Source organism: Mesoplodon bidens (genome assembly GCF_964165515.1).
Source record: "Mesoplodon bidens genome assembly, chromosome: 19".
Classification (NCBI taxonomy): Eukaryota; Metazoa; Chordata; class Mammalia; order Artiodactyla; family Ziphiidae; genus Mesoplodon; species Mesoplodon bidens.
Window position 1 is genome coordinate 21,103,755 of NC_138179.1, and position 122,758 is coordinate 21,226,512.

At 47.2% G+C, this 122,758-nt stretch overlaps 6 protein-coding genes and 1 long non-coding RNA gene across 28 annotated transcripts; 5 read left to right on the top strand and 2 right to left on the bottom strand.

Annotated features, from left to right (window-relative positions):
- Window positions 1-11,707: 11,707 nt before the first annotated feature.
- Window positions 11,708-83,506, bottom strand: LOC308607808. Its single transcript, XR_014014051.1, has 6 exons — window positions 83,177-83,506; window positions 81,022-81,102; window positions 61,654-61,735; window positions 27,790-27,902; window positions 14,206-14,799; window positions 11,708-11,741 (listed from the first exon to the last, which is right to left on the bottom strand). It is a non-coding gene; the product is annotated as an uncharacterized lncRNA (long non-coding RNA).
- Window positions 69,534-81,915, top strand: ALOX12 (arachidonate 12-lipoxygenase, 12S type). Of its 9 annotated transcripts, none has more exons than XM_081220057.1 (15): window positions 69,534-69,774; window positions 70,395-70,553; window positions 70,666-70,867; window positions 72,380-72,461; window positions 72,548-72,670; window positions 72,787-72,890; window positions 73,144-73,304; window positions 74,170-74,313; window positions 75,088-75,297; window positions 77,740-77,826; window positions 78,048-78,217; window positions 78,711-78,832; window positions 80,696-80,796; window positions 80,919-81,089; window positions 81,427-81,915. In XM_081220057.1, the coding sequence occupies exons 1-15, from the start codon at window positions 69,667-69,669 to the stop codon at window positions 81,604-81,606; spliced, it is 2,124 nt and encodes a 707-aa protein (XP_081076183.1). In that variant the 5' UTR covers window positions 69,534-69,666; the 3' UTR covers window positions 81,607-81,915. The 9 variants fall into 9 exon arrangements, with proteins under 9 accessions (XP_081076183.1, XP_081076184.1, XP_081076187.1 ...); XM_081220058.1 differs by having other exon boundaries at window positions 69,534-69,768; XM_081220056.1 differs by lacking the exon at window positions 69,534-69,774 and adding an exon at window positions 69,784-70,070.
- Window positions 83,507-83,611: 105 nt separating the features above from the next.
- On the top strand, window positions 83,612-85,356 carry RNASEK (ribonuclease K). Its single transcript, XM_081220073.1, has 3 exons — window positions 83,612-83,818; window positions 84,514-84,590; window positions 84,968-85,356. Exons 1-3 carry the CDS (start codon window positions 83,741-83,743, stop codon window positions 85,107-85,109), a joined length of 297 nt encoding a protein of 98 aa, XP_081076199.1. The 5' UTR covers window positions 83,612-83,740; the 3' UTR covers window positions 85,110-85,356.
- Window positions 85,357-85,532: 176 nt separating this feature from the next.
- BACC1 (BPTF associated chromatin complex component 1) lies at window positions 85,533-88,373 on the top strand. 3 transcript variants are annotated; one of them, XM_081220069.1, is made up of 6 exons: window positions 85,536-85,682; window positions 85,871-85,965; window positions 86,602-86,703; window positions 87,385-87,575; window positions 87,801-87,905; window positions 88,108-88,373. In XM_081220069.1, exons 1-6 carry the CDS (start codon window positions 85,662-85,664, stop codon window positions 88,170-88,172), a joined length of 579 nt encoding a protein of 192 aa, XP_081076195.1. In that variant the 5' UTR covers window positions 85,536-85,661; the 3' UTR covers window positions 88,173-88,373. The 3 variants fall into 3 exon arrangements, with proteins under 3 accessions (XP_081076197.1, XP_081076195.1, XP_081076196.1); XM_081220070.1 differs by having other exon boundaries at window positions 85,538-85,682; window positions 88,112-88,373; XM_081220071.1 differs by lacking the exon at window positions 86,602-86,703 and having other exon boundaries at window positions 85,533-85,682.
- A 5,617-nt stretch (window positions 88,374-93,990) lies between these two features.
- Window positions 93,991-99,783, top strand: BCL6B (BCL6B transcription repressor). Of its 7 annotated transcripts, none has more exons than XR_014014066.1 (9): window positions 93,997-94,092; window positions 94,577-94,767; window positions 94,989-95,210; window positions 95,320-95,676; window positions 95,997-96,121; window positions 96,680-97,065; window positions 97,183-97,320; window positions 97,713-98,302; window positions 99,693-99,783. XR_014014066.1 is itself a non-coding variant. In XM_081220442.1 (9 exons), exons 1-9 carry the CDS (start codon window positions 94,090-94,092, stop codon window positions 97,827-97,829), a joined length of 1,449 nt encoding a protein of 482 aa, XP_081076568.1. In that variant the 5' UTR covers window positions 93,997-94,089; the 3' UTR covers window positions 97,830-99,783. The 7 variants fall into 7 exon arrangements, 6 of the variants coding, with proteins under 6 accessions (XP_081076567.1, XP_081076568.1, XP_081076566.1 ...); XM_081220442.1 differs by having other exon boundaries at window positions 96,680-96,844; window positions 96,935-97,065; window positions 97,713-99,783; XM_081220441.1 differs by lacking the exons at window positions 97,713-98,302; window positions 99,693-99,783 and having other exon boundaries at window positions 93,991-94,026; window positions 96,680-96,844; window positions 96,935-97,065; window positions 97,183-97,695.
- A 1,855-nt stretch (window positions 99,784-101,638) lies between these two features.
- SLC16A13 (solute carrier family 16 member 13) lies at window positions 101,639-105,587 on the top strand. Of its 2 annotated transcripts, none has more exons than XM_081217991.1 (4): window positions 101,639-102,558; window positions 102,709-102,852; window positions 103,848-104,585; window positions 105,286-105,587. In XM_081217991.1, the coding sequence occupies exons 1-4, from the start codon at window positions 102,360-102,362 to the stop codon at window positions 105,483-105,485; spliced, it is 1,281 nt and encodes a 426-aa protein (XP_081074117.1). In that variant the 5' UTR covers window positions 101,639-102,359; the 3' UTR covers window positions 105,486-105,587. The 2 variants fall into 2 exon arrangements, with proteins under 2 accessions (XP_081074117.1, XP_081074118.1); XM_081217992.1 differs by having other exon boundaries at window positions 102,465-102,617.
- Window positions 105,588-106,527: 940 nt separating this feature from the next.
- On the bottom strand, window positions 106,528-110,881 carry SLC16A11 (solute carrier family 16 member 11). 5 transcript variants are annotated; one of them, XM_081217987.1, is made up of 5 exons: window positions 109,052-110,881; window positions 108,255-108,480; window positions 107,784-107,927; window positions 106,851-107,618; window positions 106,528-106,763 (listed from the first exon to the last, which is right to left on the bottom strand). In XM_081217987.1, exons 2-5 carry the CDS (start codon window positions 108,472-108,474, stop codon window positions 106,534-106,536), a joined length of 1,362 nt encoding a protein of 453 aa, XP_081074113.1. In that variant the 5' UTR covers window positions 108,475-108,480; window positions 109,052-110,881; the 3' UTR covers window positions 106,528-106,533. The 5 variants fall into 5 exon arrangements, with proteins under 5 accessions (XP_081074113.1, XP_081074112.1, XP_081074116.1 ...); XM_081217986.1 differs by lacking the exon at window positions 109,052-110,881 and adding an exon at window positions 108,723-108,884; XM_081217990.1 differs by lacking the exon at window positions 109,052-110,881 and having other exon boundaries at window positions 108,273-108,480.
- Window positions 110,882-122,758: the final 11,877 nt, after the last annotated feature.

Sequence of the window (122,758 nt, forward strand, 5' to 3'; positions counted from 1 at the left end):
GCAGCTCTATCTCTTTTGTCGTAAACTTGGGAAGGACTCTGAGGTCCCCTACATTCAGGCCTTCATGGCCCTGTCACAAAACCCCAAAATACGACAAAGTGGTCGCATGTGTCTCTCCAAATTCTGCTCTCTTAGGCCTGACACTGATATTGTCCACGACCCCTCCTTCAACCCCTCCTCTTCACTTGTTCCCCTCCCACCACTCCTCGTCCCTTGCCCGACATCCTCTCGCTTCCCCACACCCATTCAGGACCATGAAAGCCCAGAGGGACTAGCTATTCTGGCCACCACTTTATCAGCCAAGCTTCACCTGATATCAGACAAAAACTCCAAAACCTTGAACAGGGACCCCAAACTCCCTTTGCTGTCTTATTGGATACAGCCTTTAAGGTCTTTAATAACCAGGAAGAGGCCTTGAGAGCCCAGAGGGTTAAACAGGAAGATGAAAGATAAATGGCAGGCCCAATATATGCAGCCGCAATTGTTAGTTCCCTGTCCATTTCGGGCACTCCCGTGGCTCGCCCCAGCCAATCAAAGGGGACAGCCGCCCGGGCCCGTTCCTACTCCTGCTGCGGCCAACCAGAGCACTTCAGTCAGGAATGTTCTAAGCCTCAGGCCTACAAGCCCTAACTGCAAGCAACGTGGCCACTGGAAATGGACTGTCCCCCTCTCCCTCAAGGGGGAGGGCCATCCTCCACCCAAAGGCCCCATGCACCACTGGGAGGCCCCCGAGCTCCAAGAGCCCCTCCCCAGGGACAAATGCCCTTGATGCTTTTCCTGGACTACAAAGAGCCATATGAGGAACCTCTCCTCTTGCAGAACTGACAGGGTCCAGGGGTTATATAGGCTCCCATGTTTTCCATCTCTATGGAAGAGCCCTGGGTGACCCTTGATGTGGCAGGGACCAAAATTACTTTCCTCATTGATACAGGGGCCACATATTCCACCCTGACCACTTTTTCTGGTCCAACCTCTCCGTCCTTGATCCTCCTCATCAGCACTGACGGCAAACCACAAGCGGCCCATTCTACACCTCCCTTGACTTGCACGATAGACACATACCTTTTTACTCATTCCTTTCTGGTTTTGCCTCCCTGCCCTATCCCCCTTCTGGGCCAAGACATTATGTCTAAACTACAGGCTCATTTGCGCTTTCTTGAGACCTACCAGCCCTCATGGCACTCTTCACACCAGATTCCTCTTCCCACATAAATCCTACCTTATCCTTCTCCTGGCAGGGCCACCTTTGTTTAATTTATTTGTTCATTTTGTCTCCAATAGACTTCATTCCATCAAGCTACAAATGGTGATAAGACAAGGATTCCAACCTTTACAATCAATACAGTTGACTACTCTTGAACAGGCCTCCCAAAATTTCTACTCACACACAATCCCATAGCCCCATGGCTGATCAGCAAAGCCAACCGGGATCCCAAGTCGCCCCTTCTCAGCATGAAGTGGCCCAGATATCAATGATTTGACTTTGCTGATCTGTCAGGGGGAAATGTGGAGCCTAACAATAGAACAGTCATCTTAGGCAGGGGAGGTCATTTCAAGATAAGGCAATTGCATCCTCCCCCAATGGAAAATTACCAGCAGCCACAAGGAGTGGGCATTCCAGGATGACTGAGTTACAACACACCCAGCCCTATTCACCATATGGGTGGAACATTAACCCAAGGTTGACCAAAAGGGATCATAAAAGCAGCCCAGTTTCTCTCCTCCCCATGCAGACCCTCTCTTGATCTTGCCTGCTGCTCCCTTGCAGTGTATCCAATAAATCTTGCTTCTTATCCTTTTTTTTTAAATTTAATTAATTAATTAATTTTTGGCTGTGTTGGGTCTTCGTTGCTGTGCATGGGCTTTCTCCAGTTGTGGCAAGTGGGGGGCTACTCTTCGTTGTGGTGCAGAGGCTTCTCATTGCAGTGGCTTCTCTTGTTGCAGAACATGAGCTCTAGGCGCGTGAGCTTCAGTAGTTGTGGCGTGGGCTCAGTAATTGTGGCTCAAGGGCTCTAGAGCGCAGCCTCAGTAGTTGTGGCGCATGGGCTTAGTTGCTCCGCGGCATGTGGGATCTTCCCGGACCAGGGATCGAACCCATGTCCCCTGCATTGCCAGGCGGATTCTTAACCACTGTGTGACCAGGGAAGTCCAAACCTCGCTTCTTTTACCACCCGTGTTGCTGGCCCCATCACTGCACTCCATGGCAACGTCTTCAGCATTCTTTATGCACATACATATTAAAATTCAACAGTGACTTCTGGTAATAACAAAACAGCCTATCTTTCCCACTGATTACAACTAAGAACTCTGAATAAAATATAAGGTGCAACTAACTACCTGAGTCTGTAAAGTTAAGGCTGGCATGCAGATTGGGAGGAGAGCAAAAACTTGAAGAATCACATGTAACTGGGGTGAGTTACCCTGTTTCTTTTATTCTTTTATCTCCTGACTTTGACCTGAGAGTGACCTCAGTGGGGGATTGTACAGCAGGGAGCAGCAGTGAAAACACAGAGAGAAACCCTATCTTTCTGGCCAGAAAACTAAGAGAAGGGGCTCCTACAGCTTGGTAGTCTGGTGGTGATTCCCTCTTTTTCTGGCTCAAGGGTAGCCCAAGTCACAGAGTGTACAGCAGTGGGGGCAGCATATAAAACTGAGAGAAAACTCACCTTTATGGCCAGAGGAACCAGAAAAAGGAGACCCTGTGGTCCAAGACTGTAGGGGTGAATCTCCATTATTTTTTCCTCTTTTTCTCTCACCACTTTGCACTGGGGGTAGCTCCAGCCATGAGGAATTGTGTGGCAGCACTGGTGACAAATACTTGAAGAGAAACCCCTTCTTTCAAGCAGGAGGACTGGAAAAAATAGATCCCTGGAGGTCGGAGAGAGTAGGGAAAGTACTGGAGAGGCTATAGAAAGGAAATCCTAATTCTGTGTATGAATTTACACAAATTCTGGGTTAATCTCGGAGCTGTACATGCATGGAACAGACCTAAAGGAGCATAGCCAAGGCTGAGAACTGAGTTATGATATAAACTACCATCCAAGTCCCAGACTAAGAGACATTCATGTGTGGGACAGACCCAAAGTACCACAGCAAAGGTTTGGAAAACACTCAACACTGAAACCACAGCTCACAGAAGGTGAGACCGAGCTTGATGTCTGAATCTAACCAGGCCAATTATCTGATGAATCAGAACAAACAAACTTCAACATTTTCCAAAGGATTTTGACAGGACTTAGAGTCTCACAACATAAAATTTAAAATGTCCAGGATTCAATCCAAACTTGCTTGACATAAAAAAGAATCTGGCAAATAGGACCAATTCTCAAGTGAAAGACAATCAACAGAAGCCAGCTCTAAGATGACTCAGATATTAGAATTATCAGACAAAGACTTGAGAGCAGCTGTTATAACCATGCTTTATGAGGTAAAGGTGCTGAATGGAGAGGTTCTCAGAAGAATAGAGATATAAATAAATAAATATTTCCATTTAGTTTGTTTATTGATTGATTGATTGATTGATTGCTGCACTGCATGGCATGTAGGGTCTTAGTTCCCCGACCAGGGATCGAACCCATGCTTCCTGCAGTGGAAGCACAGAGTCTTAATCACTGGACTGCCAGGGAAGTCCCCAAATGGAAATTTTAGAATGGAAAGATACAATATCTGAAATAAAAAATTCACTGGAGGAGCTCAACAGTGGAATGGAGGTGGCAGAAAAGAGTCAATGAACAGTCACACATTTTCCAATCTGATGAACATAAAGAAAAAAAGATTTTTAAAAAACCCAATGAATAGAGCCTTAGTGAACTGTGGGACAATATCAGCAGTTCTAACATTCATATCATTGAAGTCCTAGAGAGAGAGGAGAAAACATTTGATGCATGAAATATATTTCAAGAAATAATGGATGAAAACTCTCCAAATTTAGTGAAAGACATAAATTTACAGATTCAAAGAGTTCAGCAAACCCCAAACAGAATGAACTCAATAAAACCATGCCCAGGCAACAGTCAAATTACTGAAAATCAAAGATTAAAAACCAAACCTTCTTTAAAGTAACCAGAGAACAAGGGCTCATTACATATAGAAGAGGAACAATATGCATGATTGTGAATTTCTCACTAGAAGCAAAGAAGCTAGAAGACAGCTGAATGACATCTTTAAAGTGTTTAAAGAAAAGAACTGTCTACCCAGAATTCTATTTTCAGTGAAAACATACATCAGGAATGATGACAAAGTGAAGACATTTAGATAGAGGAAAACTATGAGAATTTGTTGTCATCAGACCTGTTCTATAAGAAATGGTAAAGGAAGTTTTAGGCTGAAGGAAAATGATACCAGAGGGAAACCTGTAACTTCAAGAATAAAGGAAAAGCAACAGAAATTGTATATATCTGGGTAATATATTTTTCTATTTTTCTCCTCTTAAGTTATTACTTAAAATACGTATTAACTGTTTATTTTTAAATTTTCATTTATTTATTTTATTTATTTTGGCTGTGCCAGGTCTTAGTTGCAGCACACGGGATCTTTTTGTTGCAGCATGTGGGATCTTTTAGTTGCGGTACATGGACTTCTTAGTTGCGGCATGCATGTGGGATCTAGTTCCCTGACTAGGGATTGAACCCGGGCCCCCCTGCATTGGGAGCATTGAGTCTTACCCACTGGACCAACAGGGAAGACCTCGTATTAACTGTGTAAAGCAAAAATTAGTACATTGTCTAGTGGGGTGTTCCATGTATGTAGATGTAATGTATATGAAAAGTATAACATAAAAGTGGATGAAGGGACCTAACCTATATGGTTGTAAGGCTTCTATATTTTACTTCGGGTGGTAACAATATTAACTCTGAGTCTACTGTGAGGGGTTAAGTATGTATATCATAATTCCCAGAGCACCTCCTGAAAAACAAAGTCATATAGCCCCAAAGCCAATAAGTAAATTAAGATGCAATAATAAATACTCAAATAACCCAAAAGTAAACAGAAAAGGGGGAAGAAAACATAAAACACAGAAAATAAAATGGTAGACTTGAATTCAACCATATTAATAATTATATCAGATGTAAATGGTTAGGGAATTCCCTGGCAGTCCAGTGGTTGAGACTTCATGCTCTCACTGTGGAGGGCCTGGGTTCGATCCCTGGTTGGGGAGCTAAGATCCCACAAGCTGTGTGGTGGGAAAAAAAAGTAAATGGTTAAACACTCCAATTGAAGACGGATGATCAGATTGGATGAATAAAGGTCCAAGTATATTCTGCTTATAACAAATCCATTTTAAATGTAATGATATAAATAGGTTAAAGATAAGAGTTGAAAAACATATGTAATGAAAATACTAGTAGAAGAAAGAATAGCAAAAGAAAAGAAACCAAAACACACACACACACCCCAAAAAAACTCAAACAAAAAATGGGCTGAAGACCTAAGCAGACATTTCTCCAAAGAAGAGATACAGATGGCCAACAGGCACATGAAAAGATGCTCAATATCACTAATGATTAGAGAAATGCAAATAAAAACCACAATGAGGTATCACCTCATACTGGTCAGAATGGCCATCATCAAAAAGTCTACAAATACTAAATGCTGGAGAGGATGTGGAGAAAAGGGAACCCTCCTACACTGTTGGTGGTAATTTAAATTGGTGCACCCACTATGGAGAACACTATGGAGGTTCCTTAAACTAAAAATAGAGCCACCATATGATCCAGCAATCCCATTCCTGGGTATATATCCAGAAAAGACAAAAACTCTTAATTCAAAAAGATACATGCACCTCAATGTTGTTGTACACCTGAAACTAACACAATACCGTAAATCAACTATACTTCAATTGAAAAAAGAATGGAATGGGTATATTAACATTAGACAAGCTAGACTTCACATCAAGCAGTGTTATCAGGAATAAAAGAGAGACATTACAGAATGAAAAAAAAAGGTCATCCCGACAAGAATTCGTAACAATCTTAAATGTATATGCACCTAAGAACAAGGATGCAAAATACAGTGAAGAGAAAACTGATACAACTGAAAGGAAAAATGGACAAATCGACATTATACTTGGAAATTTCACCTACTCCCCTCTCCATAATCAACAGAATACGTAAATCAGTAGAACACAGAAAGTCAGCAAGGATACAGAAGACCTGAACAACACCATTAACCAACTTGACCTAATTGACGTTTATAGAACATGCCACCAAAACAGCATCAGAACAACACTTTCCATGTACACACTGAAAATTCACCAAGACGGATTGTATTTTGGGCCATGCAAGAAACCTTAACAAATTTAAAATAATTGAAAATCATACAAAGCATGTCTCTGACCATAATGGAATTAAACTAGAAATCTGCAACAGAAAGATATCTGAAAAAATCCCCCAAATATTTGGAAATTAAAACACACTTGTAAATTGTTCATGAGTCGGGAAAACTATCTCAATGGAAATTAGAAAATAAAAGAAACAAAAATACAACATATCAAAACCTCTGTGAGGCATTAGAGCAGTGCTTAGCGGCATTGGTTGCTAGTAATTGTTTAATAATAGGTTCTCTGGAAGGGGGAAGACTGGCCCTAGTGCATAGTATTTCTGACTGCTGTGGTGTAAATACTCCCACTCCAGCTGATTTCAAGGTGACATTACTGAACAAAAGGTTGGGAAGAGGTGGGCACAATTGATTCTCATGGCTCCAGGTCACAAGTGCCTGAAGGGAAATTGTAGCATTAAATACTTATATTAGAAAAGATGAAAGCTCTCAAATTAAAAAAAAAATCTAGCTTTGCATTTAGAAAATGAAAAAGAGCAAATTAAACCCAAACCAAGCAAAAGGAAAGAAATAATAAAGAGCAGAAATCAGTGAAATCAAAAATAGAAAAAAAAATCGGTGAAACCAAGAGCTGGTTCTTTTCAAAGATCAATAAATCAATAAACCTCTAGTCATGACCAAGAAAAAGAGACAAGTGACAAACTGCCAATATCAGAAATGGAAATGGAGAGATCACTATAGACTCTACTCACATTAAAAGGATAATAAAGGAATATTATGAACAATTATACCATGTATTTGACAACTCAGATGAAATGGACTAACTGCTTGAAAGACTTGAACTACCAAAACTCAAGAAGAAATAGATAACTTGAATAGTTCTATATTAAAGAGGGTTCTGGACCCAATTCCAGCATAGGGGTGGGAGGGTTTTTCCATATCAACAATTCTCCGACACTAGCTGGGTATCCTAAAATGCAATACAATTCTGACACTATCTACCTGGAGATAGCATCAGATCCCACATGTTAAGAGTTCAGTCTTTTTTTTTTTTTTTTTTTGGCCACATCTGTGGGATCTTAGTTCCCTGACCAGGGATCAAACCCAGGCCTATGGCAGTGAAAGTGTGGAGTCCAAACCACTGGACCACTAGGGAAGTACCGAAAGTTCAGTCTTACAAGACTGCCTCTCCCCACGTACCCCACTGCCCCCACGCACCCCCACCCCCGCCCCCATGCACACATGTGTGCACACACCTACCCACCTACCCCCCCACACACACTTCAGATGCCAGTTGCAAGTCCAGGTTATCAATTGTGCTCCTAACCAACTGGCTATAGGTGGGAGGTTCCAACGACCCCCCTCCTTGGATTCAATTAACTTGCTAGAGAGGCTCATAGAACTCAGAGAAACATTTTACTTACTAGACCACTAGTTTATTGTAAAAGGACATTACTCAGGAACAGCCAGCTAGAAGAGATGCGTAGGGGAAGGTATGGGGAAAGGGCTCAGAGCTTCCAGGCTCTCTCTGAAGGTACCACTCTCCCCAAATCTCTATGTGTTCACTAACCCGGAAGCTCTCTCCATCCTTTTGGGTTTTTATGGAGGCTTCATTACATAGTCATGAAACTGAGTCCCCCTAAAACCAAGTTCCTCTGCCAAGTTTACAATTAACCTCTCTATCCAAAACTTTATTCCTTTTCTTGTCCCACACATGTTCTCCCTCAAGATTGAGGAGGATCAAAGAAAAGGGGGGACTGTGACTGAGTAGGACCCTATGGGGCCTCCCCAGGAAAGGTCCACCCCAACCCCCATGTCCTCCACCTGCCTCTTGTTTGTAGAAAATCTTTAGCTGCCTAGGCCTTCCCTGAGTTCCAAAGAACAAATTTAATCAGAAGTGAGAAAATGCAGAGACAGAGGAAAACACTTAAGCAAGACAAAATAATAATAGTTTACCCATCAAACAAAGTCAAGGACCTTTAGTACCTCCTCAAGGGCTAGACAGTATTCTGAGCCATATCCTTGAGCCATTTTGCAGATAGTGAAACCCCCACCAGGTGGAAGAAGTTAACTGCACACTGACCACAAGCACACAGACCTCAGACAGGTTGGAACCAGAAGCTTAATGATGTTAACTCCCAATTACCTCACCACCAACCAGTCAGAAGTGTGTCCACGAGTTGATCATGCATCTCACAACCCTCTCCTTTACCCTATCTTTAAAAAACCTTCCCTGAAATCCAACAGGGAGTTTGGGTCTTTTGAGCATTAGTGGCCCGGACTCTTTGTTTGGCCTTAACAATAAATGCTGCACTTTCCTTCACCACAACCTGGTGTCAGTGGACTGGCTTTACTGCACACAGGTGAGCAAAGTCTGGCTTGGTAACAGCCACAGTCGATTAAATCATTAGCCTTTGGTGATTGATCCAACCTCCAGCTCCTCTCCCTTCCCCAGAGGTTAGGTGGGTTGGATGGAAATTCCAACACTCTAATTACATAGTCAGCTTCTCCAGCGACCAGCTCCCATCCTTAGGAGCTTTCTAAAAAAGTCACCTTATTAACATAACAAAAAACACCTTATTGCTCTCATCACTTAGGAAATTCCAAGCGTTTAGAAGCTCTGTGCCAGAAATGGGGATGAAGACCAAATACATATTTCTTATTAAAAATCACAATATTACATATATCAAAGAAATTGAATTTATAGTTAAAAACCTTCCAACAACAAAAACTCCAGGTACAGACAGTTTTGCTACCAAACATTTTGGGGGAGAAATAATACCAGTTCTACACAATATCTTTGGAAAACAGAAGAGGGGAGAACACTTCCCATTTCATTTGATGAGGCCAGCCTTACCGTATTACTGAAGCCAGGTAAAGATGTTGAACCAGGTTCATTCTCCGATGCACAGCAAGCCAAACACTGAGATGCCGAGGTTTGCAGCAGAGGAAGGACTTATTCACAGGGCAGCCAAACGGAGAGAACAAATCTCAAACCTACCTCCCTGAATGCAAGAGGCTCAGGGTATTTATAGGATAAAGCTGGTGGGTGGGGAGCATGGGGAGTATGGAGAAAGGTGATTGGAGGTCAGAAAAAGGTGAAACAATTGTTGTTCTGCACAGGTGCAATGAAACTATATGCTTCTTCATGGGACGCATATCCAGAAAGTGGCAGCGACAGCATGTTCTCAGGGTGGAGCTCCTGGCCCTTTGACTTCAAAAGGTTACCGGACACTCGCACATGCCTAGCTAGGGGATCCGTAGTTCCAATCAGTCTTAACTAGCTCAAGCTGGAAACGGACACAGCTGACTCCAAGTTTCTGAAAAAACTACTTGGACAAACACCTTACTGTTTAGGCTACGTGATGCTTGGAGGACATGCAAATTTTTGCAAAAACAAAGTGAGACTGATCAGTGAAGTCAGTTTACAAGTTTAATGGATCTAACTGATGATTGCCCTCAGTTTCAAAGGCACAACGAGAAAGAAAAACTGCAAACCAATGTCCCCCATGAACACAGAGGGGAAAATCTATAACAATACATTATCAAATCGAATTAAGCAGCATGTAAAAAATGTAATAATCACATCCAAGAGGAGTTCATCCTGTGAATGCAAGGCTAGTATATACGGGTTGAAAATCAATCAATGAAATTTACCATCTTAACAGAGTAAAGAAAAAAATTCATGTGATCATCTCAATACATGAAGAAAAGGCATGTGATGATATCCATTCATGATAACTATCAGCAAAATATGAATAGAAGGGAACTTCCTCAACCTGATGAAGTTGAAAACCTACAACTAACATCATATTTAGTCATGAAATACTGAATGCTTTTCCCCAACATCAGGCACAAGGGAAAGTTGTCCATTCTCACAGCTCCTATTCAACATCATTGGAAGTTTTAGCCAGTGCAGTAATGCAAGAAAATAAATAAAAGATACACTGGGGCTTCCCTGGTGGCTCAGTGGTTGAGAGTCCGCCTGCCGATGCAGGGGACACGGGTTTGTGCCCCGGTCTGGGAAGATCCGACATGCCGCGGAGCGGCTGGGCCCGTGAGCCATGGCCGCTGAGCCTGCGCATCCGGAGCCTGTGCTCTGCAATGGGAGAGGCCATAGCAGTGAGAGGCCCGCGTACCGAAAAAAAAAAAAAAAAAAAAGATACACTGATTGGAAAGGAAGAAATAAAATTGTCCTCATTTCCATTTGATATGATTATCTACATAGAAAATTCAAAGAATCTACAAAAAAGCTACTGCAACTAATAAGTATGATTTTCAAGACTGCATGATGCATGATCAATATACAAAAGTTAATTGTATTTCTATATAGTAGCAATGAACAATTGGAATGTGAAATAAGAAAGAACACCAGAAAAAAGAAATACTTAGTAGATATAAATCTAACAAAACATGTACATGATCTCTATGCTGGAATCTATAGAATACTAATGAAAGAAATCAAAGCAGACCAAATAACTGGAAGACTCAATAATGTTAAATATCAATTCTCCTCAATATATCTATAGATTCATGTAATCCCAATTTAAAAAAACAGCAGAAATTTTTGTTAGTAATTTCTGTCAGTATCAATAAGCAGATTCTAAAATGTATAGCAAAAGGCAAAAGGAAATAGAATAGCTAAAACAGTTTTGGGAATGAAGAACAAAGTTTTAAGACTCATGCTACTTGATTTTAAGACTTTCTATTAAGCTGCAGTAATCAAGTCAGTGTGGTATTGGCTGAAAGATAAGATCATAGAATAAAATAAGTTGTCCAAAAATAGACACAAATATGGTTAGCTGAGTTTTGGCAAAGATGCAAAGGGAATTCAATGAGAAAAAAGTACTTTTCAAGAAGAGGTGCTGGAACACCATTTCCATATGCAATCCACAGGCAAAAAAAAAAAAAAAATCAACCTTGGCCCATTCCTCACACTTCATACAAAAATTAACCTGGGGGCTTCCCTGGTGGCGCAGTGGTTGAGAGTCCGCCTGCCAATGCAGGGGACACGGGTTCGTGCCCCAGTCTGGGAAGATCCCACATGCTGCGGAGCGGCTAGGCCCGTGAGCCATGGCCGCTGAGCCTGCGCGTCCGGAGCCTGTGCTCCGCAATGGGAGAGGCCACAACAGTGAGAGGCCCACATACTGAAAAAAAAAAAAAATTAACCTGGAATAGATCACAGACCTAAATATAAAATGTGAAAAAATGGGAATTCCCTGGTGGTCCAGTGGTTAGGACTTGGCACTTTCACTGCCATGGGCCCAGGTTCAATCCCTGGTCAGGGAACTAAGATCCTGCAAGCCACGTGGTGTGGCCAAAAAAAAAGGGAAAAAGTAAAACTTCTAGAAGAAAACATAGGAGAGAATCTTTATGATCTTTTGTTAGGCACAGGCAAACACAATCTGTAAAAGAGAAAAATATACTTTACCTCCTCATAGTTAAAAACTTCTCTGCTGAAAACACTGTTAAGAGATGAAAAGACATCCTCACTTCCTGAGACCTTGCTTCTTGGGAGAAAGTATTTGCAAATCACATACCTTATGAGGGTCTTATATCTAGAATATATAAATTACTCCCAGAACAACAATGAGAACACAAGAAACTCAATAAAAAATGGGTAAAAGTTTGAAAAGATACTTCCCCAAAAAAGATATACAAGTGTCAAATAAGGACATGAACAGATGCTCATTATAATTAGTCATCAGCAAAATGTAAATTACAAGCACAATGGCATACTTCTATACACCTACTAGAATGGCCAACACTCCCCCACCACAAGTCACCCCGTCTCCCCTAAGCTGTACTGGTGAAGATGCACAGCAGCTGGAACTCTCATACACTGCTAGTGGGAGACTGAATCTACAAAAGGACAATGGCCAGAATCATATAAAGAAACAGAGCCATGACCACTGGAGCAACCAGCCAGAGACGTTAAACCACACCTCTGAAGCAACCAGTCTAGAAAGCCAACCCACAACCTCTGCAGTAATTGGCCCCAAATGGTCAGGACTTGGTCAATAACCACCAGCTTCCCTAATTTTTGCCCCTGCTTCCAATTTAGGACCAATCAGAGAAAGACATACAGGCTCCCCTAACCAATCACATAGGATGCCCCACTTCTAGTTAGCTCAGGCCTACAGCCTTTGCAAGGCCAACAGCCTCCAATCAGGAAATACCTGAAGCCATCCCTTTTTTCCATTGTAAAGCTTTTGAATTACCCTGCCTGCCAAACACAAGTGATAGTGGCTGACTCCCTTGCCATATAGTAAGCTCTGAGTAAACAGCCTCTATCTGCTCTCATTTGGGCGATCTTTGTTTATTTCCCCACTGGTGGGAATGCAAATTTTCATGGCCTAGAGAAATCCACAGGTTCCACAAATTTCTGTGGAAGTCTTCAGACTAGCAGTCTCACTATAACTCTGGCTTCTAATCCCAGCTCCCAACATGGGGTCTCTGAATGGTCATTGAATAAACTTAGATGCAAAATTCGGTTCACATCAGATCACGTCACATCAAGTATTTCATAACATTTATGAAAGGTCCAGAAGGTTTAATGGAGGAAACACATCATGCAGCACAGAGCATTCAGCAATCTCTTTGCCCTCCCATATCCTGCTACCTTTCTCCCACGACAGTTAGGAGAAATATTTATAATGAATTAAGTTACACAGCTGGGGGACTTCCCTGGTGGCTCAGTGGTTAAGAATCTGCCTGCCAATGCAGCGGCACAGGTTCGAGCCCTGGTCTGGGAAGATCGCACATGCCGCAGAGCAACTAAAACCCGTGCACCACAACTACTGAGCCTGCGCTCTAGAGCTCGCAAGCCATAACTACTGAAGCCCACGTGCCACAACTACTGAAGCCCGTGCACCGATAGCCCATGCTCAGCAACAATAGAATCCCCCAAAATGAGAAGCCCGCGTGCCACAACGAAGAGTAGCCCCTGCTCGTCGCAACTAGAGAAAAGCCCGCATGCAGCAACAAAGACCCCATGCAGCCAAAAATAGATAAATAAATAATAAAATAAATAGATAAACAAAAACCTTGAGTATATATATATATATTTTTTTGCGGTACGTGGGCCTCTCACTGTTGTGGCCTCTCCCGTTGCAGAGCACAGGCTCCGGATGCGCAGGCTCAGCGGCCATGGCTCACAGGCCCAGCCGCTCTGCGGCATGTGGGATCTTCCCGGACCGGGGCACGAATCCATGTCCCCTGCATCGGCAGGCGGACTCTCAACCACTGCGCCACCAGGGAAGCCCTTGAGGATATTTTTTGAAAAATTACACAGCTGGGTCCCACTTTGATGGAATAATACTTGTAAAATGCAATGTTAACATATGTTAAGGTCCTGATACTTCCTTCCACAATTTCAGCTGGCCCTACTATACTGGAGCCTCAGTTTTGGATTTTTGAGTTCCAAAAGCCTGGACATAAAGGGATTGGGAATGACTCCTGTGCATAGATGATGGCTGTGGGAAAAGACAAGCCATGCCTGTACTTTTGATTGCAGCCAACGGGTCACCTATTGACTGTTTGCCCTAAAACCCTGCTTAGCCCCTGTCTGAAATATCTCAGGTGGGTGGCCCTTCTTACTACATCAATGTTATTTGTTAATTGCTTTGCTGATTGATCAGTTTTCTAACAGCACTTCCATGGACTTGGTTCAGTCTTCTATCTTTTTCAACACTTGGAGTTTCACTCTGCAGCCAATTAGATGGGCAAGGTTGGTAGCTGGTACCAATAAGGGAGGAATGTATATGAGTAAGGACTAATTTTGTAAGTGGTCAGTTCATCATGAATACTTCCTGGCTTTACATAAGCTTATGAGTTTGGGGATTCAGAAAATAAGTATGTGGACCATGTGAGTTATTTATTGCTACATTATCATTACCTCAGTGGCTTAGGGCAACAAATACTTATTACCTCATACAATTTCTGAGAGTCAGGTGGTTCTAGCTCAGTTCTCTCATGAGGTTTCAGTCAAGGTGTTGGCTGGGGCTGTAGTCATCTGAAGGCTTAACTGGGGCTGGAGGAACTCACTCACATGGCTCTTGTCTGGATGTCTGTTTTTCACTGGCTTGTGGCAGGAGAGCTCAGTTTATTGCCATGTGGAGTGCTCCATAGAGTTTCTTTTCTTTTTTTAAAAAATAAATAAATTTATTTATTTATTTATGGCTGCGTTGGGTCTTCAGGCTTTCTCTAGTTGCGGTGAGTGGGAGCTACTCTTCATTGTGGTGCGTGGGCTTCTCATTGCAGTGGCTTCTCTTGCTGCGGAGCACGGGCTCTAGGTGTGCGGGCTTCAGTAGTTGTGGCTCACGGGCTCTAGAGCACAGGCTCAGCAGTTATGGTATACAGGCTTAGCTGTTCTATGGCATGTGGGATCTTCCCGGACCAGGGCTCGAACCTGTGTGCCCTGCATTGGCAGGCGTATTCTTAACCACTGCGCCACCAGGGAAGTCCCATAGAGTTTCTTAATTGTCCTCATGACATAACAGCTGATTTCTCCCAGAAAAGCAGCTGAAGAGACACAGAGAGAAGGAGAGAAGGGGAGAGAGAGAGAGATGTCTTTTAGCTTCAGAAGTCATATACCATCACTTCTGCCATAGTCTATTGGTTACAAAGACCAACACTGATACAGTTTGGGGGGAGACTATGCAAGGGCATGAATACCATGAGCTGTGGGTCCCTGGGGACAGTTCTGGAGACTGGCTACCACTGTATGCCCTCTGGCCCCCAACAATTCATATTCCTTCCACATGCCAAATACACTCATCCCCTGTCAAGGCACCCAAAAGTCTAATCCCATTATAGCATCAGCCTGAAGTCCAGAATTTCATCATCTAAATCAGGTCCAGGTATAGATGAGGCTTCTCAAGTATATATTCTTTTTTATTTTAAACAAATTTATGTGTTTATTTTTTTAATATTTTTTTGGCTCCGTTGGGTCTTCATTGCTGCGCGTGGGCTTTCTCTAGTTGTGGCAAGTGGGGGCCTACTCTTCATTGTGGTGCATGGGTTTCTCATTTCGGGGGCTGCTCTTGTTGCAGAACACAGGCTTTAGGCGCGGGGGCTTCAGTAGTTGTGACACACAGGCTCAGTAGTTGTGGCACACGGGCTGTAGAGCGCAGGCTCAGTAGTTGTGGTGCACAGGCTTAGTTGCTCCGTGGTGTTTGGGATCTTCCTGGACCAGGGATTGAACCTGTGTCCCCTGCACTGGCAGGCAGATTCTTAACCACTGTGTCACCAGAGAAGTCCCTCAAGTATATATATATATATATATATATATATATATATATATATATATATATATATATATATATATATATATATATATATATACATATACATATATATATATATATATATATTTTTTTTCTTTTTGCTGTACGTGGGCCTCTCACTGTTGTGGCCTCTCCCATTGTGGAGCACAGGCTCTGGACGCTCAGGCTCAGCGGCCATGGCTCATGGGCCCAGCCGCTCTGCGGCATGTGGGATCTTCCCGGACCAGGGCACAAACCCGTGTCCCCTGCATTGGCAGGCGGACTCTCAACCACTGCACCACCAGGGAAGCCCTAAATTGGTATGATTTAAATAAAAAATCTTTATAAACTAGTTCTTACAAGTCAGATAAAATTGAAAAATATGTGTAGCTATGAGTTATTCCACCATACTATCTGGGTAGAAAGTTTTAAGATGGCATATTTTTCTGACAAATGCTTATTTTCAATGATGATTATGTTTCATGGTATTAGTTTAAATGTATTTTCTAAAATTCTTAATTGCTTATGAGACCTTAATCTAAATGAAAGTTGAGGTAATTGAGTAATTTTACTTTATATGGAGGCTACTATTGAAATTAAAAATCACAGAGCAGAGTAAATAAAGCACATGGTCATTGTACAGCCTCCAGATGTCTTATTGAGTAACATATTTTTTTTTTTTTGGAGAGCCAGTAAAACTCATTTAAAAGAACTAATGCTTCCCATACTGATGTGTTTCTCAATTTCAGGGAGGGGAGAAAATTTTGGGTCCTATAAAGGGACATGGCGTGTGAACGAATGGGATATATATAATGGAACTAATTCAGCATTGTTATGTCTCCAGGTCTTAAGTTTCTTCCTGTGCAAAACGCCAAGGGTTTTATGGCATCTAAGCTTCCTTTATATCATCCAGAACTGTATCTGGCAATTTACTGCCCAATGTAGCAAGCTGCTAGAATCATACCCAGATGTGCCAAAAAACATACCGAACTCAGAATCTCTGTTAAATCCATCTATATCAACAGTTCCAGCCTGATGTAAAATAATGCTCCTCGGGCTTCCCTGGTGGCGCAGTGGTTGAGAGTCCACCTGCCGATGCAGGGCACATGGGTTCGTGCCCCGGTCCAGGAAGATCCCACATGCTGCAGAGCAGCTGGGCCCGTGAGCCATGGCCGCTGAGCCTGCACGTCCGGAGCCTGTGCTCCGCAGCGGTAGAGGCCACAACAGTGAGAGGCCCGCGTACAGCAAAAAAAAAATAATAATAATAATAATGCTCCTCTTCCCTTGGCTGGTCGTCCTCAAAATCCACTTCCCAAAAAAGTCCTTGGATTTGTGTTGACATTAACAAACAAAATATCTCTAATCTTCTTAATATGCAAACTTTTCTCTTTCAGAATCTGCTATCACATGTACATGTGTTTTACATTTACATGTCACTGAATGCTGGGATCCCATTCTGATTACTGGCTCTTGTTGAGGAGTATAGGTCCTGAGGGGAGTTATTGTTTGCTTTCTTGCATGGGGTCTTCCTCTAGTGAGGCAGTTACATCGTGTCTAAGCCAGGGAAGAGCAGCTTCTTCAGGAAAGGAGGGAAAGGGAGGTTCATCTCTATTGGGACGGATACCAGGCGCGTGACTCCCTTTCTTGGATATCCACTCAACTACACTCAACTATGGAATTTCACCTAATGGGGAGAGTCAGAAGATAAAGTTCCTCTGAACTCTCTTTCCAGGCAACAACCCAACTGTCTAAATAACTTAAGATACATGCAATGATACATAACTGTTTTTGATACAAATAACCATTCTATTACGTAAGAGTCTTTGAAGCAAAGCATTTGGAGCTTGGCTTAGCAGCTTTTTAAATGAAATATTAGGCAGTAGTCAACTCTAACTCTAAAACAGCAGAATGACAGTAGTGACTCTCCACATTCAGTGAGACTCCCTGATTCCTAGCCTACCATGTGATGGGGAGTGGGTCTGAGGGAGAATTATTATCTTTTTGCCTGGGGTCTTCTCTAGTGAGGGGGTAACACCATGTCTAAGCCAGAGAGAGGGAGCTTCTTCAGGAAAAGGGGGGCAAGGGAGGTTTATCTCTAATGAGATGGGTGCCAGGAGCATGGCTCCCTTTCTCGGATGCCCACTTAACTGTGGAATTTCACCTAATGGAGATAATCAGAAGTGAAGATACTCAGTGAGATGTTCAGTGAGACCCACCTGTAGAGTCTACTCAGTAAGTTCACTACTGAATGCCTTTGCTAACATTCCATTGGTCACTTCATTGTCAAAACAATAAATCTCTATATTTCTATCATTTGGTAAATATTTATCCTCCCTCCCTTCCTTCCTCCCTCCCTTCCTTTCTTTCTTCTGCTAGTCCCATTATACATGCACAGTATTGACAGGTTGTATGATTCTTTAAGTACACATGATGTTTCATCAATAAGTTTTGTGTATACCATGCTCCAATTTTCTCACTTGTTTATTGACATGAAAGGAAAGAGAGATTGGGAGAGGAAGAGAGAAAGCAATTCAGCTGTACAACTGTCAGTATCTCCAACTCATGTTGTTGGTACCTTTCTTAGTCTTTCGCGAGGGAAACAAATATTTTCCTTTTCCTCAGTTCTTAGTCATTCTTATTCCTCTAATAAAATGAGTGGATTTTTTTGCATTTTATTAGAACTTATCTTGTTATTTCTAAGATTAAGGTTTATTCTATATAATTTAAAATGTGTTCCCCTCCCCCCTTATTATTAGGACTGTAAGCTTCTGATCACTGGGACTTCTAATCACAAAGATGTCCTTTAGATATGAAAATACTTAATTCTTTCAGCATCTTCATTCAATCTGCCTCAGGAACACAACTGATGTTGGTTTTGGAAATGAAAATGTCTTGGTCTGTTCAGGCTGCTGTAACAAATAACACCAGTAGTATTAGCTGACACCACCACGTCACGTCGTTATCATTTCTTTTACGTGGTGAGAACATTTAAGACCTGCTCATTTAGCAGCTTTCACGTATATATAGTACAGTATGATTATCTATAATCACAGTGCTGTGCATTACGTCCCCAGAACCTATTCATCTTCTAACTAGAAGTTTGTACATTTGACCAACATCTCCCCATCCCCCACCACCCTTGGTAACCACCATTCTACTCTTTGTTTCTACAAGTTCAGCTTTTTTAGATTTCACATATAAGTGAAATCATACAGCATTTGTCTTTCTCTGACTTATTTCACTTAGCATAACACCCTCTAGGACCATCCATGTTGTCACAAATGGCAGAATTTCATTCCTTCTCATGGCTGAATAATATTCCAGTATGTATGTGTGTGTGTGTGTGTGTGTGTGTGTACTCTTCTTATATTTTTGTGTTCCTATTTGGAACCATTCCTTACTGCCTAAAAAACTCCTTTTAGTATTTGCTTTTGAGCAGATATGATAGTGATGAATTCTCTGTTTTTTGTTTGTCTAAAAATATCTTTACTTTGTATTTTTGAAGGATATTTTCACTGAGTATAGACTTACAGGTGGAAGTTATTTTCTCCTAGCACTTTAAAAATATCATTCTGGGGGGCTTCCCTGGTGGCGCAGTGGTTGAGAGTCTGCCTGCCAATGCAGGGGACACGGGTCCGAGCCCTGGTCTGGGAAGATCCCACATGCCGCGGAGCGTCTGGGCCCATGAGCCACAATTACTGACCCTGTGCGTCTGGAGCCTGTGCTCCACAGCAAGAGAGGCCCGATAGTGAGAGGCCCGCGCACCGCGATGAAGAGTGGCCCCAGCTTGCCACAGCTGGAGAAAGCCCTCGCACAGAAACGAAGACCCAACACAGCCATAAATACATAAATAAATAAATTTTAAAAAAATATCATTCTGTTGTCTTCTGGTTCCCTCATTTTTGTTGGGAAATGGAGATGACACCTCAGCTATGTTCCTTTAGTTATCTTTTTTTCCCCCCTCTGGCTGCATTTATAGTTTTCTATTTTTTGTTGTTGTTGTTTGTTTGTTTTAGCACTTTTGCTATTATAAGCCTGGCAGTAGTTTTCTTTGTACTTATTCTGCTTGGGGGCTTGGGGTTCACAGAGATTCTTGAATCTCTGGGTTGATATCTTTACTCAGTTTTGAGAAATTTTTGGCCATTATCTCTTCAAATTGCTTTTGCCTAATTCTCTTTTCTTCTAGAATTCCACCTTAGAACATGTGTTCTAATTGTGTTCAACATACCTATGCTCTTTATTTTCTATTTTTCCTTCTTTCTCTACTATGTTATTTTCTATTGACCTGTTTTCTGGTTTATTAATCCAATTTTTTTAACATCTTTACTGGAGTATAATTGCTTTACATATCAATCCAATTTTATGCTCGGTTTATTTGCTATAAATCTACCTAATTGAAATCGTTATCTCAGCTGTTGCATCATTCAGCTCTAAAGTTGCCATTGGATTCATTTTTATTGATTACAGTTCTCTGGTGAAATTTTTTATCATTTCACCTATTTTCTTCAACACATGAATCCATTATTTTAGTCTTTGTTTTGCTAACTCTAATGTCTGTGATTCTCTTTCTCTGACTTTTTTCCTCTTGTACTTTTGAATCTAGTCCCGTCTCTTGGCTTGACTAGTACTTTAAAAAAAAATTATTTAGTTTTGGCTGCATTGGGTCTTTGTTGCTGCACGCGGGCTTTCTCTAGTTGCGGTGAGTGGGGTCTACTTTTTGTTGCGGTATGCGGGCTTCTCATTGCGGTGGCTTCCCTTGTTGTGGAGCATGGGCTCTAGGTGCACGGGCTTCAGTAGTTGTGGCATGCGGGCTCAGTAGTTGTGGTGCACGGGTTTAGTTGCTCCACGGCATGTGGGATCTTCCCGGACCAGGGATCGAACCCGTGCCCCTTGCATTGGCAGGCGGATTCTTAACCACTGCACCACCAGGGAGGTCCCACCCTGGGAGTCTTATCTGTTGCTCTGACAAGCATTTGGTCGACCCTGGATGTTGAATTGTCACCTGTTTGCTATGACTTATTTAAATTTTAGTGCTTTATAGTTTGTGTGTTTGTGTTAATAAAGCAATTCTTTGTTTAAAAAAAAACAAAAACAAAAAACAAACCCAAGCCTCCTACCTTTTAATCTAAGGAGGAATACGATCTAAAATTATAAGTGTTTCTTTTAAGAATGTTGCAAAACTTGTATCTTGCTTCCTGGCAAGATTACATATTAAAGAAAAAAAATTAATTTCAAAGCAAATATATTTCTTAGTTCCTCGGTATAAAAAGCATTTTTTTTTCTTTTAGGAAGAGAATACTTTTTGTAATATCAGAATAATATTAAAAAAGTAATAGTTCACTCTTTTCTTCATGGATATTAAGGAGCCTCTGTTAGTTGTTTCAGATTAATGACGTTTAAAGATGTGTATCAATTAATGGAAAAACACCCAACAGTAAGCTTATTCAGTTTTTCTTAATGGGGCCTTGTTTGTTTTCAAATCTCATAACAGCCCAGTTTGTCTTGAAGGTTTAAGATGAACAATTTAAGATTCAGCTTCCTCTTTCAGTAGAAATAAAAAGTGATTCTGATGGTGTTGAAAATATTAAATACAGTGCATAAGCTTGTTTGCTTAGTTGATAACTCTGCCAGAGATATCCCTCCACCCTTTTCCCTTTCCCAGTCCCAGTGTATCCTTAGGGTTTTCCCTTCAGGCTGGGAGTGGAGCTCCCTGGGCAGTGCTCAGCCTCTCAATGCTTCCCTGGCACTGGGCAGGCTTCACTTACCGTTAGCATCAGGGACTGCTAAAGGCTACGCCTGGGGGAATTGGAGCAATGGCTATAGCACACCTGGATCAGCACACTTGGGTTCCCTGGCTATACTTCAATCCACTTCCTCTTGGCAATTCAGAGGAGGAGGCGGAGAGTCACTCAAAATTCGCAGCATTCACTGGGGAAGCAGGGTGCTTAGAGATAAAGCTGGACCATTATGAAACACCAGTGCTTCCATGAGGGTGAGAATTAGTCCAGGCTGGTGGAAAGCATTCAGGCATTCCTTCTTCCATCCAGGATCTGACCTCCTGACCTAAACTGTTAGAACCTATGTCAAAGAACCAAGCCAAGGGCCTCCCTGGTGGCGCAGTGGTTGAGAGTCCGCCTGCCGATGCAGGGGATACGGGTTCGTGCCCCGGTCTGGGAGGATCCCATATGCCGCGGAGCGGCTGGGCCCGTGAGCCATGGCCGCTGGGCCTGCGCATCCGGAGCCTGTGCTCCGCAACGGGAGAGGCCACAACAGTGAGAGGCCCGCATACCGCAAAAAGAAAAAAAAAAAAAAAAAAAAAAAAAAAAGAACCAAGCCAAGATACTCATGACACTAGCCATGGTGGTCCAATTCCAGCTGTGGCCCCAGAATAAGATGCTGGTGCTCTGGGCACCCAGCTTGGCTCTGGTAGACATGACCTCCTGGTAACAGTGGTAGAAACACAGCTCTCTGGGGACGACGCTCAGAGCAAAGCCAAGAAGCAGAGGCTGGGAGCCATAGAAATATGGCGCTGCTCCAGCGCCAGGATCTGAGAAGGAGAGAGGAAGCCATTGGACATCACTGATCAAGACACGTCATCCAAGTGTACAATGCTGGTCTCTGCAGAGGCAGATCCACCCTTAACTAGTGAGCTGAAGAGAGGCATTTGTGACTGGGGAGGAATAATAAAGGCAAGAAAAAGGGCAAAGACCTCTCTACCCAATCTATCCTGCTCACCCTGACCTTGGGCCATAGACACACACACTCCTGATGCCTGAATTTCCACCATTACCTGGACTCGAGCTGCTTTCTTCTCAGTTAAGAAACAATTCCTCTGAGACCGACGGACATTGTGCCTCATCAAGGAGTGAATCGCTTGAGTAGGGCACTTAACCATCCTGGAATTATTTGCCCTGTATCATCCCATCCCCACCTCCCACCCTCCAGCAAACAGTCTCACACTTCTTTGTCTTTGTACTTGCTGTTCCCTCCGTCCCTGGGAACAAAACCAGGTTGTGGGTCTCCTCCATGTGCAACACTCCCCGGACGTGACAAACAGAAGCAACCTGAGTATTCCATAGCTCGAGCCCTCCTATGTCAGTACCTGAGGCTGACTTTTCCCCACACATGACAGCTCAGAAGGCATGTCTTAATTCACTTTTTTTGCTCCCTCCCCATTCCTCCACCCCCATCACGTAAGGCTTAGAGAAGGGCCAGGCATGTGATTGGTACTCAGTAAATTTTTTTAGAAATATTTATTTATTTATTTGGCTGCGCCGAGCCTTAGTTGCAGCACGCGGGATCTTCATTGCCCTGTGCAGGATCTTTAGCTGCGGCATGCATGTGGGATCTAGTTCCCTGACCAGGGATCAAACCCAGGCCCCCTGCATTGGGAGTGCGGAGTCTTAACCGCTGGACCACCATGGAAATCCCGGTACTCAGTAGATATTAAATGGGTGAGGTAAGGAAGGAAAAGATGTCTTTTTCTCTGGGCATCTGGATGACCTCCAGCCAGCCCCTTAACTCTGCTCCCCAGGCCTCTGGGCAGGCTGCAGCCCACACACAGGGAAAGGCCCCTCTGAGTCTAGGCTCTCTAGGGAGCAAAGGGCCTGGCAAACTCTGGGCAGAATGTGAGAGGAAGGGAGGGATGTCAGGTGTCGCTGGGAGCTTCTTACCTGGGCTGTGGTCGCTGCCCTAGCAGGGTTCATTTATAACCCAGCTGCTGGCCCTGCCCTCCAAACAGTCCTGCTCCTGGCTGCACCTTTCCTCTTTCCCTTCTCCCCCCACCCCTCTGAGTCCACCCTCTATCCTGCCTGCCCACCCAGGGTGGCTGGCAGCACTTAGAATGGACAGAAGGAGAGTGCGGGCTACAAGGGCACAGGCATTTAGGGCTCGATGGGGCTTTAGTAGAGCACCCTCTCTGGGTGTATTCTGGCCTTGGACACTGGAGGCCACCCTAAAGGCACCCTCTTCATCTCCCTGCAGCCTTGGGATGGGCTCTGGGGTCAGCAGTCCTGACACTGGGGCAAGGCTTGCCTCAGCCTAACCTATTTACATAGTAGCAATTTTTTCATCAGCTCAAAAGTATTTGTACTCCAAGATTTCAACTCAATGGCCTGGTTATATTTACACGGACTGACCCTCTGTACCTAGCAATGGGGGTTGGGGAAGGGGAGGGAGATGGAATGGGGAGGGGCAGGAATGGAACCGACCTCTTCTTGGTTATTTGTTCTGTATCTTCATAAGATAACTGGCAAACCCAGGAAGGCTCTTTAGCCTACTTTGAGCTTTGAGCGCCACCTGCTGGCTACCAAGCAGTACTAGATGGAGGAGCCTCCCGGTACTCATAAAGCCAAGAGAAACAGTCAAGCTGTGGAAACCTCAGAGCTGGCCGAAGAACTCTGGAACACTTTGTCTGCCTGTGAATAAAACGAGAGTGTCCAAAAGGGACTGTATTTTCCTTCTGCTGGTTATAGATGGGCTGAACATGGTGTCTTACGTATGATGAGAGGTCCATGAATACTTAATATCTCTTTTTCCCAGATCCAGCCTCCCAGCCCCAGCTCCCAGACCCCACGACTGTTCCTGCCCTCAGATCCTCCACTTGCCTGGCTCCTGGCAAAGTCCTGGGTCCAAAATTCAGATTTCCAACTGCACCAGCTCCGATGTCATCTGACAAACACCCATCTGCTGGCTGAGGTCACCGCTGGGGCCACCATGAGGTGCTTCCCAGGGCTGCATCCTGTCTTCAAGGTACAACCTCTACCCTCCACTTCCACCTTCACTCAGACCCCAGAGAAAGGAAACAGCCCAACAGTTGTTTAGGATTTTAAAAGCCTAAGCCATCTGGCTGGAACGATGTAAACAAAGATGCTTCAAATTCAACAAGCATTCGTACGTTATTGTAGCAAAGAATCTTTACAGCAATTTGTGAATGGAGGAGAGGAAGTGTGACGGATGATTGTATCAAAATCTTGAGCCTTGCGTTTTTACTTTCAATGTTAAACTCTTTATGTTGAGCTAATTACAGATTCACATGCAGCTTTAAGAAATAAGACAGAGAGGTCCCATCTGTCCTATTAAGTCAAGTTACTTAGCATTTATTCAGTACATATTGCAGGGCAGCTCTCTGGAATTCTCTAGCAATCAGTATGAAGTAGAGTAGGAATATAATTTGTTAAACAAAAGTGTTGGTTCTGCTTTTGGAGAGTTACCATTTTGCTGGGAAGAAATGTGGTACATATCGGGGGGGAAGAAAACAACCAACAACAGCAACCAGAGAACAATATCTGGAAATAGAGTTGAAATCAAGAGAGATCACCATAAACACTATAGGATCGCTGGAGAATGTTCCACAACAACTGAGAAATCTTTAATAAAGTAGATCAAAGGGCAAAGAGAACAGCCCAGATTATTCGTGCCTGCCCAAGGAGAGAGGTGGCTAAAGTCCTGCATGAGGGTGACAGGAGTGGAAGAAAGAAATCAAAAGTCTGGTGATGGAAGAAGATCACTGCAGCATGCCTGAGTGCAAGAATGAGAAAGCTAGAACAGAGGTCTAAGCTTCTGCAACATACAGGAGCACACAGGAATGGGTACTGTTGTACTGACATAGAAATACTAAAATTTTATAAAAGTGAGTCCAGTATGTATTGCTAGGTGGAAGGTAGCAAAATAAAACTTACTCTTGCCTAGAAAATATTCTCAAAATCTTGAGACTTTAGATATAGAAGAGAAGGGGGAAAGAAGGATACAAGCTGATGAACTGGAACAACTGTCAGCAACAGTAACGTCAGGAGAAGAAGCCAGTTTGGGAACAAAGATGAGGTGTTCAGTTTTAGATACAAGGAGGTTAAAGTGTTGGTAGGACGTGCAAGTTAGTGTTTGGCAGGCAGAAGAACTGAGTTGTATTTCTTCTGCCGGTCCCCAACTCCACTCCCGAACCTGGCCATGAAGAGCAGTGGCCCCTCTGGGGCCATAATTCCGTAGCTCCTACATGGTTGCAAAACGTTCCATAGTACCTCAGAGTTCCAAGATTCATTCCGTGTCGACAAACATTCAAATACCCGCTATGAATGAGCCACATAATCCAAAGGCCAGGACCCCCAGGACTCCATTCCCTCTGTGTATATACACATTTCTGGTCTTTCTATCCCTTTTACTGTCTAACCTCTGGTCTCTCAGCCTCTAAGTCTTCTGATTTCCCCATATCCTTAGAGGGCCCTAGCTCAGCCATGTTGCCTCCATGTACATCTTGATATGCACTAGTCAGTGTGTTTCTGCCAACCTGGGCCAGGTAACCTGTAATAGGGCATCCCTCGGAACACAGAATAGGAGGATCACATGCAAAGGTCAGCAGCCTGAATCCTTAAGTGGGTGCAGATGGACTAGCACTCCTGGAACCCATGTACCATGTGGAAGCTCCCATTTTTCTCCAAGAACACAACAAAAAGGTATATTGTAGATTCACTGTTGTTTCCACCAGGCCCATGTGCTTAAAAGGGTTAAAAAAAAAAAGCATGACATATAATCAAATCTAACAAGATCAAGGGCCAGTTGAGAGGAAGAATCAAAGCTAGGATTAAGAGTATGAGCAAGGGCTTCCCTGGTGGCGCAGTGGTTGAGAGTCCGACTGCCGATGCAGGGGACATGGGTTCGTGCCCTGGTCCGGGAGGATCCCACATGCCGCGGAGCGGCTGGGCCCATGAGCCATGGCCGCTGAGCCTGCGCGTCCGGAGCCTGTGCTCCGCAACGGGAGAGGCCACAACAGTGAGAGGCCCGCGTACCACAGAAAAAAAAAAAAAAAAAGATAACTCTTAAAATGTAGAGACCAAAGGCCCAATCTGGAAATTACTGGTGTCATCTCAATATGAGGAGCCTACCCTGGCCTGGGGTAAGGGCTGTGGGATGGCAAGGACATGACAGATACAGAGAGTCTGAATCCTTGAAACATCTTACACATTCAGTTTATCTATGCCCCACAGCTTTCCACAAATATTTGAGGAAATTTAAATAAGGTTAACATAATACAGTTAATAAGGCAGAAACAGACACGTATGATCCATTAAAAATCACCTCCTGCCGTCAACCTTTCAGCAACCCACTCACTACCTCACCAAGCAAGAGGTGGAGTTTTAGCTTAGAACTTGCTTTCTCAGATGGGTAATAAAAGACAGTCTCAAGAAATCATAAACTCTCGGAATTTTTGCATTGGCCACTTCGAAGTTTTTCTGGAGAAACTTTGTGAGGTACAGATTGAAAGAACTTGAAGACTGACTGAGTTTCAGAAGAGGAGTGAATGAGGGAGATTAAAAGATTGAGTCTGAGGTTATGAGTATTGGCATGACTGGGCTAGAGAGAAGAAAAATTGTTTAGGTTAGAGTAACAGTGGGACACTTGTGGGAAGCAATTAAGCAGACAATTGGAAAAGGGGTCACTGACATCCAAATTAAACTATCAAGACTGAATGTGGGGGACTTCCCTGGTGGCGCAGTGGTTAAGAATCTGCCTGCCAATGCAGGGGACATGGGTTCCAGCCCTGGTCCGGGAAGATCCCACATGCCGTGGAGCAACTAAGCCCGTGTACCACAACTACTGAGCCTGTGCTCTAGAGCCCGTGCTCAGCAATAAGAGAAGGCCCCACGATGAGAAGCCTGTGCACCGCAACGAAGAGTAGCCCCCACTCACTGCAACTAGAGAAAGCCCGCGCGCAGCAACGAAGACCCAATGCAGCCAAAAATAATAAATAAATAATAAATTTAAAAAAAAAAAGACTGAATGTGGGTGGGCCAAGGACTCACTCCAGTCTTCAAATCATTCCACCATAATAAACAACAAGGTCCCAGTGTATACCACAGAGAACTATATTCAGTATCCTATTATAAACCATAATGAAAAAGAATATATTAAAAAAAAGAATATATATATGTATAACTGAAGCACTTTGTTGTACAGTGGAAATTAACACAACATTATAAATCAACTATACTTCAATAAAAAAAAAAATCCACCCTAATCTACCAGGAGAGTCTGGTGCAACGAGTCTTCTTTTACTGGGACAATCTGCCCAGGAATCACTGCATATACGAGGCTTACTATTGTCTCTAAATCTTTGTTAATGGTGATTCCCATTTGGACTACACACCCCTAATTTTCCCCTCAATCCTCTCTCTCCCTTCTTTTTACACCAGGCTCAAAACACCTTTGGGAATCTCAGTCACATTCCTTTGATCTGACTTTGATCACTTCTTACCTCTCACTCCATCTGTACTCCTGTAGGGCTGCACTGCTGCACAACTCCAGGTGGGCACTCACATTGGATCCTCTGTGAATGGTTTCCACTGCAGTGTGTGACATGGTGGCCATCTGTAAACAGTAAGAGAAAGGATCAAGAGTTCTAATGCCAAGTCTTCTCTTTTACCTAGAAGCTCTGGTCTAGAGGTCACCATTTTGTCTCTCCCTCTTCTCCACAATATCCAAACAGCAGCTCCTGTCATTCCACTGCTGCCCCCTAGAGGGCTCTCTATTTAAACCATGAGGAATAAACTGAGGAATTAAAATGTGTGGTTTTAGTGTCTCATCTTCAGACCAGGTGGGTTATATTTTCTACTTTGTGGACTAGTTGAAATCAAAGCAACAATAACTACTTAAAAAGAGGACCGTTGACACTTTTAACTGAATAAAATGTTACAGCATGGAGAATTCCCTGGTGGTCCAGTGTTAGGACTTGGCACTTTCACTGAAGGGGACTGGGTTCGATCCCTGGTCAGGGAACTAAGGTCCCGCAAGCCACCGCATGGCCAAGAAAACCAAACCAAAACAAACAAACAAAAAAACCCCTAGATGTGTCAAGTAATGATGAGGTTCAAACAACAGGCTTTGTAAATTACCAGGGAATCCTAGAGCACTCCCTCCTGTCTATCCCTGCTGCAGAGTTACTACTTTTTTTTTTTAAGCCTATACTGTATAAGTAGTGTTTCTTTCATTCCTTCTCATGGTTTATTCCTACTCTCTCACTTTGTGAAAAAAATAAAGCTCACTTGAGATTTGCTTATTTTACTGGTTTATTTTTAAATGTTTTATGTGTATTCTTGTTTCTCCACTTCCTACATTACACCGCTGTGGCCTCTCCCGCTGCGGAGCACAGGCTCCGGACGCGCAGGCTCAGCGGCCATGGCTCACGGGCCCAGCCGCTCCACGGCATGCGGGACCACCCCCCGGACCGGGGCACGAACCCGTGTCCCCTGAATCGGCAGGCGGACTCTCAATCACTGCACCACCAGGGAAGCCCCAGCAAGATCTTTTTTGATCCATCTCCTAGAGTAATGGAAATAAAAACAAAATAAACAAATGGGACCTAATGAAACTTAAAAGCTTCTGCAAAGCAAAGGAAACTACAAACAAGACAAAAAGACAACCCTCAGAATGGGAGAAAATATTTGCAAATGAATCAACGGACAAAGGATTAATCTCCAAAATATATAAATAGCTCATGCAGCTCAATATTTAAAAAAAACCAACCCAATGAAAAATGGGCAGAAGACCTAAATAGACATTTCTCCAAAGAAGACATACAGATGGCCAAGAAGCACATGAAAAGCGCTCAACATCACTAATTATTAGAGAAATGCAAATCAAAACTACAGTGAGGTATCACTGCACACTGGTCAGAATGGGCATCATCAGAAAATCTACAAACAACAAATGCTGGAGAGGGTGTGGAGAAAAGGAAACCCTCTTGCACTGTTGGTGGGAATGCAAATTGATACAGCCACTACGCAGAACAGTATGGAAGTTCCTTAAAAAACTAAAAATCGAATTACCATATGACCCAGCAATCCCACTACTGGGCATATACCCTGAGAAAACCATAATTCAAAAAGACACATGCACCCCAATGTTCACTGCAGCACTATTTACAATAGCCAGGTCATGGAAGCAACCTAAATGCCCATCAACAGACGAATGGATAAAGAAGATGTGGCACATATATACAGTGGAATATTACTCAGCCATAAAAAGGAATGAAATGGGTTATTTGTAGGGATGTGGATGGACCTAGAGACTGTCATACAGAGTGAAGTAAGTCAGAAAGAGAAAAACAAATACCATATGCTAACGCATATATATGGAATAAAAATGGTACTGATGAACCTAGTGTCAGGGCAGGAATAAAGATGCAGACATGGAGAATGGACTTGAGGACACGGCAGGGAGGGGAAAGCTGGGGCAAAGTGAGAGTGGCATTGACATATATACACTACCAAATAAAATAGTTAGCTAGTGGGAAGCAGCAGCATAGCACAGGGAGATCAGCTCGGTGCTCTGTGACGACCTAGAGGGGTGGGATAAGTAGGGTGGGAGGGAGGCTCAAGAGGGAGGGGATATGGGGATATATGTATGCATATGGCTGAGTCACTTTGTAGTACAACAGAAACTAACACAGTATTGTGAAGCAATTATACTCCAATAAAGATCTATAAAAAAAGGGTACAATTGGCAATGAAAATGTAACAATTATGATTATCAATGTACCAAACAACATAAAAGTAACCTTCACAAAGCAGAAATTACAAAATAAGCAAGAAGAAGGAAACAGAAACATGCTAATAAAAAAGAGGCTTTAATTTACTTGTTTCATCCAATCAACAACAAATAATAATTTTTAAAAGAACTAAAAATAGGGAAATTCCCTGGTGGTCTAGTGGTTAGGACTCAGCGCTTTCACTGCTGGGGCCCAGGTTCAATACCTGGTTGGGTAACTAAGATCCTGCAAGCTGTGCAGTGAGGCCAAAAAAAAAAAAAAAAAACAAAGTTAAAATAAAAACCCTAAAAATAGAGTTGACCTAAACAATATAATTAACAAAGTAGACCTTACTGATATATATCAAACTTTGCATCCTGAAAATAGAGGCTACTTCATCCTTTCAAGTGTCCAATAATATTTATGAAAATTAATCATATTTAAGTCTTTAAGAAATATTTCAAACCCCCCCAAAAACAGAAATAATGCAGAAAATATCCTATAATCATATTGCAACAAATGAATTTAATAAGAAAATCAAAGAGTCCTCTCTGTTCTGGAAGTTAAAAATAAAGCTCTCTTTCATATAATTGGGTCAAAATGGAAACATAACCCAAAACAAAAGAATTAATGGAAATAATAATAATAATGTAAAGAATATATACAAGAATCTATGAAATGTGGCTCAAGTAGTACTCAGAGGAATACTTAATCACCTTAAATACATATTTCAAAACAAAATGGAGAAATAAACATCTTTTTTAAAAGATAGAAAATAATAACAAAATAAACCAAAGGAAAGCTGCAGAAAGGAGCAAACGAAGAAAACCAAATTATAATAAATTAGAAAACAAGAAAAACAGAACTACTATATAAATCTAAAATACTTTTTTTTAAAGGTAAATAACTCATTAGCCCAATCAAAAATGAGGAGGTGAGAAAGTGCAAATATACAAAAGAACAAATAATGGAAGGAAATAAAGAGACTCTGAAAAGTGGTACTAGCATGTGGATTGAGGAGAAAGACCAGAGTGCAAACTGGCAGTGAGTTTACTATTTTTTTTCCCCTCCAGTAACCCCTAAACTGACTTCAAGGCAGCCTAAAAACTGGAAGTGTAAATCAGCATGGACAGAGAGAGCTTCAGGGGAAGTTCTCAGGTCCGGCTTAGATCGTGGGAAAGGGATCACCTGGAAATGACAACGGTAGCAGCAAGGACCTATAGGTACTCACAACTCTGAGGAGGTGGAACTTTCCTCTCCAATTAGAAGAGGTGTGGTCCTAAGAGGATGGGAAAAAACCCACGGATTTTTTTTCCTCTCTGTCCTCTTGCTGCTTGAACCCAGACGAGGGCACAATTGTAATAAATGTACAGCAAAGTGGGGTAAATTAAGCCCTAATTTTCTGGCTGGAGGACCGAAAAGGGAAATCCCAGGGAACTTGAAAGCACTGAGGTTACCACAGAGAGGGAAGATCTTAGGAAAGGAACCCCAAAATGTTGTCTATGAACTCCTGGGCTCACTCCTGAACTGCACAAGTAAGCATCAGATCACAAACAGACAGGAGAACTGAACAAAGTCAACAGACTTTGAGAACTGAATTAAATGACAGGCTACCACTGGCCACTGGGTGGCACAAACGTGGGACAGATCCAAATAGCATTGCAAAGGCCTGGAAAATAGAACTGGCATTGAAACCACAACCACAGAACACTGATTGGAATTTGTGACCTGAATCCAACCAGCTCAATTGCCTGAGAAAACAAAAATACCAGCATGCTCTATAGGACTTAAACAAGATGAGTCACATAACATAATATTCAAAATATCCAGATTACACTCAAAATTACTCGTACCAGGAATATCTCAACTCACATGAGAAGAGACAACAGATATCAATGTGAAGATATTGGGACAGATGTTGGGATTATTTAACAAAGACTTTGAAGGAATGATTATAAAATACCCCAACAAGTAAGGGCAAACACTGTTGAAATGAATGAAGAGATGGAAAATCTCAGGAAATAAATAGAAAATATAAAGAAGAATCAAATGAATATTCTAGAACTGAAAATTACAATAAGTAAAATTTATTTTAAAAATTCATTGAATGAACTCAATGACAGAAAGGAACTGATGAAAGAAAGATTCAGTGAACTTGAATACAGATAATAGGGACTTCCCTAGTAATCCAGCGGTTGAGAATCTGCCTTCCAATGCAGGGTACATGGGTTTGATCCCTGATCAGGGAACTAAGATCCCACATGCTGCAGGGCAACTAGGTTGAGCCTGTGCACCACAACTAAAGAGCTTGAGTGCCACAACTACTGAGCCCACATGCTCACACAACTACTGAGCCTGCATGCCACAACTAGAGAGAAGCCCACACACTGCAACTAAGACCCGATGCAGCCAAAAATAAATAAATAAAATAAAAAGTATACATATATTTATAGAAACTATGCAATTTGAATAACATAGAGAAGAGATTGAGAAAAGTAAACAGTACCTCAAGGACATGTAGGACAAAACCAAAAGGTCTAACATTCATGTCATCAGAGTCAAAGAAGCACAGGAAAGAGAGTGTGGTATAGGAAAAAACTTCTTAAAAAGAAATAATGGCTTAACAAAGCTTCTCAAATTTTATAAAAGACATAGACCTATAGATTCAAAAAGCTCACTAAATTACCAACAGGATAAAAAACCAACCGAACAAAAAATCGTCACCCAGGCATATCACAATCAAACCACTGAAAACTAAAAACAAAGAAAAAATCTTGAAAGCAGTCAGAGAAAAGAAACACACTTCTATAGAGAAACAATGATTCAAATGAGTGTGGAGTTCTCATTAGAAACAATGGAGGCCAGAATAAAGTAGAATAATATTTTTTAAGTGCTGAGAGGAAAAAAACCTGTTAACTCAGAATTCTATATCCAGCAAAAATATCCTGGAGAAATGATGATGAAATAAAGACATTCTCAGATGAAGAAAAACTAAGAGAATCCATTGCCAGCAGACCTGCTCCAAAAGAATTGCTAAAAGAAGTTATTCAAACAGAAATGATATAAGCAGGAAACTTGGGTCACTGAGAATAAAGGAAGAACAACAGAAATTTCAAATATCCTCTCCTAATGAATTATTAAATGTTTGATGGTAGACAGCAAGTATACTAACATTACTAATGGGTTTTAATATATGTAGACAGTGATCTAACTGGATGACCTCTGATTCCATCTGCTTCTCACTCTGAAAACAACTGCTGCTTCTCCCTCTGCTCAGCATGTCTTTTTTCTGCCATGTGGCGTCTACTTTTTTTGTAACTTCTGTTTCCTATGGCCAGCTTGGCCTCTCTGGCTTCTCTCCATCTTTGATACTATGGCTAACTTCCCGATTCTCTCTGGTTTTCCATACCACCGCCATCACCACCACCACACACAGAGACATACTCACATCACAGGGAGCAGAATGGCCCTGCTCCTTCTGGTTTTGACAGTGGTTCCGCTCAAGTATACCTCTTAGGCTGCTAGACAGCTTATGATTTGTCTGTTTTGGGGTGAGTGGCCACCTGTGGCTGAACAGCAGTTTCATTTTGTGTAAAGCAAGAACACTCAAAGCTTTCCCTCAGCAAGGGATGTGGATGGGGAATATTTCCTTATAAGGGGATGGCAGGCATGATGATTGCCATGTGGAGTACAGCTGCACTAAACTGTTAGTCTGAGAACCATGTCAGACACTTTCACCCTTCTAGGCCTTTATATGGTCTGTTCCTTCCTCCTGGAATGTCTTTTCCTCTTCTCTGCCTAGAAAACTGTAAAACCCAGCACAAGGACTGAGTAAGTCACTCCCTCTCTCCCGAGTCCTTATTGCCCTTACATCCAACTTCTTTTCAAGCATTAATATGCTGTTTGACACTGTTTGTGCATGCATTTGTCTCCCCAACCAGACAGTAAGTTCCGAAGGGAGGGATTCAGGAGCTATTCATTGCTGTATTCTCATTACCAAACATGTTCATTCATACATTCAGTTATTCATTCAACAAATATTAATTAAATGTCCACTGTGTATCAGTCACTGTACCAGGCACTGGGATGCAAATGTGAACAAGGCAGATAGAGTCCCCTTGGAGATTAGTGTGTGTTGCACAGTGTGGTACATAGTAAATGTTCAAGAACTTATTTTGAATTGGATTGCACTTGCTTATAGTCACTCTACCAAGGATTCTTTTGACCTTTCTCAGACATCAAAGCTTTATATATACAAACCAGTGGACAGTGAAGTGGGCCATGGGGTACTCTCCTACAACTCCAAGAGGTGCTTCAAACTTGATTTGCCAAAAGCCAAGTTTATTGTATTTCCCAATCCTTCCACTCCTTATGTGTCCCACATCTCAGTAAATGATACCATCATATACCTACTTGCCTCAGCCAGGAACCAGGAAGTCTTACTGGATCAACCTCTCTTGCCTTCTCTCCCCCTTTTCCACACTCTCTCTCACATTCCTCTCTCCATTCTCTCCCTACCATCACCAATGGAATAAGTCTTGACAATTCCACTTCCTTAGCATCTCTTTCACCCTCCCCCACCTCTACTCCTGCTAACCCCACCTTGTTGCTGGCCCTTATCATCTCTCACCAGCACTCCAAAGAACTCTTCTCATGAGTCTCCTGTTTCCTTTCCAACCACATCACTTATCTCTTCCTGACCCCAACCTCATGAATTTCCCTGAAATTTCACCAGCTCCCTGGAACTCTTGCTGCCTATTTGCCCAGAATGCCTCCCCTCTCCCCAACTCTCCTCTGTTCCCACCAACCTGGCAGATGCCTACTAAGATTTCAAGGCTCAGTTCAAGTTGCTCCCCTGAGAAGTCTTTTCTGTCTCCCCAAGGTAAACTGACCCATCCCTGCTTTGTGCTCCACACCCTATATAGAATTCATTCTTATAGTAACATATGGTTGCATTTTTTTTAAATCATTTTGTTTCCCCCACCAGACTAGGAACTCCTTGAGGAAAAAAATCTCTGTATTCTTGGTGCCTGGTATATAATAGGTGCTCAACAGACATTTTGTGAATGAATCCAGTAAACAAAATACTTTCCTATCTTTACCCTTCCTTTTCTGTGAAACAAGCAACCAGGCCTTCTAGCAGGTGCTTCTTTGAGTCTCTGTAAGAGTTAAATTAAATAATTCATTGTCTGCCTGCCACAGTAGAGCTGAGAGAGCCAACTCCACCTAATTCTCCCTAGCCCGAAGCCCGTCACACAACCACCTCATGACCACATCTTGATAGGGCCTCTATTCCTGGGCCCTACCAAAGACAGGTTGGAGCATGATCTTCACTCAATCTCATGTTTATATCCTTCATTCCCAAACACCCATTTCCGCCCCTCCTTCGACCTTTTCTCTTTGTCCTCTGCCACAATTTTATTCCTCAACTCTTCCCATAATATCCCTCTTCTTTATCCCCCAAACTTTATCTCCTTGGTCTCTACACCATCGACATTCTATCCCCAAGCATAATCATTTCATAAAAGCCATTGAACATCTGTGATGCCCAGGCCCTGTGCCAGGCACTGAAGGTAAACAGAGGAATGAAGTATAGTCGCTATACATGGGAAACTCAAAGAGGCCAAACAAGTATCTAAAGAGATAATATAGAAAGACCAATCTAGTCTATCAATAATCAGTGTTCTCAGGTTCTGGAAGGGACAGTACCACTGACAGTGGAGATGGTCAGAAAATTCTTCTTGGAGGAGACAAGGCTTGACTTGGTTTTGAACTAGGGTTCTTGGACAAGTTCAGAAAAATGGAATCAGAATTTAAGCTGAGTTAGCAGTTTGAACAAAGATGCAGGAGTCAACAGGTAAAAGGTGTTTTCAGAGAACAATTATTAAATTATTTGGGCTGGAATGGAAAGGAGGTATAGAAAAGTCATGGTGATGAGATTGGAAAGATAATTTGGTGCTAGACTGTGAGAGGTATCATCGCCAGGTTGAGGAATTGGGACAGTGGCAGCTAAGCAAGAAGGTGAGGAACTCTATGTTGAGGAGGAATAGAAGATTAAGATGTAAATAGTGTTTTATAGGTTGGTGTGACAGCTATGAGGACATGGATAAGGGCAGGGAGAGATCTGTGGCAGGATGATTGTCATGGTGTAGGTGGTGAAAAGAGGAAATAAAAAGATGATATGGGGACTTCCCTGGTGGCACAGTGGTTAAGAATCTGCCTGCCAATGCAGGGGACATGGGTTCGAGCCCTGGTCAGGGAAGATCCCACATGCTGCAGAGCAACTAAGCCCGTGAGCCACAACTACTGAGCCTTCTCTCCAGAGCCCGCGAGTCACAACTACTGAAGCCCGTGTACCACAACTACTGAAGCCTGTGCGCCTAGAGCCTGTGCTCCGCAACAAGAGAAGCCACCGCAACGAGAAGCCCTCGGCAACTAGAGAAAGCCCGTGCACAGCGATGGAAAACCCAACATAGCCCATAAATAAATAAATAAATAAATAAAATCTATTAAAAAAAAGATGATATGAGGAGAAAGATATTGAGAGAAGAAACAATTGGACCAAAGCCAGGGTTCTGAGCACATGAATTTAGGGAAATATAAATGACAAAAACAGGAAATCTGGAAGAAGGAGCCCTTTTGAAACAAATGGCTGACCTTGGTTGTAGACAAGGTCCAAGTGAGAGGGTTGGGTAAGAGATCAAGGAAGACATGTCCAGCAGGTTGTAGGAGATACAGACTCGAAACTCTTGAGATGAGTCAGGTATTGAAGAGGAAACTGGGGAGTCATCTGCTTGGAAGTGATCTTCAAGAGCAAAGAATGTAGAGGGAAGAGCGGGAAGCCAAGGACTGAGCCTTGAGGTTCATTTCCTGTTAGGGGTGAGGAAGAAAAAGCAAGAAAGCTGATGTGGGGGTTAGGAAGAGAATTAGCACAGGGACTAAGAAGGCAATGGCAGAGAAGGGTTCTAGGTTTAGGGAGGTAACTGTTGTTTGGTGTGAATTTAAGTTTGTATTATATGTGTTATGTATGCATTGGGAAAAGTGTGCAAGGACATACACCAAATTATTAGGATCAGTCATCTCTCCAAAGTGAAAAAGAGTTGAGGGCTTTCCCTTCTGTTATGCATTAATTTCTACAATTAGTTGACATTACTTTTATAATTACCATTCACTCCCACTCCAGCCAAAGAATAGTGAGAAAACCACTTTTCTCTCCCACATCTTTCTATCTCTCTTTCCAGCCATCCCTCTTAGCTTCCTCTCAGCCAGTGTCCTCGCCTCTCCCCCAGCACACCCCTAAAATCCCCACTCCAGCCTTTAAACTCTCCACTCTAATTTCCTCAAAGTGTTGATCACCTATTCTTTGCAGGGGGAGGGTAAACTGTCCCAGGTGGTAACATAAGCTTGTTTCTGCCTCTGAAGTTTTGTTTATGGTGGTTCCCATGCCAGTTCCTTCCCACCTAGCTATTGTTTCTATCTTTAATGACACCTTCTACAGGAAGCACTCCAGGATTACAACTATCTGGCTTTGACTGAAGCTTTACTCTGATCTTCCACATCTTGATACTTACTAGGCAAAACAGTAACAATCATACAGTGATATCTTACCTGTGGATGATGTAAGTGATTGAAAAGGACTCTCACTTGCATGATTTCATTTGAGCCTCACCTGGGAGGTAAGAATGACATGTTTTTCCCATGGAACAAACAAAGAAACTAAGGCTCAGATGACTACAGGCTACAGAGCCTGTAAATGATAGAATGGGAACTAAAATGCAGAATTTCTGACTCACAGTTTAGTGCTTTTTTTATTTTTTATTTTTTATTTTTTTGCGGTACGCGGGCCTCTCACTGTTGCGGCCTCTCCCGTTGTGGAGCACAGGCTCCGGACGCACAGGCTCAGCGGCCATGGCTCACGGGCCCAGCCGCTCCACGGCATGTGGGATCCTCCCAGACCGGGGCACGAACCCGCGTCCCCTGCATCGGCAGGTGGACTCTCAACCACTGCGCCACCAGGGAAGCCCTAGTGCTTTTTATATAACATCTCACTGTTTATATAGTGTGACTTCTTTAATATTGTCATGTCTTCTTTGGATACGTACCTTCATCTTCTTACTCAAGTTGCAAAAAATAATAATAATAAGTGACATTACCTCAGGATGAGGACATCTTCTCATTTGACTGAAGCTTTATTTTCAGACTGAAGCAATACCATTTTTAGTATAACTTTAGGTCATCTTTAATGTCTTGCTATTTTTACACACCACACCCCCATGTGTAATGACCAGATTCTAACACTTGTGTAATGACCAGATTCTAACACTTCCTGTTACAGTATCTCTTAAATTCACTCTTCCATCCACACTACTAAACCCACCTCTTCTTTCTTTGAAAGAGGGTTTATTCAAAGGTGGGTTTATTATATTTCTAAGAGGATAATTATTTTCTCAGATTTGTATAATAGAAAGAATCACAAAGAAAATAATATGTAAAAAGCTGAGAACTTGGTAACTACTATGGGACTTGCCCTCCTGACATTAAAAAAAACCGGAATTTATGCAAAAACAAACATTTTCAAACGTAGAAAAACAGGTAGTTGGGACTGTGAAGGGAAACTAATGAGATGGAACCTACAGTTGCCCAGGCTTTCTGCCTGCAGGAAATTTTTGGACTGCAACATAGGAGGGGAATCTCAAAAGAGCTTCACTGAACTGAGGAAACAGAGATCAGAGTTCAGGGAGGTCCAGGCAGAATTAGGGGGCAGAACACCAGAGAGGAGGAATATACACAGAGAAAGAGCTTCAGAAATCTGCACGGGGGTCTCATTGAGTGCTGGGCTCAAAACCAATCTGACCAAGGGTGCAATTCCATGAGGCTAGGCAAACAATTGCCAGAAAGAGAACAATTACTTGCAGATTTGTAAGTCAAAATTCCTGTGGGCTCACACAGGCTGGAAATTCTTCAACCACCCACCAGCCAGCATGGAGAGACCTCATTACATTAAATACATGGGGCCCAGGTGAGCCTCCTACAGTAGTGGGGCTAAATTAGCCTTGAGTACAGGTTACTCTAGATTCTCAAGTAAATTAACCATCTGACAACCATCTGACAAAATAAAGTCCAACACTCTTTAAAGGGATACAACTGTTAAAAATAAGACGACAGGCCCAAAATGGAGTTGCTTATGCTAAGTCCCATGTCAAACCGAGACTTGATCATAGTTTCGGCTTCCTCAGAAGTGGAATTAAAGCAGTCAATCTAAGATTACTTGATCAGCATTAGTTAGATAACCTGCCTGACAGACCCCTGCCATCCCTTAAAGGAAAGTAACTGCAATAACCAACCCGATTTTTTGCCTAGTCTAGTTTCCTTGTTCCCACTCCTTTCTGCCTACAAACGTCCTTCATTTTGTACAGCTCCTCAGAGCGCCTTTCTTTCTGCTAGATTGGATGCTACCTGATTTGAATAGATTTTTGCCCAAACAAACTTTAAAAAATTTAATATGTGTCAGTTTATCTTTTAACACAACAAAATCAAGTATTCAACAGCATAAAATTCACAATATCTGGAATCCAGTCAAAAATTACTAGCAATGCATGGGACTTCCCTGGTGGTCCAGTGGGTAAGACTCTGCACTACCAATGTAGGGGACCCGGGTTTGATCCCTGGTCAGGGAACTAGATCCTGCATGCTGCAACTAGGAAACCACATGCCGCAAATAAGAAGTCTGCATGCCGCAACAAAGTTCCTGCGTGCCACAACTAAGACCTGGCACAGCCTAAATAAATAAATAAGTAAATATTAAAAAAAAAAGTAAGAGACAACCTAATAATAACTAGGCAAAACACTTGGACAGGCAATTCACAAAAGAAGAGATCCAGGGACTTCCCTGGTGGCACAGTGGTTAAGAATCCACCTACCAATGCGGGGGACACAGGTTTGATCCCTGGTCCAGGAAGATCCCACATGCCGCAGAGCAACTAAGCCCGTGCACCACAACTACTGAGCCTGCACACTAGAGACTGCGAGCCACAACTACTGAGCCTGTGTGTCACAACTACTGAAACCCATGCGTCCTAGAGCCCACGCGCCACAACTACTGAGCCCACATGCTCTAGGGCCTGTGTGCTGCAACAAGAGAATCCACCGAAAAGAGAAGCCCGCACACTGCAACGAAGAGTAGCCCCTGCTCGCTACAACTAGAGAAAGCCCGCGTGCAGCAACGAAGACCCAATGCAGCCAAAAATAAATAATAATAAAAAAGAAGAGATCCAAATAGTAATAAGTATATTTTTAAGTTCCCAACCTCATTAATAATCAGAAAAAATACAAATTAAAACTTCAATGAGATACACTACATGCTTCTGGGATAGCTAAAATAAAAACACTCGTAACACCAACAATTACTGAGGATGTGGAACAATTCCCATTCACTGCTCATGAGAACTTAAATTCCTAGAGCCACTTTGGAAAATAATTGGCATTTTCTAAATAAAGTTGAATTTGCTCATATCCTACAAACTAGCAATTCCAATTCTAGGTACACACCCATGAGAAACTCTTGCCCATACACACCAAATACATGAAAAAGATGACATTATTCTTTCTTTTCGTTTAAATGAATTTATTTTTTATTTATTTATTTTTGGCTGCCTCGGGTCTTTGTTGCTGTGCGCGGGCTTTCTCTAGTTGCGGCAAGCGGGGGCTACTCTTCTTTGCGATGCACATGCTTCTCATCGCGGTGGCTTCTCTTGTTGCAGAGCACAGGCTCTAGGTGCGCAGGCTTCAGTAGTTGTGGCATGCTGGCTCTAGAGTGCAGGCTCAGCAGTTGTGGCACACGGGCTTAGCTGCTCCACAGCGTGTGGGATCTTCCCGGACCAGGGATCGAACCTGTGTCCACTGCACTGGCAGGCAGACTCTTAACCACTGTGCCACCAGGGAAGTCCCAGATGACGTTATTCTTAACAGCTATTGATAGATAACCATCCACTGTCCATCAACAGTGAAATAGATATATTAATTGTGGTATATTCATACGAAAGACACTGCAAAGCAATAAAAATGAATGAACTACAGCTATATGCAGCAACATGAATTAATATTACAAATACTGAGCTAAGAAAGCAAGATAAAAATAATTCAGTATGATTCCATTTATATAAAGTTCAAAAACAGTCAAAACTAAATAATGTGTATCTACATGGAAAAGCTATAAAGATAGGCAAGGAAATGGTTATCACAAGATTAGAAGAGTGGTTATTTCTGGGAGAGGTTTTCTTTGGGGGGAGGGTGGTATAGATAATAGGATACTGGCAATATTATAATTCTTGAACTGGGTTATGGTGACCTGGTGCTTTTTTAAAATTTTTATTTATTTATTTTTGGCTGCGTTGGGTCGTGGTTGCTGTGCGCGGACTTTCTCTAGTTGCAGTGAGCGGGGGCTACTTTTCATTGCTGTGCGCAGGCTTCTCATCATGGTGGCTTCTCTTGTTGTGGGGCATGGGCTCTAGGTGCGCAGGCTTCAGTAGCTGTGGCTTGCGGGCTCTAGAGTGCACGCTCAGTAGTTGTGGCCCACGGGCTTAGTTGCTCTGCAGCATGTGGGATCTTCCTGGACCAGGGCTCAAACCTGTGTCCCCTGTATTGGCAGGCAGATTCCCAGCCACTGCGCCACCAGGGAAGTCCCCCCCACTGGTGCTTTTTAATTGCTTTAATTTTCTTCTTTAAATTTCACATGTGCTCTTCTGGATTTTTAAAAAATTATTTATTTATTTATTTATTTTGGCTGCACAGGTCTTAGTTGCAGCACGTAAGATCTTTGTTGCGGCATGCGGGCTTCTTAGTTGCAACATGCATGTGGGACCTAGTTCCCTGACCAGGGATCAAACCAGGCCCCTTGCATTGGGAGCATAGAGTCTTACCCACTGGACCACCAGGGAAGTCCCTCTTTTGGATGTTTATACAGTCCATACTAAAATAGTTTAAGAAAAGAAAAAGTCATGACATATTTAAGGATCACCAACGTAAGTTAAATCATTGAGGAACTTAAAGCTCACAAGAAAGATTTAAAAGAATACCCAGAAATTGGTTGTCCAACCAGAAAAATGTGTAATCAAAAAGAACAAAAGGGCTTCCCTGGTGGCGCAGCAGTTGAGAGTCTGCCTGCCGATGCAGGGGACACGGGTTCATGACCAAGACCGGACCGGGAGAATCCCACATGCTGCGGAGCGGCTGGGCCCGTGAGCCATGGCCGCTGAGCCTGTGCGTCCGGAGCCTGTGCTCCGCAACGGGAGAGGCCACAACAGTGAGAGGCCCGTGTACCGCAAAAAAAAAAAAAAAAAGAACAAAAGTAAGACAGAGAGACACAGAATGGTAGGAAATGTTAAGGACTTGGCAAAATCAATTCATACTCTACTGGTTAGAAATACAAACAAGGAACTGTGCGTATCAAGTCAGATCAAGGTCAGAGACAGGACAGACCAGTGGCTCTTAGCCTTTTAGGGACACCCATTTCTGAAGAATCTGATGAAAGTTAAGAACTCTTTCTCCAGAAAAATCACATTTACGGAAATTTATTTGCAATTTCAAGGGATTCACAGACACACTAAAACTCAACCATGAACAAGAGGGTGTTTGGACCCCACGTTAAAAACCTTTGCTGTAAAGGATTAATCTCCAAAATTTACAAGCAGCTCATGCAGCTCAATATCAAAAAACAAACAAACCAATCCAAAAATGGGCAGAAGACCTAAACAGACATTTCTTGAAAGAAGATAAACAGATTGCCAACAAACACATGAAAGAATGCTCAGCATCATTAATCATTAGAGAAATGCAAATCAAAACTACAATGAGATATCACCCCACACTGGTCAGAATGGCCATCATCAAAAAATCTACAAACAATAAATGCTGGAAAGGGTGTGGAGAAAAGGGAACCCTCTTGCACTGTTGGTGGGAATGTAAATTGATACAGCCACTATGGAGAACAGTATGGAGGTTCCTTAAAAAACTAAAAATAGAACTATCATACGACCCAGCAATCCCACTACTGGGCATATACCCTGAGAAAACCATAATTCAAAAAGAGTCTACCAAAATGTTCATTGCAGCTCTATTTACAACAGACAGGACATGGAAGCAACCTAAGTGTCCATCAACAGATGAATGGATAAAGAAGATGTGGCACATATATACAATGGAATATTACTCAGCCATAAAAAGAAACGAAATTGAGTTATTTGTAGTGAGGTGGATGGACCTAGAGTCTGTCATACAGAGTGAAGTAAGTCAGAAAGAGAAAAATAAATACCGTATGCTAACACATATATTTGGAATCTAAAAAAAAAAGGTCATGCAGAACCTAGGGGCAAGAAGGCAATAAAGACACAGACCTACTAGAGAATGGACTTGAGGACATGGGGAGGGGGAAGGGTAAGCTGGGACAAAGTGAGAGAGTGGCACGGACATATATTCACTACCAAACGTAAAATAGAGAGCTAGTGGGAAGCAGCCCCATAGCACAGGGAGATGAGCTCGGTGCTTTGGGACTACCTAGAGGGGTGGGATAGGGAGGGTGGGAGGGAGGGAGATGCAAGAGGGAAGAGATATGGGGACATATGTATATGTATAACTGATTCACTTTGTTATAAAGCAGAAACTAACACACCATTGTAAAGCAATTATACTCTAATAAAGATGTTTAAAAAATAAATTAAATAAATAAATAAAATGATATCGTGGAGATAAGTAATAAAAAAAAAAACCTTTGCTGTAGAATCTAAGTTTAAAGTCCCCATTCTAAGGGAACACTTCACAAGAACATGGACCTGGAAACCAACAGTTTCTCTCAGGTCCACAGTGGTAATATAGTAGACTCCTGGGCCACAGAATAAGTCATTTGGATCAGCCCACCTTCGTGAGGGACAAAGTCACCCAAAACCAGTCTTCTGAAACCAGAAATAGGATAGAAAAGACTAGGGACTACCTCAGAAACCTTCCTGTAAGTGATGGACTGACAGGTGCTCACACACAATTTTAGGGAAACTTGGTAGTAAAGAAATCCTGCTTGTGAATTTGGAAAGAATGAAATCCTTTGGTCAGGCCCTGAGGATGGCTGCCAAGCCATTCAGTAGCTCATCAATGAAATCCAAGGGGCTGTCAAGCCCTGCTGATTTCGAAGGGCACTGATTGTGTCACTTTGGTTTGCAGTGTCTTTAAAGAGAAAAAGTGATGGTGAGCTCAGTGTGAACAGTTCCTAAGTCACGCTTTAAGGATGCCAAAAGTAATACGGACATTTTTAGAGATACTGTATTGAAAACAACAGCAACTGTGGGTGGAAATGGCAGAGTAAAAGATACAGGTATATAAAACCTGTAATTTACAGCCTTATGATTTAAAGCAAAATATATCACTCATGGACTTTTGATGGATACTAATTTACACTTGGTTATAGGCTACTGGCTTATTGGTTATATTGAACTTATTACCACAAGTTCATTGGAACAGGAGCCCAACTACCATGAAGCCCTGGAACTTCGTGAGCTCTTAAGAATTTCTGTTCAAAAAACAGATTCCTACTTTCCACTCAATGTGGAAATCTACAGATTTAATGCAATCCCTATCAAACTACCCACAACATTTTTCACAGAACTAGAACAAATAATCCTAACATTTATATGGAACCACAAAAGGCCCAGAATTGCCAAAGCAAATCCTGAGGGAAAAGGACAAAGCTGGAAGCATAGCCCTTTCAGACTTCAGACAAAACTACAAAGCTACACTAATCAAAACAGTGTGGTATTGGCACAAACACAGACATATAGGTCAATGGAACAGAACAGAGAACCCAGAAATAAACTCAAACACCTGTGGTCAATTAATCTCTGACAAAGAAGTTAAGAATATACAATGGAGAAAAGACAGTTTCTTCAACAGGTGGTGTTGGGAAAGCTGGAGAGCCATGTGTAAATCAATGAAATTAGAATACTTCCTCACACCATATACAAAAATAAACTCAAAATGGTTTATTTTGACCTAAATATAAGACATGACACCACAAAACTTCTAAAAGAGAACACAGACAAAACATTCTTGGATATAACTCATAGCAATATTTTCTTAGATCAGTCTCCTAAAAGAAGTAAAACCAAAAATGAACAAATGGGATTGAAACAAACTTAAAAGCTTTTGCACAGCAAAGGAAATCATCAACAAAATGAAAAGACAACCTACAGAATGGGAGAAAATATTTGCAAATCATGTGACCAGCAAGGGGTTAATATCCAAAATATACAAACAGCTCATACAACTCAATACCAAAAAACCGAATAACCCAATCAGAAAGTGGGCAGAGGACCTAAACAGACATTTTTCCAAGGAAGAACTACAGATGGCCAAAAGGCACATGAAAAGATGCTCAACATTGCTAATTATTAGAGAAATGCAAATCAAAACCACAATGAGGTATTGCCTCACACAGGTCAGAATGGCTATCTTCAGAAAGTCTACAAATTATAAATGCTGGAGAAGGTGTGGACAAAAGGAACCCTCCTACACTGTTGGTGGGAATGCAAATTGGTGTAGCCACTATGGAAAAAGGTATAGAAATTCCTTAAAAAACTAAAAATAGAGCTACAATATGATCCAGCAATCCTACTCCTGGGTATATACCCAGAAAAAACAAAATCTCTAATTCAAAAATATAGATGTGGGCTTCTCTAGTGGCACAGTGGTTGAGAATCCGCCTGCCAGTGCAGGGGACACGGGTTTGAGCCCTGGTCCGAGAAGATCCGACATGCCGCGGAGAAACTAAGCCCATGTGCCACAACTACTGAGCCTGCTCTCTGGAGCCTGCGAGCCACAACTACTGAGCCCGCGAGCCACAACTGCTGAAGCCCGCGCGCCTAGAGCCTGTGCTCCACAACAAGAGAAGCCATCGCAATGAGAGGCCCGTGCACCGCAATGAGGAGTAGCCCCCGCTCGAGGGAACTAGAGAAAGTCCGCATGCAGCAACGAAGACCCAACACAGCCAAAAATACATAAATAAATATATAAAACTTCTAAAAAAAAACAAACAAAAATATAGATGCAACCCAATGTTCATAGCAGCACTATTTACAATAGCCAAGACATGGAAACAACCCAAGTGCCCAACGACAGATGATGGGCTTAAGAAGATGTAGTATACACATACAATGCAATACTATTCAGCCATAAAAAGGAATGAAATATTGCCATTTGCAGGAACACGGATGGACCTAGAGAATATTTTACTTAGTGAAATAAGTCAGAAAGAGAAAGACAAATACTATATGATATCACTCATATGTGGAATCTAAAAAAATAATACAAATGAATCCCTATACACAACAGAAACAGACCTATGGATACAGAAAACAAACTGATGGTTACCAAAGGGGAGAGGGAGGGAAGGAGGGACAAATTAGGAGCATGGGATTAACAGATACAAACTATTATACATAAAATAGATAAGCAACAGGGATTTACTGTATAGCATAGGGAATAATATTCAATATCTTGTAATATTCTATAATGGAATAGAACCCTTAAAAATAGATATAGATATATATCTGAGTCACTTTGCTGTATACCTAAAACTAACACAATATTGTAAATCAACTATACTTCAATTTAAAAAAAAAGTTGAACTCACAGAAACAAAGAATAGAATGGTGTTTGCTAGGGGCTGGGGGTTGCAACAAAAGGGGAGAGGTTAGTAAAAGGGTGCACACTTTCAGTTATACGGTGAATAAGGTCTGAAGATCTAATGTATAACACGGTGACTATAGTTGATAATGCTGCACTGTATAATTGAAATTTACTAAGAGAATAGAACTTAAGTGCTTGCACCAAAATAAATAAATAAATGGTAAATATGTAAGATGATGGAAGTGTTAACTCAATTGTGGGAATCATTTCACAGTGTACATGCATAGTCAAATCATCACAGTGTACACTTTAAATCTATTACAACTTTATTTATCAATTATACTTCAATAAAGCTGAAAAAAATATTTTGGAGCCAAAGTACTCTTTTTTTTTTTTTTTTTTTTTTTTTTTTTGTGATACGCGGGCCTCTCACTGTTGTGGCCTCTCCCGTTGCGGAGCACAGGCTCCGGACGCGCAGGCTCAGCGGCCACGGCTCACGGGCCCAGCTGCTCCGCGGCATGTGGGATCCTCCCAGAGCGGGGCACGAACCCGCGTCCCCTGCATCGGCAGGCGGACGCTCAACCACTGCGCCACCAGGGAAGCCCCAAAGTACTCTTATGGGGGTTAGCCACTTCCATATCCTCTGATATATCTTATTGAGCACAACATCCTCTCATTTGTTTACTAAATACGGCATGCTAGATTTTTTTCTTCATGCCGAAACAATCCATGTCCGTTGCAGAAAACATAAGTAATGTGGATAAACAAAAAAGAAGAAAAAATAATATGAAAATCTCCCCAAATTCTACCATCCAGAGATGTTACCTTTTTGTACATTTCCTTTCCATGTAACCAGGGAGGAGACCTACAGTGCATACTCCTCCTTCTAAAGGAATTTCCCCTCTTATAGCCCCTGTTGCTAATGCTGCCTTAGTTTATACCATGTAACCCCATCCCATAGGTCACTGGGATTAGACACCCTGCCTGTATTAGTCAGGGTTTAGTCAGGAAAGCAAAGGCCAGCCTGGGTTTTTCAAACCAAATAAAGGAAATTGGTTCCACAGGAAATGGAAAAGCTGAGAAGCCAAACACAGGATGGTAAGGCAACTGGAGGTTAGCGACAGCCAGAAGTTAAGTGCTGCCCTAGGGCTGAAGGGATGGCAGGAGAAGGAGGTTTTATCAGAGCACAGAGGTTGGGGCCAGTCAGAAGGAGCCAGAACCAAGGAAGGGGATTTCCAGGGAGCTGGAACCACAGAGGCAGGGTCTGTTTGTTGGGGGGGGGGGAACAGGAGACTTCATAGGAGAGAAGGAAAAGAGAAAGAGAGGGAAATATCCCAGCCTTTCCACTTCTCCTATTCTCCAATCATCTGTCACTGTCTCCCCTTGGCCAAACTTACACAGAAGGTTCTGGGCTAAGGAGACTGGGGAATGATGGGGGACAGGATAAGAGAAGGGGGATGGGAGCGAGCACAAATAGGCAACTGGCCAGCAATTGTCTAAGAGCAACCAATCAACTGGCTAGCCACACTACATCACCTATGTAGTATTCTCACCAAAAAGGTTTAAGCTGAATCTGATCATGAGGAAATAATCAGGCAAATCCAAATTGAAAGACACTGTGCAAAACAACTGGCCTAGGCTCTCCAAAAAGTCAATGTCATAAAGATGAAATACAGGGACTTCCCTGGTGGTCCAGTGGGTAAGAATTCATGCCCCCAATGCAGGAGGCCGGGGTTCGATCCCTAGCTGGGGAACTAGATCTCGCATGCCACAACTAAGAGTTCACATGCCACAACTAAGAGTCTGCATACTGCAACTAAAAGATCCCGCATGCTGCAACGAAGAGCCAGCGCAGCAAAAATAAATAAATAAATATTTTTAAAAAATATATGAAAAACAGCCAGAGAACTTGTCTAAATTAAAGGGCACTAGGGAGACATGACAACTAATTTCTGTGTGTGATCATAATTTGAATATTGGATCCAAAAAATCATATATAAAGGACAATATTGGGGCAATTGTGGAAATATTAATATGGACAGTACATTAGATTATAGCTGTATATAATTGTTCAATTTCTTGAGTATGCTCATTTGATTGTGGTTATGTAAGAGAATGTCCTTGTTCTCAGAAGATATATACCAAAGTATTTAAAGACAAAATGCTATGATGTCTTCAACTAACTGCATACGTTCATTCATAGAGAAAGTGTGATCCAGCAAATGTTAAAATTGGTGACTCTAGGGCTTCCCTGGTGGCGCAGTGGTTGAGAGTCCGCCTGCCGATGCAGGGGAAACGGGTTCGTGCCCCGGTCTGGGAAGATCCCACATGCCGCGGAGCGGCTGGGCCTGTGAGCCATGGCCGCTGGGCCTGTGCGTCCGGAGCCTGTGCTCCACAACGGGAGAGGCCACAACAGTGAGAGGCCCACATACAGAAAAAAAAAAAAAAAAAAAATTGGTGACTCTAAGTGAAGGGTATATAGGCATTCAGTGTATTAGTCATGCAACTATTCTGAAACCTTAATGTTTTTCAAACTAAAAACTTGAGAAAAAAAATAGGCTTGGACCACTGGCATGAGGTGAAAAGATGAACTGAACCAAACAGTTCTTATGAATTTGAACTTAAAAACACAAAACGAGTCTGCTAGTTGTCAATAAAGTTGTAGGTGACAGAAAAACATGGGTGGAGTTAAGGCAACAACAAACTAAAATTATATGCAAATCAAAATTATGTGGTGGGAGGAAAGCTATTGTTTGCAAAAATAGCTGCCAAGTATTCTTCCCACCTCTGTAAGCACGCCACTTCCCCCATCAGGAGGTGAAGCCTATTTCTCCTCCCCATGATATGAACTTTCTTTGACCAACAAAATGTAGCAGAAATGACATGGTGCCAATTCTGGACCTAGGGCTTAAGGGGCCTGACAGCTTCTGCTTTACTTCTCTTGGAGCCTTAAGTCACCATGTAAAGAAGCCCTGCTGGAGAGATTGGTCCAGCCAGCCCCTCGCTGTTCTGGACACCTTAGCTGAGAAGCCACACATGTGAGTGAAGCCATTAGCACCCTCCAGCCCCAGCCAAGCTGACCCAGCCAACACTTGATGGAGCAGGGATGAGGTGTTCCTGCCAATCCCTTCCCAAATCACAGCATCATGAGCCAATAAATAAATGGCGATTGTGGTTTTAAGCCCAAGAATTTGGGGGAGGTTTACTATATAGCCAAGAGGGAGCAGAGCAGACAGACAGGGACCCAGAGATGCCTGTAGAGAGAGTGACAAACTACCTGAGTTTTGTCATTCCAGTTCATTCCACACTAGACTCAAAACAATCCCAACTCCTTTCTTGAGTTAAATTAAGCAGGGTGGGGGAGAGATGGATTGGGAGTTTGGGGTTAGCAGATGCAAACTGTTATATAGAGAATGGGCCCACTGTATAGCACGGGGAACTATATTCAACATCCTGTGATAAACCATAATGAAAAAGAAGGCATATATACATATAACTGAATCATTTTGCTGTACAGCAGAAATTAACACAACAATAGAAATCAACTGTACTTCAATAGATTTTTTTTAAATGAATAAATTAAGCAGGTCTCTGTTCCCTGTAACAGAAAGAGCCAGACACAAGTGTCCCCTCCTGTTTTTTCTCTTTGCAGGTGTTTTTATTTTTCAAAGATTCTGGAAGAACATTTCTTAGTTCTGCTTGTCCTCATTCATTTCCTTATTTATTGAGTAACAGCACCTGATTTTTTTCAATGGTTTGCTGTGAAATGCATCATACAAACAAAAAGGGGAATAAAATCATTCGTGCAACTTAAATGTAGTAATAGGGTAAACAATCATCCACTGTACCATTTTTCTAGATTCCACATATACGCGTTAGTATACGATATTTGTTTTTCTCTTTCTGACTTAACTTCACTCTGTACAGATGAACCGGTTTGCAAGGCAGAAAAAGACATAGATGTAGAGAACAAATGTATGGACACCAAGGGGGGAAGGGGGGGGTGGGATGAATTGGGAGATTGGGATTGACATACATACACTAATATGTACAAAATAGATAACTAATAAGAACCTGCTGTATAAAAAATAATACAATAAAATTCAAAAACAAAACAAGCAATCATCCACTAATTTTGAGATATAAAACATAGCCAGTCCTTCCAAGGTCTCTGTTTACTCCTCACTTGCAGTCTATTCTCTACCCCCCAGCGCTAACCACTGTGATGACTTTCGTGTTGATCATTCTCACTTTTCCTTTTTAGTTTTCCACCTAGATATGCCTCCCTAAATATTACTGAATTTTGAAAATCTGTGTAGTAAGCACCAAACAAGGAGGGTAAGGAAAGGGTGACCCTGGCACTGCAGAAGGAGAAGATAAGCTGAACTGTCTCTGGGTCACTGCCTGGCTTCAGCTTCCCTGAGCATTTATAAGAGCCTTTTATGGGAAAATCACTGAGTAACATGATGAGTAACACTGGGCATCGGGCTCAGCACAGTTGAGACATGCGGCAGCACCACAGCATGGGCCAGGTTTTAGGTGTTTGCCCAGGATACAGTCAGAGGGAGAGGCTGTTCTGTATTTTCTGTTCACCAGGACTTGCCCTCCAGCTCCTAGAAGAGGTCTAAGCAGAGCATTTCGAGACACTATCCACAGCAGATCAGGCAGCAGGGCATGCAGGAGTGATCAGCATATTGACGAAGTTCAGAGGAAAATGTGGGTCAGACTCTCTGGACATTTTATCCTTGATTTAAAAGTCTGCCTGATGGTGGTGGGGCGAATGGTGGTGTCAGCCCTCAATTCATCTCTCTTTCAGGTCGCATTGCTTCAATCTGAATTTGTTTCCTTCTGCATCCAGTGCACAGCTGTCATCCTGGAATCTCCCATTACCCTCGCCCTGAGGATTCCCTTCACCTTTCTCCTGTGTCAGATTCCTATTTATTGTATGTCATGCCTTCCTCTTGGTTTATTCTCTTGTTCAGAAAGCACAGTAAGGGGCTTCCCTGGTGGCGCAGTGGTTAAGAATCCGCCTGCCAATGCAGGAGACACGGGTTCGAGCCCTGGTCCGGGAAGATCCCACATGCCGCGGAGCAACTAAGCCTGTGCACCACAGCTATGCAGCCTGCACTCTAGAGCCCGCGAGCCACAACTACTGAGCCCACGCGCCACAACTACTGAAGCCAGTGCACCTAGAGCCCATGCTCCACAACAAGAGAAGCCACCGCAATGAGAAGCCCATGCACCGCAACAAAGAGTAGCCCCCGCTCGCCGCAACTAGAGAAAGCCCGTGCGCAGCAACAAAGACCCAATGCAGCCAAAAATTAATTAATTAATTAATTATTTTAAAAAAGGTACAGTAAGGACTTCCCTGGTGGTGCGGTGGTTAAGAATCCGCCTGCCAATGCAGAGGACACAGGTTTGATCCCTGGTCCGGGAAGATCCCACGTGCCGCAGAGCAACTAAGCCCGTGAGCCACAACTACTGAGCCTGTGCTCTAGAGCCCATGAGCCACAACTACTGAGCCCACATGCCATAACTACTGAAGCCCGTACGTCTAGAGACCATGCTCCACAACAAGAAAAGCCACCACAATGAGAAGCCCACGCACCGCAACGAAAAGTAGCCCCTGCTCGCCACAACTAGAGGAAACCCACGGGCAGCAACGAAGACCCAATGTAGCCAAAAAATAATTAATTAATTAATTTTAAAAAAAAGCACAGCCTTCAGTAGCTTTTTCAGAAAGGATGCATAGGAGGGAAATGCTATGAAATGTTGCATACTTGAAAATGTCTTTATTTACCCTCATAGTTGATTGATAATTTAGCTGGGTGGAGAATTCTAGGTTGGAAATCATTCTATTTCAGAATTTTGAGGGCATTGCTCTGTTGTCTTCTTGCTTCCAGTGTTATTCACTGAAGAATGAAAAGTCAAACCTGATTCCTAATCTCCATCTCTCTTTTTCTCTCTCAAAGATTTTTTAAATCTCTTTGCCCCCATGTTCTGAAATTTCATGATGATGTATCTTGGTGGGTCTCTTTTCATCCTTTTTTCTGGGCATTTGAAGGACCCCTCAATCTGGAAACTCATGTCCTTGAGCTTGGTAAACTTTTCTGTATTGTTTTACTGATGACTGCTTCCCCTAAATCTTCTCTCTTCTCTCTGTCTGTAACTCCTATTATTTAGATATTGAACCTCTCAGACTTATTGTTTTAATCTTCTCATCTTTTCTCTCCTATTTTCTATCTCTTCATCTTCTTCAGGATTTCCTCAAGTTTACCTTCCAACTCTTCTATTACATTTTTTGGGCCTGCTATCCTGCTTTAACTTTTAAGGGCTTTTTTTTTCTCTTAATATTTGTAATTATATCAGCCTGTTCTTATAACACAAGTGCAATATATTCTCTTACCTTTATGAGTATATTAGTGACAGATTTTTAAAGTCTTCACATCCCTGTATCCCGAGTGGTTGTTTGTTTTGTTTCATTTTGTTTTTCTTTTGTTTTGGGCTCTATCTTCAATGTCAGAAGCAGCATCTGATTCTTTTGGGAGGAAACTGCCTCCACCCATATTTTCAATCCATGCAAGTGGACTCACCATTTGCTAATTCTTTTGTCATGCATAATATACTTAACCTGCCTGGGCTTTAGTTTCATCATCAGTTAAATGAGGATGATGATAGAATCTATTTTATTGGAATTGTCAAGAGTATTAAGTGAAATAACACAGAGGACACTGATTTTGAGTCCTTTTCAGGCTTGGGGAGGCTAAATTGCCCAAGGTTACACATCTAATCACAGAAAATTTAGACTCAGATTCATGATTTACACATAATTAGTACTCAATGAATTTTAGCTATCTAAACTACTATTAAGGTGGCACTCACACCACCTCTCAGCTGACGAAGAGGAGTACGTGACCAAAGCCTGGCCAAAGAGATTCAGCACTGGGATTTTCGCTGGAATGATTTGAAAGGAAAGACTCTATTTTTGTTAGACTTTCACATTGGTAAAACATCATCCCAGAGTTGCTACTAGCCCTCTGTGATGGTTAATTTTACATGTCAACTTGACTGGGCCACAGGATGCCCAGATAGCTGGTTGACCCTTATTTCTGGGTAGTCTGTGAAAGTGTTTCCAGAAGAGACTAGCATTTGAATCAGTGGGCTGAGTAAAGCAGATGGCCCTCCCCACTGTGGGTGGGCCTTATCCAATCCGTTGAGGGCTGAATAGAACAAAAAGGTGCAAAGAGGTTGAATTTGCTCTCTGCCTATTTAAAGTCCTGTCCTCAAGCACTCCTAGTTCTCAAGCCTTCAGACTCAGACTAGAATCTACACCATCTGCTCTCCAGCTCTCAGGCCTCTGATACACCATCAGTTCTCTTTGGTCTCCAGCTTACAGATGGCAGATCATGGGACTTCTCAGCCTCAATAATCATAGGAGCCAATACCTTATAACAAATCTCTTTTTAGTATTTATATTCATATATAATTTACAACAATATATAACTTAAGGTTTCCTAATTTACACAGAGATCTGGGGAACGTGGAGGAATGGACACTAAGGGTGTGGGATAATGGTGGAAGGAACATAAAATTGGATCAGGCCAAATTTGCTGATATGGGCTCACTAGGCAGAGATTCTATATTTCGTTTGCAGCTTGGGAAGTTAGAACAGTTTGGTTGCTTGGATGGCTGAAACATGGGCCAAAAGGTGGCCCACAGTGAGTGAACTGGAAATGATGAACCTGCCTTGGTTTAATGTCGAGGAAAGGATTCAAAGGATTAGGGAGATTGGAATGTTACAGGGTATTTGTCATTTAAGGCCTACTCACCTCACCCACTCTGGGAGGGTCTGGAAGACAGTGAGAAGGAAATTTGTGAGGGGAGCCCCAGCAGCCTGGAGGAGCTCTGAGATTGCTCTTCTCTGTAGGCCAGACCTCCCAGTGGGAACTGCGGCCACTGAATTGGAAACCCTAAATGTGATGGGAGTAACCGGATCCCAGGATGGTGGAGGCCAAGTGGTAGCACTCAACCACTCAAAGGCGAGATGGGCTTGGTTACCATAATGGATAGCAGAGTCAAAGTATTAATAGAACAGTCTGACTCTCATAGACCTAGTTGGCTAGTTGATGGTGGTGTTCCGGAAGTGAAATAGATAGGAAGCCTACTAAATGCTTACTTGATCTATATGAGCAAAAAAATTCCAGGTCTGGTGAACAAAAGTCTAACTGGAATAAGGGTCCCACAGTCAATTCCCAGACTTGAGCCAGTTTACAGACCCAGAACCCGTTGAATGAAGGGGAGGCCAGTCCCCTTGAGGAAGGACCCTCGTATGCTACCCAAAAGTTATGCTGTTGGTCTTTCTCTCAGCCTTCCCCCAAAGGGACCTTCAGCCTTTGCCAGAGTAATTGTGCATTGGTGGAAAGGAAATAATCAGACCTTTCAGGGACTTCTGGACACTGGCTCTGAACTGAAATTAATGCCAGGAGACCCAAAATGTCACTGTGATCCACCAGTCAGAGGAGAGCCTGATGTAAGTCAGGAGATCAATGGAGTTTTAGCTCAGGTCTGTCTCATAGAGGGCCCAGTGGGTCCTTGAACCCACCTTGTAGCTATTTCCTCAGTTCCAGAATGTGTAATTGGAATAAATATACTCAGCAGCTAGCAAAATCCCCCCATTAGTTCCCTGACTTGTGGAGTGAGAGCTATTAGGGTGGGAAAGGCCAAGTGGAAGGCACTAGAGCTGCCTCTACGTAGGAAAATAGTAAACCAAAAGCAGTACTGCATTCCTGGAGGTATCGCAGAGATTAGTGCCACCATCAAGGACATAAAGGATAAAGGGGTGTTAATTCCCACCATATTGCCGTTCAACTTGCCTTTCTCGTCTGTACAGAAGATAGATGGGTCTTAAAGAATAATAATGGATTATCACAAGCTTAACCAGGTGGTGTTTCCAATAGCAGTTATTGTACCAGCTGTGGTTTCATTGCTTGAGCAAAGTACTGTGTTGGCCAAAAAGTTCCTTCGGTTTTAAAGTAAGAATAAAAGACATTTTTGATTTTCACCAAGAACTGTATTGAACAATGTATTCACCGTTTTGTTCCACTACCTTCTGCCATTTTTCAGGCAACTTTATAATTCCATCTTCCTAAAACTTTTTATTTCTTTGAGCAAAGAACTGTCCAGGTGCCTTTTATAGTCTTCCAGGGAATTGAAATTTTTTCTATGACGAGAATTTTGTAAAGACCAAAATAAATGGAAATCCGAAGGTGCAATGTCTGGTGAATATGGCGGATGAATCAGAACTTACCGGCCAAGCTGTAACAGCTTTTGTCTGGTTATCAAAGAAATATGTGGTCTTGCATCATCCTGATGGAAGATTACACGTTTTCTGTTGAATAATTCCGGACGCTTGTCATCAAGTGCTGCTTTCAGTCAGTCTAATTGGGAGCAGTACTTGTTGGAATTAATCGTTTCGCTTTCTGGAAGGAGCTCATGATAGAGGACTCCCTTCCAATCCCACCATATACACAACATCACCTTCTTTGGATGAAGACCAGCCTTTGGTGTGGTTAGTGGTGGTTCATTTCTCTTGCCCCGTAATCTTTCCTTTCCACATTATTGTACAGTATCCACTTTTCATCACCCATCACAATTTGTTTTCACTATGTGTAAGGAGAGAATCACATGCAGAAATACGGTCAAGGAGGTATTTTTGGCTTAACTTATGTGGAACCTGAACATCAAAGCAATAAACATAACCAAGCTGGTGCGAGTGATTTTCAGTGCTTGATTTGGATATTTTGAGTATGTCGGCTATCTTCTGTGCGGTATAACATTGATTATTCTCAATTAACGTCTCAATTTGATTGCTATCAACTTCAACTGGTCTACCCGACCATGGAGCACTGCCCAGCGAGAAATCTCCAGCACGAAACTTAGCAAACCACTTTTGACAAGTTCGATCAGTCCCAGCACCCTCCCCATACACTGCACAAATCTTTTTTTGCGTTTCAGTTGCGTTTTTACCTTCCTTGAAATAATAAAGCATAATATGCCGAAAATGTTGCTTTTTCTCTTCCATCTTCAATATTAAAATGGCTACATAAAAATTCACCAATTTTAATAGGTTTTTTAAAAAAAATGCATGCTGATATGATAGCTGTCATAATACAATCTAACAACATTGTTTCCAATGAAGTTAAAGACAACTAAGTGCTACTAGAGCCATCTTACGGAAAAGACCGAATGAACCTTTTGGCCAACCCAATAACACATCTCCTGGCACCTCGCATGCAGCTACTGATCTGGCAAATGCCTTTTTCTCCACCCTGTTAAGCAGTTTACTTTCAGCTGTCAAAGCCAACAACAGACCTTTACGATGCTACCTCAGGGATACACCAACTCTTCAGCCCAATGTCATAATTTAGTTCTCAGGAATCTTGATCACCTTTCTCTCCCACAAAGCTATCACTATGGTCCACTGCATTGATGACACTAATCTAATCAGACCTAGTGGGCAAGAAGTAGCAACTACTCTAGATTTGGTAAGACATTTGCATGCCAGAAGGTGGGAAATAAATCCAACAAAAATTCAGGGACCTTCCACCTCAGTGAAATTTCGAGGGGTCCAGGGGTAAGGAGCACGTCAAGATATTCCTTCTAGACATGCGATGCTGTTTGGAGCATTTGACAGCCCCCTATAGGTGAACTGCAGTGCAGGCCCTTAGGATTTTGGAGCAAAGCCCTACCATCCCCTCCAGATAACTACTCTCTTTTTGAGAAACAGCTCTTGGCCTGCTACTGGGCCATAGCAGAGACTGAACGCTTGACCATGGACTCCCAAGTTACCATGTGACCTGAACTGCCCACCGTGAACTGGGCGTTACCTGACCCACCAAGGCACACAGTGCACGGCAGCGCTCCATCATCAAATGGAAGTGACATATACACGATGAGGCCTGAGCAGGCCCTGAAAGCACAAGTAAATTACATGAAGACGTGGCCCAAAGGTCCATGGGCCCCACTCCTGCTGCCCCTTCTCTCTCCCATCCTGCACCTATGGCCTCACGGGGAGCTCTCCATGGCAGCTGACAGAGAAAGAGAAGACTCTGGTCTGGTTTACAGATGGTTCTGCACAATATGCAGGCACCACCCAAAACTGGACAGCTGTAGCACCACAGGCCCTTTGGGGACATCCCTGAAGGACAGTGGTGTGGGCAGAACTTCAGACAGTGCACCTGGTTGTTCACTTCGCTTGGAAGGAGAAATGGCCAGACACGTGATTATATACTGATTTGTGTGTCCAATGGTTTGGCTGGATGGTTAGGGACTCAGAAGGAACATGATTGGAAAATTGGTGATGAGGAAATGTGGTGAAGAGATACATGGGCAAAAAACCATGAAGGTATTTGTGTCCCACGTGAATGCTCACCGAAGGGTAAGCTCAGCAGAGGAAGATTTTAATAATGAAGCGGAAAGGATGACCCATCCTGTGGATGCCAGTCTCTTTCCACAGCCAGCCCAGTCATCACCCACTTGGCTCATGAATGAAGCAGCCATGGTGGCAGGGGTGAAGGCAATGCACAGGCTCAGCAACACGCACCTCCACTGCCCAAGGCCAACCTGGCTGTGGCCACTGCTGAGTGCCCAACCTGCCAGCAGCGGAGACCAACACCTAGTCGTCGATACAGCACCATCCCCGAGGTGATCTGCTAGCTACTTTGTGGCAATGTTGACTATTCTGGACAACTTCCATCACGGAAGGAGTGCCATTTTGTTCTTCCTAGAAGAGACGCTTACTCTGGATACAGATTTGCCTTCCCTGCACGCAGTGCTTCTCCAAGAACTACCATCCGTGGACTTGCAGAATGCCTTATCCACTCCCATGGTATTCCACACTGAAATGCTTGACCAAGAACTCACCTCACACATTAAAAAAAAAAAAAAAAAAAAAAAAGAACTTCACAGCAAAAGAAGTGCAACAATGAGCCCACACTCATGGAATGTACTAGTCTTAACATGCTCCCCACCATCCTGAGGCAGCTGGTTGGATAGAACAGTGGAATGGCCCTGTGAAGACTCAGTTACAGTGCCAGCTAGGTGGCAATACCTCTCAGGGCTGCGGCCAGGTTCTCCAGGAGGCTGTATATGCTCTGCATCAGTGTCCAATATACAGTGCTGTTTCTCCCATAGCCAGGATTCACGGATCCAGGAATTGGGGTGGAAAGGGGAGTGGTACCACTCACTCTAACCCCTAGTGACCCACTAGCAAAGTTTTAGCTTCCTGTTCCTGTGACCTTATGCTCTGCTGGCCTACAGGTCTTAGTTCCAGAAGGAGGAATGCTTCCACTAAGAGATATAACAATGATTCCAATGAGCTGGAAGTTAAGAGAGCCACCCGGCCACTTTGGGCATCTCATGACTGAATCAACAGGCAAAGAAGGGAGTTACTATGCTGGCTAGGGTGACTGATCCTGGCTGCCAAGAGGAAATTGGACTATCCACGATGGAGGTAAGGAAGAATATGTGTGGAATACAGGAGATCCCTTAGACATCTCTTAGTATTACTGTGTCCTATGATTAAGGTCAATGGAAAAGTATAATCCAACCCAGGCATGACTACTAATGGTGCAGATCGTTCAGGAATGAAGGTTTGGTCATCCTACAAGTAAAGAATGATGATGACCATCTCAGGTTCTTGTTGAAGGCAAAGGGAATACAGAATGGGTAGCAGGAGAAAGTAGTTATAAATACCAGCCACGTGGCCAGTTAGAGAAATGTAACTGTCATAGAGGATTTCCTCCTCATTTTGTTATGATTGTGTGGGAGTATCTTTGTTTTCTTTCCTCTCTTATTTCCTTATCATGCAACATAAGATGTACTGACTTTAAATCATAATATTTAAGTATTGTTAATTCTACATCATACTGTTTAAGTTAGAGGATAACAAGGAGAGTAAACATCACTCAAGGACTTTACCTCCTCTTCTGAGGAAGGGGTTAGTGCATTTTCAGTTGTATGGACAATTGTATTGTGTCAGGTGGAATTAAGCCTTTGTTATTCTTTACTTGGAGATTACTATGGTTTAAGGAGATATGTATGAGTGTCAACTTGACAGGGGGTGGACTTGTGATGGTTAATTTTATGTGGGCCACAAGGGTGCCCAGATAACTGGCTAAAAATTATTTCTGGGTGTGCCTGAAGGTGTTCCAAGAAGAGATTAGCATTTGAATTAGTGGACTGAGTAAAGAAGACAGCCCTCCCCAGCGTGGGTGGGCCTATCAAATCCATTGAGAGCTGAATAGAACAAAAAGGTGGAGGAAGGCTGAGTCCACTCTCCACCTGACAACTTGAGTTGGGACATCAATCTTTTACTCTCAGCACTCCTGGTTCTCAGGCCTTCAGACTCAGCCTAGAATCTACACCATCAGCTTTCCGGGTCCCCTTGGCTCTGTTTCTCTGGAAGACACTGACTAATACACCCTCTTTAACAGCTCTCATGGAGAGTCTATGTGAAAGTAAAACCAACACAAAATACAAATTAAGAGATGGAAATAGATTTCTCATGATAATCAATCCATGAGTGCCTGGATCCAACTTGCCTGAGGTATTACGTGCCCTGACTTTCAAGTACTATGAATCAGTACATTCCTTTTCTTTCTCTTAAGCCACTTTTAGTTCAGTTTTCATCACTTGCACAGACAAATTGCAATACAATGAGAACATACCATTCTGAACCTATGTATTTCACTTAATGTATCGTTATCATATTTTCATATTATTAAAACTATTCTCCAACATTATTTTGCTTGGTATTATAGTTTATTTTTATCAAGCCCATAGTGGTGAACAGATAAATTGTTATTAATTTTTCAATATTATAGATAACATTGATATTAATATCCTCATAGCTAAATGTTTGTGCCTATCATGATTGTTTCCTGAAAATAAATTCCTAGAACTGGAACTTCTGGGCCAAAAGTTATGGAGGATATTAAGACTTTGTTACATATAGTAAAAGTGACCCCTTGAAAGGTGATGCCAATTTATTCTCACACCAAAAACATATGGGAATGCCTGTTTTCTCCATCCACTGCCTACAATGGGTAGGATCTTTCTTAAAATCTCTGCTAAGTTAATCACATACACACAAAAGTGATATCTCATTTTACTCTGCATTTCTTTACTGAGTTGCCTGCCTTGTATAGATTTTTCAGTATTGTGCTAGATTCAGTTTGTTAACATTTAGGAATCCTGCATCTATATTCTGAAATTGGTTTCTTCTGGTATTCTATTTTCTCAGAATTATCAGGCTTTTTTCTAGCTTTATAAAGTAAGAAATACAGAGGTGTGAAGACGGACAAACCTGAGGTGGAGTCTAAATTCCATGGTTAGATGTATAACTTTGGGCAATTTAATCTTCCTAACCCTGAATAGGGGTGCCCACTGGGAAAGGGGCCAATTAAACCTCACAGAACCTGGAAAGGCTCAGCCCTTGGAGATTCTAGGTACCATAAAAACCGCAGGTGAGACATGAGGCTAAAATGAGGAGGTGCTTGGACATGTGTTACTGAGGGATCAGACCACTACCTTCCCTCATGTTCCATATTTGCAGGCTGGCACCTTCTGTACAAGAGACGGGAAGTTTATCTTATGAAGAAATGAGATGCTCCGGACTTGGGGAGACCAGGTAGAGTAGAGGAAGTGGGGTGAGGGATGGGACTGAACACAGGGAGATTAAGTGAAACTTAACACTGAACGGTGGGGACCCCAGTCCTTCCCCAACCAGCTCCTAGAATTGTGAGCAGCTCATAACAAAGCAGGAGACGGGGCAGTTCTTTTCTGCAGAATGAAACTGCTCCAGGGGAAAGCCCTCCCTGCTCTAACACTTGAGGGTATTCCCAATAACAGAGCCCTTTCACTTACCAGTTTCCCTGTGTGAGGTCCGTGTGTCCACAACCCTGCCCAGGTACTCAGAGCTTCCAGTCAGAGTTATAATGCTGCACACCTGTGTGAAAAGATAGCCAAGGAACATAAGACATTTGAAGAGAAAACAAATAAGAGAATATTTATTTTTTATTATCACATTTTTATTATAACTTCTTAATTATATATATTGTATATAATTATATAACATAAATGTATTATAACTCATTCTTTTAACTTTACTATAATTTATATTATGACACTATAACAAAAAGAAATAAAGAGTCAACTGAAATAATTTAGGGGGAGAGAAGATGCAGAATAAACCCTTTAAAACACCCTTCTTTTTTTTTAATTAATTAATTTTTAGCTGCGTTGGGTCTTTGTTGCTGCGCGCGGGCTTTCTCTAGTTGCGGCAAGCGGGGGCCACTCTTCATCGCGGTGCGCGGGCCTCTCACTATCGCGGCCTCTCTTGTGGAGCACAGGCTCCAGACGCGCAGGCTCAGCAGTTGTGGTGCACGGACTTAGCTGCTCCGCAGCATGTGGGATCTTCCAGGACCAGGGCTCGAACCCGTGTCCCCTGCATTGGCAGGCAGATTCTCAACCACTGCGCCACCAGGGAAGCCCCTAAAACACCCTTCTTGACAGAGGTGAACACTTGTCCCCTTCTCCTGATATTTCTTTGCGGAAGAAGCTTAATCCATGCAAAAATAACATATCTCATTGGTAATTATGGGAAGATTAAAAGGGAACCCTTAACTCAGCTCCAATTTTTTCTTCTTGGGAGCCAGTGGGCCTACAGGGACCATGAGTTCTCCATCACTGCCCTCCAAACTTTTAGTTGTACAGAGAAGGGTGGAAGACTCAGTTTAGGACTGTGTTCTGATTACTATTGCTTTATAACAAGTTAACCCAAGGGAACTATACTCAGTTTTGGGTTTTTTTGTTTTTTGGCCACACCATGTGGCTTGTGAGATCTTTGACCAGGGATTGAACCTGGGCCCTTGGCAGTGAGAGCACAGGGTCCTAAACACTGGACCACCAGGGAGTTCCCTATACTCAGTATCTTATAAAAACTTACAATGAAAAATAACCTGAAAAAGAATATATATATAACTGAATCACTTTGCTGTATACTTGAAACTAACCCAAAATTGTAAATTTACTATACTTCAATAAAAATAAATAAATCTAATAAATATGAATATAAAGATGTGTATATGTATGTATGTATATACATAACAAGTTAACCCAAAACGTAAAGGCTTAAAACAAACATTTTCTTTTGCTCCCAGATTCTGTGGGTCAGAGATCCAGACAGGGCCAGCAGAAAAGGCCCGTTTCCGCTGCATGACCCCTGGGGCCTCAGCTGGGAAGGCTCCAGGGCTGGAAGGCCTGACTGCTGGAGGCTGGATTCACATGGAGGCGCCTTCACTTCCATGTCTGGTGTTTAAGGCTGACTGCCTGCTGAGACCTCTGCTTGGAGCTATTGATCGTAGCACCTACACGTGACCTCTCGCTACGGCCTGGGCTCAGACTTCTTACCTTACAGCTCAGGGCTCCAAAAAGTGTTTGGCAAACAAGGTAGAAGCTGCAAGCATTTATTTCTGGCCTCAGGATTCACACATCCATCATTTCCATCACACTCTATTGATTACAAGGGAGTTACAAACCCGTCCAGGTTTGGGGTGAGGGAAAGACATAGACCTGCACCTTTCAAAGGATAGTCTCACAGAATTTCTGGGTATCTTCTAAAACTGCCTCAGGGCATAATCTTAAAGACCCTAACATCTGATGCAAGGGACAAAAACATTAAAGAAATAAATGAGGAGGGGCTTCCCTGGTGGTGCAGTGGTTAAGAATCCGCCTGCCAATACAGGGGACACGGGTTTGAGCCCTGGTCTGGGAAGATCCCACTTGCCATGGAGCAACTAAGCCCGTGCACCACAACTACTGAGCCTGCGCTCTAGAGCCCGAGAGCCACAACTACTGAGCCCGCATGCCACAACTACTGAAGCCCGTGCGCCTAGAGCCCGTGCTCCGCAACAAGAGAAGCCACCACAATGAAAAGCCCACGCACCGCAACAAAGACCCAACACAGCCAAAAATAAGTAAATAAATATTTTTTAAAAAGAAAGAGGGATCCCCTGGTGGCGCCTGCCAGTGGTTGAGAGTCCGCCTGCCGACGCAGGGGACACGGGTTCGTGCCCCGGTCTGGGAAGATCCCACATGCCGCGGAGCGGCTGGGCCTGTGAGCCATGGCTGCTGAGCCTGCGCGTCTGGGGCCTGTGTTCCGCAACGGGAGAGGCCACAACAGTGAGAGGCCCGCGTACCGCAAAAACAAACAAACAAACAAACATGCCCTCTGTAGCATGCATCATATGTCAGAAAAAGTGGAAACTGAATGATCATCAGCAGAGGAGTGGTTAAAACCACAGTGGAGCACCATGCAGCTGTTAAAAGAACGAGTCCGGGCTTCCCTGGTGGCTCAGTGGTTGGGAGTCCGCCTGCCGATGCAGGGGACACGGGTTCGTGCCCCGGTCCGGGAGGATCCCACATGCCGCGGAGCGGCTGGGCCTGTGAGCCATGGCCGCTGGGCCTGCGCGTCCGGAGCCTGTGCTCCGCAACGGGAGAGGCCACAGCAGTGAGAGGCCCGCGTACCGCAAAAAAAAAAAAAAAAAGAACGAGTCCAAGGAATTCCCTCCCTGGCGGCCCAGTAGTTAGGACTCCGAGCTTCCACTGCAGGGGGCACAGGTTTGATCCCTGGTCGGGGAACTAAGATCCCACGTGCTGCACAACACAGCAAAAAAAAAAAAAAAAAAAAGAATGAGTCCAAGGTATAACTACTGAATTACAGAAATGTCCATGAAACATTAAGTGAGAAATGCAAGCTGCATTTGGCAAAGTGTACAGTATGGCACAGATTTTTTTTAAACAACCAGAGCCAGCCACTCCTAGAAGTGTATTCATGATTGAAGATGATTCCATGAACCGACAGAAACTTGAGCAGACTCTTTGGACTTCACTTGGGATCGGGGCAGCAGAGGTGGGAGGGAGAGGGGGACAGGCAGCAAGGGGACAAGGATCTGCCAGTTTTCTTCTCTCTGTGGGTACATAGCTCCCTGGGAGCAAACCTTCTTTGACTCTCCTCTGAGCCTTAAGTGTCCCCTCTCCAGCACCCTTTGAGGTCCCACAAAGGCGCTCTCCCTCCCATCACACCCTCCCCATCTCCCACCCCTACTCCAATACTCCCTTGGTCGGCAAAGCTGGTGGATGAGGAGGAGGGGGCAAATGGACCTCAAGGGCCCAAGACACTACCTGGTAGGAAAGAGACTGAGACTGGAATTCTTTTTCACACTGTTTAATATTAACTAGGTTCTCTCTGAAAGACTGAGAAGGTTCTAAAAGAGATCCAACAGGAGGAAAGAACCCTAAAGTTCCCGAAAGGGAAGCCTCTGTGAGCAGAGTCATCTGGTCAAATGACCAGCCTCAATACCAGTGCCTAAATGTTTAAGGGGTTGAGGCTGGACATGGCCCTGACCCAGGCCCCTGGCCCCTGGCACCACAGTCACACTGGAGGACCTTGCCCAAACCTGTATGAACTAAGACACGGGTCCCCAACTCCCGGGCCATGGATCGGTACCTGTCCGTGGCCTGTTAGGAACCAGGCTGCACAGCAGGAGGTGAGCGGCGGCCGCTCCCCATCGCTCACATTATCGGCTGAGCTCCGTCTCCTGTCAGATCAGCAGCGGCATTAGATTCTCATAGGAGAGCAAACCCTACTGTGAACTGCGCACGCGAGGGATCTAGGTTGTGCGCTCCTTATGAGAATGTAATGCCTGATGATCTGAGGTGGAGCTGAGGCGGTGATACTGGCACTGGGGAGCGGCTGCAAATACAGATTATCCTTAGCAGAGAGGTCTGACTGCACAGAGACCGTAATAAATCAATTGCTTGCAGACTCATTTCAAAACCCTATCAGTAGGGACTTCCCTGGTGGCACAGTGGTTAAGAATCCACCTGCCAATGCAAGGGACATGGGTTCGAGCCCTGGTCTGGGAAGATCCCACATGCCACGGAGCAACTAAGCCTGTGTGCCACAACTACTGAGCCTGCGCTCTAGAGCTCGTGAGCCACAACTACTGAAGCCTGCATGCCACAACTACTGAGCCTGTGCTCTGGAGCCTGCAAGCCACAACTACTGAAGCCCACACACTGCAATGAAGGGTAGCCCCCCCTCGCCACAACTAGAGAAAGCCCGTGTGCAGCAACGAAGACCCAATGCAGCCAAAAATAAATTAAAAAAAAAAAAAACCCTATCAGTGAGTAGCAAGTGAAAACAAGCTCAGGGCTCCCACTGATTCTGCATTATGGTGAGTTGTATAATTATTTCATTATATATTACAATGTAATAATAATAGAAATATAGTGCACAATAAATGTAACGTGCTTGAATCATCCCGAAACCATCTCCCCACCCCGCCACCCCGGTCCATGGAAAAATTGTCTTCCACAAAACTGGTCCCTGGTGCCAAAAAGGTTGGGGACCGCTGAACTAAGAGTTGGGAAGCCCGAGTGTGCATCACTGTTGTGGCCTAGGCAGTGGTCCCCGTGGCACTAGAAAATGACCCATCAGATTGTGTAGGAACGATGTTTCCCTAGTTCCACCAGTGAACAAGAACAGAAGCAAGTAACAGCACTCAGAGCGGGGTCAGGGTGGGGAGTGCTGGGCTTCCTGCACATAGGGGCAGGGGGTACTCAAATTACTAAGTGGAAAAACATGTGATATGTCTACCCTGAAATCAGAGCCTATGTTTAGTTTAAAGTTACACAGTTTATAATGCCGTGTTTGTATGTCCAATTTGTCCTTAAGGAACGAACACAAATTTCTCTAGCCCCGTGCCAAATATGGGCTCCAAACACTCATATAGCAGGGACAGTGGAGTTATCCTCGAGCCGACCGAAGTCTGAGCTGCACTGACACAGGAGAAAGGAAGGGGGTGAAATTATTCTTGTGTTTAGAAGAACACTTTAACAAGACTTTTCGGCTATGAAATGCAAGGTCCATCCCCCTCACCCACAGCCCCTGGGGTATAACCTAGTGAGAGAAGCTTTTTTTTTTTTTTTTTTGTGGTACATGGGCCTCTCACTGTTGTGGCCTCTCCCGTTGCGGAGCACGGGCTCCGGACGCGCAGGCTCAGCGGCCATGGCTCACGGGCCCAGCCGCTCCGCGGCATGTGGGATCTTCCCGGACCGGGGCACGAACCCATGTCCCCTGCATCGGCAGGCGGACTCTCAACCACTGCGCCACCAGGGAAGCCCAACCTAGTGAGAGAAGCTTTGATCAAGAAGTTGAATCTGGGACTTCCCTGGTGGTCCAGTGGTTAAGACTCCATGCTTCCACTGTAGGGGACACGGGTTCGATCCCTGGTTGGGGAACTAAGATCCTGCATACTGCAGGGCACGGCCCAAAAAAAAAAAAGATATTAAATCGTTCTGCAAAGAGAGGTCATGGGAATGTGGGATGAAAAACAGGGCCCTGGAAGTCTAGAAGAAGAGGAGAGTCTAGCTTTGGGGTGCACACATGGGCTTCCCTACTGCAAAGGGCCCAGCAAACCCCAGCCCCTGGTCCTTCCTGTGGTAAACAGAAGAACAAAATGGTAATTGTACAGACCAATAAACATTTTAAAATAAGAGGCTTAATTCTCCCTGTTGAAAATAAGAGACTTCTCCCCTCACACCTTTCTTAGAGCACTAACTTTAGAAAACTTGTAAGCTCTTTCTCTGCCTCTTTGAAATGTGTGTAAGTCTTTTAAGGAGCCAAACCAGCCTCTTGCAGCTTTAGGACCCAGGGATGTCTCTCCCAAGGCCCTGGGAGCCATCTCTTCGAAATGGAAATATCAGGAGAGAGAGCACCCCTATCTCCCAATCCTACGGGAGGGCAGGACCCTAACTGAGGTGGGCTCCTTGCTCCAAGTTGCAAAACTACCTCCTGTCATAAAGATGCTTTGTTTTTCCTGCAATTAAGCCTATTAATAACACAAAGGATCACCAATTACCGTAAAGTTAGGATGAATGGTGTGTGAAAAATAGTGCTCTCAAGCCTCTTACTTGAGAACTAGTTACTGTTTATCTTGAGAACATGTGTGTAATGGCTGTATCTGTTTGGCTCTATAACAGGGTGGGATACTTTATCTTTACAATCTCTTAGCAGATAGCCTGTGACGCACATCACATTCTGGTAATGCTTATTCAAATATAAAACTGTTTTCTTTCCTCCACTACCTTTGTGGAGAGGTTTTCCTGGGTTGGGAAATTTTGTTTTTAATTATATTCCCCAACATAATGCATGTGCTTAAAAAGGAAAAAAAAAAAAGTGGGAAGGTCTTGAGATGTAAGACCCCTAAATGGGATGGACATGGAAAAACAGTGGGGAGAGATAGAGGAATTTCTAAGAGTGACGCTGACATTCAACTGAAAATTGTTTCCAAAATGTAAATAATAGCATAATAGCAGCAAATACATACAGAGACTACAGTCAGGCATCGTTCTAAGTGTTTTACACATTACCTTAATTAGTTATGTAGTAGTTTGGATTATTGTTCTTAATTATTCACCCCCCACCCTGCCTCTGAGAACCCTCCAGTGGGCAGAAAAGGTTATCACGGACCAGCAGAGAAGCAGGCTGAAGTTTGGACTGGTTTTGGAAGTAGGTATGATACAAACTCTCTTTTCTAGCTAAAAGTGACCCTTGAAGGGCGTGTGTGGAAAGGCCAGATTCAGCTACTACATAAGATGGGAATGTGAGCCACTCTATTTGGATATTACAGGATATCCCAAACTGGAGGAAATTGGGGGCCAGCATATGGCAGACACCAGCCCTGAGCACTGAGGATGTAGTAAGCAGGAGTGGGCCCAGAAGATAAGAAGGGGAAGGGCACTCAGTAAGGATCAGACACTTCCGTAAGGTTTGGAAGTGCCCCGGCCTAGCCCAACTGCCAAACACATCCACTGTGAGCCCGATGCTTAGAATGACTTGGGTCAAGAAGACCTGGAGAGGGACCTGCAAGAGGCTTCCTGGGTGGGTGGTGAAGCCTGAGTCCTGAATCATCCTTCTGACATTTACAAAGTCCTTAACCAGCACTGGCCCCACCGCTGCTCCCTGGTTTCCTGCCCTGAGTGCCACAAAGGACCAGGAAATAGTGGAGGGGAGGGCGGGCAGTGAGCAGTACAAAGACAAAAGGGAAGATGAAAGAAGTAGAACTTCATGACTAATAAAATCTTTACACCTAATTTTTTAGAAGGAAATTGAATTCTGGTGGGGAAAGCAGGCACCACGGTCAGTGAGGCCAGAATAAAAATTTACCTGGAACCTACAGAAGGGAAAGAGGCTGAATTCATTTGGAAGGGACAAAGTCCATGGGAATTGCCCACAGATGCTGGGTCCCCTAAGTGACTCCATACTGCGGCCTAACACCTGGTCCCTAACATTCTCAGCAGCCACTATGAAGGTTGGACAAAAGGAGGCTCCCACTGCCCTGCCTCAGTTAGGCCTCCCTCAGTATCGGGTGTGCCCAGGGTCCTAATCCATTTATGTTTGCTATGAGGTTGGGGGTGGAGGTGAGGGGGCAAGTCTTTCAGCTGTTACTTTTCCAGGTTTTAGGCAGCCTGGGGTACCTCTGGTCATTGATTGAAGGACTGGGCTCAAATGAGGTATAAATCAGGAACTGAAGACTTACTGGGCTGCACTGGGTCCAGAGCAGGACATTCCACATGGGCCCAGCACAGCCTAGCAGGCCGGCCTTCCAGGGCTCAGCCCACGGTCTTTCCCGGGTCCCAGCCCAGAAAAGCGGAGGCTTTCTCCTGAGTTTGGAAGACTGACTCACCCCCTCTTCCTCCTAGCTCTCCAAAAGGCCGGGAGACCACAGGAAGTGTCCTGATCCTGCTGCCTTCAACCCCGAGGCGCCTGGCCCCAGGCCTCCCCCGGAGGTCCAGGGAAACCCCGGCGCCTCCATGCTCTCGGCCTCACCCAGGCGGGGGCCCCTTCATCGCCCCACAGCTCCACTCGGCCTGGGAGGGACGGCCCTTCCCCACTACCGGCTCTGCGGCTCGCAGGTTCAGGCTAGTCTGGGGCGGGGACTGGGAGCGTCTGAAAGTGGTGAGGAGGGCGGGGACGCGGGCCCTTCTTTAAAGGCCCGGGACCTGAGGCGCCTCGATACCTGCCGGCGACCCCGAGAAGCGCGCCCCATCCGGCTCCCTTCGCCTAAGCCTCCGGGGCTGCCATGGGCCGCTACCGCATCCGCGTGGCCACCGGGGCCGCACTCTTCGCCGGGTCGCACGACCGCGTGCAGCTGTGGCTAGTCGGGGCGCGCGGGGAGACGGAGCTGGAGCTGCAGCTGTTTCCGGCGCGGGGCCAGGTCAGCGGGCGGAGCGGGGACAGACCCCGGCCGGGACGCGGGAGGCCGGCGAGGGGCGGGATGCGAGGGCGAAACGACTGCGGAACCGTGCGTGCTGGGACTTCCAGGTGCTGGGTCGCCCGGGCGGCTGGGCCAGGAGAGGATCGGGGGCCAGGACCCGGGCTGAGCGCATACCCCTTCTCCCTTCCCGCCGGCCCTGGTCCTTGCAGCCTCCAACTCCTTCTCCAAATGACCCCAGGCCAGTGTCAACATAGAATCAGAAGTCAAGTGGGACGCTCCTAGGAATGAGGGAGCGGGGAGAGCTCAGTTAAAGGACCGATGAAGGTGCTGATACTCAGACATCAATTCAAGACATTGAGGGCCACGCGCCGCGCTCCCTCTTCTTCCCGGTGCGATGGGGCGTCAGACACACCGCGCAGATGTCCGGAGGAGGGAACGAGGGAGGCTGTCTTTGGAGGCCTTGTCAACGGAGGCTCCACAAAGGTCCCCTCCTCTCCTGTCCCCACCGCACCTCTGACCCCCAACCCCACCCCCCGCAGGCAAAACGGCCTCTCCTGGGACCCTGCTACTAAGTCTCCGGGTTCTGGTCCCACAGGAGGAGGAGTTTGAGCATGACATTCCAGAGGACTTGGGGCCACTGCAGTTCGTGAAGCTGCGCAAACACCACTCCCTGGTGGACAACGCGTGGTTCTGCGACCACATCACGGTGCAGGGCCCTGTAGCCTTCGAGGAGGCCACCTTCCCGTGCTACCGCTGGGTGCAGGCCGACAGCGTGCTGTGCCTGCCCGAGGGCACCGGTGAGGGGCAGTGTCGGGAGAGGGGATGCAGGGCCTGAGGAACTGCTGGGGAAGGGGCGGGGGAGGGCTGCGGAGGGTCAGAGGGCCTTGATGAAAGTGAGTGTTCAGCAGGTTAAGTGTGGAGAAGACAGGACATGGGAAAAAAAGTTATAAAGTACCAAATTTATACACAGAATAAAAAAGGCGGGTTTCCCTGGTGGCGCAGTGGTTGAGAGTCCGCCTGCCGATGCAGGGGACACGCGTTTGTGCCCCGGTCCGTGAGGATTCCACATGCTGCGGAGCGGCTGGGCCCGTGAGCCATGGCCGCTGGGCCTGAGCGTCTGGAGTCTGTGCTCCGCAACAGGAGAGGCCACAACAGTGAGAGGCCCGCGTACCCCCCCAAAAAAAAAAAAAAAAAAAAAGGCTGCAAGTGGGGCTGGACAGGGACATAAGTGGTGTGCAGATCCCACCCTCCAAGAAGATGAGGACACGGGATGGGAGCCGCAGCAATGATGGGAAACAGAAGTATGGGATGAGGAACAAGTTAGGGCAGGGCAGGTGAGGGTAGCACATGGAGTAGGGGATGGGGGTGACCCCTAAGAGGAGGCAGCTAAGGGAAACAATAAGCAATATGACTTGGAGAGCTGATTTGGTTGGGAAAACATGGAAGAAAACCACGAGGGAGAGGGTGCACACTGACGGGTGGGTGGGGATGAATGAGGACAGCAAATACAGAATTTGTTACCATGGGAAATAAGTAAGAAAGATGATTACAGAGGCAAATGAGGGCAAGGGCAAGTAAGGATGGAAACATGAAATATATCACTTTGAGACAGGTGAGTACAAATGCGGATAAGAACAGGAACAAGTTGATAATATAGACTCTGATGGTAAATCTCAGAAGAGTGAAGTCAGGGAAAGAAAGCAAACAGCTGTTCCTAAAGCCTTTCGAGGACGGTTGAGGTGTGGTAGGTGAGGTTCAGGAGATGTAAAATTAACCAAAGCAATATATAGTAGAAAACAGGTATGGTCATATGAGTGATTGAGATTTTATCACCTTTTTTTTTTTTTTTTTTGGCCACGCCACATGGCTCACGGGATCTTAGTTCCCTGATCAGGGATTGAACCCATGCCCCCCGGCACAGTGGAAACACAGAGTCTTAACCACTGGACCACCAGGGAATTCCCAAGATTTTATCACCTTACTTAAGGTGATTTTTTTCCAACCATAGATACTGATGAAATAGGATCAGGTGGGGAAAGACAAGTTAAGGGACAAGAAAGGGTGTCAAACATGAGATTGTTGTCTCAAGACAAGAGACGAGGGTTGAGATTAGCAAAACCCAGAGTGCAAAGTTGGCAATGATAAGATAAATGTGTCTCAGGAATCAATGGAGTGAGGCAAGGCCAGAGGTAAAAGCAACAGAGCGTGACTGAACACATGGCCTATGATGGCAAAAAGGAAGATGAGGACAAGCAGAGGAGAGCACAGGACCACACAAACCGTGGCCAATTGTCTTACTGTCTCCCCAGCCTGCCTGGCAGGAAACAACGCATTGGACGTGTTCCAGAAACATCGAGAGAAGGAACTGAAAGAAAGACGTCAGATATACTGGTGACCACCCACCTACAGGGCCTCTCAGTGGTACCCCCCATCACTGACCTGGACACCCTCCCTGAAGCCTTGTCCCCATCTCCTAGCTGGGCCACATGGAAGGAAGGGTTACCCCTGACAATAGCTGCGGGCTGTGAGGACGATCTACCTGCAAATATGAGATTCCACGAGGAAAAGAGGCTGGACTTTGAGTGGACACTGAAGGAAGTGTGAGAACAGGCCTGGAGCGCAGAGTGGGGAAAGGGCTGGGAGATCCAAAAATGGTGGTCAATGGTGAGTGGCTGAGGGATTGGCAAATGGGTTCATGGCTCGATTCCTGTCCTAGGACGCTGGAGACGCTCCTCAAACGCGTTTGCACCCTCCTGAGCTCCTGGAACCGCTTGGAGGATTTTGATCACATCTTCTGGGGTCAGAAGAGTACCTTGGCTGGTCAGTGGTTCCCCAGGTCTCCATAACCCCTTGATGGCCCCTTTTGATGACCTGACCTTCACACTCCACAGCCCCTCACGAGACTTCCCAGATGAGAATATATCGTGCTGGGTCATTTCTCAGAGGCCCCAGATGAAAAGGCAGGGGCTGGATATGGGATGGTCACGTGCCTGGATCGCTGGGGTAGGGCCTGGACGAGGGACATCCCGGCTGTGTAAACATCCTCCTCTTACACTCCACCCCGACCCCACAGAGAAGGTTTGCCAGCACTGGCAGGACGATGAGTTGTTTGGCTACCAGTTCCTCAATGGTGCCAATCCCATGCTGCTGAGACGCTGCACCTCTCTGCCCTCCCGGCTAGTGCTGCCCTCGGGGATGGAGGAGCTACGGGTCCAGCTGGAGAAAGAACTCCAGGTACCCCTCCCACCCTGTGTTGTTCTCTCCTTGGCGGTGTGGCCAGAAGTAGTGAAGGGCAGGGACCAAAGGTGAGTCAAGGAAGGGAGGCTGTGGTAACCTACAGCCCCTTGGTCCAGACTCCAGTGCTAGAAAAACCCAGAGGTGATAAACTACGTAGGGAAAACTATGAGAGGCTCCCGGTGTAGAGGGGAAACAGGGTGGATTCCCAGGATGCAGATGGGGCCAGAGGCGTCAGCAGGGACAATGACATTCCCTGGCTGATGTCAGTGCTCTGGACAGCAGTGTTCACGGGCAGGGAGAAGGGTAGAAAGTGTGCCATCAGGTGGGGAGAACTGCGGGGGTTACTTGGGTTTGGAAGAGGTGAGCTGCATGTGAGGAGGACGAGCAAGGCAGGATGTGAGCGTGCCGTGTGCATGTGTGCGCTGGACTCTGCGGCAGGGCTGGGCAGGGGAACCTCTGTGGATTACTTGGCAGAGAAGATGAGTTTTAGGGAGTGAAAGAGCGTTTGCTGAGCTGGTGACAGCTAAACACAAGATGTTCAGATCATCGAGGGATAGTGGGGAAGGGGCCTGGCCATCTCGACAAGGGGACAGCTTGCACACTGGACTGAGCAGGCCTGGTTCTAAAATCGGATCTGCCACCACATATCCCTGGGCAAGATGTCTACCCTCACTAGGCTGTTTCTTCACTTAAAATGAGAGGAACCAGGCCAGATGCTCTGGTTCTGCCAATAGGACTCTGCAACCGACATAGGATGATGGCAAGAATTCAGATAAAGGTCTTGAATGTCTTCTCCCTTTGCCCTGGCCTTCTCGGGTTAGACTTCGAACTCTAACGATGGATACATTCCTCGTTTCCCCAGAACAGTTCCCTGTTTGAGGCTGATTTCATTCTCCTGGATGGAATTCCAGCCAATGTGATCCGAGGAGAGAAGCAGTACCTGGCTGCCCCCCTCGTCATGCTGAAGATGGACACCAGTGGGAAGCTGCTACCCATGGCCATCCAGGTGGGGCGCCCTCGGCATCCGCCTCCCAACACTGCTTTCTGTTCACCTCCGCCTCTGCTCCCGAGGAACCAGCCCCCCGTTTCTTGACTCCCAAACTCCATCCTCACACAGTGAGACCTGTTCTCGTGTCACTCTGCTTACAGCCTGGTTTCTCCTGACTCACCCAACTGGCAGGACTTGTTCAAGAGTCATAATGGCCTTTTGGAGTTCTCATCCTACACCCGATGGTTCTCGAACTTTAGTGTGTATCAGAATCACCTTGACAGCTTGTTAAAACACAGCTTGCTGCGTCCCAGCATGAGACTTTCCAATTCAGTAGGTCTGGGATGGCGACTGAGAATTTGCAGTTCTAACAAGTTCCAAAGTGATGCGGATGCCGCTAGCTTGGGAACACACTCTGAGAATCACTATTTAATCTCTCAGTCCCCTCTCTTTTCTCCCACTGGTCTCAATAGTTAACAAATACTGTCAATTATCTCACACACCCAGCTTCCCCTTTCACCCCCCACCATAACTCAGACCCCCATCACGTTTCTCCCAGAACACTGTCAGGATCTCCTCCCTGGACTCCCTGCTTCAGACTCCCCTGCATTCAACCCGAGGACCATGCCACAGCTAGTGAGAGGCAGGGTGGGAGGGGCCTCATTCCTCCTCCTAGATTATACCTCCTGGACGCGATAATTGTATTTACTCATCTGTTTCCCCAAGATTGCTGGCCATAATGTCACACATAAAGTGGGAGTTCAATGAAGGCTTAATTTCTCTTTTTCCCAGATCCAGCCTCCCAGCCCCAGCTCCCCGACCCCACCACTGTTCCTGCCCTCAGATCCTCCACTTGCCTGGCTCCTGGCAAAGTCCTGGGTCCGAAATTCAGATTTCCAACTGCACCAGCTCCAATATCATCTGCTGAACACCCACCTGCTGGCTGAGGTCATTGCTGTGGCCACCATGAGGTGCCTCCCGGGGCTGCACCCGGTCTTCAAGGTACAACCTCTACCCTCCATGTCCCCCCTCACTCAGACCCTAGAGGAAGGAAACAGCCCAGTATCAAATGATACTGCAGCAGCAAAAAAAATTTTTTATCACTCTGTGAAAGAAAGAGGTGAGAACAGAAGGAAGACTGCATCAGTATTTTGCGACTTGTGTTTTAATTAAGTCAAGTCACTTAAGGTTTCTTCAGGACATATTACTAAAGAAACCCTCTGAAATTCTCAGAGATCTGACAATCTAGCAATGGGCCTAGAGTACAGCCGGAATATTGCTAGTAAAACAAAAGCTTTGTTCCTGCCTTAGGAGATTTACAATTTAGCCAGAATGACAAGTGGTGCCCATAAGAACTACGCAGAGAACAACAGCTGGATCTAGAATCTGAAACCACAAGAGACAGCCGATAAACACTAGAGTATTGATGGAGTATGTTCCACCCCAACTGAGTTTGCTAAGGAGGAGCAGGTCAAGAGGCAAGGAGAGTGGCACAGCAGAATCAGAATTGGGGAAGGGAGGGAACAGTAGCTGCGGCAAGCCTGGATATCAGACCGGAGACAGAAAGGTCAGAGGTCTAAGCTCCTGCAACACCCAGAAGCCCAAGGGTGGGTATTGCAGACTGACCTAGAAATCCTGTAATTTTATGAGTGAGCTCAGCATCTATTGCTCGGCAGAAGGCAGCGACATAAGGCTTGTGCTTGAGTAAAAATGTCCTCAAAATCTTGATGACACTTTAGATATAGGGAACAAGACAGAGAAGGGATGAAACTGACACAAGCTTATGAACCAGAGCAATTGTCAGAAACAGGGAAGCCAGGAGAGAAGCCAGCTGGGAAGCAAAAATGAGGTTCAGTTTGAGGTACAGGGAGTCGTAAATGTTGGTAGGACATGCAGGTGAGCACCCGGCAAGGAGAACGACTGAACCGTGTTTCAGCCAGGGGCCCCGCCTGACCCCGAAGCCTGGCCAACAGTAGCTGTGGCCTCTCCGAGTCTGGGGTGACACAGACAAGATGGAGACCAGTGTGATGAGCAGAATCTTAGATTTTACTGATCTCATGGTGCTCCTGCACCACCGTCTCCTGCTCACCTTGAAGAGGCTAAGCCTCTAGGCACACTGAAAATCTCCCTTTACGAGTTCAGCCCTCTGCCCAGCTATCTCCATTCCCACAGCGACGTCACGGCAAACAGCTGCATCGTTATCCATACACGCAGGAGAGCCAGGCCAGCAATGTCCCAGAGGTGACCTGCACAGGCTCTGGATTCGGACTGCCGGGGTCTGAATCCTGAATCCTAACCTCTGTACTTCCCAGATGTGAGCTCAGTGTCCTCAGGTCTAAATGGGGATGACGGGAGGCCCATCATGGGGTTGCTGAAGGCTGAAACGACCTAATGGTGCGACACAGGCTAAAAGCTAGAAAAAATTAGTTCTTGCAATGATTCATTAAGAGTTGTTTGTCCCAAGGTATCTCTGCTCCTCATGTGGACTTTGGGCTTTCCATGACACTCAGCACCTTTCATGAACTTTGTGAAAAGTTTCAGTCCAATGTGAGCTGCTTTGACCTCCTGGCACCAGAGTTATCTCTGCCTCACGCCCTGTGTCCAGCAACAACTCAGATAAATACCAATGCTACGTGAAACCTGTACATAAACTGGGTGGAAATGAAGACAAAATAGTCTGAGATAAAAAGAAATGCATGTGAGGATGAGATGGCCATTTTTAATAGCTAAGGAAAAGCTATTTCTTGAAAAGCTATAAAAAATAGAGGGGACCTAACTGCCTAATTGGGGGTGGGGGGAGATTTGACGACAGCCCCTCTGCTGCTTACGTACGTGGCTCAGTATGGCTCCTCTATCTCCCTAAGGGAACCCACCCCCCAAAAATCCAACAGTGAGGCGACCAGGGGATGGAGGCGCGGCTTTGGTAATGAGTAGAGAGGCTAATTTAAGCGGTGAGGTTGTAAATGACAGAGTATAAAAGCAAATCAAAAGGGGCTGATTCTCAAAGGCCACCTACACCCCAGGTGGAAATCATAAAGATAAGCAATAACAGCTAGTATTCACGGACTTCTGTGTGGACTAAAAACTCTTCATACATCACTCACATAAACATCACCGCAGCCTCCTGAGACAAAAGACCCTATTATCACCCGCTGTTGACAGAGGAGGGGCTAGACAGGAGATAGACAGGTCAACACTTAGAAGGTCTGGTACCTTGGATGAGTATCAAAGTCAGTGCTGAAGTGTAGAGTGAAACCCAGGTCAGTCTGGCTCCAGAGCCTGACTCACAGGGGCGAAAAGATCACGAGAGTGAGTGATCACAGAAGCAGGAAGAGACCAGCCTGTCAAGGGAGGAAAGCATCAAGAGTAGGCACCATGCTGCCTACAAGGAAGGACCCAAGCATGTCCTCCATAAACCACCCCCCTTAATCTCCCCCATCCCAGCTCTTGATCCCACACATCCGCTACACAATGGAAATCAACACCCGGGCACGGACCCAACTCATCTCAGATGGAGGTATATTTGATAAGGTAAGGAGGGGATGGGGCATGGGGCTGCCTCACCATCTGACTCTCTACGATTTCCTGCCACTTTCAAGATCCCAGACCAACCTGGATGAATGTCCTGACCCTTAAACCCATGAGCCTGTCCCTTTATATCTATGTCTCTAAATGTGAAAATGCCACATCTGAACCCCTTATATACTGTGTGCTGGCTTCCTCCTCAAGGCCTCGCATCTCTCTTGTCCCAGGCAGTAAGCACCGGTGGAGGGGGCCATGTGCACTTGCTCCGCCGGGCCCTGGCTCAGCTGACCTACTGCTCCCTCTGTCCTCCCAACGATCTGGCTGACCGCGGCCTGCTGGGAACCCCGGGGGCTCTCTATGCCTGCGATGCTTTACGGCTCTGGGAAATCACTGCCCGGTGGGTGAGATGGGGAGCCGAGAAATGCGGCAGGGGAGAGGGCGAGTGGGGCTCTGGCCTGAGGTCAGCATGGGGCAAAAGGAACCTGAAAACAAGAAGGTCCAGACAAGAGGAGCAAAGGACTGGATCCTGGGGAGAGATGAGGAAGCGTGAGTCAGTGCGTACGGCCTGAGAAGGAGAAGGCTGGGGACAGAGAACCTACACTGGGAAAGCTGTGGACTGGGAGGCTGAGGGATCTGGAAAAATCAGGGGTTTTGTTAGGGAGAATGGCTGTCAGCCATGTATGGGGATTCCTAGAACTAATGACCCCCGTGTTCTTCGTCTCTAGACTAGTTTGTAGAAAAGAGTTGGGAATGACCCAAAAGGCAGGTCTTGAAGAATCTATACTCAGATACATTGAGAGTCAGCTGGGCAGAGACCATGGAAAAGTACAGGGGTCAAAGGCTGAAGCTTTCTCCTCTCAAGGAGCTCACCTCCCTTCTCCCCTGGGCAGGTACGTGGAGGGGATCATCCACCTTTTCTACTGCGGGGATGACGTCGTGAGAGGGGACCCTGAGCTGCAGGTCTGGTGTCGGGAGATCACTGAGGTGGGGCTGTGCCAGGCCCAGAACCGAGGTGAGAGCCCTCCCCAGGGACAGGAGCTCCTTGGACACTCTGCCCAAGCAGAGTGTGGGTTCAGGACCCCAACCCCTCATCCCACCCCCTCTCCCTCCACACATCAAACATCTGAATCCCATTCCCACCTCCTAAGACTCAGGACAATTCTAGATACCCCAGGATCATCCTCCTCAGAGACCCTGGCCATGAACCTTTACTTCCACCCCATCCCCTAACCTGCCACAGCATGCGACGCCACAGGGCCAGAACCCCAGCCAGCAAGGGATCTGCCCAGGCCCTGCTGGGGCTCACGTTCTCTCCTCATGGGTGTCTGTTCCTACTTGAGGATATAAATGGGAAGATTCTTCCACCAAAGCCCGTAATGACCCCCTCTGTTCTCCCTCTTCTCCTCCTGCCTGCTACTGTCCAGCACACGCACAGAAAGTCCAGGTCTACTGCACACTGACCACAGTGCAAGGTCATTTCTAGATGCAAACACAATGCTCTGCGTGCTTTGGCTCAGCCCTGAACTCGGTGCCCTGCCCCTTGGGGCTCACATTTCTTTGGCCAATCCAGCCTCTCCCCACCGCCGCTAGGATCCAGCCACCGTCTTTAGCACCCCACCTGCATTCTAACCTCTGGGGAAGAAATAGCCTTTCCTGAGCTCTTCCTAGATTCCGCTCCTCCTCTTTCTCTCACACATGGGCCAGCCTGGACTCTGCTCCAAATTGTCCTTCTGTCCCCGCCCCTCATACTTTGCACCAACATCTCTGCCTCTGTGGGACAACTACAAACATTTACTGGGGAGCCGCTATGGCCGGCCTCTGAGGGTGCCATGAGCAGTAACACAACACCCGCCCTCTGGAGGGAGCGTCTCCCTAGGGAATCTGTGGCTGCAGCACCCCCCCTTTCAGGACCAAACTTTCTCTAGTACATCTCGGTATGTCCCTTGGGCTCCATGTGCTCCCAGGAGACCCCTCCTCTCCCTGGCCATCTTTTCCCCAACCAGTATCTACATTTGGAAAATGAAAATAAACATCCACATGTGAACTTTAACCTCCACTAAGTGCCTCTCATTCTCTCTTCCTCCACTGTCCTTCAGTTCTCATAGCTCACCTTTGCCTCACTTTCCCAACAGACTCTTTGGAGAAAGTGTGCTAAAATAAAAAACGGCCTGAGATTAGCAGTCAGGAACCCGAGTTCAAGATCAGCCTCTGCCTTTTCCCAATTATGCAGTCCTGACAAGCAGTTTAATCTCTCTGGTCTTCGGTGTTTGTTTTTTTTTTAATCTACAAAAGGGAAGTGATTATATTTGTTCCACTTAACTGACAGGATTGCTGGGTCTCTGAACCCCCCACCTCCACTGTGAATTGAGTGGCTTGACATAATCTTTGTGGAAAGCCTCTCTTGGCTATGACCCTATAAATCTATGACTTCTCTTATCCTTCACATTATAATTCAGACACTTGTAATTCCCTACCTGGGAATAGGAGGAAGCATCCCTAAATTCTCAACCACTTTTTGAGGCAGAGGATTTTTGATCACTCAGAACTTTTCAGTCCCCAACCCTTCCAAAATAACAATACTTATTATTTATTGAGAACTTGTTCCACACCAGGTGATTATCTCATTTATAAAATAGGTATCATCTACACTTTACAGGTCAAGGGGTTGAGGTTCAGAGAGTTTAAGTAATTGGCCTAAGGTAACCCAACTATATTACTTGAGTCTGAATTGAAATCCATGTCTGATGCAAATATATTTGAATAAATGAACTAAACAAACAACCATCAATTCCAAAATGTAGACATCCCAAGTCTTCGGCCTTTATTTCTCTCCTCTCAGACTGTAGCCTCTAAGTCCTGTTTCCTTCCTGCCCAGGTTTCCCCATCTCCTTCCAGTCCCAGAATCAACTCTGCCATTTCCTTACCATGTGTGTCTTCACGTGCACTGCTCAGCATGGGGCCATCAACCAAGGCCAGGTATGGAGAGCTGAAAGCCCAGGTCCCTGAAGGCAAGTGTCTGGACCTTGGGATGCCCAAGGGAGAGATGGGGGTTCAAGCCCTAAGTACCAGGATCCTAGGGTTGCAGTTTCTTCCCCCAGCTGGACTGGTATGCCTGGGTCCCTAATGCCCCATGCACAATGCGGATGCCCCCACCTACCACCAAGGAAGATGTGACAATGGCCACGGTGATGGGCTCACTACCTGATGTCCAACAGGCTGGTCTTCAAATGGTCATCACATGGCATCTGGGGCGCCGCCAGCCAGACATGGTAAGAGAGGACCCTGGGGAAAGGGAAGTGACAGTTGGAAGGGAAACATAAGAGTGAAGGGCGGGCTTCCCTGGTGGCGCAGTGGTTGAGAGTCCGCCTGCCAATGCAGGGGACACGGGTTCGTGCCCCGGTCCGGGAAGATCCCACATGCCGCGGAGCGGCTGGGCCCGTGAGCCATGGCCGCTGGGCCCGCGCGTCCGGAGCCTGTGCTCCGCAACGGGAGAGGCCACGGCAGTGAGAGGCCCGCGTACCACAAAAAAAAAAAAAAAAAAAGAGTGAAGGGCTAGGCTCTAGGTGTGTCTGACTCAAAACTGACTGATCCTTTGTTCTTTCTTAGGTGCCTCTGGGGCATCACAAAGAAAAGTATTTCTCAGACCCCAAGGCCAAGTCTGTACTAAACCAATTCCAAACAGACCTGGAAAACTTGGAAAGGGAGATTACAGCCCGGAATGAACAACTTGACCTGCCCTATGAATACCTAAAGCCCAGCTTCATAGAGAACAGCATCACTATCTGAGCTCTGGGACACCCCCACCGGGAAGACTGTAGATCAGCTCTGGGACTGACAGTTCCATATTGAGTTTCATGGTTTCCTAGTCTCTGCTGCAGAGGCTCTATTTCCTCCCCCAATTAAACCCCCTACATCTGCATCCCATGAGCCCAAGGGCCTTTACTTTTCTGTAAAGGGCCTGATAATATGTTAGGCTTTGTAGGCCACACAGTCTGTCACAGCTACTCAACTCTCCTGTTGTAGCACAGAAGCAGCCACAGGCAACGTGTAAGTGAATGCTGTGTTCCAATAAAACTTTATTTACGGAGAGTGAAATATGAACTTCCTGTGTCACAAAATATCCTCCTTTTGGTTTAGTCAACCATTTTAAAATGCAAAAATACACAACAAAACCCTGTGCTTCGCTACAGGGATGTGCACAGGCTGCAGGCTGGATTTGGCCCTGGATTTGGGGCAGTACCTGCACAACGGTACCCTGCGGTACCCTGAGGCACTGACCTTACTTGCAAAACATCCAGAGAACGGTGGGGTAGGTGGAGAGGGTGAGGAAGATTTCTTGGAGAAATCGACTACCTCAACTAATTCTCCTTTCCCAGGAGCTTGACTTCATGCTTGGCCAACTTAAAAATTCCTGACTCTTCTTTGGCAACTTTCCCTCCACCCCTGTGTCTCCTATTCACACACCTACCCTAAAAGTCTCTGAATGAGAATGGTGCTCCTAAGGCAAAATAAAAACTTTCACCCCCAAATGGCTTCCTTCCAGACAGTCTCAAACAAAAGAGACATGAAGTAATGTCTCAAGGCCACTATCCCAGGCTCTTCAGTACCCTGGAGTCTCTAAGTGTTTCCCAGGTTCCAAGTTCTCTTTCACGACCCTTTTAAGAACAATCTGCACAAAATAAATGGAAAAATACCACAAAGTTATGCTAACCACTGACAGTATTTGTCTGGTTCTGGGGTCTTGGGATCAAAGTGACCCCTCTCAATTATGCTATGACCACTGTCCTCACTAGAATGGGTACAACATACTCAGTGAAAGATTGTGTTCTTCAAACACCACTATTTCCCTGAATAATTACTACAAATCTGTTTTTCACCAGTGAGGTAAACAAACTTTTTCTTTGGAGGGTATGATCCATTCATATTTTTAAAATCTTGTACTCTACCTTGTTCAAAGGACCTAAGATCAGTTTCCTTGGTTTACAGTAGGGAAGAAAAGTGACATTTGTGTGTACTTATTCCTTTCTCCAGCACATTTGGCAGGGCCACTCACCTTAACAGCTTGTTCACTGAATCTGCTTTCCCTGGACTTTTCCTAAAACTCATATTTTTCCTGGATTTGGCAACCACAACTCTTCAGTATTCCGTGTTTGGTAACAAAACGTTACTTAAGTATTTCCAATGCCAAGAACCCTCAGCAATTTTAAAGCGTTCTAGCCAGAACAGCACGCTTGGGCTCAGGAAGGGGCTCCATGTCTTCTTTTACTGTGTCAGAGTGTCTATTTTAAAGGGTAGGGATGAGTAGAGAGGAGATAGAGGCGTTCTCTCTCGGTGTAAATCTCTATGTCTCACTTACCACATCTCCATCACAGGATACCACCCGAGACTAAGGTATCTGAGAGAAAAATGACATAATTTCAACCCTCCGCTGCTGAGAGCGCATCGCCAAGGTTACGAGGAGCTCCGCCAGAGATAAAAGCTTTCCTGCGGCCCCGCTACAGTTTCTTCCTCGTCACGTGACTTGCCAGACTTGGTCACATGATATACTGGTTCCTCCCATTCCAAACTGGAGAGGGGGGAAATCCAAGAAACCGGAGAACTTTGCTCCTGCAATACTCGCACCCCAGCTATATATGGGTCAATAAGGGATTCCCGAGGGGCTGCTACGATTTCAGAAACACCGCCCTTTCCCGCCGAAGTCCGAGAGGACCCGGAGGCGCCAGCGTTCTCCGCCTGGCGCCCCCCAGCCCGATGGTTGGGCCCGGAAGCCACGCCCCCCTCAGTCGCTCTCCCTGCTCTCGGTCCTCCGCCGAGCCCCCAAGTCCAGCTCTCTTTCTCCCCCCACCCCCAGCTCATCGGGGCTTCCTCCCACCGCCTTCCTATCTGGTCCACATCTAGGCGATCCCCAACTCCCTTCTTCATGGCGTCGCTTCTGTGCTGTGGGCCCAAGCTGGCCGCCTGCGGCATCGTCCTCAGCGCCTGGGGAGTGATCATGTTGGTGAGGGGACTGCCCGGCGACAACCGGAGAGGAGAGGGCCTGAGGGGCCCGGGTGTTGGAGGGCTAGAAGGCTAGGAGACACCAGGCGTTTGAAAGCAGCAGACAGGCCGGAGGGGGTGGTTGATTAGCCGCTGGAGAACGAGACAGAACTGAATTGAGAAATGGGGAATTGGAAGGGAGAGGGGGAGCTGAAGCTTGGAATGGGCCCCGGGGCTGGTCAATTTGGACTACCCTCAAGGTAAGAGGAAGAAGAGCTACGTTCTTGAAAGATCCTTGAGCTGAATGGAGGGCAGTGGGGAAAGGGAGAGCTTGTTCCCGAAATGGATAGCTGGGCCTTGTTTCCCGAGGACTCTACCCAACCCACTTCAGGAGGAAGTAATATGGAGAAGTGCCGATTCCCTCTGACCCCCTCCTCCCTGTCCCGTGACAATGACGCCTCCGGAGAGGATGATAATCTGGTGCCCGGTTGCTCATTACTCCTAACCCTTGCCCCAGCCAAGTCTTCTCTATGTCACCATTCATGCACCGTTCCGGGTGACTGGAGTCCAAATCCGGCAACAGCCATCCCTAATCCCAGCTCATTCTGGTAACTCCCATACCCAGATGTTGTGGCAACATTCGAAGTGGGAGGAGTTCAGGCAGTGTGACCAGGTCAGGTGCCTGAGTTCAACAACCTATCTTTTCCCTTTTTGCAGATAATGCTCGGAATCTTTTTCAATGTCCATTCCGCTGTGCTAATTGAAGACGTTCCCTTAACGGAGAAAGATTTTGAGTAAGTGGAGAGGCGGGGGAAGTGGTCAGAATCATGAGCGGGGAATTGCAGGAGGCTGGATGCTTGGGGCCCAGAGGCTAGGGAACTGGCTGCTCTGTTTAGCACACAGGAGCAGTCTTGGGAGTCAGACCTCAGCGGCCATCCTAAACCCACCGCTTTAGGTGTGGCTTCTTTAGGTATTTCCCTTGATTTCTCTGTGCCTCCTCCACCTATGCAAAGTGGATGCTATAACAGAACTCACCCCATAGGGTTATGAAGATTAAGATAATACATGTAAAAGCGTTTAGAACGGTACCCGGCACATAGTAAGTGCTCTGTAAATGTTGGTTGCTGTTAATAATGTTTCCGATATTTCTCTGCCTAATCCCCACCCCTAGGAATGGCCCCCAGAACATATACAACCTTTACGAGCAAGTCAGCTACAACTGTTTCATCGCCGCGGGCCTTTACCTCCTCCTCGGAGGCTTCTCGTTCTGCCAAGTTCGGCTCAATAAGCGCAAGGAATACATGGTGCGCTAGAGCACCGTCGCGTTCCCCCTCTCCAGCCCCCTCCTCTATTTAAAGACTCTCCCTACCCAGTCACACCCACCCCACCCCCAGTCTGGCGCCCTCTGCGGAATGGGTTTCGATGGCGAGAGACTGAATCCCTTGTTCTTCAACCTCTGGCGCCCGGCTCCAGTGGAGGGAGGTCGAGGCTGGCCGTTCCCTGTCCCTCCGGCCCCCTCGCCTTGTACCGTTCCACAATAAAGAGAAACTGCTCTCTTAAGCCTCGTGTGTGTGCATGGGTTGCGGGGCTGGCATCCGGGCTGGAGCTCGGACTCCAAACAGGGAGTCCCGACCCCTCGACGGAAATGGAGTGAAGCCGGGCCGGAAGCGAGGCGGTGTCTTCCACTCTCCTTCCCGCGCGCCGAGGCGGTGAGGCGGTGAGCGGCCGAGCTGGAGCCAATCAGCTGAGGGAAGGGGCGGGACTTCCTGCGCGGGGGCCGGAGCCGTTCGATCACCCTGCTCTCCGTGGTCCCGGCTCCGGGGTAGCGGCGGCGGCAACGTCTCCGTGAGGAGGCGTGCGGGGCCATGACGTCAGCGTCTACAAAGGTTCGACCTCCCTCGCGGACAGCGCTCCCTGGCGGCCACGGGAGGGCGGGCCCCCCAAGTTGGTTCCCGGCTCTTCCATCCCGGGCGAGGGGCGGGCGGGAGTCCAGCCTGGGGTGGGGCTAGGGGCTCCGGGCGGTCCGGCGCGGCACTGTGCGCCGGCCCCCCGTAATGCTGCCCCGCCCCCCCAGGTCGGAGAGATCTTCTCCGCGGCGGGCGCCGCCTTCACGAAGCTCGGGGAGCTGACCATGCAGCTGCATCCCGTGGCCGACTCTTCCCCCGCGGGGTACGTGAGCCCGGGCTGGGAGATGGACGCTGAGAGCGGACGCTGGGTCTCGATCACAGACACCGACACTCTCTAGGGCAGGGACAGATGTTAGTTTCCCTTTGTGCCTGGCACAGCGCAGAGTAGGTGTTAATAAATGATTGTTGAATGAATGAATGACAGATAAACCACAGACCGAGGCTCATAATCCGGACTCATTTCACAGCTCTACCCTGCTGCGAACTGGTAGACCATAGACCGCCACCACTACCCACACCACCCCACCCCCCAAATCATGTGGAATTCTGTCAGACTGCAGCAGACTGTGTTTAGAGGCTCTGTCTGTAAGACCCCCACTTGTTGTATGGGTTTCAGTGGGCTGTTTACAGCAGCTGTTTCACGTTGATGGGGGAGAAGTTTTCTTCTAAGGTGGCGGTTGTTACAATATTGTGTGGTTGGGGGTCCTCAGGGTTCCCACGGCGCCTTAAGAATTTTGTTTTTTGCTTTTGTTTTTGTTTTTTTAAGGAGGACCTCTTTATGGAAGGGGCCCCAGGCATTGCGGGGAAGAGGCTGGTTGCTGTGGAATGCGTAGCCTGTGGGCTGGCTCCACACCCCTCTTCCTCCCACTTTCGCTATTCCCTTCTCCCCTTCTGACAGTGCCAAGTGGACGGAGACGGAGATAGAGATGCTGAGGGCTGCTGTGAAGAGATTTGGGGACGATCTTAATCACATCAGCTGTGTCATCAAGGAACGGACAGTGTGAGGGAGGGTTGGCTGGCAGAGAAAGGGCGGGTGGGCAGCTTTCTTCCTCCATACCCATTGTTCCATCTTCCTCAAACTCCCTTCCAGCTCAACATCTTTCCTACTTTGTTGCTAGTTTTGTTAGCAACAAAGTCCCTGGAGAACTGAAAGAATAAAAGAATTGTCACAATTGGTCAGAAGTTACTAAATTGCTGTGGTAATCAGGACCTTACAAGAATTTGATTTTAGGTTGCCAAAGACACCCAATAATTGAATTTGGTAACAGGAAGTCCCTGGTTATTTATACAGATCTTTTGAGACTCTACTGTGGTGTTTCCAGGGATATTATGATTCTGAGCTAGTGGATCAGGATCTATTAATAAGTCTCAATCTCCCAGTAGGTCACCCAGGCTTACCTCGTAGCCTTCCACATTCATACATCTCTCCCAGAAGAGAAGTAGAAGACAGGCCTTTCCCACTCTCAGTTGGACTCCACTCTTCAGCCTCCATTTGCCCTAAGTGGCTGCAACGCTTCAGGAAAACGAGAACCCTAGCAAAGAGTCGGGGCCCTCGCCTGGATTCTTATGAAGGGGCTCCCCAGTGTTCTTTCAGAGTGGCCCATTGCCCCTGCCCTCCCCTCCCTTCTTCCCTTAGCCTCTCTGATGACTCCCTTCCTAGCTTGCTCTCTCTTCTCTTCAGGGCTCAGATAAAGGCCACCGTGAAACGCAAGGTATATGAAGACTCCGGCATCCCCCTTCCAGCTGATTCACCCAAGAAAGGGCCCAAGAAGGTGGCATCTGTTGTCTTGTCGCCTCCTCCAGCTGCCCCTCCACCAAGCAGCTCCAGTGCCCCTGAGGCCGGCGGTCCCCCCATAAAGAAACAGAAGGCTGGTAAGGGCTGTGGAGTTGCTGCCTGGGGATTAAAGGTCCCATCTGAGGTTCAGGGAGAGAGTTGGGCTTGGATCAAAGGACAGATCTCCTTTCCTCTCCCAGTGAAGGTTCCCAGAGAGTGGCTGGGGTAGGGGAGGGAGGGAGAGCTTGAAACTTGGGGAAGTGGGCGGGGTGGGGGTAGGGACCATCAGGGAACCTAGAACCTAGGTTGTGCCCCCCTCCCAGATGTGACACTCAGTGCTCTGAACGACTCGGACGCCAACAGTGACCTGGTGGATATCGAAGGGCTAGGAGAAACTCCTCCAGCCAAGAAACTCAACTTCGACCAGGGTAGGAGTCCTCCTCCTCCCACAACAGCTGAAGGGGTGGGGGAGGGTCTCAGCAGGATTCCCCTCCCAGGGGCTGTGGAAGAGAAGGTTCCCTCCTGTGCATGCAGGGGACTGACTGGTTCTGCAAAGAGCTGGTGCTCTAGGGAGGTGGGAGTCATACTTGGGGCTCGCCCCATCTCGGCCCATTTTACTTCCTGTTCCAGACAGCCTGACCCTGGATTCTGGCCTTCTCTTGACCTCCGCTGATCCTCCTCTGCTCTCTTGCTGAGCCTTCCACCTCTCACCCCTCTCACTGTTCACCCTGGACCTGTGGACCGGTTGGGACTCTGAGCAAGGCCTGCATGAGAGAGGGTGGAAAGGCTGCCGGGTGGCCCACCTTGCTGTTGCTGTATGAGCATCTTCCTCCAACCCCTTTGACCCCCAACTGATGGACATTTTTATACCGAAAACAGTAAAGATCTCCCTCTCAGCTTGGTGCCTTCAGCCTGACATTACTGGAGTGCAAGGGACACCTCCCTCTCTCCTTAGACCCCGGGGCTCAGCCCCTCCTCAGCGGCTCTCACCACCCTGCCTGGAGCAGCACAGCCAATATTGGCAGGCTTTCTTCCCAGTGCCAATATTTCTGTGCTGCTAGAGCCAGGGGAGCTGGGCGTGGGCAACAAAGGCTCCACTTTGCTCTCTGGAGGCAGCACTTACTCCGGGGTCTCTGGCAGGCAGTACTCCTGAGACTACCTTGGGGATATCAGAAGGGCAGCTTCCAGTGATTTCACACCTCCATTTCCACCCTCACCCCCAACCCCCGCCACCTCACCAGAAGGCCCCAGATGTTTTTCGTGTCGCTTCTCCAGGGTGGCCTCCCCGGCCAAGCCTCAGCGGTGCCTCCCCCACCCTCGCTCTAACACCACAGTGTGGTTTGGACGTGGCCACAGTGCCGTACAAACCACAGTGTGCTGCTGGGGCGGGAGCAGGACTGGGGTGGGTTGAGAAGAAGGGAGCACGAGGCAGTGCTGTGAAGACCCCTACCACCAAGGGTGGGAAGGCTTAAAAGGCAAACATGGCCCCAAGAAGCGTTGGGGAAAACAAGAAACCAGAGCTAGACACTGAGCAGGCAACTGGAGGGAGAGGGGCCTAAGGGGTGAGCTCGCAGTGTAATAAGACTGGAACCATCTTCCTTGTAGGAACTGTGCTCAGGGGATCCCTAGGGTGGGGGCAGAGGCAGAGGAAGCAGGGAATGACTGGAGGGGACCAACAGACTGCCTCTCGACTCAGCAAGGGCAGGGACCCAAGGCTTCCTGTGTCCGTTCCTCCCCTCCCTGGGTCAGAACCCAAGAGAAAGCAAGGAGAGACAGAAGGCCAAGGACAGCAGGGTTGGGAGTTGGCAGTCCAGAGGTGGTGGGGCCGGAACATGGTCGGGAGAGGGGGGCCGGAAGTCGCCCTGGGCCCTGGGCCTGCCACAAGATGGAGGCCAAAGGCAGGAAATGGAGGCCAGGGGGAAAGGGGAGCAGCAGGGCACAGGAAGAGGGCCATCTGGACCTGGGGGCCAGGTAGTCAACCCCCAGCACTGTCCCCGCTCCCCGTGGACCCCCAGGACCCAAGTCCCACCCCCCGCAACAACCCCCCACAGCCCCTTCACCAGGCCCAGGAAGGCAGGCCCACCCCAGAAAGCCACGTTTAAGCTGAGACAAACATGCCTCTCCCCACCCCCACCCTAGGCCTTCCCTCAGCCTTTTTCTCCTGTCCAGAACTTGATTTTTAAAAAACACCCACCAGAAAGCAAAATCCAAGGGCCAAGATCCCTTCCGCAAATCAAAATAATATCCCCTAAAACCCAAAAGTTATCCTCCCACCTCCCATCCCACCCTTTACTACCCCCACCTTCCGACACACCCCCCAAAACTCTTAGCAATCAAAAAGATCTAAGATGGTGGTGTAAGCAGAGTTTTCAGGCCCCGGGGGATGCCGGACCCCCTCGGTCGAGACCCCTATCTGTCCAGCATCAAATCCTGCCAAGGCCTCCTGCTCCTCATGCCACCCCCCGTACCCCCCAAACCGAAGAGCTGCCCCCAACTCCCATCCTCGGCAGAGCCTTTGTGGGGATGAAACAGAAATCAAACACTATACTAACGGCTGGGGATGTTGGGGGGCCCTCTGGCCTGTCTTTGGTTTCCATCTGGGGGACTCCAGTTTCGGGGTGTAAGAGAAAGCCTCTCCAATCATCCCCCCAGTTTCAAGGCTGACAAAGCCCAACCCCACCCCAGCACGCACCTCCAAACCTCCCCCCCAACCGCCACGTCTCTCCTGAAAACAGGGGACACTTCCCTCCCCACTTACCTCAGCTACTCTCCCCTGAGATCCTGGTCCCCTATTTTGAAGGGAACAAAATTTGGGGTGCATCCCTCACATTTGGGGTGCAGGAGAAAGGAGCCGCCCCAGTCGCATCGCTGGCCTCCTTCCTCTCGGCTGGCTCAGGGAGTGGGGAGTGCCCTAGGGAGGGGGGACCCCCACAAGAGAGCACATGAGGGGGCTCCTCCACTCCCAGTCAGAATTGGGGACACCCCCCCCAAACCCGTCCCAGCCCATCCGTCTCCAACTCGGCGGGAGAGGCAGCTGCAATGCCCCAGTCAGATTCCCCCAACACTACATTCCTCACCCCATCTAGAGGGGTCCCGGGGGCCCCAAAAAATCCCAAAAAAATCTAGGATGTTGGCTGGACGGTTCTGGACTAGCTCCCCAAATTTGGGGTCCTCAGATCCCCCCGTTTTTTCAGGAAAATTCCGTCTTTCACCTGCCTCCCGCCAGCCCTGCTCTGTCCCGATGCCAATTTTGGAAGTCACTCCCTCCTTCCTCCTCCCCGTCTCTCCAGGCCCCCCCCCACCCCCCCGCTCGGGGGCTAGGGTCCAGGACACCTGGCTTCCAGGCCGGGGGAGGGGGGCACTCCTCGAAGGGCTAGGGGCCAGGAGGTCAAGCTCATAGCCCCAGTCTTAGGGAAGCAGGAAAGCCCGATCCTCCCTTCCCCTCCCCCCTGGCTGGTCTCCGTGGTGGTTTAGGAAAGCCTGGAGGATTGGAATCTGCCATTGCTGTTGCACAGGCAGTTTTTTTCCTTGGGTTGGGGGGGTGGGCGGTGGGAGGGAGAGAGGGGAGGAGAGCCAAAGAGAGCAGGGACCGGGGTGTGCAGAGCTGGCCTGGATTACCCCCCAGCCCCTGCTGCCGTGGGGAACCCCCCCCCATCTCACCCACACTCCCAGTCCTCTGTCTGCTTTCTGTTTGGGGCTCTTATCCTAGAAAATCAGGGTACAAGATTCCCCTCCTTGTACCTCACTACCACCTCTCCTTGCACAGTTCCAACAGACTGCCCTAGTCAGGGGTGTCCACTTTACCACAACACACCCGATTTCCCCCCCATGTGCCCCCAAGCCGAGGTATGTGCCCTTAAGAAATTGGGGGTCAGAGTCTGAAACCACCTTTTCTCCCTCAGATCTATCCAGGCCACATAGAAATAAGGGGAGATACAGTCCCTTTCCAAATTTCGTCCTTCAAATCCTGGGAATATTTGGAGGTTCACTAAAGAAAGAGACTTCTAGAATCTGGGGTGAGCGGGAGCTATAAGCAAAGGACATCCCAAAGCAGCATCATGCTCCAAATTAAGTGGACCCTAAAATCAATCTCACCTCATGATCCATCACTCAGTTACACCAAATGCACCCAAAGAGTGGCAAAACACCCCCAAAATAAGGACACCCCAAAACTTTAGTCTCCTACCCTGGGCCGTCACCTTGTTTCTCCCCCTGGAAAAAGCCTCCTGGTTCTCAGTGCATACACAGAAATATCCCCCTCCTCAAAGTAAGTTTGCACAACATTCAAATATAAAGCTTTGCTCCCCGGCAAGGACCACAACCACAGAAGGCCTTCAAACTTGCTCCCAAGTTCCTATTACGTTCCACCTCAAGCTAATAAAAACCCCAAATTGAATTTCATGTCCCCCCAAATATAATCGGAGCCTCAAAACTTATCTGGCACCCCAAAACAGACTGCACCCCAAAACCAGCATGATTACTCCACTTGAAATCAGATTGTCCACATACACCGATGACTATGAATCCTCAAAACAAAATCCTCATCCACCTCTGAAAAACACCTAGCAGTTTCCCCTGATATTCCAAGATGACAAACTCCAAACTGTGGGTGTCAGAATCCCTAGAACTAATGTAGCTTCAAAATCAGCTCCATACCTCAGACTTACTACTGGCCCTCAACCCTGAATGCAGCCTTCAGGGCCCAGGACAATCAAACTAACTCCACACCCCATAGTAAACATGCACCCCACAATTGACAAATTGACCAGACAACACAAAAGTAACTCCATCCTGATACCAAAGGGAGCCCCCAGTCTAACTCCCACCTCCAACTGGGCAGAGACCAAAGTAACCCTCATTTGCAAAAGCCACCTCACCACCGTGAATCCCCAGTGCTTCCCCATTCTCAGTTTCTCAGCAGTTCTTTCCTGCACCCAAATAAAGACACCCTCACATCTGAAGGGGAGGGCCCCAGGCCTCAATATGCAGCTCCACGGATAATGGTCACTCATTACTGGGCAACGGTAGACTCTCCTGAGCCCAAATGCAAGTCCTGCTTTGCAGCTGTACTCAGCTCTTGCCCCCCTTCTCCAAATTAACCTTGCCCCACCAACGTCTCCCCAAACAAAATACGAGGGTGTGACCCGTGCTTATCTTCCAGATCAGGGACTTAAATTGGGGTTATCAGCCCCTCCTGCCCTCTCTCCCTTCTTTTACCCTGAGACCCTCCCTGTTTCCCCTCTGTCTGTTCACTGCACCCAACTTTCATATTAATGTTCACTAAAAATTCACCTCTAAAGACGGATAATAGTATCTAGCTTAAAAGAAAAGAAACCCTGGGCTCCCAGGACTCAGATCCCGCTCCTTGTCCCACTCATTTCCCTTGTTCCCAAAGCCCGCGGATTTCTCACCCCAGATAGGAAACCCATCCTCGGAGGAAAGTCCCCTCTGTCGCCTAACTCTCCCTCCCTCCGCCCAACCCTAGTCCCCTGGACAAAATAAACCAGAGCAAAGAGGGGGAGAACGAAGGTTTCAGCCGCTCAGACCTAATCGATCCTGCGCCCCCGTTTGAGTGGACCCCCAGCCGAGTGGAGAAGACGGGCGAGGCGAGGCTAGTGCTCGTCCGCCCCCTCGTGGAAGGAGCCAAACATTGCCGAGCTTTGCCTACTTGCCGCGCTGGACCCCGGCGTCCCGCCAGCCTCCAAGCGTAGCCGACGGGCGGATGCCCGAGGCCCTAAAGATCTGGGACTGGGGGAGGGCGAAAGGGCTTTGGGCGGGAGTCTGTCTCGCTGGATCCCTAAAAGGATTCAAAAGAGAGTCGGGAGCGAAAGACCGGGCCCTAGGTCTCCTGAGCGTCGTCTCTCGGCCCCCACCAGGGGCTTTCCCCACCTCCTCGAGGGGAAGCAGCTGGCGGAGCCGTCCGGTCGCAGGACAATGGAAGGAAACGAACTAGAAATCATATCCGCCCCCTCCCTACCGCGCCCGGTCAGAGCCCCTCTTTTGCAGGCCCCGCTAGAGGAGCCTGTTGAATGACCACACCCTCCCGCTGTCTGAGACCCCACGGGAGCCCACTATCACCTCACCAAACCTAGTTCCTCTTTGGGCTCCCCTTTATCTCCCTTAATACCGTACACGGGAAGGGGGAGTTTTGCTGTATTCACTCTCCTGTAACAGGTTCCTTCCTAAAGCCAACACACCAATTGTCGCTGTCCCAGGCCCCCCGACGACCCAGGTCACCCATATTTCCAATCTCAATATCCCCAACCTCCTCCCCAATTCCAATGTCCCATCCTCAGTTCCACTTTCAGTGGCCCAAGACCCCTTACGTTACGACCACCTAGTGTTTCTGAGGTCCCGCCCTGGAGCCGGAGACCCCGCCCCGGGTTCGCCATCTGGAGAGCGAGGGAGGAAGGAAGGATACAGACCCAGGCGTTCACCCCACCTCCACCCCCGCCCCCGACATCCCGGCCAGATAAAGGAGCCGAGGCCAAGAGGGGAGAGAGACCCCGCCCCCCTTGAGAAGAAAGCTGAAGCCCCTGCAGGACGGGGGTAAGAACCAGAGACTGAGGGAGCCAGACTCCTGGGTCCCCCTAAGAGGGTTGGGGCTTGTTGATGGTAAGAAGACCGAGGCCCAGAAATTGAGCTAAACTAGGGATCCGGGACTAGAGAATGGAATTTCGTGATTCGGGGAAGGGAGCTTCGATTGGGATTTGGAGGGGTGTGGACCACGGGTCATCTGGGGTCTCCAGGCAGGATCGGACTCCTGAGACCAGGCGCGCGGAGGGGCAGAAGGGAAATGGGGGTGCTGGAAGGGCACTGGGAGTCTAAGTAAGGGCACTGCGGGCCGGATTCCTCACACTTGCCATCGACGCCGCGGTGTGGGAACCTTCAACTCGCTCCAAGCGCTGTGGAATCTAGAGGAGGAAAGCGAGCGATGCTGTGGTTGAGGGTAGAAAGAACAAGATGAATTAAGTGAGGCTGCGTGAGCCGGGGCCGGGGGCTTGGCTCTAGCTGCACCTCAGCAGGAAGAGGCAAACTGCGGAAGGGCAGGCGTCTTAGGACGGCCTGGATCCCTGAGCCCTCTCCTTGGCACCCGCAGGCCTGCGTCGCCATGGGCTCCACCGCTGCCCCGGAGGGAACGCTGGGCTACGTCCGCGAGTTCACTCGCCACTCCTCCGACGTGCTCGGCAACCTGAATGAGCTGCGCCTGCGCGGGATCCTCACTGACGTCACGCTGCTGGTTGGCGGGCAACCCCTTCGAGCTCACAAGGCAGTTCTTATCGCCTGCAGGTTCGAGGGGTGGCTCAGGGGGTGGGGTGGGACCAAATGGAAAAGGGGCGGAGCCCGAAGGTCTTTGGGAGGGAACCCGAAGCCAAGCCTTCCAGAAGCAGGAGGCGGGGCGTCCGCGAATTGGGGGCGGGGTGAGAGTGGGGGAGGCGGGGCTTTGTACAGGGGCGCGTGTCTCCCTTGGTTCCCCAGCCCTTAACATGACCTATCTTCCCTCTCTCCAGTGGCTTCTTCTATTCAATTTTCCGAGGCCGTGCAGGAGTGGGGGTAGACGTGCTCTCCCTGCCCGGGGGCCCCGAAGCCGGAGGCTTCGCTCCTCTTCTGGACTTCATGTACACTTCACGCCTACGCCTCTCGCCGGCCACTGCACCAGCCGTCCTTGCGGCCGCCACCTACTTGCAGATGGAACACGTGGTCCAGGCATGCCACCGCTTCATCCAGGCCAGGTGAGGGAGCCCCAACTCGGTGTTCCTCATGGGTGAAGTGGCATCCCAGGTGTCAAGGGCAAAGGCCAAGATCAGGAAATAGCACTAATGTCCATCGCACTTTTCTCAGCTATGAACCTCTGGGCATCTCCCTGCGGCCCCTGGAGGCAGAACCCCCCACGCCCCCAACGGCCCCTCCGCCAGGCAGTCCCAGGCGCTCCGAAGGGCACCCAGACCCACCTACTGAGTCTCGCAGCTGCAGTCAAGGGCCCCCCAGTCCAGGCAGCCCAGACCCCAAGGCCTGCAACTGGAAAAAGTACAAGTTCATCGTGCTAAACTCTCAGGCCTCCCAAGCAGGGAGCCTGGCAGGGGAGAGGAGTTCTGGTCAACTTTGCTCCCAGGCCCGGCTCCCCAGTGGAGATGAGGCTTCCAGCAGCAGCAGCAGCAGCAGCAGTGAAGAAGGACCCATTTCCGGTCCACAGAGCAGGTACAGACACTGGAACCCCCCAGAATTTGTAGAGGTAGCCTCAGCTCAGAGGCACAGCCATTGGGCCTGGGTGGTCAGGAACAGGGAGTGAAGGAGTGGGCTTCAGAGACACCAGCTCACCTCAGGGAGTTGGCCAGAGGTCAGGCTTACTCTGTAGGGTGGGACTTGGGCAGTGAAATTGGATATGGCACTTTGGTCCATAGTGGCTCAGCTCCAGAGGGTAGGCCTATGGCAACAAGTCTTCCAGGGGAGAACCCCACCACCACTGCCACCATATAATCTCTCCTAACCCTTTTCTCTGGGCCTTGACATCTGCCTAGGCTCTCTCCAACTGCTGCCACTGTACAGTTCAAATGTGGGGCTCCAGTCAATACCCCCCATCTCCTCACACCCCGGGCTCCAGAGACCACTGGGTCACACTCTGGGCGGGCTCATCCACCACCAGGTAAGAGCCCCTCCTTCTACCCCCTTCTTGGATTTTCTCCCATGGCTGCTCAAGGCCAGTTTAAAGGCTCAGTCCTCATTTCCTGCTAATTAGAATCACCTAGGGAGCTTTTAAAAATCCCATTGCCCAGGTCACACCCCATAGATTAGAAAGTCTGCAAGTGGGAGCCTGGCATCAGTACTTTTTAAAGCTTCCAGTGAGCAGTACTGTTTGGGAACTTCTGGCCTATTTCCATCCAGGCCTGAGTGGTCAGCCCAGGACTTGACAAGGCCTCTCTGGCAAGCTGTCATCCAGAGTGGTGCAAGAGAGGAGAAACAGAAACTTCCACCCACGAGTAGGGGCCTCCACCTACCACCACCGCTATTGGAGTGATTAGCAAAGTACTCTGGAATCAGACAGACATGGAGTCAGATCTTGGCTTGTCCTCTCAATAACCATGTGACCCCAAGCAAGTCAAATGAGCCCCAGAAGCCTTAACAGTAAATTGGGAAAAAGAAAACCCGCTACCGTGTGGTTTGAGGATTCACTGGTATTGTCATTACCCACCACCCTTCCCAGGAAGTGAATTTTTCAGCTGCCAGAGCTGTGAGGCTGTGGCTGGGTGCTCATCGGGGCTGGACCCCTTGGCTCCTGGGGATGAGGATAAGCCCTACAAGTGTCAGCTCTGCCGGTCTGCCTTCCGCTATAAGGGCAACCTGGCCAGTCACCGCACGGTGCACACAGGTAGGGGAGGAGCAGGGAGAGGGCCCTGGCCTTGGTGCCCACAGCCGTCCTCTGGTACAGTCCCTGACCTCCCTTCCTCCCTGCCTCCAGGGGAAAAGCCCTACCACTGCTCCGTCTGCGGAGCCCGCTTTAACCGGCCGGCTAACCTGAAAACGCATAGCCGCATCCATTCAGGAGAGAAGCCCTATAAGTGTGAGACGTGCGGCTCGCGCTTTGTACAGGTACGGCGCCAGTTTCAGAGACGGCTCGCAGGCAAATTTCCAAGAGGGCGAGGTGGGCCGAATGGGGAGGGTTCTGTCCCTCCCACTGGCGCGGTCTGAGGTCCCCTCCTTTCCCAGGTAGCGCATCTGCGCGCGCACGTGCTGATCCACACCGGGGAGAAGCCCTATCCTTGCCCCACCTGCGGGACTCGCTTCCGCCACCTACAGACCCTCAAGAGCCACGTTCGCATCCACACGGGAGAGAAGCCTTACCACGTGAGTACCCGACCTGGCTTGGCCCAAAGCCTTGGAATTACCTTCCGTTTACCGAGGGGCGGAGCTCTGAAAGGAGCCGGCCCGGCGGTTCTAGACCTCTTCGAGGTGGGCGGTGTCCTTGTGAGTAAGGGGCGGGGGCCGAGGGTTGGGGTGGCTGGTATAGAAGTTAGGCTCCCGGACGGCGGCGCTACCCTCCTGGAGAGGAGCTGACGGATGGAGAAAGCTTTGCTGAAGAGGGCGGGGCGTAGCTCCTAGGCCTTCCCCTGAGGATTTGGGAGCATGTAGGGACTAAAGAGCTTCTCTAAGGTAGAGTGCTGGGCGGTTCTCCCTTGCTCAACACCTAAAAGGTGGTCGTGGTTGGGGAGGGACCTGACTCAGCTGTCCTCCGACAGTGCGATCCCTGCAGTCTGCATTTCCGGCACAAGAGTCAACTTCGGCTGCATCTGCGCCAGAAACACGGAGCTGCTACCAACACCAAAGTGCACTACCACATTCTGGGGGGCCCCTAGCTGAGCGCCCGCCCATGCCCCACTCCCTTCCTGGAAGACAGGAAAGCTGCGGCTCACGCCTGGGTTCGCTGTCAGGCTTGGGCATAGGGGTGTGCAAGGCCCCTCGATGTCAGCGACTTGCCACCACCTTAATTTCTCACTGGGGAGAGCAGGGGTGGCAGATCCCAGCTTGATCTGCCTTTGTTTTGCTGGTCAAAACCTCTTCCCCACGATCAAAATTGTTTCTGAGGAGAGAACAAGCTAGGAGCTGGAGGAGGGGAGCGACTGGAGGCCTGGTTTCCACCTGCAGCCCCCATCTCATTCGGTTTATCTGTAAATATAATTTATTGAGGCCTTTGGGTGGCACCAGGGCCTTCATTCTATTGCATTTCCCATGTCCCTCTTCCACAAGTGTGATCAAAAGTGACCTGAAACACAGAATGTGAGGTCATGGCTCTGCTGGCAGAGATTAGCACTTGGCTGCCTCCTTTGGCGTGAGTGTTTTATATTATTATTGTCATAACTTTTATCTTTAGAGTTGTTCTTTTCCTATTTGCTTGTTGGTGTGTTTCAAATGGAGAAAGGGGTTCTCTGTGTCCTACCCCTCCAATTCTAGGTCAGGAAACTTTATTTGTTCTAGGGCAGCTCTGGGAACATGTGGGTTTATGGAATTGGGTCAGGAACCCTCTCTGGATGTTGTAGGTTTTCTAGCAGGCCAGCACTGGATATAGACTTTTTCTGTTCTTCAAGGGTTACAGGAACCTATGGTGAGCCTGAAGTGGAGGTGATAAGTACCTCCTAGAGGCAGTGGGTGTGGGGCCTTTGTCAGTCTTGGAACTGGGGGGATGATTACAGAGGCTTTCTCTTATGTTCCTAACTGTCGCATTTGTCTGGTCCCCTAGGTTTGGCCCCACTGTGTCCGTTTGATAGAACTCACCCAGGAGCTTGAGATGGGCCCACGATCCTCCCACTAGGGCCCGTTCTTAGCACTGAGTTGATCCCTCCATGCAGGAGAGATCTGAAATTCCTCACCAGAGATGATGCAATCTTTTCTGATTCTGCCCAGTCTCTAAGAATGTTATGACCTAGGGGAGAATTATGAAACCCTTTATCTTGACTAAACAGTGAAGAATATGACTCACCCTTTACTGTAGAGGTGTCTGGGTTTGAATGTTCCTTGGGGTTCTACCTGAGATGAACGTCTTCTTCCTTTAGTAGGTTTTCGGACATCTTCTGGCAAGTGTCCAGATTCCAGAAATTTCTTTGCCTCTAGAAGTCACAGCTGCTTGGTAACTTTCTTACCTTAGAAAAGCTGGGTCTGTGACCTGGTCTTCTTGTCACTGCATTCCTGTCTGGAACCAGTGAAAGCACTAGAACCTTCCATAGGGAGAGAAAAGGGGTTGAGTTCCACTATGGATTTTCTGTAGTTTGGGATTATGATCAGAATTACTGTTGGGATTAGAGATTTAGAAGATTTAAAAGACTGACTGATGGACCCTCTAGTTGACCAAGTATCCAGGTAGGATTAAGAGGTTGGTTGAGGGGCAAAGTCTCTGGTGTAGGCCAAGTAGGTAGAAGGTTAGGAATGGGTTGCTTCTTAATGTCTGGAATGTTAGATGATACTCTGAAGCCTTGATTTACAGTCCTGCCCCTGTTGCCCTGGGGGATTAGGGACATGGGGTGGAAGGTAAAAAGCACTTTGAATTTGCAGGGTGGAGGTTCCTCAAGACAGGTCAGTACTAGTGACTGTCACTTGGGGACTGGTGAGAGAGCTACTCTTCTCTCTCTTTGCCTCTTACTCCCCACTGCAGAATTGAAGGAGGTAGGGAAAGCAGAGGAGAGAGCTGAGAAGGAACCATGATTTTTTTTTTTTTTTTTTACCAGATTGGATGGGCAGGTGGAGAGTGCCAAGGGGTGGAGATGTTAGATCTTGCAAGATCAGAATCATGGAATAAAGAAGCCTCTCTGTGCTGCCTGTTGTGTCCTGGGTTCTTGCCTGTGGGGCTCTGGGGACTGAGGATTCTGAAGCTGGGGGAAGAGGGTATCCTATCCTTCCTGGATACCATCTTGGATTCTGTGCCCATCCCACTGTCCCATCCCACCAGACATTTTAAGTGGCCCTTGTTCTCCCCTTCCCTGCCCTTGCCTTCCGGCTCATTGTGTAGGAACCAGTGACTTCATGAAGTTTCTCCGGAGCCACCTGCATCCTACTGCTCTGAAATCACTTCCTGCCTGAGGTGTGGAGGCAGCAGGGAGAAACCAGGAAGCCACTAATAATACCAACATGTTGGGGGATGCATCTGTGCAGGGGAACTTAATGCCTGGACACCCTCTACCACCACCACCACCACAGAAAATGGATAGGACTTGGGTGCCATAAGGACAACAGGAGCTGGAGGTGGCAGTGAGAAGGCTGTGTGGTTAGAGCCAGTGTGCCAGCTCTACCCCTCCCCCAGCAATGATGTCTTAGAATCCATCCAGTGCCTAGTACACACTTCTCTCCCACCCTTTCCCCTGTCCTGTGTGTGTCATGGGTGCACAGCCTTGTTCTGCCCAGAGGTCAAGGGGTCACTAATTCTGATAAGTGGACTTAAATTTTGGACTTAAATTCCTTTTGGACTTAAATTCCTCATCCATGAAATAAGTCCATTAGCATGGAAGGAATAAGTTCCTTCCAACATTTACAGTTTGTGGTTGTGCTTCTTAATCTTTTAAAACCCATGACCTGGGTTACATTTTTTTTTAAGCACAAAACAAAGAAACTAAACTAAAACCTTCCTTCCCCTCCCACTGCAGCTTATCCCCTGTTTAAAATAAGACCAGCTTAAAATAAAATAGAATAAGACCAGCTAATATTACTTAACTCCTACTACATGTCAGGCCCTAAACTAAACATTTTAGTGTATAGATTTTCTAATTCAACTCCCCTGACAACCCTAAAAGTAGGTACTATTATTAGCCCCAGTTTACAACTAGGGAAACCAGCTGAGAGGTTCAATGTCTTGGCCAAGTTAAGAAGTGATGAAGCCAGGATTGGAACTATGATTTGATTCTAAGGACTGCGCTCTTAACCACTCTGTTATACAGCCACACCAATTTCTACATCTTTGGTATAGTCCCCACCAGCCAAAGTTCTGACTCCACTTAAAAAAAAAAAAAAAAAAAGCTTCTTGGGTATGATTACTTTTATTTCCCACGTATAAAAGTATACGGCTCAATATGCTTTTTTAAATTACACAGCCTCCCTCCCCACCCCAGCCCCACTTGTCTGGGTATGACCCCTTGAGTTCAAATTTCAAGGTCAGTGTCCTAAGGATCTTGAAGCCAAGTCATTAGTGCTTTATAAGGCTGGAGGAACTGGGTACTGGTTGGGTAGGAGGGGCTGATTGCGCCAGCGGTCATGGCTTGTCTCTAGTCTATCCCATCATGAGATCAAAAGCTGTGATTAGGAAGTGGTTGTTACTAGAGGGCAGAGGAAAATGTTCCAGCCCCACTGAAGACGAGGGCTGGTGGGGCTCTGAGTGAGCTCAGAGCTGCACTTCCTCTCCCCAGTTATTTTTGGTCTCTGTGACCCGTAGGTTTCCTGTTAGTGGGAACAGAAGGGACAGGAACGAGTTCCCAACACAGAAATCAACGCCAGGAGTCCAACAGCCCAGTCCCCTCTCTCTTTCCTTGGCCTTTGAACCCACTCAGGAATCCAGGCATCTAGATTCTAGTGGCCTCAGGCGCTTGGCCAGGTATTTTACCTTATCTCATAATCCCTCCGCACCCCCCACCCCACCCCCGCCCCGCTTTTCAGCTCCTGGGCCCCTCATCAAGTAAGTATGTGTTTTCCTCTCCTGAATCAGTTTACCCACTATTAACGCCCACGGACTCCTTACGTGCGCGTCTCCGTGCTGAAATCTGGTCGAATTGGCCCGCTAGTTGGACAGGAGACCGAAGCTGCCTCCTGGTTGGTTCCTGGGTCACCTAGGGCCCGTCTATTTAGCCTGCTAAAGTCCCCTCCTCACGCCTGCGTCCCACTCACTGCCCCAGAACAGGTTCTAAACCCCGCCCTACCCTTCTGGCTCCGCCCCCTTCTGCGGAGTCCCGCGTTCTCATTGGTGAGCTACAGACAGGGATCTTGGCTGGGCTGACCAGGTGCAGACACTTCCAGTGATAAGATAGATAATCCACCCGGAGACCTCAGGGATGGGGCCCCAACTCAGTGCTGCCCTCTGGCACCTAGACCGAAAGTCAGCCCTCTCCTCCATCTGTCCCGCCCAGGCCTCGACTCTCGACTCACGGCCGGCGGAGCCACGCCCCCCGGCGCTGAGCGCAGGGGCAAGCGCCCGCCTGGTCTTCCTACCTATATCGCCCCCGCTAGGGGAAAGGCGCAGGCGCCTCACGCAGCCTCTCTGCAGCTTTCAAGCCCTCGTTGGTACTTTCCTCTCTACCATCCTCTCCTCCCCGCTCGGCTGCGAGTGGTCCGGCTGGGTGGGTGGGCAGAGGTGGAACGTCCTGAGTCCTGCTCCGGAAGGGGCTTAAGGCGGCAGCCCTGTTACCTCCCAGATGGCACTTAGGGCTGAGCCCCCCGACGGGGGCTGGGGGTGGATGGTGGTGCTCTCAGCGTTCTTCCAGTCGGCGCTGGTGTTCGGAGTGCTTCGCTCCTTCGGCGTCTTCTTTGTGGAGTTTGTGGCTGCGTTTGAGGAGCCGGCAGCGCGAGTCTCCTGGATCGCCTCCATAGGAATCGCGGTGCAGCAGTTCGGGAGTGAGTGCTGCGCCCGGGTCCAGAGTCCTGTGACCCTCGACCCTCGGAAGGGAGAGGAGGTGCGGGGACGGTAAAGGAGATGGCGGGGGTGGGGTCAGTGCTGGAGAAGGACGCCTGAGATCTTCTCTCAGAACCCTTCCTCTTCTCCAGGCCCAGTGGGCAGTGCGCTGAGCACCAAGTTCGGGCCCAGGCCTGTGGTGATGGCTGGGGGCATCTTGGCTGCGTTGGGGATGCTGCTCGCCGCCTTTGCTACCTCCTTGACCCACCTGTACCTGAGTATTGGGCTGCTCTCAGGTGAGACCCTGGGCAAGGGCGGGCAAGTCAAAAGCCTGAGTCTTTTTGGCCCTCTGGACTTTTACCCTCTTCCTGCTCCTTCCAAAAGGCTTAGGGAGACGCTGAGAGAAAGTTTTGGCTGACACCTGTGCCCAGAAGGCAATTTTTTTTTTAATTACATAGGTTCATTTATTTATTTATGGCTGCGTTGGGTCTTCGTTGCTGCGCGTGGGCTTTCTCTAGTTGCATCGAGTGGGGGCTACTCTTCGTTGCGGTGCAATGGGCTTCTCTTGGCGGTGACTTCTCTTGTTGCAGAGCACGCTCTAGGCGCGCGGGCTTCAGTATTTGTGGCATGTGGGATCTGTAGTTGTGACTCGCGGGCTCTAGAGCGCAGGCTCAGTAGTTGGGGCGCACGGGCTCAGTTGCTCCGTGGCCCTTGCTCCTTCCCAGACCAGGGCTCCAACCCGTGTCCCCTGCACTGGCAGGCGGCTTCTTAACCACTGCACCACCAGCGAAGTCCCCCAGAAGGGGATTCTTAAGAGAGGTGACTAAAGTGATAAACAGGTTAGGGGAAATCAGGAAATTCAAAGATGCGAGCCCAGGGCTAGTGGGACTGGAGTGTAAAAGGAAGAATTACTGTAAAATTGTGTCAGATGTGAAAGCTGTGAAATAGATATCATTATCCTATTTACAGATGAGGAAAGGCTTTAAGCTTATGCAACTTGGCAAGTGAAGTTCACACAGCCAGAAATGGTAGAGCCCAGGTCTAACTCCAGAGTTCTATGGTAGCTACTTTGCAAACATTCCAGAGTCCCATAAAGTATATTACCCTCATTTTGCAGATGAGATTGAGGCTAGGAGATTAAGTAAACAGACAAGGTCACACAGCTAGAAAGTATCAAGCTAGGATTGTAATTTACCCCTGTGCTACATTCTGCTGCTGGGCAGTGTTGGGATGATTGTGTGCCCTGAACTCCTTATGGGTCCCTCAACCCCAATTTCTTCCTTTTTGACAGGATCTGGCTGGGCCTTGACCTTCACTCCCACCCTGGCCTGCCTGTCCCGTTACTTCTCTCGTCGGCGATCCCTGGCCACCGGGCTGGCGCTGACGGGCGTGGGCCTCTCCTCCTTTGCTTTTGCTCCACTCTTCCAATGGCTGCTCAGCCAGTACGCCTGGCAGGGCGCCCTGCTGCTGGTGTCTGCCCTCTCCCTCCACTTGGTGGCCTGCGGTGCTCTTCTCCGCCCACTCTCCCTGGCTGAGGACCCTGTCGTGGGTGGTCCTGGGGCCCAACTTGCCAACCTTCTCCATCATGGCCCCTTCCTCCGTTACACCGTTGCCCTCACCCTGATCAACACTGGCTACTTCATTCCCTACGTGCACCTGGTGGCCCATCTTCGGGACCTAGATTGGGACCCACTGCCTGCTGCCTTCCTACTCTCAGTGGCGGCTATTTCTGACCCTGTGGGGCGTGTGGCTTCTGGGTGGCTAGGGGATGCAGTCCCAGGGCCTGTGGCAAGACTCCTGATGCTCTGGACCACCCTGACTGGGGTGATACTGGCCCTGTACCCTGTGGCTCAGGCTTCCACAGCCCTGGTGGCTCTGACTGTGGCCTATGGCTTCACATCAGGGGCCCTGACCCCAGTGGCCTTCTCCGTGCTGCCTGAACTGGTGGGAACTGGAAAGATATACTGTGGCCTGGGACTGGTGCAGATGGTAGAAAGCATCGGGGGGCTGCTGGGGGCTCCTCTATCAGGTAAGGGGACTGGGATTTCCAGGTGGGTACGGTCTGCCACGTCATACCATTCAGGAGGGAATTGACATTATAGTGTATGTGAATACTGCCCTCTGGTATGGTACATACACAGCCTGCATGGTCAATCACAGCAGCCCTGAAATGGGTCCAAAGTGCAAAGAAATTGGGGCTGTGGAAAGATTAAGAGGACCTATGTGGCACCCTTGGCAGGGTACCTACAGTTGGGGTTTTCAGAGGACCTGGTCAGACCCGGCCAGACATAACATGCCAGCGTCTGCCTTTTCCCTTGGCCCACTGGGCCCCAGGCCAGGGGTCTGAGCCATCTGGTCAAAGTTCTCCAGGCTCCTGATGCCAGAACCTTCAGACCCTTAACATTTTCCTCTTAACTATTAACTGAAGGCATGGAAGGGAAGCCCACAGCTACTGGAAAGAAAGGCACAAGTGTGCCTGACTCCATCTGGATCCCCAAATCCCCACTGGCTGGTTCAGAGATCCTTTCTGAAAGCAGGAAGGTGGTTGAAATGGCCTTTTGAGGCCCCTAGGGAAGGCTGAGCTCTCAAGCTCATCCAGTCCTACCTTGAGAGTTCTAACTCTTCCAGGGTGATGGGTTAAGGATTATTTTCTCCCCTCCACCCCAAAATGTGTCTGAGTACCAGGAAACAGATCACCCATGTGTATTCTTTTTCTCTCTTGAATCTAGGCTACCTCCGGGATCTGACAGGCACCTACACAGCTTCTTTTGTGGTGGCTGGGGCCTGCCTTCTTGCAGGGAGTGGAGTTCTCATCACCCTGCCCCACTTCTTCTGCTTCTCAGCTCCTACCTCCAAGCCCCAGGACCCTGTAACAGAGGCACTGGATACCAAAGTCCCCCTGCCCGGGGAGGGGCTGGGAGAGGATTGAACTCCAAGAAGGGGCAGTCAGACCCAGAAACCCAGGGGTTGTTGGCTCCAGGTCTTCTCCTGCCCCATCTTGGCACCCACAGAACCACAGTGCCTTAAGCATCGTTGTCTGCCTCCCCCCCACCGCCCAGAGCAGGCCTGGGGCTCCTGGGATGTGTGTGCCAACCCTTTGTATTTTGCCTTATCTCTTCTTTGCTCGCACAGCCTTTTCTGAAGTATCCAGGAGTTCAGCCTGCTCCACTGAGCTGTGAATCGACTGTGGAAACTCAAAGGCCAAGAGACTTATCATGTTTTACATGTGATCTCTAGTGTTGCCTCCTGCATTTCTTCCCTGAAGACAGATCTTTGGGAAAGAGGGATGCCCCTTTGAGATAAAACTGAATAAGAAAACCGGACAATAATCAGAACCTCAAAAAGAATTGGGGCCCATATGCCTGGGTTGGCTGAATGGGGTCATGCTGGGGACTGGAGGGGAGGTATCCAGGAGCTCTGGTGACCCAGAGCGTTTAACCCTGGACCCTGCTCTCTGGACCACAGTTTCTCCTACTTGCCCACTGACCTCCCTCTTTCCCACTATCCCCTGTAACTCAGGAAAGAAATTAAGAAAATGGTGAGGGACATGTGGGGGGTGCTAGCTGGGGAGGGGGAGATAAAGCTAAGAGAGCTGAAGTCTCAGTCTGGGATTCTTATGTTTTCATCAGGCCAGTAGAAGGAGACTGAAATGCAGGAAAGAGTTATCTGGGAAATGAGGATGGGGCAGCTAGCACCCATGAGCACCCCCCTCCTCCAACAAACTGAAGCTGATAGGCAGACAGTTTCTCAAAGATTTCCTGTTATAATGGCAAGAACTTGGGCAAAGAGAAATGGACTGACTGGACAAACACCCTTCCTGCCTCGCATGGCTTAGGGGGATCCTGTTCCTATCAACCAGCCTTTTTGGATATTTTAAATAGAATGTTTGCAGCATCCTAGATTGCCTAACAATTGGAGCTTGCAGGAAAAACAGATAGAAAGTCTTTATTGGGGGCGAGGCTCAAACAAGAAAATGGTCAACAAGTGGTGTCCAGAGTGGAGTGAGGGCCTACTGGGGGGAGCAGGGCAACCTGAGGGTCGGGAAGCAGCTCCCCCCTCTCAGGGGGTGGGGTGCCTGGACGTGAGGCTGGACGGCAGGAGGGCAGCGCACTGGGCAGCCCCATGTAGATGAAGCTGCCAGAGAGGATGAAAGAGCTGCACACGAGGAAGGAGGCGGTGAAGTCTCCTGTCTCATCCCTTAGGAAGCCTGAGAGGAGGGGGAAAGGAACTCAGAGGCCTCCGTGCCCAGGTGCAGAGGAGGGGTGCGAGCGGATCTGCTGGCTCAGGCCCTTACCTGACAGGGGAGGGCCCAGAAGCCCCCCGAGGCTCATCAGCATCATCACCAGCCCGGTGGCCTGTACCACACCTCCGACGCCCACCAGCCCCGGGAGCACGCCGAAAACCAACGGGGCGTAACTTCCGGCGCTCAGCCCGTAGGCCCCAGCCGCGGCCAGCAGGGGGCCCCCCCAGCTCTCCTCGTTCCCCGCCACTGGCACCAGACCCACCGCCAGCAGCCCTAGCCCTGTCAGGGCCCCAAACATCGCCAGCAACCGCGGGAGGGGCACCCAACCCTGGTCCGCCAGCCACCCGCAGAGCAGCCGGGCGCCCGCGTCCCCCACGGCAGCCACCGCCACCACCAGCACCGCCCCATACCCCCCCAGGCCCCGATCTAAAGCGTGAGGGGCCAGGTGCACGTAGGGGACGAAGTACCCACCCCCCACTAAGGCCGTACCTAGAGCAAAAACTAAGAAGGGCCGGCGTGTGAAGAGACCTAGGCCGAGGGCAGCTAGCGGGCTTCGGGGTGGGCCCAGGGGGTCTCCAGGGAGCGCCAGGGGTCGCAGCAGGGCGCCACAGGGGGTGAGGTGGAGGGTAATGGCGCCAAGGAGGAGCAGGGCGCCCCGCCAGCCGAAATTATCGAGGAGGAGCTGCAAGGCGGGCGCCAGAAGCAGCGAGGAGGCCCCGTTGCCCGTGAGTGCCAGCCCCACGGCCAAGACTCGACGGCGGGAGAAGTAACGGGAGAGGGTCCCGAGGGCAGGGGCGAATACCAGGGCCCAGCCGGAGCCTGCGAATGGATAGGACCGGATGAGGACAGAAGCCGGGGATGCCTGCCCCCACCATCCCAGCTCGGCTGCTCGCAGGAGGCCCTCGCGCCCTCGGCCTCCAGCTCCCGACGCGCTCCTATCTCCACCATCACCCCTGAAGAACACGGGAATCCCTTTCTCCTCACCAGCAAGGACGCCCAGGCCAAGGTAGAGGTGCAGCAGACTGCGGGCGAAAGCCGAGAAGACGAAGCCGAGCGAGGTGAGGACGCCCCCAACCATCACCACGGGGCGCGCCCCCCAGCGGGTGCTCAGGGCGCTGCCCACTGGGCCTGGAAGGAGGCGGAGTCAACGGAAGGCACGCTCCTGGACCCCCAAACTCGCTCCAACACTTCTCATTGGCTGTTTGCCTGGCCTAAACTTCTCCCCCTGCCTAATAGCCCCTCCGCCTTGACCTCAAGACCCACTATATTCTAGAACTTAGGTACACTGGTCGACCTTTCTTAGGTTGTCTGGTAATCAAGCAGGTGTGTCCCCCACCACTGCACTCATGGCCCCTCCATCCCGGTTCCGGCCTCCCACCTCGGGGACCCCCTCACTGGCTGCCTGCCCCCCACCACTGCACTCATGGCCCCTCCATCCCGGTTCCCGCCTCCCACCTCGGGGGCCCCCCTCACTGGCTGCCTGCTGCACGGCCAGGGCCAGGGCGCTGACCCACGCAGTGTCCTGAGCGCTTCGGTCAAAATGCTGCGCGAGGTCAGGGAGGGCGAGGCCCAGGGAGCGTAACAGTCCGTAGGAGAGCCCATTCACCGCGAAGGCTGCGGCCGCCACCATCCAGCCCCAGCCCCCGTCCGGGGGTCCGGCTGGCTTGGGGGTCATCACCGCCTGGAGGAGGGGGAACACCTGTGAGAGAAGTCTCCAGGTCTGTGCCTCCTTTGGGGACCTGGGCATCCCTGAGATCCAGCTTCTGGCTCTTTGCCCAGGGTGGGCAGGTCACCCTGAGCACGACAGGACGGAGGCGGAGGAGCCTAGGGACAGAAATCCCGGGTTCGCGCGATCCCGGGACGGGATGACAGCCGGATCCCCCAGGCCTGAGACTCCCCCTCCCACACACCCGTCTCCCTTACCCGACCTCTCCGGGTGGTGCGGGGAGAGAAAGGGCTCGGCCCGCTTTTCTCCCTGCTTCCGAGGCGGGCGGGGCCCCAGAGGGAGCAAATGTAGAGATGGAGCCCAACTTGGACGGGCTCTCAAGGTAAACAGAGAGCTCCACAGGGGGGCTGAACCACCTGGGACGCGGGGGGTACGGAGGGCGGGGGCGAGCTGAGACAGCCAATCCGCCGAGCCGCGGGTGAGGCCAGACGCCGAGTCCCACGGGGATTGAATTATCCACTTACACCCCCAACCCCGGGGAAGGGAGGGGCGAGGAATGAATGCCGCCACGCCCACGCCCACGCACCTGCCGCCGGCTGTGCACCCGGGAGACGCGTGGATTGCAATCTCCAGCCTGCGCAACGTCGGTAGGCAACGCACGGAAATAGGGGTGGTCCTCCCAAAGCCTGAGTGGATGAGTAGTTTCGTTCTCAGGGAACGTTGCTGGAGAACCTGGTAAAACCTCGGATGTTAAATCACCTCCACGGAGTTATGTTGCGTGCTTAACAATAATATGCCCTCAAGGACGGAGAAGGAAGAGGACTTCCTTATGATGGGCCAGGGACATGTACACATGTCATCTTTCATCTTCACAATCACCCTGTGAAAAAGGTGTTCTCCCCATTTTACAGATGAAGTAACTGAAACTTAGGAAGGTTAGGTGGACTTGCCCAAATCACTCAGCTTAAAAAAAAAAAAAAATGGTGGTAATATTTGAATTTGGGTCTGTCCAACTGTGGAACCATACAAGAACAGACCTAGGACTGAAATAGAATCTTCCACCATGGAGGGAAATGGCCTGGAGACAGTTTGATGCCAAACTGACCTGGAAATGGTAGAGCCTTTGCAGAGCCAGAGAGTTTATGATTCTGAGATAGGGGTTACTGAGAATACAAAGGATTCTTGAGGTCAGAATCGCTGAAGATTTAGGTTAGAATTTTAAAAACAAAGTAAGAAATCCGATAATTGAACCCAGGTATTGATTTCTTGAAAAACTTTCCTTTTTACATTAGGATTAAGTTTACCATTAATTTACTTCAGCTGTTTGATCAAGGGATGTGTTCTTTGGTTTAATTTTCCAACAGTATCAGAGAAATTGGCAGTTTACAGTTTGGCGTACGCAACATCCGAAAGCCACATGGTGGCAGTGTTTCCTAATGGTTGAGAATGTTTCTACAAATAAAGAAAAGAAAAACAGCTTCTTAATCAGTGAAACTGTAAACCTAACAACATGATCTTCGAGGGCTCTCCACTGCCTATAGGAGGAAAAAAACGACAACAAAATTCTCTACTTTGGGCATAAGGCCTTTCACAATCAAAGGTAGACTACCTTTCCATCCCATTTCCCTCCCCTCTCTCCTACACCCTTCCATCAGCCGCCTCTATGGACATTCCTAGCTTTTTCTCACTCCTAAATGAATATGTCATGAATATGTCATGCCCTTTGCTTGAAATGGCCTGGATGGGGTACAGGAGCCCTGACACACACACCCTAGGAAGGTGGTCTCACTGGTTTCCCTAGCTGGGTGTGCTGTTGTGAAAGGCACCTGGGAGACAGAGGCAGCATATCCTCAGCCAAGGGGAAGGCAGGGAGCCCACCTCCTGACATGGCTGGTGAGGACTCTGCTTCAAGCTGAATGAGCCCAAGTGAAACAAATCACTCCCTCTCCATGGTGAAGTAGAAATGCAGGTCAGTCAAAGAGGAGACTGGGTCCTCGGGGTCTGGGAGTGACACTGAGCACCTTTACAGGATACTTATGAACGAAGAGGGCATCCCAGAGCCTGGGGCTAGGGTGATTGGTTGCGAAAGGGCACATTCATCTTCTACCTCATGTTCCCTGTATTCTTAGCCAAACTTACTATCACTATACACATCTTTTGCTCATGGAGCTGTGAATGAAAAATATTGCCTGCCATAGAGTAAACAAAGGATATTGCAGCCATCAAGCCATCACATTACATCACATTACAGCCACCCCAGCAGCCCTGAGGGAACTCATGATGGAAACAGGATGCCCCCTATCAAACCATCAGACACTGCAGCCCTCCACCCCCAACAGTGCACCCTGAGGAGACTCAGGATAAGAAAGCCCAGGATACTGGCCCCAGATGGCTGAGGTGCATATCAAAGGAATGATTTCCGTGAGCCCAGGCTCTTGCATCTTCTGATACATGGAAAAGTGCTAAATTCCTTAAGATATCTGGTTTTCTTTAATTAACAGTAATCTCTTTTTTTTTTTTTTTTTTTTTTTTTTTTGCAGCACACGGGCCTCTCACTGTTGTGGCCTCTCCTGTTGCGGAGCACAGGCTCCGGACGCGCAGGCCCAGCGGCCATGGCTCACGGTCCCAGCTGCTCCGCGGCATGTGGGATCCTCCCGGACCGGGGCACGAACCCGTGTCCCCTGCATCGGCAGGCGGACCCTCAACCACTGCGCCACCAGGGAAGCCCAACAGTAATCTTTTGATGTTCCGACCACCTGTTCTTTGTTTCAAAAACTCCTGGATATCCTGGCTCCGCCCCTTGCCTCTTCGGAGCAATCTCTGAGTTATCTGCCATACTGTGTCCCGGGCTTAAGTCCTCAGTTTCGTCTGCTGAATAAAACATAACTCTCAACTTTTAGGTTGTGCATCTTTCTCAGTCAACAAGCAAATATAGTGGTGAGGTTGGGAGAATGAATTCCCAAGCTAGACTTCCTGGGTTTGAAGCCCATCTTTGCCACTTATTAGCTGTGTTACTGTAAGCAAGTTATTCAACCTCTCTGTGCCTCGATTTCTTCATCTCTAAAATGAGGATAATAATAGTACCTACCTGATAGGATTGCTATGGGAATAAAATGAGACACTGTGTATACATGTATGAATAAGGGACTTAGAACAGTGCCTGGAACATGATATATGTCAGCCCCTCTTGCACCCCTGCCCCTTCCCCACTGGCTACACCTACTGATGCCTCAAGGTTAAAGAACCACATTGGTCTGGTGAGTTCTCAGTAGAACTACACAGCTTTATAAGACGTGAATGGCTACAAAGAGAGGTTAAATGGATTTTTTCTCTTAGTGGTGAGTGGTTTTCTTAGCATTTTCCAAAGTTTAGGAGAAAATGCTGGTCTCCCTATCTTTTTTTTTTTTTTTTTTTTCCCGATAAAATGAATATATAATTGTGTTGATGTCATTAGGAACCAAGATTTTCAATGTAAAACAAAAGAGACACAAATATAAAATGAAAGTAAAAGAAGCTTAGTGGTAGTGATTTTGAATTGGAAATAACAGTATAAACTCATGACTATTTTCCCCTTAAAATATATACATCTTAACTCTCTCCACTGGAAAGACCTAGAAGCAAAGAGCCACCCAATAGTAATTACTCTGAAAACTGGTAAAGGGAAAGAATTGAGGATTTATCCTCCCTCTCCTATACAGACTGAATTTCAAGGTAAACCAATAGCTGATAGGGGAAAGTTTTTTTTTTTACTTTTTATTTTATATTGGAGTATAGCCGATTAACAATGTTGTGATAGTTTCAGATGCACAGCAAAGGGACTCGGCTATACATATGCATGTACCCATTCTCCCCCAAACTCCCCTCCCATCCAGGCTGCCACATAACATTGAGCAGAGTCCCCTGTGCTATATAGTAGGTCCACTGGTTATCCATTTTTTTTTTTTTTAAGTTTATTTATTTATTTTTTTAATTAGTTTCTGCTTTATAACAAAGTGAATCAGTCATACATATACATCTGTTCCCACATCCCTTCCCTCATGCATCTCCCTCCCTCCCACCCTCCCCTGGTCTCCCTATCTTAACTCTAAAAACAAATGAGAAGAAAAGGAGTCAAAATAAGTTTTGTTCATTTGCTTCCTCATACAAAATATTTATAGACACCTACCATGCCAGATGCTCTGCTTAGGGCTAGGGATACAACCATGAATGCTACAGTCTCTCCCCTCCAAGCCCCCACAATCAAATTAGAGAAAAAGTGAAATAAAGACATCTCAACACAACGAAAGGGACGCAGACACCATAGAGTGGTACATGGGAGGAATTGACTCATTCTGCTTGGGCCTGCTGAGAAGGCTTCACAGAAGAGGGGCTCTTTGAGCTGGGTCTTGAAGGATGAGTAGGAGTTTGCCAGATGGCTGTGTGGGCAGGGGCATTCCAGGCAAAGGGAACTGCCTGTGGAAAATCACAAAGGCATGAACCAGCTTGGCACATTGTTTATTGTTTGGGGAGCTGTAAATAGCCACTGTGTGGAGAACAGGGAGTGTGTAGGAGAATAATGTAGGACGAAGCTGCTGGGGCAGAGGGTCCCATCATGGAAGGCCAGGCCAAGGAATTCAGATGTTTTCCCGGGGACTGATTCTTCTCAAAATTTCCCCTGATGCAGCAGTCACTAATATTCACTAATACTGGAAGCTGATCACAGAGGGGAGAGAACTCATACCAGAATCAGAAGTGTTGGGAGAGTCTGGGGTGTAGACCTTTTGTGTAGGGGACATTTCTTTGAACTATCTTGTTTTACATTGAAAATTTTGCATCCTGCTTCATAATCATTGATGCATAGCTTCATAGGAAAGTTATGCTTTAAATGACTAGATAAATTATTTAAGTTTTTCTTCCCAAGTCCTCCTCTGGGCAGAAGCCACCTCTGGGAAGTCATCCCAACCACTGATCTGCGTTAGGTGCCTCCCACTCTGCCTACTCAGCCCATCTGACCGCTTTTCAGCCTGCAGTGACATCATCCTTTTTGCCCTCCACCCCTCACCCCTACATTGCCCCTACACCCTGAGGCCCAGGAGGTGGGACCTTGCATCACTGATCTCTGGATCTTTGACACCCAAAGGTGCCAAAGGTGAATACAACTCACTGCATGAGAGAAACACTGAACACGGGACTCACTGAATGTGTGGACCCGGGGCCTCGTGCTCCATCAGAGGTGGCGAGATCACAAGTGGTTGCTGATGGACCAAACTAGCAATGTCCGCCCACGTAGAGAAAGCTCCAGAAGCAGATGCTGATCCAGATCGGGTCTAGGGAGATCAGACAAGAGGGGCAAGGTCTGTCCATAATCTGCTTTGGGGACCACAAGATCAGGGAGTGCGTCTGTGTCTGTGAACTCTAAAACTGCTCTGGGGCTTTCTCCTGGGAGCTCCTGTGAGAGGTGCTTAGGTCCTCTGGGGCCTGCAACCTCTGGGTATCCCTGAGCAGAGCCCAGCCATTGCCTGAGGACACCCACTGGCAGCTCCCTCTGCAGAAGATGGATGGGAGGGAAGGGGCGGACAAGGATGGAGGGCATCACCCATAGGAAACATGGCTCTATTTGAGGTACACAAAAATATGAGGCTTTCCCGTGTTTGGCCCAGCTGATCTTGGGCTTCTAAGTGCCTAATACAGCTGCCTCTCACCCCTCACCTCCCAGAATCTTCTCCTATCCCAGCTCACCCGAGACCAAGCCATGGGAAGTCAGCATAGACCTCAAAGTGGAAGAAGACCATGACCCAGGAAGGGGCCAAGGACACAAAGGTCAGGGATTGTGGTTCAGGCCAGGGGAGCACATCTGCTGAGACACTCTGTAATGGGGGTGGGTCACGAAACAGGAAGATGAAGGCGCCCACTCAGGACAGTGGGGCTTATGATGTGCAGGGAACAAATTTGCTTGGATGACCACACCTGAATGGGGAACTGAACCAGGTCCCCTGAACCTTGTGCTGGGGCTGGGACTGGGTAAGTGGTTGCTGAGTCTGAGGCCAGGGGAGGCTGGTGGTGGGCTTGACGTTGGCACAGATGGGACAGAGCTGAGGCTGGAGCTAGGTTGGGGCCAAGACCTAGGATGGGACGGGAGTCCCAACCCCACATTACTCCTCTCTTAGCCCCTCTACCAAGTTTGTCTCTGGTGCTTCTTCAGTCCAGTCCCCAATCCCTTCCTTCTGTCACCCTCCCGCCCCCCACCTCCCCAGCCCCACTACCTGCTGAAGATCTGGAGTCTCTGGCTTTTGGATCTCTCTGGACAGCCCAGCCTCCAGGACAGTATATCAGGATGGTGGAGGAGCACCTAGCTAAAGTCTTTGAGCCTGGTCTGTGTGTTTAAATATCCAAATATGTCTTATTCCAGCATTTTCTGCTTCTGGGACTTTGCCCAACATGTGTGTCAAAGTCCTTAGTTGTAAGCCACAGGCACCAACTCTGACTTACCTAAGGAGAGTAACGATTGATTACAGGATAGTGGGTAACACTCAGAATTACCAAGAAGACTACAGAACTAGGTTTGGCAGGAACACAGACCGGCCACAAGTCTAAACGAGGGGTCAAGGCCACTGCTGTCGCCATCGGACACTAGATGTCGCTGCCGGTCTTCTGCGGCCACTGGACCTAGAAACTGCTGCTGCTGCTCAGAAACATTCTGGTTTTTTTTTTTTTTTTTTTGAGAATTATCTTTTATTTGGTGGATAAACTGAGGACTTAAGTCCAGGAGACAGCCCCTCAGATAGCTCTGAGGGACTGTTCCAAAGAGGTAAGGGAGGAACCAGGATACACAGGAGTTTTTGCAACAAAAACCAGGTGGTCAGAACATCAAAAATTACTGCTAACTAAAGAAAAAACAGACATCTCAAGTTACTGAACTTAGCACTTTTCTGTGTATGGGAAGATGCAAGAGTCTGGGCTCACTGAAATCATTCCTTTGATCTGCACCTTAACTTTCTAGGACTGGTATCCTGTTTTCTTCCATCCTGTATCCCCTGAGGGTGCACAGTCCAGGCAGCTGTAGTGCTGATGGCTTGATGGCCTTACTGATATGGCAGGTGACATTCTTCGTCAACAGTTGAAAATATCTTCTCTGCCTCATTCACCTCTAGCTCCAAACTCAAGTCCAGGGTCGTGCTTCTGACCACCTGAGCCTTGGTCATGTGCTCTCATCATAGCTGGAAGGGACACCAGGAGAGTGAGTACCTGGTGTTTTCAGTGTTGACAGGTACATGGCTTCGGCTTCCCATCCAAAATAATAAGGTGGGACATGTCAATCATACCTCAGTAAAGTGGAATCATCATCATCGTCACAGGAATTTCTCGAACAAAGGAAGGGTTTCAGATGCAAGACAGCCCAAAATGTCCACTAAAAACTGGTCATCAGGATGGGAATAGGATTCAAATGGAGGCAGCAGGGTGTGTGCATCCTGCAAAGACAACTTGGACACGGTGAATTGTTCAAAACATGGTTCTTGATTCCCAAATCCAACATTATCTAGGTATCTATTAAAAGGTGGTAATACTTCAAAGCATTGTTGGTGAGACTTCAAAGAAATAAAGCTTGGAAAGGACCAGCACAACGGCAGGCAGGCACATGATAGGTACTCTACAAATGCAGGCTCCCGTCCATTTCATTTCCTCCCATTTTCTGGCCACAGACAGCCACCCCTTCATCTCTACTCTCATCCAATCTCTATTCTAGTTCCCTGTGCTCCCATGTCTTGATCTGAGAGGGGGAGTCACACCAGAAGGGGCCAGTGATGACATCTGTCTTTTCCCCTCTGTGGTACTATATATATATATATATATATATATATATATATATATACCTGTACACCTGTACACATATATGTGTGTGTGTGTTTCAGGTTTACAGGTATACTATATATATATATAAATGTTTCCGGTGTACAGCATTATGATTCAACATCTGTACACACTACAAAGTGATCCCCACCACAAGTCTAATTACCATCTAATTACCAACTGTATCACCATACAGTTGACCTCCTGCACTCACCCCCTAACCCCCTTTTCCTCTGATAACTGCTAATCTTGTTCTCTGTATCTATGAATTTGTTTCTGTTTTTTCATTTAATTTATTCATTTGCTTTGCTTTATTTTTATTTTTACTTATGGCTGCGTTGGGTCTTCCTTGCTGCACGTGGGCATTCTCTACTTGTGGAGAGCAGGGGCTACTCTTCATTATGGTGCACAGGCTTCTCATTGCAGTGGCTTCTGTTATTGCGGAGCATGGGCTCTAGGCATGCAGGCTTCAGTAGTTGTGGCTTGCAGGCTCTGGAGTGCAGCCTCAGTAGTTGTGGCACATGGGCTTAGTTGCTCTGCAGCATGTGGCATCTTCCCCGACCAGGGATGGAACCCGTGTCCCCTGCATTAGCAGGCAGATTCTTAAGCACTGCCACCAGGGAAGTCATGCTTTGCTTTTTTAGATTACACATATGATATCATATGGTATTTGTCTTTCTCAGTCTGACTTATTTCACTTCCATGTTGTCCCAAATGGCAAGATTTCATTCTTTTTTTATGGCTGAGTGATATTCTATTGTGTGTATACCACATGTTCTTTATGCATTCATCCATCGATGGACACATAGGTTGTTTCCATATCTTGGCTATTGTAAATAACGCTACAGTGAACATAGGGGTGCATGTATCTTTTTGAATTAGTGTTTTCATATTCTTCAGATAAATACCAGAAGTGGAACAGCTGGATCATATGGTAGTTCTATACTTCATTTTTTTTATTAATTAATTTATTTATGGCTGTGTTGGGTCTTCGTTTCTGTGTGAGGGTTTTCACTAGTTGTGGCAAGTGGGGGCCACTCTTCATCGCAGTGCGCGGGCCTCTCACTGTCGCGGCCTCTCTTGTCGTGGAGCACAGGCTCCAGACGCACAGGCTCAGTAATTGTGGCTCACGGGCCCAGTTGCTTCGCGGCATGTGGGATCTTCCCAGACCAGGGCTCGAACCCGTGTCCCCTGCACTGGCAGGCAGACTCTCAACCACTGCACCACCAGGGAAGCCCCTATACTTAATTTTTTGAGGAATCTCCATACTATTTTCTATAGTGGTTGCACCAATTTACAGTCCCACCAATAATGTATGGAGGTTCCCTTTTCTCCATTTCCTCGCCAACACTTATTATTTCTTGTCTTTTTGATAACAGCCATTCTAACAGTGTGAGATGATGTCTCATTGTGGTTTTGATTTGCACTTCCCTAATAATTAGTGATGTTGAACATCTTTTCATGTGACTGTTGGCCATCTGCATGTCTATTCAGATCCTCTGCCCATTTTTTAATTGGGTTGTTTTTTTTGTTGTTGAGTGTATGAATTATTTATATATTTGGGGTATTAACCCTTTATTGGATATATGATTTGCAAATACTTTTTCCCATTCAGTAGGTTGCCTTTTCATTTTGATGATGGTTTCCTTTGCTGTGCAGGAACTTTTTAGTTTGATGTAGTCCCATTTATTTTTGCTTTTGTTTCCCTTGCCTTTGGAGTCAGATCCCCAAAAACATTGCTAAGACCGATGTCAATAGGTTACTGCCTATGTGTTCTTCTAGGAATTTTACGGTTTCATGTTTTACATTCAAGTCTTTAATCCATTTTGGGTTAATTTTTGTGCATGGTGTAAGACAGTGGTCTAGTTTCATTCTTTTGCATGTGGCTATCCAGTTTTCCTAATGCCATTTATTGTCCTGTCCTTTCTCTGTTGTATGATCTCTGTTCCTTCGAGGGTTTGTGAACTAAAGAGGCTGTGACTGGCTCCTCTTACCACAGACCTCTTCTTGTCTGTGCACAGGGTGGGTCTTTTGCCTTTCAGTTCCCTTGCTTTTGAACAGAGTTCTGCTTGTCTGCTTGAATCTCCTTTGCCCCTGCCTGCACTTCAATGTCATTTCCTCTGCAAAGCCTTCTCCCCTACTTTCAAAGCATTTTAAATCATGCTTAAAGGCTACATGCTAGGTAACCTTTCTTCCTAAGGGTTCCTTTCCTCTATCTCATTCAGACAAATAGCTTTACCCAGCTTTACCCACCTTTGTCTCAAACTCTGATCATATCTCTTTCTTGATTCACAACCAGGAGTCTCTCACAGTGGGACTGATCCTGGTTTAAAGCAAGTCTGTGAGTCTGATGCCTACTGTGTAGTTTGAAGAGTGTGGTGGCAGGGTCTGGCCTGGAGGGAAGTCACATCTGAGTAGGCCTAAAGAAAGGTGAGGGCAGCTGGTTGACCAGCTGCCTTGGAGGAGCGTCTTTTTTAAAAATTTATTTTATTTATTAGTTTATTTTTGGTTGCATTGGGTCTTTGTTGCTGCGCGCGGGCTTTCTCTAGTTGCGGCGAGCGGGGGCTACTCTTTGTTGCGGTGCGCGGGCTTCTCATTGCGGGGGCTTCTCTTGTTGCGGAGCATGGGATCTAGGCACGTGGGCTTCAGCAGGTGTGGCTCGCGGGCTCTAGAGCGCAGGCTCAGTAGTTGTGGCACACGGGCTTGTTGCTCCGTGGCATGTGGGATCTTCACGGACCAGGGCTCGAACCCGTGTCTCCTGCACTGGCAGGTGGATTTTTAAACACTGCACCACCAGGGAAGCCCTGCAGGAGAGCTTTTGATCCCTGAGGGTTTGCTTAAGTCTTTAGGAAAGTTCCATGCCAGTTCATCTGGGCTGGTGAACCAAAGGAGAGAGTTGTGTGCAGCCTTAGGCCACAACAATGAGAGGAACCATGTACACCTGGGCTTTCAGGATGGAGGCCTAGCTAAAAGAGCCCCAAGGAGAAGGGAAAAGTTGGACCAGAGAATTGCTGCCCAGTTTTAGTGCTTCTCCTATCTGGGCTAATCCATGGAGTTTCGAACTTGGTTTTATTAAGGAAGCTGTCTTCCTAGTCCCTCCCAAAGCTAATTATCCATGTTGGCACTGACTTGCTGGACCCTTGAGCAGCCTGTGCCTCCGCTGACCATCCCTACCCTACACAGTACATACACCTCCTTGACACTCTACCTGTTACCCCTCCAGTCTCTGATGGTCTCTCTCACTTTCACCTTAGGCTTTGTCTCCAGTTAGGGGTCCAACTTCCCATAATGCCATTTGATATTGGGGATGCTGATGAGAAGTGGCAGTGCCAAGAAAGCTCAGTGGATAGCAGTTCCTGGTAGTACTGTAACGGAGAAGAGCTAATTCAGATTCCATGTCGGATCTGTTTCTTTGACTTTAACCTTTGCTTTTCGTTGCTTTTGTTATTATAATCATACATAACCACCTGCCTCAGGGAACCCTGCCCACCTGTGAATGGCTGCAAGAAAAAAGAAACTAACACATACCCTCACCGAGGCTGGTCATTCTAGGAGATGTTTTGCAAGACTGATGGCCCTTTTACTTTACTTCTTCACCGCCTCTCCCTCTCTGATTCTATAAAAGAAACTGGCATCCAGACCCCGGTAAGACGGTTTTTCAGAGACACTAGTCTGCCGTCTTCTCGGTCTGCAGGCTTTCCGAATAAAGTCGTCTTCCTTGCCTCAACACCTCCTCTCTGATTCATTGGCCTGTCATGTGGTGAGCAGAGTGAGCTTGGGCTTGGTAACAATACCAGCCCCAGAGGGAAGGGAAGATCATTGCTGGCTGCGAGTCATAAGCCCTTCTGGAGAGCATATGCAGTGTGCTCAGTGGCAGCACAAACCATCTCTGTTAGTTATGTTTCTGGCCACAAGTAGCAAGAGTTCAACTCAACTTGCCTTGAATAATAACAAAGTATATTATCTCATGTATCAATAAAACTAGAGGTAGGAATACCCAAAGCTAGCTAATCATCATTGAGGAATCAGATTCTTCCTATGTTTTCAGTCTGTCACCCTCAGGGTTTTAGTTTTTTCCTCTTAAGGCTGCAACATGGCTTCACCAGTTTTAGATATGGCATCCAGCCATAAGCATGTTGCGGAGAAAAATGAGCACAACTCTTCCAGTGTGTCCCCCTTAGTAGTAAAGAAATCTTTCCCTACAGCCCCCAGCAGATAGCTCCTCATCTGTGCCCAGATTTGTATCCCATGCCCATGATTAAACCAGCCATTGGCAAGGGGGATAGGACCACCACAACTGACTTATTCTCATCCTGGAGCTGGATTCACCTGAAGCACATGACTGTACGCTGTAGGGTGGATTCCTAAACACCATTTAGGGTCAGTTAGGAAGGAGAAAAAAGAATCATTGTTGCATAGGAAACCAAGAGTGTTGGCTAAACCATCTATGAACTCCCTGTTGGTGCCTGAAGGAACCTGGGGAGGTTGGAAAGCCAAAGATTACTCTGGAGGGGATATTCCTCTGGAGGAGTAATTCCTATTACTATTCCTGGGACTCTAATGGGGATTTTTTGTTTGTTATTATTAATGTGATTTGTTCCCTCTGATGATTACCACAAACTCCTCCCTCCACCACACATATACACAAGGAGCAGGAAGAAACACCTATACTCCGTGTAAAGGATCTGACATAATGTCTGTCATGAAGTGGGCATCGATAAAGCAGCAACAGATAAAAGCATGTCTCGCCTCCCCCAGTCTCAATGATGGAACCCACATCCTAACTGGTCTTCCAGCCACCAGCAATTCATTCTCTTCACTGCAGCAGTGATTTTTTTCAAAATTCAAATCTGATCTACCCACAAAGGCTCCTACTGCACTCAGGACAAACTCAAGACTCCTTAGCCAAGAGCACAAGGGCCATTATCATTTGAATCCAGCCTGAAAATCATATCTTCAGAGCTCTCTCTCTCTCTCTCTCAAGACTCCTTAGCCAAGAGCACAAGGGCCATTATCATTTGAATCCAGCCTGAAAATCATATCTTCAGAGGTCTCTCTCTCTCTCTCTCAAGACTCCTTAGCCAAGAGCACAAGGGCCATTATCATTTGAATCCAGCCTGAAAACCATATCTTCAGAGCTCTCTCTCTCTCTCTCTCTTTCTCTCTTTGTATCCTCAGCTTCAGCCTGCTAGAGGGGTGAATGAGTGAAGCATGAATAGGCACAGCATGGTTACAAATTGGATGTAGCATCACAGCAATAAATTCTAAGAAGACATTGGATGTGCTTCAGCAGCCATTTTCTTTTCTTTTTAAACTCTAAGTAAAATAGAAATATAAGGAAACTTCTTAAATTTAATAAAGGCCACTTCTCCAAAAAAAGCAGTTATTCTAAAGATAAAATCGTTAAATCTATTTCATTAAAAAGCATTATCACCATTATTACCCAACGGTGTACAAAGGTTTTAGCAGGCACAAAAAAGAAAGTAAATACTGATAAGACTGAGTACCTAGAAGACACAACAGGCTCTAGCATAAAACATTTTCAGAATTAATAAGAAAATTTGGCAAGGTGGCTGGACACAAAATGTATAAATGTAAAACAGTAGCTTTAAGTTCTTTTTTTTAGCAATAGGGCAGCTAAACTCCTACTACAGAATACCAAAAAGTGTTAGATTAAAAAATCTTTTAATTCCTTTTAAATTAGTGTTTCAGCTAGAAAGAAAATAAGAGATATTCTTACAGCTGAGCATAATAAATCCAGAGATGTAAGCAAGGGTTAAGCAGATAACAACCCTAAAGCTGAATGTAATGTGGGGTTTCAAACTGAACACCCGTGTGAGTGGCAAGTGTCGAAGACTTGGGCCCACATGAACTGGGGAGTCAGATCATAATAGCAGCCGCAGGAAGGACCACAAAAAAGATGTGAGTGAAAAATATCACCTGCCATATCAGTAAACAAAGGATGTTGCAGCCCTCAAGCCATCATTTTACAGTTGCCCCCTGCAGTGAGCCCTGAGGGCACTCAGGATGGTAGCAGGATGCCCGCCATCAAGCCATCGGCCACTGCAGCTCCCCTCCAACAGTGCACCCTGAGGAGTCTCAGGATGGGAAAACACAGGATACTGGCTCCAGACAGCTGAGGTACATATCAAAGGAATGATTTCAATGAGCCCAGACTTTTCCATCTTCTCATACATAGAAGAGCACTAAATTCATTAACTTGAGATGTCTGGTTTTCTTTCATTAACAGTAATCTTTTGATATTCTGACTACCTGGGTTTTGTTATGAAACTTCTGTATATCCTGGCTCCTCCCTTACCTCTTCAGAGTAGCCCCTCAGAGCTATCTGAGAGGCTGTCTCCCAGGCATGAAGTCCTCAGAAAGCCTGCCAAATAAAACATAATTATCAACTTTTAGGTTGTGCTGATTTTTCTTTTTTTTGGACACACCACCCCACTGGTGAGAT

Excerpts from the sequence above, each read along its gene's own strand:
- ALOX12 (XM_081220056.1), top strand. The coding sequence starts at position 69,936 with ATGGGCCGCTACCGCATCCGCGTGGCCACCGGGGCCGCACTCTTCGCC. Across the intron at positions 77,827-78,047 it reads ATGGAGGTATATTTGATAAG|GCAGTAAGCACCGGTGGAGG; the intron begins GTAAGGAGGGGA and ends CTCTTGTCCCAG. Across the intron at positions 78,833-80,695 it reads GTGCCAGGCCCAGAACCGAG|GTTTCCCCATCTCCTTCCAG; the intron begins GTGAGAGCCCTC and ends CTTCCTGCCCAG.
- SLC16A11 (XM_081217987.1), bottom strand. The coding sequence starts at position 108,474 with ATGACCCCCAAGCCAGCCGGACCCCCGGACGGGGGCTGGGGCTGGATG. Across the intron at positions 107,928-108,254 it reads CAGTGAGGGGGGCCCCCGAG|GCCCAGTGGGCAGCGCCCTG; the intron begins GTGGGAGGCGGG and ends GCCTCCTTCCAG. Across the intron at positions 107,619-107,783 it reads TGGCCTGGGCGTCCTTGCTG|GCTCCGGCTGGGCCCTGGTA; the intron begins GTGAGGAGAAAG and ends ATCCATTCGCAG.
- BACC1 (XM_081220069.1), top strand. The coding sequence starts at position 85,662 with ATGACGTCAGCGTCTACAAAG. Across the intron at positions 85,683-85,870 it reads TGACGTCAGCGTCTACAAAG|GTCGGAGAGATCTTCTCCGC; the intron begins GTTCGACCTCCC and ends CCGCCCCCCCAG. Across the intron at positions 87,576-87,800 it reads CATAAAGAAACAGAAGGCTG|ATGTGACACTCAGTGCTCTG; the intron begins GTAAGGGCTGTG and ends CCCCCCTCCCAG.
- SLC16A13 (XM_081217991.1), top strand. The coding sequence starts at position 102,360 with ATGGCACTTAGGGCTGAGCCCCCCGACGGGGGCTGGGGGTGGATGGTG. Across the intron at positions 102,853-103,847 it reads GAGTATTGGGCTGCTCTCAG|GATCTGGCTGGGCCTTGACC; the intron begins GTGAGACCCTGG and ends CCTTTTTGACAG. Across the intron at positions 104,586-105,285 it reads GCTGGGGGCTCCTCTATCAG|GCTACCTCCGGGATCTGACA; the intron begins GTAAGGGGACTG and ends TCTTGAATCTAG.
- RNASEK (XM_081220073.1), top strand. The coding sequence starts at position 83,741 with ATGGCGTCGCTTCTGTGCTGTGGGCCCAAGCTGGCCGCCTGCGGCATC. Across the intron at positions 83,819-84,513 it reads CCTGGGGAGTGATCATGTTG|ATAATGCTCGGAATCTTTTT; the intron begins GTGAGGGGACTG and ends CCCTTTTTGCAG. Across the intron at positions 84,591-84,967 it reads TTAACGGAGAAAGATTTTGA|GAATGGCCCCCAGAACATAT; the intron begins GTAAGTGGAGAG and ends CCCCACCCCTAG.
- BCL6B (XM_081220439.1), top strand. Across the intron at positions 95,211-95,319 it reads CACCGCTTCATCCAGGCCAG|CTATGAACCTCTGGGCATCT; the intron begins GTGAGGGAGCCC and ends CACTTTTCTCAG. Across the intron at positions 95,677-95,996 it reads ATTTCCGGTCCACAGAGCAG|GCTCTCTCCAACTGCTGCCA; the intron begins GTACAGACACTG and ends ACATCTGCCTAG.